At 49.3% G+C, this 144,179-nt stretch overlaps 1 pseudogene; it reads right to left on the bottom strand.

Moving 5' to 3' along the window:
• Positions 1 to 31,306: 31,306 nt before the first annotated feature.
• Positions 31,307 to 108,326, bottom strand: LOC141155382 (protein transport protein Sec23A-like; annotated as a pseudogene).
• Positions 108,327 to 144,179: the final 35,853 nt, after the last annotated feature.

Here is a 144,179-nt window from a genome sequence, read left to right as displayed (position 1 = left end):
GGAGAATCCTAAATGTGTGCACTGCATGTGTAGCGCCCCGAGGGTTCGGCCGCTACAGAGGTATTGCACCTCTGCCAGAGGTGTGATATTCCACTCCCGGGTAAGGATGGAGTATGGACCAGGGCCCAGTTAGCTGAATGCATCACACACACCCCATTTCCGGGGGACAGCTCAACGGTGCTCCCATTAGTACAGTAATGTAGGCACGACAGACCATGTCCCTGACTGGAGTGGGGAGGGTGTTAGAACTCTCCTGTTAGTTTTTTTTTAGTTTGCTGGTCACATGACCATTTTTGCCTATTTAATCCGGCTCCGCCCTCCTGGTCTTGCTGGACTTCATTGTATTTACTACTCTTGAGCTAGCTTGGTGCTCTGTTGCCGTTCTCTGTTAGTTTTGCTAGGTCTTCTGACCTCTATGCTTTTTGTTGTGTGTTTGTCTTTGACTGCTACTATTTCTGCTAGGAGGTGTCCAACTTATCCCAGTCCCTAGTTCTTGTAGGGATCCCTCCCTCACATCTATAGGTCTTCGTTCAGACTAGCCGAGGACTTTAGCGGGTCTGATCGCAGGATCAGGTTCCCCGTTACATCGTAGGGATCTAGTTTAGTTCTATTGTAGGGACAGTTCTCCTGTCTTTCCTTAGTCCCTGTAGCAGATCATAACAGTGGGGGGAGGAAAACCCAGTGATGTAGGAGCAGGAGGGGACGGTTTCTGGAGCATAGGTAGGAGCTCATTGGTTGCTGGTCACGTGAGCTCACACACTAGGGGAAGGTATATAAAGTGGGCACCATCTTACTTCTGGGAGAAGGTCAGTCAGAGAAGTGAGAGAAGGAGTTCAGCCAGAGAGGGCTGACAGGGGGCTGTGGCTCAGTCTGGGCCCAGCTCCATGAGGCAGGCCTAGGGTGAAGGCCAGAGCCAGAAGAAAGGAACAGAAACAGAAAGGAACAGAAAGGAACCGCAAAGAAAAGAGAAGTCCCCAAAGTGTAGAAGGGCACAGAAACAAGAAGGCAGAAGGGATTATAAGAGCCCATGAGAATACCGGATGAAGGGTCAGGCAGATTAAGGGTACCTGATCCCAAGTTGGTGGAGGAGAAACTACCCTCAGCCAAAGACCGGAGGTCGTGATCATTTATTGGTGCGACACCTCACCAAACCTGCTAGGAAGGCATCATATAGGACAGCGGGGAACGGGGCCCACGTTTACCCGCGCAGATCCGCGGTAGCTGGACAAAAGTTGGTCACTGGTGGGGCAGGCCAGAGAAAGGATAGAAGGGGGTCCTGTGCCATATTCCTGAACTGCCTAGGGGTTGACCGAGCCCCTCACCTGGTGGACGCAGCACGGCTCGGGCGGTCATTGCTGACAGAAGTGACTGGGAATATACGAACTGTGAGTAAAAGACCCTGGACTGCAACACGTTGTCTTTGTGCTTTTTGCTTCGCCAGCACTAACGGTACTGGGACTCCCGGCACCATCACCCCCACCATCCATTACACTGCCCTGGGGCTGCACTCTTCCCGTGGGGAGTAACACTACCTCAGCTGCAAACACCATCAGCCTCAGCGGTCTGCCTTGCAGCGGCGGTTCATAATAGCCGCAATCCACGGGTGGCGTAGTCGGACATTACCTACAGCACATAGCAGACTACCACTGGTCTGACCACCCTGAGCCACGGGACCGGGTCGCCACCACTACTCCCAGCATTGCCCTGAAGCCCGGTCCCGAGTGCCCACGGCCCAGGGGGCGAGTCACATGCGCTGTGAGAATTCAGAAGCCTGCAGTCACATAGAGTGACTGCAGACTTTCATCTCAAACCTGGACAAGCCCATTAATTATAAAATGAAGCCCTGTAGCCAATCCTGACAGCGTGTAATATACTCACTGTCGGGATTCAGCTCTGCTTGCAGGTTCCATCAGTCATCACACGGCCACTTCACTCATGTGACAACGAGCTTCTCTTCCTGCTTCTCTCAGAGAGGATTAGGAAGAGCAGCTCGTTGGCACTAAGGCCACGGCCCCACTATCAGTATTTGGACAGTATTCGGTCAGTATTTTATCTCGGGAGTGGGAGACAAAACCAGGTGAGGAACAATCAGAGAAAAGGTATAATAGAAACAAGTCACCAATTCTGCATTATCACCCACTCCTGGTTTTATCTCCCACTCCTGAGAAAAAATACTGATAGTGGGGTGGTGGCCTTAGTGTGCAAATCGCACATGTGCTGGGGAAGGAGCGGGGAGGGACCCCAAACTGAATTCTTCCCCGGGTGCTAGAAGACCTAAATACACATCTGGGCTTAGGTCCTGACCCCACTCCTTACATGCAGACCCCATAATGACCAAAGTTGGGAAGAGGTTAAGAAACATGTTAAGGTTGTGTTCACACCTCCTATTTGTTATACTAGCAGCGTATATACTGGGAAAGGTTATAACATACTCGCTAAACATGCCCTTAGGATTTCATTAGCACAGCAGACATGGAATTGCTAAGTAGACTACGCTTTTCCATTCAACAGTACATGGTTAAAAAAAAATCATGTAAAGATATAGGTATTTATATGCTGGGACCCTATGTATGATGGATGCAACCGTATAGTATCTTCCCATTGAAACCCATTCAAATTATATGTGTAATGTATGGGTTTATGTATTATTTATAATGTATAGTTAACTTCATAGTTAATTTCCATCATTCCATATCCTTTACATAAATATACAGTAAATATATATCATTTAGAATGAAGTTTTAACTACACCTTTCTGTATTTTTATGTTGTATTTATCATGTTTTAGTCCCACAAGGCGATTTAAGCCTTTGATGTGTCTTTTTTCCCCCATCACTGTGAATTTGCATATTTGAACATGGTTTATACCAATGCCACTATGACATAAACTGAAAAAAATACATGGTAGTTATCAGCTATGCCTGGACATACCTCTGGAGGACCACTGAAAGAGTACGAATAAAGGATGGGCTGCATCATTATAAGGGGCTGGGTAAGATCTTGACACATGAAGTGATGTCTATAGTAGGTACTCTCATCTGGACTGTTGTTAAACACCTGCAGAAAAGGCGATCTTCTCAAATGGAACATGAACTAAAAGGTAAAGAAAACAAAACTCCGTTTAGAAGACAAATTTTGACCATTTTTATTGATTAAATTATTCAAAACTATCGACTAACAGTCCCCACCCTCCCAAATCAATATGCATATGATGAATTTTTACATTATTACAATTATAATAGACACTATCCCAAATGACAATGACATTTCTATGCATGTAAAAATTACATATTGTCGTAGAGAAAAATTGTAAAACCAAAAAGACATTTTCAGAGAGGGGACATATCACCCTCACATTGAACACATGGGATTAATTATAACTGGGGAAGTGAGACAGAGGGATGACACTTCAACCTCCATTGAAGTAAGATCTCCTGCAATGAACAGGTAATTACAGCAGGGGGATTTGCTGACAGCCAGCCACCAAGTCTAGCATTCGTATACTCAGAGTTGGAGAAGCACAATTCCAGAGGCAGGGGCTTCCTCTGTTCAAAAGGAATTATCTCAGACACTTTGGAGCCAGTGGTCAGTGATGAATATTGAGGTTTGTATTGATTCGATAATTATAAGGGATATATTTTCAATGTCATGGCGAAGTGACAAACATAATGCATTAACTCACAGCACTGTAAGGCTGGCATTACACCTCCAACTTAATATCGGGCAGATAGATGATGCTATCCAGTGGTGTAACTAAAGTCCAATTGGCCCCGATGCAAAATTTGGACACCCCCCCACACACACACACAACCACCCCCCTCCCGCCCCCCATATGTTCATCAGATGTATGGGCCTTATAGTGTTCTAAATCCTATAAGGACATACGAGTTGCCTCCCCCCCCCCAATTATTTAGTAAGGTCCCCCGTCCTAGTATATATAATGTCCTATATCCTGGTACTGTATATACAGTTTATTGCGAAAATATTCACCCCCTTGGCTTTTTACCTATTTTGTTACATTCCAACCTGTGTTTAAATATTTTTTTAATCCGATTTGTGTGTGATGCATCAGCACTAAATAGTCTAAGTTGATGAAGTGAAATGAGAAAAATATAGGCATAAATAACTAAAAATTGGCATGTGCATATCTATTCACCCCTTTTGCAATGAAGCCCCCTAAAAATGTCTGGTACAAGCACATGCTTAGTGGAAGGGAGACCACCTGTGTGCAATCTAAGTGTCACATGGTCTGTCAGTATATACACATCTTTCCTGAAAGGCCACAGAGGCTGCAACACTATTAAGCAAGAGGCACCACTAACCCTCCTGTGACGTATATACCCCCAGCCCCTCCTGCCAGGTATATGCCCCCAGCCCCTCCTGCCAGGTATATGCCCCCAGCCCCTCCTGCCAGGTATATGCCCCAGCCCCTCCTGCCAGGTATATGCCCCCAGCCCTTCCTGCCAGGTATATGCCACCAGCCCCTCCTGCCAGGTATATGCCCCCAGCCCTTCCTGCAACGTGCCCCCAGTGTCTCCTTTGATGTACAGTTGGTTGCAAAAGTATTCAATCCCCCTTCTTGGCTTTTTACCTATTTTGTTACATTACAAACTGTGTTTAAATATTTTAGTAATTCGGCTTGTGTGTGATGCATCAGCACTAAATAATCAAAAGTGAGAAAAATATAGGCATAAATAAGTAAAAATTGTCATGTGCATATGTATTCACCCCTTTTCCAATGTAGCCCCTAAAAATTTCTGGTGCAAGCAATTATCTTCATAAGTCACATGCTTAGTGAAAGGAAGTCCACCTGTGTGACCTAAGTGTCACATGTCTGTAAGTATATACACATTTTTTTGAAAGGCCACAGAGGCTGCAACAGCATTAGGCAAGAGGCACCACTAACCAAACACCATGAAGACCAAGGAGATCTCCAAACAAGTTAGAAAAAAAGTTGTTGAGAAGTACAAGTCAGGGGTGGGTTCTGAAAAAAAAAATATGCCAATCTCTGATGATCCGCCAGAGCACCATCAAATCCATTATCTTCAAATGGAAAGAACATGGTACCACAAGAAACCTGCCAAGAGAGAGCCGCCCACCAAAACTCTCAGCCTGTCAAGGAGGGCAATAATCAGAGAAGCAGCACAGAGACCAAAGGTAACCCTGAAGGAGCTTCAGAGTTCCCAAGTAGAGACTGGAGTATCTGTCCATACAACAACAATGAGCCATACACTCCATAGAGGTGGCTTTCATGGAAGAGTGGGCAGAAAAAAGCCTATACTTACACACAAAAACTGTAAAGCTCATTTTGAGTTTACCAAAAGACATGTGGGAGACTCCCAAAATGTACGCAAGAAGGTGCTGTGGTCAGATGAGACCAAAATTTAACTTTTTGGCCACCAAGGTAAACGCTATGTCTGGCACCAAACCAACACAGCTCATCACCCCAAGAACACCATCCCCACAGTGAAACATGATGGTGGCAGCATCATGCTGTGGGGATGTTTTTCGGCAGCAAGGACAGGGAAAATGGTCAGAGTCGAGGGGAAGATGGATGGTGCGAAATACAGAGATATTCTTGAGGAAAACCTGCTTCAGTCTGTCAGGGATTTGAGACTGGGACAGAGATTCACCTTCCAACAAGACAATGACCTAAAGCATACTGCTAAAGCAACACTCGAGTGGTTGAAGGGGAAATGTGTAAATGTTTTGGAGTGACCTAGTCAAAGTCCAGACTTTCATCCAATTGAGAATCTGGGGTGAGACTTGAAGATTACTGTTAACCAGAATAAACCGTCTAACTTAAATGAGCTGGAGCAGTTTTGCCTTGAGGAATGAGCAAAAATCTCATTGGCAAGATGTGGAAAGCTCATAGAGACCTATCCAAAGCGACTGATAGCTGTAATGGCCACAAAAGGAGTCTCTAAAAAGTACTGACTTGAGGGGGTGCACACTAAAGTTTTCATTTATTTTGTAGATTTTGTTGTTTGCTTCAAAATAAAATGAAAACCAAATGTTCACAGTTGCAGTCATGTTCTTTACATGAACAGATGCAAACCCCACAAAAAAAACTGTGAAATTCCAGGCTGTGAGGTAGCAAAACATGAAAAATTCCAACAGGGGGTGAATACTTTCGCAAGTCATTGTATGTTACCCACCCCCTGGAGCAAACTGAGTGTTTTTAACTCCCAGGCCAGGGTGTGTCAATCAGCAGCAGAAGGCAGGTCACCACTGGGTCCTAAAGGAAGGAAGAAGACGTCTATAATGCCAAGCGCAGTGACCTTCTACAGCCAGATCCAAAGCGACTGTCTACTACACCTGACACACCCGTGACACCGTGATGGAACACCCACATAATTTATTTTAAGGGTGTTTATGATGCCCGTAGGAAATTTTTATAGAGGCCTACCTCTAACAATCTGTATATTATACAGTATGTTCATGTATACCCTCCAGGGGTAAATGTTTTTCAGAGACAGAATGCCAAGAGTGTGCAAAGCAGTGATCAAAGCAAAAGGTGGCTACTTTGAAGAACCTAGAATATAAGACATATTTTCAGTTGTTTCACACTTTTTTGTTAAGTATATAATTCCACATGTGTTAATTCATAGTTTTGATGCCTTCAGTGTGAATGTACAATTTTCATAGTCATGAAAATACAGAAAAATCTTTAAATGAGAAGGTGTGTCCAAACTTTTGGTCTGTACTGTACATTGGGCTCGTTGCTCGGGTCGAGCACCTGAGCATTACGATTTGCTCGACTCGAGCAATGAGCATTTTAGTGCTCGCTCAGCACTAGTGCTATCCCATTAAATGATGTTTATATTAAAGTAAACGTGACACCTGATACATGTTGCCCAATCCATAGACAGCTTGTGACCTCATAGCGTTTCAGAGTAAAACATATCTGGCTGATGTTGCACAGACAATGCCTGATACATGCTGCCTACAGATTGGGCAACATGTATCGTATGTAAGGTTCATTTTAAGCAGGCACGATTTCTTCAAATAATTACTAAGGAGGTGCTATCACTTTAAATGATGGTTATACTATAAGGCCACTAAGTTAAATGATGATTATGCTAGGTGAACACTATCCCTTTAAGTGATGTTTATACTAGGTTGATGCTATCCCTTTGCTAAGAGGGCATTATCCCTTTAAATGAGGCTTATACTAAGTAGGTGCTATCCCTTTAAATGATGGCTGTAGTAAGTAGGCGCTATCCCTCTAAATTACTTGAACTTTTTTACTTTGCGCCAAATTAATGAATCGAGTGTGCCATTATGTTGAATTTGGCACAAAAAATGCCAACTAATATCCCAGAACATAAAAGGAAAGTGAAAAACCGCAAATGATGAATTGGGGCCGAGTAGATTTAAACAAGGGTTTTAAAGAGCAGAAAGTGTCTGTGAAGGCGCCGGATACTGGAGCTGCACTCTTGTTGGGAAACTTGTAACATCCTCTCAATACATATCTGGTGGTAGTATGGAATCTTGTAAATTAATAGAATAATAGGAGTTATTACACTACAATGTGCTGGATATACTCATAGAATATGTAAATTGTGAAAAAATCTACAATACCAAGCAGCAATCAGATCCAGGCTGCCTGAGTGATGATGCAACAATGAGGTGATCACCCATGACATCACAGAAGCCTTGTGACATCATCAAGTTCTAAGCCTATTAAATCTCTGGCTGATACTACCTCAGCCTTCTTATCTGTGAATACAGAGAAAGACATAGACGGAGAGAGAGAGAGAGAGAGAGAGAGAGAGAGAGAGTAGAAGCTTTCGCTTGGCTAATCATCTTCCATCATGGAGATCCGGGGTTTGGCATTATTGCCCATCTTGTGGATCTTATGGACGCTATTGGGCCTCTGTGTCCTAGCTGCCCTGACTATAATCTCAGGGCACAATAAATATCCTTACATCAGGTAAGAGGGTACTGGGAAATAGTTCTGTAGTATCATTTTATATTATTTTGGTATTAAGTCATGGAATGTTCTAATTATATTATTATTATTTCCTGGAATGTTCTTATTGCATTATAATTAGTACATTATTAACCCCTTCCCGCTGAGGACCATTTTCTTTTTACATTTCCATTTTTCCCTTCCCTTCTTCCAAGCGCCATAACGTTTTTATGTAACAAACCGCCATATGAGGGATTGTTTATAGCCGGATGAATCGTATTTTTGAGGCCTTAAATTGATATTTTTGATCTATTTCTGGTGTTTCAATTTTTTTTCTCTTTGTGGTATTTACCGATCAGTTTAATTAATTTCATATTTTGAAAGATTTGACTTTTACGGACGCACAATACAAAATATGTTTATTTTCTTAATAACTTTTTTTAATAAGGGAAAATGGAAATAATTTTAATTTTTATGTTTTTTTTTTACATTTTTATATTTTTTAAAACTTCAGTCTCCTCCAGGAGACTTGATCATCTGATGTTTTTACTGCATTCAGTCTGATAACTTTCCTCTCATGTACCCTTGGCTTCAATTTGTGTTTGGTCAAAACATATCATTTAGGACAATTATACATGACAATTACTCCACTTGTGTTCTAATTATTCTTAATATTTTCCTTATCTTTTGCAGTCACACGGGAAAACAATACCCAGAATCTGTGATCTACACAGTCATTTTCATGGTTAATTCCATTCTTGGTAAGTAAATGCTGCATCCTGTAGGAATAAATCATCATGAAAAGCTCAACAATTCTGTGCTCAGAGGTGACATTAAAGGGGGTCTCTGGGACTAGAAGATTGATAGCCCATTAATATCAGATAGGTGGGCTTCTGGGTCTGATACTCCACTGTTTACCTGATTTAAGGGGTCTTTTCGTTCTTTTGCCAGTGGTAATTACTGGTACTGACTGTTTTGGCAGCTCAGTCCCAGTAAAGTATATTAGACACAGCTGTAATACCAGGCACAACCCCCATCAAAACTAAGGATCTGTGCCCGATCAGCCATGAAAGCTCTGGGGACTCCCTTAAATAATTATTAACTTTTGTGAGCGAAACACGCTCTCCTCTATGCCTTCCGAACTCCAAATTAATAAGATTTGTTTTACGAGCGCTCGGGAAATCAGTACAGCACAGCCAGGAATGGTGTACTAGAAAAAGACTTCTGCTTTATTAACACATGTGACACTTTAAATAGGGTCAGAGACAAAGGAATAGTTCCCTCTGACCTATGAACCAATAGTAACCATAGGGGAGTGAACAGTAACGTGAAACCTCACTGCCCCTCAGTGTTACCTGATGACCATTACATAAGAGTGAAGACAAAATGGATACCACAGACAAACAAGATGGATTCTTTTCTCTCACATTTCCCCCCTTTTGTGACCAATTATGGCATCTCAGTAGGTATATAGGAGCGCGCTAGTCGCGTCCTCGGGACTTTCCTACCTGCTTCGCCTCAGTTCCCTACCTAAACACCTATAATTGTATCACAACAATGGATCTTTTCTTGTTTGGGGTCCATAGTATACAATCAGGGGTTCTGTGACACAGTTTTCCTTACATATAAACCTGAGAAACTTAGGTGTAACATAAATCAGCGCTTTTACGGCAACATATATCAACAAGCAGAATAATAATAATTGTGTGACACCCCAGGGGTCTGGTTGCCACAGTGATAGAGATATTACGTCTGAGAGCAGGTGGGAGGTCTCTTGGTCAGGGATCCTATGCATGCCACACCTCCTGCCCAGTCCTGGGAGGGGAAGAACTTCCCCTATATAAACCTAGGGCTGAGGCAGGGTTAGTGAGTAGAGAAGAAGTAGAGAAGAGAAGCAGCATAGGAAGAAACTACAGGAGCTCTGTAGGAGCAGTGCAACAAGGAGTCAGGGGCTGGCAGCTGCAGAGCTCGCCCTGACTGAGAAGATTTCTCACCGGACCCGGAGTCCGAGGCTGTGGGGACTAACTCCTATCCAGCAGCAGAAACCGACCGGCAGGGGATTGCAGGTCCTCTGGCCCAGAAACCCGAAGGCACGGTCACACGCGTGAGACCAGCACCGCCGTCGTGGAGCGGAAGCTACTAGAAGGCCCCGAGTCACCGGCCATACGGGTGAGCACCACACGGTACACTCAGGGACGTGGGCTACTTATACCCGTCTCTAGCAAGGTAGCCAGAAGAGTACAGTCAGTTTGGGAGGCCTACAACTCCGCCTGGCCAGGGGAGATCCCATCTGCTCAAGGACTGACCAGGCCCCAATCGCTAGCCAGTACTCCGGGAGGGTCTATCTTTGTCACCAGTAAAGACCCTGAACTACACCGTACCGTCTCCGAGTGGTTCCTGCTACCCCCATCGTCCACGTCGGCTGCCCTGAGGCCATACCCCTCCCGTTGGGGGTTATGCTATCACGCTGCACAATCCTACCACCGGCCTCAGCGGTCTGCCCTGCAGCAGCAGCTCCTTAGCTGTACTCAACGGGTGGCGTAGTCGTCCAACATCTACCGCTGATACAGCGCCACTTAGTCTGACTCCCTGGGCACGGACCGGATCACCGCCACGAGACTACAACCCTCAAGAGATCCGGCTCCGGGTAAGCTCCCGCGTGCGCAACGCAGCGCGACACAGGCCCAGGGGCGCGTCAATTGCATACATGTATAATCCCTAAGAGCCCCCCACCTAGACCCTTGAACCAATTGGTGGGATTCAGGAAAGAGAATGTTTCTCCCACCAGGAGTACATGCTCCTGTAACTGTGGCACCCCAGGGGTCTGGTTTTCCACAGTAATGTAATGTTATGTCTGAGAGCAGGTGGGAGGTCCTTTGGTCAGGGATCCTGTGCATGCCACACCTCCTGCCCAGTCTTGGGAGGGGAAGGACTTCCCCTGTATAAACCCTGGGCTGAGGCAGGGTTAGTCAGTCAAGGAGAGTAGAGACAAGAAACAGCAGAAGCAATACTACTACGAGTCAGGGGCTGGCAGCTGCAGAGCTCGCCCTGACTGAGAAGCTTTCTTACCGGACCCGGCGTCCGAGGCTGTGGGGACTAATCCTTACCCAGCAGCAGAAGCCGACCGGCAGGGGATTTCAGGTCCTCAGGCCCAGAAACCCGAAGGCACGGTCACACGCGTGGGACCAGCACCGCCATCGTGGAGCGGAAGCCATTAGAAGGCCCCGAGTCACCGGCCATACGGGTGAGCACCACACGGTACACTCAGGGACGTGGGCTACTTATATCCTCTTCTAGCAAGGTAGCCAGAAGAGTACAGTCAGTTTGGGAGGCCTACAACTCCGCCTGGCCAGGGGAGATCCCATCTGCTCAAGGACTGACCAGGCCCCGTTCACTAGCAAGTACTCCGGGAGGGTCTATCGTTGTTACCAGTAAAGACCCTGAATTACACCGCACCGTCTCTGAGTGGTTCCTGCTACCCCCATCATCCACATCTGCTGCCCTGAGGCCATACCCCTCCCGTTGGGGGTTATACCATCTACGCTGCACCATCCATCCACCGGCCTCAGCGGACTGTCCTGCAGCGGCAGCTCCATAGCTGCATTCAACGGGTGGCGTAGTCATCCTGCATCTACCGCTGTTACATCGCCGCTCAGTTTGACTCCCTGGGCACGGACCGGGTCACCGCCACGGGACTACAACCCTCAAGAGATCCGGCTCCGGGTAAGCTCCCGCGTGCGCAACGCAGCGCGACACAGGCCCAGGGGCGCGTCAACATTGGCGTAGTCGGCAGGATTTCGTGCCCGCAACCACCGGGTACTGCGTGCCTGAAAAAGAGACTTTTCAAACTTACCTGTGGTGAAGATTCCTGCCATCCGGCGCCATCTTCAGCCTTCTTCCCGCCATCCGGCGCCATCTTCTGCCTTCTTCCCGCCATCCGTGGAGTTTTCCCGCCATTGGACGCCATCTTGAGGACGCCGCGCGGGAAGAAGAGGGGCGTGGACTCCGAAAGCGCGCGAGAACTGAAGCCCCGCCTCACGTCCGGACGTTGCGTAAGGTCCTGGAAGGAGCCCAGCAGACGCCGACGTCACAGGAGCGCGACGGAAGGTCCTCAACCCTGACGATCCACTGCGGAGCCGTGGCCTACGGAACAGGATCATCGCAAGGTAGGCCACGGTCCACTAGGGGGGAGGAAGATGTCGGATACGGAGGAGAGCTTCACTGCCTCAACCCCCGCCAGCGCTACCGCTGCTGCAGTTATGCCCTTCACCATGCCCTATATCCCGGGAGCAGCTTGGCTACCCCAGTACTCAGGGGAGTCACATACCCTGCATGACTTTAGAGAAAAGCTGGATAGCCTCTTCCAGGTGTACCCCCTCACAGAAGAGCAAAAAGTGAGCATCCTGGTGGCCCAACTAACCGGGGCAGCCAAAAGGGAAGTAAAATCCTGGCCACCTGGGAGGAAGACTGTCGCAGGGATACTAACCCGGCTGAAGGACACCTTTGATACCCGCACCTCAGCCGAGATTAAGCTTAGATTCTACGGGTGCAAGCAGCGAGCGCATGAGAGTATAAGGGACTATGCACTAAACCTACAAGAGGCCCTGAGGGCCATTAAGCAGACCGACCCTGATGGAGTGGGAAACGAGGACAGGCTGTTGACCGAACAGTTTATAGAGGGACTGTATTGTAATACCCACCGAACCCAGTTGCGGGCAATGGCCTTACAGGATCCCCATCTGGGCTTTGCACAGTTCAAGGACAGAGCCATCCGGGTGCTCCGAGAACCGGCACCGGGTGGCGTTGTGACCCACAAGCGCCCAGCTATCACTTACCACCAGGAGGCGGCGCCCTTGTCGGCAGGGCCTGTGGGAGCTGATGCGCAGGCTTTGGACAATGACCCGGCTCCAGACCTACACCATCAGGTCCAAGAGCTAGCTAAGAGCGTTGCTGCGCTAACCCGAACTGTGCAGTCTTTACAGGTTTCCACCCCAGGGAAGATCCAGCTGGCATCCGGACCGGAGGACATCCCGTGGCGTCGACCAAGGAGGACCCCACCAGCCAGAGGAAGACCCAGTGACCGATACAGCGAGGACGGACGACCCATCTGCCGCCGCTGCAATCAACCTGGACATATGGCAAGGTACTGTTCTTTAAACGGGCACAACCTGGGGTAGAGGGCCAACCCCCAGGAAAAAGATCACCAGGCCCATCGAACTGGCGCGACAGATATGTGGGAGGACGTCCAGTCTTGCCTGTGGTACTGGATGGCATTCCCATGAGTGCCCTACTGGACACTGGGTCACAGGTCACCACCATCCCGTACGTGCTCTTTAAGCAGTACTGGAATGACTCGGATATTACCCGCTACCCTGACGACGACTTGAGTATCATCGCCAGCAATGGCCAGCCCGTGCCACAGATCGGATTTAAAGAGGTGACCATCAAAATCGGTAGAGTCGAACTGGCAGCACAGGGACTGATCATTGTAGATATTGACAAACATGAGAGTCACCCAAAAATAACTCTAGGAACTAATGTAATTGAAAATTGTCTTGCAGAGGTGATTTTCCTTTTACAGCAGGTTGCCAAGAACGCCAGCTCCGGCGAGCAGCGGGTGCTCCAGAAAGAGATCCGGGCACTGATGCGACGGCAACAGGTGGAACTCTCCGGCGGTGAGATTGGTAGCGTAAGAATGTGTGACCCTTTTCCTATTGCCATGCCCCCAAAAAGTGAAATGATGATTTGGTGCCGGGCAGCTATTGGTCTGAGAGGTAGAGATTACCAGGCAATGGTAGAACCAGTTTACTCGGACAGTAGGCCCACCATTTTGACAGCACGGGGGGTGGTTGATGTACGCCATGGGAGGGTGCCCGTTCGCATAATAAATATCGGGGAGAGGGAAGTGTACCTGCCTCGGTATGCCACGCTAGCCAAATTATATACCATTAACCAAAATTCTATACAATCTGTGGAACCCTTGCCTCCATCTCACCCGGAGGAAGGTAACGGCTCTAAGAAAAACATGGAGGACTGGTGTCAGCAACTACATCTGGGTACTGACTTCACTCCCGCACACCAGAAACAAGGAGTCTATCGGGTGGTTCAGGAGTACGAGAGAGTGTTCAGTAAACACCCGTTAGACTTCGGGCGAGTCAAGGGGGTAGAACACCACATCCCCACGGGAGACCATCCTCCTATAAAAGAGAGGTATCGACCCGTACCCCCTGCGCACTACCAACACGCCAAGGGGATGCTTAGAGACATGAAGGAGGCTGGGGTGATCAGGGATAGCTGTAGCCCCTGGGCAGCTCCACTAGTCTTAGTCCGAAAGAAAGACAACACCATGAGGATGTGTGTAGATTACCGGAAAATCAATCGTATCACACACAAGGATGCGTACCCCTTACCAAGGATAGAGGAGTCATTGGCTGCTTTAAGATCTGCTAACTTCTTCTCTACCTTGGATCTCACTAGCGGGTACTGGCAGGTTCCTGTAGCAGAGGCGGACCGGGAGAAGACCGCATTCACCACCCCGATGGGACTTAGCGAGTTCACCTGCATGCCGTTCGGACTCTGCAACGCACCGGGAACCTTCCAACGACTAATGGAGTGTTGTCTGGGCCACAGAAACTTTGAGACGGTCCTGTTGTACCTGGACGATGTCATCGTATATTCCAAGACGTATGAGGACCACCTGAAACACCTGGCGGAAGTGTTCGAAGCTCTGGCAAGTTACGGCCTAAAGGTGAAACCCTCCAAGTGTCACCTCCTGAAACCAAAGGTGCAGTACCTGGGACACGTGGTGAGCGCTGACGGAGTGGCTCCCGACCCTGATAAGATCACCGCAATTAAGGAATGGCCAAGCCCCTCCAGCGTAAAAGAAGTGCGGCAGTTCCTCGGGTTGGTAGGCTACTACCGAAGGTTTATTCCCGGTTTCACCAAAAAGGCAGCACCTATGCAGGACCTCCTGATAGGCCAGTCCCGGAAGGCCAAGAACCAGAAGCCGCCCTTCAAATGGGAGGAGCTGGAAGAAGAGTCCTTCCGCCAGCTGAAGATGGCCCTCACGGGGGACGAAATCCTGGCGTACCCGGATTATAGCCAGCCCTTTATCCTCTACACCGACGCCAGTAACATCGGGCTAGGAGCCGTACTGTCCCAGATCCAGCAGGGGAAGGAACGAGTAATCGCCTACGCCAGCCGAAAACTGCGACCCACCGAAAGGAACCCCGAGAATTACAGCTCATTTAAGTTAGAGTTCCTGGCCGTAGTATGGGCAGTCACCGAGCGCTTTAAGCATTACCTCGCTTCTTCCCGGTTCACCGTGTACACGGATAACAACCCGTTGACACACCTGGACACGGCAAGACTCGGTGCCCTGGAGCAGAGGTGGATGGCCCGTCTGTCCAACTACGAGTTCACAATCAAATACCGGGCAGGACGCTCCAATACCAACGCGGACGCCCTGTCCAGGATGCCCAACCTGCCGGACGGAGGAGAAGATCCGGAGGGACTGGAAGAAGTTGAACTCCCTGCATTCCACCGTCATGGGACTATCCAGTATTCCCACCGGGTAAGGAGTAAGCAGGCTGCTACGTTGAACCCCTTACCCCACTACAACTGGGCGGAAACGCAAGACAGCGACCCTGCCGTCCGACTGGTGAAGGAGATGCTGACTCGGCCGGAGGCTCGCCTTGAACCAGACGCTCCGGAGGAAGCCAAACAACTATGGGCAGAGAAGAGTCGACTGTTCCTTTACAAAGGGAAGTTGTGCCGCAGAATGGTTAACTCCCGGACGCATGAATTACTCTGGCAAGTAGTGGTGCCACGAAGAGACGCAGCCATGGTGATGGAGGCATACCACGACGGAGCTGGACACTTCGGGTGGAAGAAGCTGGAGTTCCTGCTGCGCGAGCGGTTCCACTGGGTAGGCATGAGGGGAACCATCGAGAAGTGGTGCAGAGACTGTGGCCCGTGCAACCTGAGAAGGAAGGACCGTGCCAGCCAGAAGACTCCCCTGCAGTCCATCGTCACCCGGCAACCGTTGGAACTGGTAGCCTTGGATCATGTAAAACTAACCCCAAGCAGAAGTGGCTATGTCTACGCGTTAACCATAGTGGATCATTACTCCCGGTTTCTGGTTGTCGTCCCCGTCAAGGACTTAACGGCTCAAACAGCAGCTAGAGCCTTACAGCAGCACTTTTGCCGTCCACACGGGTACCCGGACCAAGTGCTGACGGACCAGGGACCTGCCTTTGAAGCCGAGGTCTTCCAGGAATTCTGCAATCTGTATGGCTGCCGGAAGATAAGGACGACACCCTACCATCCGCAAACTAATGGACTTTGTGAGAAAATGAACCAGGTGGTAATGGATCTTCTAAAAACGTTGCCCCTGGAAGAACGCAGTCTGTGGCCTGAGAAGTTGCCCGATCTGGTGGACCTATACAACCACATCCCGGTAGGTTCCACCAACTGTACCCCGGCTTACCTAATGAGGGCAAGACCTGGTAAGTTACCTGTTGACCTGGAAATGGGAGTCCTGACACCCGAGGACACTTCACCAGAAACAGACTGGGACACAGAGAGGCAGCAGCAGTACCGGAGAGTACAGGAGAGCGTGGAGCGAAGTCTCTGTCAGGCTAGGGAAAGACAAGAGAAAACTTACAACCAGTATGCTCCCGCTGTTCCCCTGGTACCCGGAGAGCAGGTCTTGAAGAGGAAGAGACGGCTCCACAAGTTGGATGACCAGTGGGAGAAGGACCCGTACACCGTACTGCCCTCAAGCCACGAGAACCCGAAGGTTTGTACCATCGGTAAAGACGGAGGGGAAACCACAGCCATTGTATCCCGGGACCACCTGAAGAAGTGTCCCGAACAACTGAGGAACCCTGAAGAGGAACAAGAAGACCATCGACCCGTAGAGGAAAGGGAAGATATGGTTAGTACTGTGCTCGGGGACTTCCCTCGGTCTTGGACTCAAGTCAATGGTGCAGTTGTGGTACCCGTACTCACCTTCCTCCAACCAGCATCCCAAGCACCTACGGAGCAACAGGTAGAGCTGGAAGAACAGCCGGTCCAGGAGGCAGAAGACTCCACACAAGCAGAACAGGAGGATCAACCCTCTTATAGTGAGCCTGCCGTACCCCTAGTGAGACAAAGAGCCGGTAGACAGCTGCCCAGTTTACCCTTGACAGCTCCTACACCCTGTAGTTCAGGGCCAGACAGTCAGCTCCGTAGGTCCACTAGGGCCACTAGAGGCCAGTTACCCGCACGCTGGAGGATTTGAAGTGTATAAATTGTTTTATTTATGTTTATCTGTGTATTGTTGCTTGTGTATAATTTTGTGTTTCCAGTTATTTTTAGGAATCCTTGGTGGATTTACCGGGAATCCTTGTACATAGTTGGAGCGTAACCCAGGATGGACTAGAGACTGTTAAGGACTCGGGGTAGGACAGACCCCTACCTGGTTACGTCTCCATGTTTTGGTGAAATGGACACCTTGCTTTCTTCAAAGACTACACCCGGTTACGGACATGCCGTGACCACCTTTATGTGTTTCTTCTTATTGTACTATTATTGTTGTTATATCTTGTTATGTTTTTTCTAAAATATGTTTAGTCCCGGAGTACTAAATTTCACTAGGGGGGAATGTGGCACCCCAGGGGTCTGGTTTTCCACAGTAATGTAATGTTATGTCTGAGAGCAGGTGGGAGGTCCTTTGGTCAGGGATCCTGTGCATGCCACACCTCCTGCCCAGTCTTGGGAGGGGAAGGACTTCCCCTGTATAAACCCTGGGCTGAGGCAGGGTTAGTCAGTCAAGGAGAGTAGAGACAAGAAACAGCAGAAGCAATACTACTACGAGTCAGGGGCTGGCAGCTGCAGAGCTCGCCCTGACTGAGAAGCTTTCTTACCGGACCCGGCGTCCGAGGCTGTGGGGACTAATCCTTACCCAGCAGCAGAAGCCGACCGGCAGGGGATTTCAGGTCCTCAGGCCCAGAAACCCAAAGGCACGGTCACACGCGTGGGACCAGCACCGCCATCGTGGAGCGGAAGCCATTAGAAGGCCCCGAGTCACCGGCCATACGGGTGAGCACCACACGGTACACTCAGGGACGTGGGCTACTTATATCCGCTTCTAGCAAGGTAGCCAGAAGAGTACAGTCAGTTTGGGAGGCCTACAACTCCGCCTGGCCAGGGGAGATCCCATCTGCTCAAGGACTGACCAGGCCCCGTTCACTAGCAAGTATTCCGGGAGGGTCTATCGTTGTTACCAGTAAAGACCCTGAATTACACCGCACCGTCTCTGAGTGGTTCCTGCTACCCCCATCATCCACATCTGCTGCCCTGAGGCCATACCCCTCCCGTTGGGGGTTATACCATCTACGCTGCACCATCCATCCACCGGCCTCAGCGGACTGTCCTGCAGCGGCAGCTCCATAGCTGCATTCAACGGGTGGCGTAGTCGTCCTGCATCTACCGCTGTTACATCGCCGCTCAGTTTGACTCCCTGGGCACGGACCGGGTCACCGCCACGGGACTACAACCCTCAAGAGATCCGGCTCCGGGTAAGCTCCCGCGTGCGCAACGCAGCGCGACACAGGCCCAGGGGCGCGTCATAACCACTTATCCCTTATCTCGGTTATCTTCTGTATATCAGTCCTAACCTGGAGATTTCCCATAAAGTCCATGTAATGACAACATGCAGGACTGATGATCTGACACATCCCACCATAGCGGTCAGGTGGTCCAGCACTATGGTGTGCTGTCAGTGACTACAATCAGCTGCTTCTGCATTATATTAGATGCATTAAGGACATCAAGCACCTGGAAGATCTGGTCATCTAGATAATCAGTCGCCTCTACCAGCTTATCCCACATCTGTGTTATGGACGGGTAAATCAATACGCTGCTCACAATCTTATTTGCCACCCCCATTTCTACAAGATGCGGTTTACCCTTGGGTCTGGGATTGTTGTCTGCAGCTAGTCTGTATAATGTGTGTATAGGGATTGCTTTAACATTTACTCTGGTGTGAGGCACTATAAAGGTTGATGGGGTCAGGAAGGTCGGTGTGCAGACCCCTGTGAAGTTATTAGGTAACCACTTGTAGGCCTGATGTCCACATACAATGGCAAACTCTCCGGTGCTCCCATAACAGTGTTATTGAATAGACTAGTAATCCATTTAGACAACAAGGTGGAGCTTAATATTTTCATAATCTCTTCCTGATACTGAGTGTCATTTGACATAATACCTAATATAATTCTTTTCAAGGTGACGTTTACACAGTGAAGCTCAGGATTGAGCGTGGCATCGACCGCTACACACTGTGTGATGTTGGTACAGACCCATTACACTCAGAATACTCAGCTACACACTGTGTGATGTCGGTACAGACCCGTTACACTCAGAATACTCAGCTACACACTGTGTGATGTCGGTACAGACCTGTTACACTCAGAATACTGTAGAGAAAGCAACGTCTTTGGATCTTATCTGGATGCAGCTACAAGAGGGGAAGTTCGGATAACAGGAGCGGTCAGCACGACTAGAAGCCCAAGGCATTCCTGTCTGTCTTAGAGGCAGACCACTCCTGTTGAACAACAACCACGGCTCTGTCACCCGTGCATCTACAGGCGAACCTACAGCTCTCTTTCCTGTTATCTAGCTTAGTGGGAAAAATGCGGTTACTCAAATAGAACATTTCTTTCAGTCACTGGAATGGCTTAATAAGGCATAGTATTGGAGCTCACAGGACTGTGAGTGCAAATCCAACAGTCTTTTGCTAATGTACTCGTGTCCATGTCTTTTAAAAGTACTTGGTGATGTCTAATGAATTTATTATCTCAGTCATCATTCAGAACTTCATTTAATGTCTCTGCTAGAGGCAATGCCACCACTATCCCCATTAGAACTGGTAAAAAGGTCATCATTCTGCTGGTGGAGTGACTCGATTACAGTGGCTGGCGTGTATCCAAGTGGATTTTCCCTGAAGCTTCACCGAAGTTGCTGTGGTCAGAAGAACTTGGAATGGCCCATCAAATCTTGGATCAAGGCTTTTTCTGACATGTCTTTTTAGGACCACCCAGTCTCCAGGCTTGAGATCATGTGCTCCAGACACTGATTCAGGGTCTGGAATGGAAGAATACACCTGTTTATCACACTGTTTAGGCGATTATGCAAGGCTGGCACATAGCTAGTCAGGCTGTCATTCTGCATCTGAAGTGACTGTGGGAAATATAACCCTGTTCTAGGTACTGAACCAAAAAGTATCTCATATGGATTGAGACCTGTTCTTATACTTGGAGTGTACCTTATTGAGAAAAGAGCTGGAGGCGAGCATTCGGTCCATGGTTTGCTGCTTTCCTCTTTTGACTTCTGAATCTTTAACTTTAATGTCCCATTGTCACGGGTGTGTCGCCACGAAGATCGTCACGATTACACAGCCTGACTTCTCGCAGCTGACTTTTTGGTGCTTTGTGTTTTTCGGCAGTGAGGGAGTTAATTCTCTCTCTCTCTGTGCTAGACGAGGTCCAGCCTCGCCCAGCTGAAATCAATGCTGCTGTAGTGAGACTCCTTCAAATGCCTGCTGGTCTGTTAGGGAAGTGTCGGTGAAAGCATTTCATGCAGACTAACAGAGCGGATCGTGGTATTTGGAGTTTCAGAGATAAGTGTATTTGGAGTGTTTTTTCCCTTCCTCGCTTTATCATTTATCTCCTTTCCCGTTGGTGTTCCCTCTGTTGTAGTTGTGTAGTTTTTGTATGCAAGGTGGTTTTGGTTTTTCCCTTGTACTGTCTCGTTCGTCTAAGTACTGTGTGTGGGCATATTATTACTTGTCCCCTTTTGTTGTGATCGGGGTCCTTCTCAGGACTAGATTACTTAGGTGCAGGGATCCTCAGGAGGTAGGGGTTACGCTGGCGGCCTGGACCTCTGTACCTTTAACAGTACCTCCAGGTTGAGGGATTAGTCAGGGCCCCAGCTTAGGGTCAGCTTAGGCCCCCTACCTCCAGTATACAGAGACAGCATGACACCCATTCAGTCTTTCTACCTTCCCACTTCTATGTGGTGATAAGGTGTGTGTAAACCCTGCTCAATTCCCAAAGACTTTAAGATCTCTCTCATGATCTGTCCAGTGAAATGTGTACCTCTATCACTTTCAATCACGTCAGGAACCCCATATCTACATACCACCTCATTCATGAGTTTTTGAGCAGTAATCTTTACTGTCGCTTTCTGCACCGAATATGCCTCAGGCGAACCTGAAAAGAGATCAACACACACAAGCACGAACTCATATACCCCTACTCGTGGTAGTTGTATATAGTCAATCTGCAATCTCTGGAATGGTAGAGCGGACAAGGGGTGTGTTTCTGCGTGATCTTCACAGCTTTCCCTACGTTGTTGTGCACACTTCATACAAGACTGCGTGTGCCTGACCGCCTGGGTACTGGACCCTGGCGCCATCCATACCTTGTCTACCAAAGCACACATAGCTGTTTTTGACAAATGTGTTAGTCCATGGGTTACCTGGGCCGTCACTGAGTAAAGAGCTGGCGGCAGGCAGAGCTTACTGCCCTTTCTCCACAAACCTTCCTCAGTCAGCTGGGCTCCCTGCGTCTCCACTCCTTTTCCTGTTGTACCGCCTGTTTCTGCAGGGATTTAAGAATATGAGGAGTGACAGGTGCCACTGAGGTCACGGTCTGTACCACTGCTAAACTCTCAACTCTCGGCCTCTTTGCTGCTTCCTTGGCGGCAGTATCTGCACAAGCATTTCCTCTGGCTTCATTGGTGTCAGCTCGAGTGTGAGCTTTTATCTTCACCACGCCAAGCTTAGTTGGTAACAGGAGAGCCTTCATCAGGGCCCTTACGCTCTCTGTGGTTTACAGGTTTTTCTTGCGACTTTAGGCAAGATCTATTATCTACATACACATTGGCAGTCTTACCCTTTGCCGCTCTACACGCCTCAGTGAGTGCCCTCAGCTCTGCCTCCTGTGCCGATAGGTGAGGAGGGAGTGGTTCAGCTTTTATTACCTCATGTTGTGTGATCACAGCGTATCCAGTATAGAACCAACCAACATCTTGGCATTTGGATCCATCTACAAAAAAACTCAAAATTTGCATTAGCAATGGGTTCACCTGAGACATGTTCAAACCCTGCCATCTCTTGCTACATCAGAGCTACACAATCATGGGGTGTCTGTATTTCGCCTATTTCCTCCTCTGTCAGAGAACGTAAAAATAGTTCATTTTCCCCATCTTTCCCCCCTTTTTGAATCCAATGGCAGAAGCTTAACTGGATTCAAAACTGTACGTCGTTTGAGGTCTACATTTGGGGGAATGAGGGCACATCGAAGACAAAGTTGCTGGGTCATTGAATTGTGCCTAGGATGTACCTGACTGAGGACACCATGAATGTCATGTTGAGTGTATAGTGTGACCTTGTAATCAAGAACTATTTCTGTGGCCTTTTCAATCATGGCTTGAACCGCAGAAATGGCTGTAACACAAGAGGGTGCCCCCCTGGCACCAGGATCCAGCCTAGCTGAGTAGTAGGCCACTGGTCTTTGTAGTTGTCCGTGGCTTTGGGTAATGCAACCTACTGTATTGTGACCTTTCTTTCCTCTGTGAAATGTCTGGTGTATTGTGACATGCCATGTCCTAAGAAGACCACCTTCTGGTGATAAACCTGTGATTTCTTTTTATAGGCTTTACATGTACGTTCTGCTAAGGAACACAAAAGTGAGATAGACGACTCCTGACATGAGACTTGGTCAGAACAAAGTAATAAATCGTCCACATACTCTGAAGCATCACCACCTCCAAACATGGAGGAGTCAACAAATTTTCAAAATAAGAAAATATTGCAAAACTAGACATTATCGGTGAATTCTGAGCACCTTGTGATGGCACTGTCATCCATGTAAATTGTTTATGACCAAGGAAAAATAAATAAATAAAAACAAATAAATGCCGGCAGTCTGGGTGCAGAGGCACGGAAAAGAATGCATTTTGTAAGTAAATCACCATGAAATGCTTTAATGATTTCTCAAAGAAAAACACTAATTGCATACAGACCCGGCTGTCCAGTATATATTAAGGAAAAAATAAAAATTTAAAAATGTGTCTGGAGTTAATTTTAATCATTGAAATAGAACCTCTAAAATTTGAATTTCTGTCATAATTTCTATCTAGTGGTTTTCAATAATTAGGATGAAGGGAAAAAAGTCATTCCCAGCTATCTGCTATGTGAGTGGGGGCTGCTGCATTCCTGTCTCCCCCCACCTTTTTCTATGGTAAAGAAAAAAAACTTACTCTCTTTGTTCTGCAAGTTTGGATCAACTCTTGCTCCACCCCTTTGGCTACTTGTAGCAAATCCTTTGGGTCCTTCCCCCTCCACTCTGGGCACGCTTTTACAAGTCCCTCTCTAATTGGTTTCTTTAACCCATCCACAAAAGCATCTCCCAGTATAAGTATATTAAGAGTGTCCCCTGGAAAATATCCCATATCTGTCCAAGTCATCTGTAAACGGGCAAAATATTTTTCTACAGCTTCATCTTTTTCTTGAGTTATGTCATTTAATGATATAGATTGTCCTCTCTGTTTTGTCAATGCCCAACCCTGCAACATCTTACAATAGTCTTCCCATGACTCTAATGTCTGTAAATATTCTGTTCCACGTCTGTCAGTCAGATAGTCTTTTGACTGTCCGGTCTCTTGCTTTATAATATGTGCAGTCACATCTCCTCCTTTTGCGTCTACTAACGATTCTAAATCCTGCCATGTACAGTTGTATGTAACTTGTATCTGCTTAATTTGTCTAGAGAAAGGAACAGACTTCTCGTCAGGGTCAGGAAGTTGTTTCATCACCTTGTGAGGGGGGCCATGCCTCGTGTGTGGAGTACTGGTCGTTGCTATGTGAGAGTATCCTCTGTCAGTCCCCCCCTCTCACTGCTCTCTCCCCCCCCATCCCATGTAATTAGCTCTGGGGGAGGAGGTGTATTATCAGCTACCACATGCGTCTTTGTTATAACTCAATAGGAGCATTTGGGGAATTTAATGTAGATTTAGTTATCTTGCAATTTGAACAGATATTTTTCCATCCCAAATACTGTACATGTCCACCGTCCTGGTCCATTATAAGGAGGAGGTACTGTTAATTCTGTCTCATTAAGTCCGTTCAGTCCATTGTCAAAAGCACTCACACAATACTTTTACTTATAGTGGTTTTCTCACACTTTCTGCACTAATTACTTCCAGAGCCAACATTCTTTACCTGCTCAGCCTTCTCCCTGAACACATACGGACCAGACCACCCTGTGGGGAATTTCAGTCATTTCAGCATTCTTTTACTATCCATTATGGCATCCTTGCCTTCACGTTATCTGCAAATTCTACTTTTTGCTGTCTTTCCACTGGGTTTCTGTCTCCATTTACTCGACAAGTTTCCCATACTTGCCTCAAAATCAGTGCTAGCACAATATCAACAATAGGCACAAAGCCAAGCGTCCAATAGGCAGGCCACACAGACACACATCCTATTATTCTGTAGAGTAGTCCGTCACAAAGCCAGAAATACTACAATACAGCCCGTAAATGGTCCCTAAGATACCCCTCTGGTGAGATGATCAGTCTCATCAGCCAAACAAGATTCAGCAACACAACAATCCAACACAGCAATCCTCTAAGTATAAGTACCACTATATCACACTCATACACTGATCACATCACATGAACACAGTTCAAGAAGGCATAGGTAACTCTTCCCAGCTCTTGGACTAGACTATTAATTGCAAAAATAACTCACCCGGATTGGAGGTGACCAGCTCGCAGTAAAAGTGAAATACAATTGTAAGAATAAGCTTCTTACCTTATGCTGCAGCGTTTGAATTCACTTTTACTGGAGAGTCCTCCTCACTCTAGATCCGGATGGTATAATGCACGTCTAGTCCCGGGACTTTTCGGCACCAAATTCTGTGAGCGAAATACGCTCTCCTCTATGCCTTCCGAACTCCAAATTAATAAGATTTGTTTTACGAGCGCTCAGGAAATCAGTACAGCACAGCCAGGAATGGTGTACTAGAAAAAGACTTCTGCTTTATTAACACATGTGACACTTTAAATAGGGTCAGAGACAAAGGAATAGTTCCCTCTGACCTATGAACCAATAGTAACCATAGGGGAGTGAACAGTAACGTGAAACCTCACTGCCCCTCAGTGTTACCTGATGACCATTACATAAGAGTGAAGACAAAATGGATACCACAGACAAACAAGATGGATTCTTTTCTCTCACACTTTTATAATCCATCAATTTGATATAAGGATAGTCTATTAAAGTCCCAGATAACTCCTTTAAATCTCTAAACCTCTAACAGGAAAAATATATTTTTGTACCGTGTTAGCCAGTAGATAGAAAAATATTTAGATTTGAGAGTCCTCAGTGGTTGATACCTTTTAATGGCTAACTGAAAAGATGGTAACAAATTGCAAGCTTTCCAGACTACTCAGGTTTCGTCATCAGGCATAGTATAACACAAAGTCTGAAGAGTCACATATTTATACACAGCAGGACACAGAAATAATGTAATAGATGAGACAAGTGACATAAAGCAGAGTTATTACTATTGGGGAGAGATAAACACAGTTGTGGCCATAAATATTGGAATAGTTCATAGATAAGGAGTGTGAAAGTTTTATTATCCTGTGATTGAGGTCTGGTCCAGGGTTGTGATGACCCCATAGGTCTGAGGACCACATTCCTTAGTTGATGTAGAATGCCATAAATCCATGCAACACATTCATTCCTGCTCTGAAGGTGTCAAAGGTTGTCATGAGTTTATATTCCCAAAGTTTTCTGTCTCTCTGAAATTTTAAATTACCTTTTAATACCAGTAATTTCATGTCCTTGATGCTGTGATCAGGGATACAAAAATGTTTGGCCACAGGTAGATCTATTCTTTTTTCGTGTATAAATATGTGACTCTTCAGATTCTGCCTGATGAAGAAGCCTGAGTAGTCTGGAAAGCTTGCAATCTGTTACCATCTTTTCAGTTAGCCATTAAAAGGTATCAACCACTGCGGACTCTCAAATCTAAATATTTTTAAACCTCTAACAATCATTGGTGCATTCTTAAGATCAGGTTTTCTACAGCAGTGGTATAGAAATATCTGGTTGATAACTTGCTCTGTGTATTTCAGGAGCTGGCATCGCTTACATCCAGTATAGGTTCATGATTATTCAGTCTGAGCCATCGGAGAAGAGGTATATCATCAGCCAGAAAATCCTTCTCATCGTTGGATGGATCGTGTGCATTGGGACCGCGGTTAATGCTGTATATTCGGTTAGTTATTAGGTTTTATATAAAGTCTCCAGTAATACTCAGGACCTCAGGCTCAGTATAACACATACTATGGTGACTACCTGGAGTCCAGTATATTACAGTGGGGCGGACCTTGCTCTTATGTATTCTCACATCTCCAAGATGACCTTATTAATGACACTCATATTTCTTTTCGCAGGTGAAAACCAACCCTACAGCCCACAGGATCGGTGCAGGAATGGCTTTTTTTCTTCTTGCCATGTACAACTTATGTCAATCTGTGTACCTGTACAAGAGATCCTTCAGCAGCCGGTGCATCTGCCACTTTAGACTGGCAGCAACTTTGATGACAATTCTGTTATTGCTTATATGTATCCTTTTCTAAATAATTCAGTGTGTTTAGGTGTGTAAGGTGTGCTCCATTGTGACCATTATTTCATTGGTCAGTCATGATTATAGGAAACACTATAACAACAACATTCTGGTACTTTTCTTAACACGTCCTTCCAGTTGCTGCAGATATGTGCGCCGACTTCTTCCAGCTATGCAATGGCCTCTGTATGGCGGTAAGTTTATTTCACGTTTCACCATTTTGCATAATTCACTAGTGTCCTGTGTAAAAGTAAATGATAAACTCTCGGTGTACAAGTCATCCTTCCATCTCATTCCATGCCAGACAGATGCATTGGTGAGTATAGACAGGTAATAACGTTCTCTATCTTCTGCAGATCTTCTATATGACCGGCATGATAGCTGAGTGGACAGGATTAGTCGGCCTGGTAATGCACCAACTTACAAATTATACCGATTTCCAGGTGAGTAAATGACGTGTGAAGGTCTTATAAGCACCAAAACTGTTTCAGTTAAAGATTTGTTACACTGAAAAATTCAATTGCTTATATAAAATAGATGATGACAGAGATGCCACAGTTCAATGATTTCTAATAATAAATGTATTTTCTTCTTTTCCTTAGAGTTTGTCTTTAAAGATCTCCCGAGAAGGTGTCACCATCTGTCTAAGGGAAAAGAACCAGGCCTTCAAAATGCCCGTATAAAATCCAAAGGGTAAGAACTATGGCTGGAACGACATAAAGACAACTCAAACCATCTGTGCTGGATCATAACATCTTCCTGCAAGTCGGATAAAGGGAAATGAAGACCTGACCCCTAAGACCTGCAGCAGGACAAGGAGCGGGTGATTCCACAGAAGCTGGCCATTTACATGTAGGTCACTGTGGTTATCTGCACAGATCAAAATTACCATCAATTTTGTAATGTGATGGGAAATTACAAAGTCAATTGTTGAATACCACTCATGGTACCAGAATGGCCCTGCAGATGCACTTCTTCTGGAAGATGGACAGAACTAGAAATGAGAAGAAGTTAGGAGCAAAGCAGGTACCGAAGAGTAAAGAAATGAGTGATCCATCATGGAAGAGATGGACATCAATAACAACAATGTTCCGGGACACAAAGCAGCAGAACTCATCAGCCATTGTGATTGCTGGAGTACTGAAGAACATTTAGAATATCTAGAGCCGTCCTACTGGGACAATTAAAATGGCCTTGATGCCATAATGCCCCTGCATAGTGCAACATCAACATGCTCTATAGATGGTGCTAAATCATCTCTATGGCTATGAATGTGGCTTATATTACCAAAGGCAGGATGCGCAGGCTAACTCTTCAGAATGAATTCATTTTGGATTCCTTTTAAATAAATATATATATATTTTTTAGTTACAAAAGTGTTTTATTAATTTTAACTTTAACAAACATAGTTGCCAATGAGCAAAACATAATCCCCGTGCAGGGGGTCAAGATATATTCTTGTACATAAAATATGAATATTTTTTGTGAGGTTCATTATAAAACAGAAGATTAACACATTCTAAGGGGAGGGATCGAAAAAAAGAAAGGGAGACAAGAATAGAGGATAAATATAGCATTACCAATCAATTATTCCTTAATCAAAATAAATTGGTAAGTATATAGGAAAGATCAATCGCTAAAGTTAGCATTGTCATGGAGATATAATTATAGCCTGACTTACGTTCTGATCATGTTGTGAGTCCATCCATGGAGTCCATGTATTCAAAAAAGTTTCTAGAGAGTCCGTTTTGGTAGCATCAATTCTTTCATATAGCATTATTGTATTTATTCTATCTTTAACCATATTTATTGACAAAGCTGTAGATTTCCATTGTGATGCTATATGAATTCTGGCTGCCATGGTAATTAAATGTATTAGACGAAAAGTTTTATTGGAAATTCCCACTGGCTTGTGTGAGGCAGTGACCGGGATTGTATACGAGGGGCGGTATATATCCCCCAGAATGTGTACAGAGACCTATTAAGTCCATTGGAGTGCATTGCAGTCACAGACACAGCTGCGGCTGCAATGTAGGAATGAAGGTGAGCAATGACCTGGTCAGACTACCTGGCTAAGGCAGATTAGTAAAACCCGGCAAGGCCTTCATTTCTTGTAGGAGGTCACAGGAGGCAGTGGGGCGGCCTCCTCCCTCCGACCCGGGTTTTCCAGTGGCTTTTGCCACAGGTCCTTTAAAATCCCTGCACTAAGGATTAGTGTTGTTCTATGTTGGAGCCTGCTAGGAGCAGAGCAGGGAAGCTCAGCAGGATTGAGGGTGGCTGAACCCCTGCCTGGGAACCCTCTGCACCTGTCAGGCTCTGAGCGGCCGGCACGGCCATTGCCCACGGCAACCATTGTGTATGGACTTCCTGTTAACCCGGCTGCGAACCGGAGGACTTTCTGTTAACCCGTGAGTTGCTGAAATAAAAGCTGTTTATGTTGGACTTGCTTGGGTCACTGCCTCAGTTACTGCACGGTGTGAACACCGCCGCCTTACACTTGTCTCCGAGTAACATGACAGTAGGGCTACATTTAATGGACTTTCCCGAGACCCTCGAGACTAGAGCCTTAACCTGCATCCACCAGATATGTTTCATGTCTCCCAATATATTGCACCCTCTAAAGTATTTGTCTGATACGTTAGGGTATATTTTATTAAGTTTAGCTGGTATGAAATAAGCTCTGTGTAAGACTTTAAGAGAAGTTTCTGACAAGGATGTCTGATTACTTCCTTTATATAATGGATCACAACAGGGCTGCCATTTTTCTAGTGACATTGTAAGCATGAGATCGTCCTCTCACTGTCCGATGAATTTAGCCGTACAACTTCCTGGTGGAGAATTGAAAGTGAGTAAAGAGAAGAAATTACTCCTCTTCTGAACGGATCACTTAGGTTCGTTCAAAGGTTGAGAATCACTTTATAGTTAAGTGCACACGTAGCGTTTTTGATGCGTTTTCACGGCGGTTTTTCCGAGCTGAAATGCAGCGAAAATGCTTGGTAATCGGTCTGCCAGCCATTGGAATGGTAATCCTGATGTGCTTTGCACATGATGCCACGACTCTGAGGGAGACTTTTTCCAGCACGGAGCACCGGTTCCATCGATCTTATTGTGTTTTATTACATTTGTGTATGTAATGTAATTTTATTACATTTTACTATTGTGTGCCGAATTATTAGGAAAGTTGTATTTTAGAGGATTATTTTTATTATTGATCAACAACTATGTTCTCAATCTACCCAAAAGACTCATAAATATCCAAGCTTAATATTTTTGGAAGTTGGAGTGGTTTTTTTTTAGATTTGGCTATCTTAGGAGGATATCTGTTTGTGCAGGTAACTATTACTGTGCCGAATTATTAGGCAACTTAATAAAAAACAAATATAATCCCATCTCACTTGTTTATTTTCACCAGGTAAACCAATATCAGTGCACAAAATTTAGAAATAAACATTTCTGACATGCAAAAACCAAAACCAAAAAAGTTAGTGATCAATATAGCCACCTTTCTTTATGATGACACTCAACAGCCTTCTATCCATAGATTCTGTCAGTCGCTTGATCTGTTTTCCATCAACATTGCATGCAGCAGCCACCACAGCCTCCCAGACACTGTTCCGAGAGGTGTACTGTTTTCCCTCCCTGTAGATCTCATATTTTATGATGGACCACAGGTTCTCTATGGGGTTCAGATCAGGTGAACAAGAGGGCCATGTCATTATTTTTTCTTCTTTTAGACCTTTACTGGGCAGCCATGCTGTAGAGTAGTTGGATGCATGTGATGGAGCATTGTCCTGCATGAAAATCATGTTTTTCTTGAATGATACCGACTTTTTCCTGTACCACTGCTTGAAGAAGTTGTCTTCCAGAAACTGGCAGTAGGTCTGGGAGTTGAGCTTCACTCCATCCTCAACCCGAAAAGGTCCCACAAGTTCATCTTTGATGATACCAGACCATACCAGTACCCCACCTCCACCTTGCTGGCGTCTGAGTCGGAGTGGAGCTCTCTGCCCTTTACTGATCCAGCCTCTGGCCCATCCATCTGGCCCATCAAGAGTCATGCTCATTTCATCAGTCCATAAAACCTTTGAAAAATCTGAATAACTTTTCAATCTCCCAAGGATGCCGCAACATCTTTCTATAATTTTAAAGAAAGCTCATTATGGTAATAAGAGCTCTGATCATTAGTAGAACAGAAATGTCCCATTGTGGCAAGTGTTGATTCTTATAGGAAAAAGGAATAATAAAGCGGGATGATAGGTGGTCACTACAGAACTAATCCAAATCAGACATTTAGCAGAAAACCAATCAGAATAAAACAAATGGTTAAAGTGAAACTACAACAAACAGGGCTGTTGCAAAGAAGATAAAAGAAAGACAGTTCATTTCGGGGTAATAAACCCAAGTCTAATTATGTTGATCTTGTTTTGTTATAAAAACAATTGGTCTTTGTATCCTCTATAGTATAATATATTTGACTCCTTTTTTGGCATTGCAAAAGTATTCGTTACGGTTGTTAATGAGTCGCTTTACAAGATCATACTGTGGGAAAGACAGTTTTCTGATTTAAAGGTTGAATCGTGCAATAAAAAAAAGATATCTAAAGGTATATCGCCTATATAGATTTTTTAAAACGTATCATTATCCAATGTAATGCAGGAGTGTATCAACAAAGATTGCTCCATAATGTCCTTTTAAACATCTAGGCTGCACTGGAAACCGCTAATTTCTTCAGGTGATCCATAAAAACTTGTAAACTGACATCATCTGTGAGAATAGGGGCCCCAGTTTCCTGCAATGAAATTTATTTAAGAATACAACATTTTGTAAAAAGCATTCATATAATGTATAGACAGAAATAATTACATGTAGCATGTATAGTACATTTTAAAAATAATTTTTACTGAACTGAACTGAAGCTTAATGGCATTTTCCAGGCTCAAGAGAAATTTCTGCAGTCACTGTGTGACTGCACATTGCAGAAAGCCAATACAAATGGTTGATCACAAAAATCGCACACTTGCAGCCACAAGTTGATTTAGATTCTCATCTGTTTCTCTCAATAGAACAAATGTATGACTATTGGCATTGCAAATGTAGCATCGGCGTCTCTGCCCCCTGCCAGGCACAGACGCCGTCCCCCTTACCGCTGCGGTCCTGCTCCAGCGTCTTCCGGCCTCGCTGCAGCTGCTGCTGGTGCACACAGCTTCCATGGCTCTGTGCTTAGGGCGTGCGCGCTCACTCCCTCTTAAAGAGGTCACGCGCGCCGTCCTAAAAAGTCCCCGGCCAATCACCGGAGGGCTTTCCCTAAAAGAGGCACCTCCACCAATATGGAGGTGCCCGTGCAAGGTTGTTACTTTGTGATTCTTACTTTACTTCAGCCCCCAGGTCCTCTGCAAATCAGGCCTGTTCACCAGTCTGTTCTTCTGCTCAGTCCGCTAGCCTGTCTTCTCTTCAGCCCGACAGTCTGTCTACAGTCCAGTCCGCCAGTCTGTCTATGGGCTCTGCCCGCCTGCTTATCTGGAAGCACCTGCCTGTTACCTGCCGTGTCTGCCAGCCCGCTTACCTGGAAGCACCAGCCAGCTATCAGTTGTGCCGCCAGCTTGCCTACCCAAAACACTCGCCTGACTATCTATCTGCCTAATCAGCCTGCTTGTCTACCCGAACCACCCGTCAGCCTACCAGCCGAAGCTCATCCGCTGTACCGGTCAGTTCCTGCCTTCTCACCTATGGGAGTCACCTGCTCTCATTCAAGGTCGGTCCCAGAGTGCACCTGTTTCCTCTGCTCTGTTCCTCCCTGGTTCACGGAGTCAACTGAGCCGCAGTGCGACCTTGGTCGGACCGAGTTGATACTTAGTCACGCCCCTCTGGCCCCTCCTTGCACCGCAGCACAGAGGTTCCACCACCTGGATCCGTAACAGTAAATGCACATTGAACACTGTTACGATTCAAGAAATCTCTCTCAATTTCTCATATGCTTAGAAATTGGCTTTAACCTTAGAGGGGGTGTCCGGGACTTTAACATTAATGGCCTATCCTTAGAATAGGTCATTTATTACCTGGCACCCACGCCAATCAGCTGTTCTCAACATTGGCAGCGGCCGGTACTGCTCAGCTCTGTCAATGGAATAATGGCCTCAGTCAGGTACTGCACATCCGCCCCAATTAATGGGGACAGTTAAAGGGTTTATCCAAGACTATTTTTTTTTTTAGCTATGGGCCTAAAAATTAACAGGCAGGTAGGAGCTACCTAGCTGCCTCTTGTGCCCGGTGCTTATCTCTGCCAGAACAGAGCAGTCACACACCGCTCCTACCGGTTATTCAGCAGCTTCCCCTGATGTCACGTTGACAGAGCAGCGGCTTCTTTTTCACTCTGTTCTGTTGACAGAACGTGACTGCCAACATCATGCTGATTGACATCCGGCTCCCCTCTGCCTAATTGCAGGGAGCCAGCTATCGATCAGTATGACGTCAACAGTCACGCCCTGTCAACAGTGCGGAAGAGGAAAAATTATGCTTTTGAAGTTGAGGAACTGAATTTCCACCAGGAGCAGTCAGTGATCGCTCTGTGCCAATGCCGGGTAGAACAGGTGTAACGGGGCCGGGAGGTGGAACCTCTGAGCTGCAATACAAAGGGGAAGTCCTTGTAAGGAAGCGGGTGACTCCCAGGGAAGGCAAGCAGGTAGCCACAGCAAGTGACGGGGACAGTCTCTGGGTAGACAGGCAGGTGGTCACAGCAAGTGATGGGGACAGTCTCTGGGTAGACAGGCAGGTGGTCACGGCAAGTGACGGGGACAGTCTCTGGGTAGACAGGCAGGTGGTCACGGCAAGTGACGGGGACAGTCTCTGGGTAGACAGGCAGGTGGTCACGGCAAGTGACGGGGACAGTCTCTGGGTAGACAGGCGAGGCGGATACCTGACAGGTAACTGGTGGGTGCTTCCAGGTGAGCGGGCTGACGGAGACAGCAGGTAACAGGCAGGTAACTGGTGGACGCTCCCAGGTGAGCGGTCTGACAGATGAGGCAGGAGACAGGCAGGTAACTGGTGGATGCTCCCAGGTGAGCGGTCTGGCAGACAAGGCAGGTAACAGGCAGGTAACTGGTGGGCGCTCCCAGGTGAGCGGTCTGACAGACAAAGCAGGAGACAGGCAGGTAACTGGTGGACGCTCCCAGGTGAGCGGTCTGGCAGACAAGGCAGGTAACAGGCAGGTAACTGGTGGATAACAGGCTGGCAGGCAGGATGAGAAGTCAGGCTAGCAGCGGGACCTGAGGGCTGAAGCACAGGAAGACACAGTGCAAACAACTTTGCTCGGGCACCTCCATTTTGGAGGAGGTGCCTTATATATGGGAGATCCTCCGGCAATTGGCTGGGGACTCCTTAGGACGGAACGCACGGCCCCTTTAAGAGAGAGGGAGCGCGCGCGCTCTAAGCACAGTGCCTGGGAAGCAGCGCGCGCTGCCAGCAGCGCGGGAGGAGGACGCCGAGCACGGAGCAGAGAGGTGAGGGGAACGGCGTCTCTGCCTAGCAAGGGGCAGAGACGTCGATGCTACAGTACCCCCCCCTTTAGCCCCCCCCTTTCTTAGGCCAGAGAGAAATTTATCAAGGATGAGCGGGGCATGGATGTTCTCCCGGGGCTCCCATGTTCTCTCTTCAGGACCAAACCCCTTCCAATCCACTAGAAAAAAGGTCCTTCCTCTTACCCTCTTGATGGCCAGAATGCTCTCTACCTCAAACTCGTCTTCAGCGGAGACCGGAGCAGGAGGCGTACCTGTAGACTTGGAAAAAGAGTTAAGTACCACGGGTTTGAGGAGAGATACATGGAAGGAGTTGGGGATCCGCAAGTTGGCCGGGAGTTTCAATTTATAGGCCACCGGGTTGATTTGCTTGATAACTTCCAGTGGGCCGATGAACCGGGTCCCTAACTTGTAGGAAGGAACCTTGAGCCGGACATATTTGGACGAGAGCCAGACTTTATCTCCAGGACGGAATTGGGGCAGATCCAGACGTCTCTTGTCAGCCTGTCTCTTCATCCGCTCGGAGGACTGAAGAAGTGCGGATCTGGTACTCTCCCAAATGGAGGAGAATTTGCTAACAAGAGACTCCGCGGCTGGGTTGTCCACGGAGGTGGAGACGGGAAACAGGATCCGGGGATTTTGACCGTAGACTGTAAAAAACGGGGATTTGGAAGAGGATTCACTCTCGTGATTATTATAGGAGAATTCGGCCCACGGTAAAAGATCCACCCAGTCGGAATGGTGGGCATTAACAAAGTACCGGAGGTAACTGGTTAAAATTTGGTTGATCCGCTCTACTTGACCATTGGACTGTGGGTGATAAGCAGAAGAGAAGTCCAAGGTGACCCCCAGCAGTTTACACGTGGCTCTCCAGAAGTGAGAGGTGAACTGGACCCCTCGATCGGACACGATGTGGAGTGGAAGACCATGGAGAGGGAAAATAGAGAAGAGGTCAGCGACCACCCAAATGACCGTACAACCAGCAGAGACAGGGAGATCCGTTATAAAGTCCATGGCTATATGCTGCCACGGGGCAGCAGGTACGGGAAGAGGCAGAAGGCGGCCGGCTGGCAGATGTCTAGGAACCTTGTTGCGAGCGCAGGACGCACAGGCCGAGACAAAGTCTATTACCTCCTTGCGCAGGGTAGGCCACCAGTAATGCCGGGTAATAAGCTGGAGGGTCTTCTTTCGGCCAGCATGGCCGGCTAGTTTAGACGAATGTCCCCAGTTCAGAACCTTCTCACGATCAGGTACTGTCACGAACGTCTTACCGGGTGGAAGACGATTCAGATCCACGGGGGCCACCTGCATTACCTTGGCGGGGTCGATGATGTGCTTAGGCTCCTCCTCAAGATCGGAGGACAGAAAGGATCGGGACAAGGCATCGGCTTTGATATTTTTGTCAGCCGGGCGGAAATGAAGAATGAAATCAAAGTGGGCGAAGAACAAGGACCACCGGGCCTGGTGCGGGTTAAGTCTTTGGGCACTCTGGAGGTAAGCCAAGTTTTTGTGGTCCGTATAAATTATTACCGGATGAAGAGCCCCCTCGAGCAAGTAACGCCACTCCTCCAGTGCCAACTTAACGGCTAACAATTCTCGGTCTCCCATAGAATAATTGCGCTCAGACGAGGAGAAGAGTTTGGAGAAGGAGCCGCAGGTTACCATTCTCCCGGATGGCGACTTTTGGGTGAGTACCGCTCCGGCTCCGGAGGAGGAAGCATCTACTTCTAAGAAGAATTGTTTGTTGCAGTCCGGACGGTGCAGCACAGAAGCGGAGGCGAAAGCTTGTTTCAAAGAAAGGAAGGCCTCCTCTGCCTCGGGCGGCCATTCTTTGGGACTAGCGCCCTTACGGGTGAGCGCGGAGATAGGGGCAGTCCGGGAAGAGAAGTGCGGAATGAAGAGGCGGTAGTAGCTGGCGAAGCCCAGGAACAGCTGAATAGCCTTGAACCCCTCCGGTAGGGGCCACTTCAGGATGGCAGAAAGTTTCTCAGGATCCATTTGTAGGCCGGTCTGGGAGATGACGTAGCCCAGAAATGGAAGCAAGGTCTGCTCAAAGAGGCACTTCTCAAATTTTGCGTAGAGGTGGTTTTGCCTGAGCCTGAGCAGGACTTGACGAACGTCCCTCTGGTGTGCGGGAAGATCCGGAGAGAAGATCAAGATGTCGTCCAGGTACACCACCACGCAGGAGTAGAGAAGGTCACGGAAGATGTCATTGACCAACTCTTGAAAGACGGCGGGAGCATTACAGAGGCCGAAGGGCATTACGAGGTATTCATAGTGGCCGTCCCGGGTGTTGAATGCCGTCTTCCATTCATCCCCCCGACGGATACGGACCAGGTTATACGCCCCATGGAGATCCAGCTTGGTGAAGATTCTGGCACCCCTCAGACGGTCAAATAATTCAGGAATGAGCGGAAGGGGGTATTTATTCTTCACCGTGATCCGGTTAAGACCTCTATAGTCAATACAGGGACGGAGTGAACCATCCTTTTTTTTAACGAAGAAGAAGCCTGCTCCCGCCGGGGAGGTAGATTTCCGGATAAATCCCCGGGCCAAATTTTCCTCGATATATTCAGACATGGCCCGGGTCTCGGCAGCGGACAACGGGTAAATACGCCCACGGGGTGGAGTAGCGCGGGGTACCAGGTCTATTGGGCAATCGTATGGTCTATGAGGGGGTAATGTCTCTGCTTCTTTCTTGTTGAAAACATCAGCATAAGACCAATAAGGGACCGGTAGGCCGGGTAGATTGGCTGGAGAAGGAGAGGGACGAGCAGGATGAACAGGAACTAAACAAGTCTTATGGCAGTCCTGCCCCCAGCGTAGGACTTCTCCGGTCTGCCAATTCAGCACGGGTGTATGTCTCTGGAGCCAAGGTAGGCCTAACAAAAGGGCGTGAGAGAGTCCCGGTAGAACATGGAAGAAGATGCTCTCAGAGTGCAGCATTCCCACCTGCAGCGTTATCGGTTCGGTGATGAGTTGGATGGGTTGCGGTTAGAGACCCCCATCCACGGAGGTGACAGATAAGGGTTCAGCCAGAGGTTTAGTGCGAATGCGGTATTTCTCTACCAGGGACTGAGAAATGAGATTTCCGGCAGCTCCAGAATCAAGTTGAGCTAGTTCAAAGTAGCGGTTCTCCCCGCAGATGATAGAGACCGACAGCATCAGAGATGGAGAGGGTTTACTCTTGTCTAGGGCGACCTCTCTAAGCGATCCTAGACACAGGCGTTTCCCGACCTCTCTGGGCATGCACGGATCTGGTGCTCCTTACTGCCACAGTAGAAACAGCTCCCCTCGGCACGGCTTGACTCTTGACGGCTTTTGACCATCTTGGTTTGGTCGACCTGGATGGGCTCTGGCGAGTGCGCCCGGGAAGTTACAGATGAAGAGACGGGTCTCTGGAAAGTAGGAGCAAGGCGGGGAAACTTCCTCTCATGGGTGACCTCTTTGGTACGCTCCTGGAACCGGATGTCAATCCGGGTGGCAAGTGTCACCAAGTCATCCAGGGTGGTTGGAATGTCCCGACCGGCAAGTTCACCTTTAATCCGGCCGGATAGGCCCTCCCAGAAGACGGACACCAGGGCCTCGTTATCCCAGGCAAGCTTGGAAGCAAGGGTACGGAACCGTATGGCATATTGGCCCACGGTGAGACTCCATTGGTGGAGGCGAAGCAGAGAGGAGGCAGAAGAGGTCTTTCTTCCTGGTTCGTCGAAGACTTTCCGGAAAGCCGTGAGAAAGGCTGGCAAGTTGGACACCAGGGGGTCTCCTCTCTCCCATAGAGGATTTAGCCAGGACAGTGCCTCCCCTGTGAGATGGGACATGATGAAGGCCACCTTGGCCCGATCGGTGGTGAACTGGTGTGCCAAGAGTTCGAAGTGCAGGGTGCACTGGTTAATGAAGTCCGTGCCAGGCCGGGGTCTCCACCAAAACGAGGCGGGGTGGAAAGGCGAGGACTGGGAAGGGATGCCATGGTATTGAAGGGCAGCGACGCTGCCGGGGTAGTAGTTGTGCGAGTGGAAGCAGCTCCCAATGAGGCAGTCAGTGTGTCCAGGCGGGAGTTAACACTACGCAGGTGACTCAGGATGGACTCCTGTTGGGACCTCTGATGGGATAGTTCATGGCATAGGTCCGAGAGTGAGGGAGCTTGGGTGCCACCGGGTTCCATGGCCCGAGCAAACTGTAACGAGGCCGGGAGGTGGAACCTCTGAGCTGCAATACAAAGGGGAAGTCCTTGTAAGGAAGCGGGTGACTCCCAGGGAAGGCAAGCAGGTAGCCACAGCAAGTGGTCACGGCAAGTGACGGGGACAGTCTCCGGGTAGACAGGCAGGTGGTCACGGCAAGTGACGTGGACAGTCTCTGGGTAGACAGGCGAGGCGGATACCTGACAGGTAACTGGCGGGCGCTCCCAGGTGAGCAGGCTGACAGAGACAGCAGGTAACAGGCAGGTAACTGGTGGACGCTCCCAGGTGAGCGGTCTGACAGATGAGGCAGGAGACAGGCAGGTAACTGGTGGGCGCTCCCAGGTGAGTGGTCTGGCAGACAAGGCAGGTAACAGGCAAGTAACTGGTGGACGCTCCCAGGTGAGCGGTCTGACAGACGAGGCAGGAGACAGGCAGGTAACTGGTGGACGCTCCCAGGTGAGCGGTCTGGCAGACAAGGCAGGTAACAGGCAGGTAACTGGTGGATAACAGGCTGGCAGGCAGGACGAGAAGTCAGGCTAGCAGCGGGACCTGAGGGCTGAAGCACAGGAAGACACAGTGCAAACAACTTTGCTCGGGCACCTCCATTTTGGAGGAGGTGCCTTATATATGGGAGATCCTCCGGCAATTGGCCGGGGACTCCTTAGGATGGCGCGAGCGGCCCCTTTAAGAGAGAGGGAGCGCGCCCTAAGCACAGTGCCTGGGAAGCAGCGCGCGCTGCCAGCAGCGCGGGAGGAGGACGCCGAGCACGGAGCAGAGAGGTGAGGGGAACGGCGTCTCTGCCTAGCAAGGGGCAGAGACGCCGATGCTACAACAGGCAAGTAGTGAGCAACTATCTGCCTGTTTTATTTTTTTTTTACTATGGGTTTAAAAACTAAGTCCTGAATAAACACTTGAATGGGGTTGTCCACTACTTTATATGATCCCCCAATGTATTCCCCCAGGGCCCAAAAGTATTTCTCTGAATACCTTGTGGTGCCTTTTCACGTGACCCCCGGCTGCAGCCAGCGCTGACATCCGCTGACGTCACGACAAGTCCAGGCTGCAGCCGAAGGTCCCTCTTTCGCGTTCCACTGGTGGCTGCTGGGTTGTGGGCGGGGTTACCCCTCCGCGTCACACCCGGCATCTGTGACGCCCAGTTGCGCTTGGTATCACAGATCCCGGAAGAGTGCATTGATGGATTCCTCCACAAGAGGCCCCCATGACCATTCACACATCTCCACCTTCCACCTCAGACCAGCAGAGGGAGCCCGTTAGGGATATAAATAGGGAAGGTGGAGCCAGGCAGTTCAGTCTGGAGTCGACAGAGAGCCAAGTCTGTTGAGAGAGTTCCTGCAGTAGAGAAGCCTGAGAGAGGTAAGTCTGCAGTGGAGCACAGTCCAGACTCAGTTGAAGCTCAGAATAGGGAGCTTTAGGTGTGCCGGCGCCATAAGATCGGAGAAGCACGGCAAGCTGCTGTTAGTGTGTATAGCCTAGTGAGGGCCCGAGTAAGCCGAAGGCGAGTGGAGAGTTAGTACATAGGGGGCAGAGGAGCTTAACTAGCTCACCCCGAAGCAGTTACCGGACACCGGGTCCGAAGCTTACCGGGATCTCTATGACATAACCGGAATACCTGGAGAACTACAAGTCCCGGGATCGCTAAAGTGCTGATACGTAACAGAGCCAGGAGACACATAGGCCCCGTAAGCTGGGAGCGTGCACTCCAAGAAAAGGCCCAACCACAACGTCAGCCAGCGCAGGGCAGAGACAAAGTTAGGCCTAGCTCCAGGCAGGTCAGAAACATTCTACGCAGAGGCAAGAAACAGGAGGCCCTACACCCGCTCATTGGGGAGGATCCTGACATGCACCCTTCACCCTACAGTGCTCCAGGACGTGCCTGAATTTCCATCAGTAAAAGGTACTGAAGTGACTATCGTGTCTGTCCCTGTTCTTGCTCTGACCCGGCTAGGTCTCGCCTGTCCTGCATTCCCCCTTCATACACTGCCCTGAGGCCTAGCTCCACCTATGGGGAGCTATACCATCGAGCTGCCTTATCACCGGCCTCAGAGGACTGCGCAGCGCTGATGATTCTCACCAGAAGCCACAGGTGGCGTCACGAACTTTCATAAACTTAACAACCAATAACCCCCTTTTAAGAGAGACCCCAGGGTACGGGCCTGGGAGCCGACCACCGCGACATCCCCAAGGCAAAGGCCCGGGTACCGAGTCATCCCCATCCCCTGGGCTGGTCATCTTCTTTCTGGCGTCATGAACAGGATTCCTTGCCCGCTGCAACGACGGAGTGTTATGCCAGTTGCCACCGGGTACTGTGCGCCTTTATTGAAGTGAACTGTATATTTGACTGTGGTGAAGATTGCCGCCATTGTTGGGCCGCTGAGCGAGAAGAAGGGCGTAACCGCGGGAAACTAAGGGGCGTACCTGCAAAAGAGCGCGAAGCCCCGCACACGCCCCACGCTTCGACATCAAACCAAGAAGCGCCAGGTCCTGTAAGGAGCGTCGCTGAACGATCTGATGTAGGACGCAAGCGACGCAAGGTCCTGAAGATAACCGTCACCTGCGGAGCTGCGGCCTACCGGAAGAAAAGCTAGAAGGTAGGCCACGGTAAACTAGGGGGGCGTCAGGATGTCCAACGAACAGCAGAACGCCGACATGCCGGCCAACGTCCCTGAAGTTCAACCCGCGCCCGACGACGAGCAGGCCGAAGCGGCCGCTCCACCAGCAGCGCCTGTAACCCCTGTCATTCCCATAACTTTACCGTACATTCCTGGAGCAAAGTGGCTCCCCCAGTGCAACGGCAAACCAGATACCCTGTCTGGATTCAAATGTAAGATATGTAGTATCTTGGACATGTAGTCTATAACAGGCAAACAAAGAGCCGCTGTTGTATTGGGACAACTGACCGGTGCTGCGGAACGGGAAGTGGAAACATGGTCGGCCGCAGACCAGGAGTCAGTGTCCACAATATTTCAAAAACTACAGACTGTGTTTGAGGATCTTACTGAGGCGGACCTCCGGATGAGGTTCTACACCTGTTCCCAACAGCCGGAGGACAATGTTCAGGACTACACCTGGCGTCTACAAGGGGCCCTGCGGGCTCTGAACCAGGTTAGTCCAACCAGCGTTGAGAATGAGAACAAAATGCTGAAGGAACAGTTTGTCCAGGGACTGAGGTCTCCAGAGGAGAGCAGGACAGTGCGTTGGTGGTCCCTGGATCATCGAGATGTCACCTTTGACAATCTCAAGGACATGGCTATAAAAGGACAGCAGCCCCTGAAAACAAATGCCGTCCAATGTTACCAGGGTGGGGCTACCCCAGTACCTGCTACACCCACCTTTTCCCCAGTGGCTGCTGAAGCTAGGGTTCCAGCAACGTCCCCTAAAGAACTGGACAGTTTGCGCTCTGAGGTGCGTCAGTTGAGCAAAACCCTGACCACAGTGCTGAGTGCTCTGCAGCTGCGGACGGAGCCCGAGGAAGGAGGGAAAATCCTGTTAGCCGATAGCCCTGAGGATGTCCCCTGGATGAGAAGGAGGAGGAGGCCAACACCACCCTCACCGAGGACCAGTGACCAGTGCCGTCCACAGAAGGACCCTGCCTGCTACCGCTGCCGCAAGATCGGACACATCGCCCAGAATTGTCCTTTAAACGAGAAAAACCTGGGTCCGAGGGCTGACACCCAGGAGTAAACTCAACAGGCCCATCAGACTGGTACAACAGGTTCGTCGGAGGAAGACCTTTCCTGTCCATTTTGTTGGACGGGATCCCGACGCACGCTCTGCTGGACATAGGATCTCAGGTAACCATCATGCCTGACGTCCTCTACAAGAGGTTATGGTCCATGGACGATCTACGTCCGCCAGCTCCAAATCTTTCTGTATATGCCTCAAACGGACTCCCCCTTAACCTACTCGGGGTTAAGAATGTGACTGTAAAGGTGGGGAGAGTGGAGCTGAAGGACCAGGGGCTAATTGTAGTAGAGACTAATCCTGATGACACCAACCCGTATATGGTACTAGGCACTAACATTGTTGGTAACTGTTTGGGAGAAGTTGTGTTCTTGCTCCAACAGATAGCCGACACTGCCAGACCAAGACAGAGGAGGGCACTGCAGAGGGAGATTCGAGTCCTGATGTATCAACAGCAAGTAAGGTTAACAGACGGTGAAATAGGTAACGTGCGGGTAACGGACCCCATACCCATTGTCATTCCCCCAATGAGTGAAATGCTCATCTGGTGTCGAGCTGCTATAGGTCTTAGAGGACAGAGCTACCAGGCGGTAGTAGAACCCCTTTGCTTCGAGCACAGACCCACGCTCTTAACCGCCAGGGGAGTGGTAGATGTACGCAATGGGAGGGTGCCCGTCCGTCTTCTCAATTGTGGGGAAGATGAGGTCAGATTGCCACGTTATGCCACTGTTGCCAAATTACATGCTGTAAATAACAACTGCATTCACAAGGCGGAGTCCTTAACCTCACCAGATGAAGTGGAGGATAATGACCCTGCAACCCAGGTGGAGGATTGGTGTCAACAGCTCCATGTTGGGACAGACACCACTCCTGCCCATCAGAAACAGGGTGTACACCGGGTGGTTCAAGAATACGCGCAGATGTTCAGTAAACATCCACGACTTCGGGAGGATTAAGGGGGTTCAACATCATATCCCCACAGGCGACCATTCCCCAATCAAAGAACGTTACAGGCCTATACCACCAGCTCACTACCAGAAGGCAAAGAAAATGTTGCAGGACATGAGAAAGGCGGGAGTAATAAGGGATAGTTGTAGTCTCTGGGCAGCTCCCCTAGTGCTAGTTAGGAAAAAGGACGGGAGCATGAGAATGTGTGTAGATTATCGTCAAGTAAATCGCATTACACATAAAGATGCATACCCTTTACCACGCATAGAGGAGTCCCTAGCTGCCTTAAAGTCTGCAAATTACTTTTCCACCCTTGACCTCACTAGTGGGTACTGGCAAGTAGCTGTGGCTGAGGAGGATTGGGAGAAGACGACCTTCACTACCCCGATGGGACTCTGCGAGTTCAACAGTATGCCGTTTGGACTCTGCAATGCCCCCGGAACATTCCAGAGATAGATGGAGTGCTGCCTGGGACACCGCAACTTCGAGACTGTGTTACTTTACCTGGACGATGTAATAATGTACTCCAGAACGTACGAGGACCACTTGAAACACCTAGCAGAGGTATTTGAGTCACTGTCCCGGTACAGGATGAAGTTGAAGCCCTCAAAGTGCCACCTGCTCAAGAGAAAGGTACAGTACCTGGGGCACATTGTCAGTCTGGAAGGGGTAGCACCAGATCCGGAGAAAGTCACTGCCATCCAGAAGTGTCCGGAGCCGAAGAACCTCAAGGAGGTGCGTCAGTTCTTGGGACTAGTAGGATACTACCGGAGGTTCGTAAAGGACTACACTAAGAAAGCAGCTCCTCTGCAAGACCTCCTGGTAGGGCAGTCCCCCAAAGGCAGAAATCCCCCATTCCACTGGGGTAAGGAGCAAGCCGAGTCGTTTCAGGAGATGAAGGAGATCCTGACAGGCGATGAGATCCTAGCCTACCCTGACTACAGCCTACCGTTCCTGCTGTATACTGATGCCAGCAACGAAGGACTGGGAGCTGTCTTAAGTCAGAAGCAGAATGGCCAAGAGAAAGCGATCGCATACGCAAGCAGGAAGCTCCGCCCGACTGAGAGGAACCCAGAGAACTATAGCAGCTTTAAGTTGGAGTCTCTGGCCCTGGTCTGGGCCATCACTGAAAGGTTCAAGCACTATCTAGCCTCCAGTAAGTTCACTGCCTTCACTGATAACAACCCCTTGACCCATCTTGAAACAGCTAAGTTCGGGGCACTGGAACAACGATGGATGATGCGGCTGTCGAATTACCAATTTACAATTAAATACCGGGCGGGCCGCAAGAACGCCAATGCCAATGCTCTGTCTAGGATTCCTCACCAGTCAGACACAGAAGAAGAAGTGGATGACCTGGAAGAGATTGAGCTACCTGCCTTTCACCGGAATGGGATGATCCACGAGCAACGAGCCTCCAGGAGGCAGTGTGGAAAGACGTTAAACCCCCTGCCTCACCACAGCTGGAAAGAGACCCAGGACAGTGACCCGGTTGTCAGCCGCATCAAGGAGCTGATAATCCAAGAAGGTGCCTCCCTGGAGAAGGATGCGTCTCTGCAAGCAAAGCAGCTGTGGAACGAGAGAAGCCGGCTGTTTATCTACCGTGAGAAACTGTGCCGGAGGTACGTCAATCCAAAAACTCATGAGATGGTATGGCAGATAGTAGTCCCGAAGACAGACATCCAAATGGTATTAGGAGCTTACCACGATCAGGTGGGGCACTTTGGCTGGAAAAAGCTAGAGACCCTGCTGAAGTGTCGATTCTACTGGGTAGGAATGCGCAGCTCCATTGAGAGGTGGTGCCGGGACTGTGGACCCTGTGACCTAAGAAGAAAAGACTTCAACAGCCAGAAGGCACCCCTGCAACCCATCAAGACGACTCGACCCCTGGAGATCGTGGCTCTGGACCATGTCAAGCTGTCCCCCAGCAGGTCAGGGTACTCTTATGCTCTGACCATGGTAGATCACTACTCACGTTTCCTGGTCGTCGCACCTGTCAAAGACCTGACGGCAGAGACAGCAGCAAAGACGTTCCAAGCGTATTTCTGTAGACCCCATGGTTATCCTGAGCAGGTGCTGACGGACCAAGGCCCGGCCTTTGAGGCTGAGTTGTTCAAGGAGTTCTGCCATCTCTACGGGTGTAAGAAAATGAGAACTACACCGTACCACCCACAAACCAACGGTCTCTGCGAAAAGATGAACAACATCATCATCGACCTGCTAAAGACCATACCACTTGAGGAGAGAAACCAGTGGCCAGACCTACTGCCTGATTTAGTAGATCTGTAGAATCATATACCAGTAAGTTCCACAAACTGCACTCCGGCATATCTCATGCGGGCAAGGCCAGGAAAGCTGCCCATGAATCTGGAGCTTGGTGTTGTTGAACCTGAAGCTGATATGACCACTGAAGACTGGGACAAGACCAGGCAGGAGCAGTACAGGAGGGTACAAGCTTGTGTCGAGGACAGTCTTACTCGGGTGAGAGAAAAGCAGGAAGCTCACTACAACAAAAACGCACCCGCAGAACCTTTCACACCTGGTGAAACAGTATTGAAAAGGAAAAGACGTAACCACAAACTTGATGATCAGTGGGAAAAAGAACCCTACACTGTATTGAATTCGAGATTTGACAATAAGAAGACATGCTTAATCAGTCGAGATGGAGGAAAAACGTCTACAACAGTGTCCAGGGACCACCTAAAGTTGGGTCCAGATCTACTGAAACCTCAAGACAAAACACCTCTTACTGCCCCGGAGGAGGCTAAAGAAGAAGTGATCCACACTGACTTGGGAGATTTCCCGGCAGATTGGCCTCAAATAGAAGGAGCAGTAATCATTCCAACACTCCAATTCTACGAACAGCCAGAAAATCTTCCACAGCAAGTTGAACCTGTAAGTGCTGCAGAAGAGCCAGCTCAAGAAGTATCCCCGGACGAAGGATCCCCAGTAGGAGCAGAGCAAGAAGGCCCAGCCAATGGTGAACTTGCCAGTCCAGGAGAGAGGTTAAGGCAGTTTTACAACTTAGTCACACGTAGAACTGGTAGAGTAACTGACCGTACAGACTCTGATACCACACAAACCACCGCACTACGCAGATCAACACGTAGCACGCGGGGCCAAGCCCCTGCCAGATATAAGCAGTAAAATAGCTAAACTCTGACAAATGTAGATAGTTACCCCTGGAGTATTAAATTGTATTATAGCACTCTATAATTGTATATATTCAGACATATGTATGTCTTTATTAATTTGTGTTTTGCTTATTTACTTCTTTATTTACCTAAGAACTTCGTGGCTGAGGACTATGTGCAGCCCAAAAACTGCTTTTGTATATAATTGTGCTCCCTGGAGTGCCCTTCTAGGTGACCTCAGAAGGAAAACCTGTCTGGAGTGGCTCTATTGGAGGTCCAACTCAGGATCTTCATGCCCTGCAGCCACCCCAGGGCTTACGTTGAGGGTTTGGGACAGGGCCCTCAAAACCACCAAGTACTCTACCCTGTGAGATGGACATCCTGTTTGGGAAACTCACCATAGGAGACTTGAACTCTGAGGACACTTTGTATTTGTTATTGTTATGCAATGTTTAAGAAATGTGCCTCCCATAAAGGGAAGATTGTTAATGCATTGTTCATGTTATTATTGTTATTGTTATAAAATGTACTTCAGCCCAGGAGTGCTGAGCTTTACTAGGGGGGAATGTGATGCCCAGCTGCGCTTGGTATCACAGATCCTGGAAGAGTGCTTTGATGGATTCCTCCACAAGAGGCCCCCATAACCATTCATGCATCTCCACCTTCCACCTCAGACCAACAGAGGGAGCCCATTAGGGAGATAAATAGGGAAGGTGGAGCCAGGCAGTTCAGTTCCTGCAGAGTGAGACACAGAAACAGGTCAGTCTGCAATGGAGCTCAGTGATTCAGCAGTTCCTCTGGAGAGTTCAGTTAGTGCAAGTCTGAATACAGAGTCGAGCTCGTAGCTCAGAATAGGGAGCTTTAGGTGTGCCGGCGCCATAAGATCGGTGAAGAGCGGCAAGCTGCTGTTAGTGTGAGTAGCCTAGTGAGGGCCCGAGTAGGCTGAAGGTGAGTGGAGAGTTAGTACATAGGGGGCAGAGGAGCTTAACTAGCTCACCCCAAAGCAGTTACCGGACACCGGGTCCAAAGCTTACCGGGATCTCTATGACCCAGTAAGGCATAACCGGAATCCCTGGAGAACTACAAGTCCCAGGATCGCTAAAGTGCTGATACGTAACAGCCAGGAGACACATAGGCCCCGTAAGCTGGGAGCGTGCACTCCAAGAGAAGGCCCAACCACTACGTCAGCCAACGCAGGACAGAGACAAAGTTAGGCCTAGCTCCAGGCAGGTCAGAAACTTAATACGCAGAGGCAAGAAACAGGAGGCCCTACATCCGCTCATTGGGGAGGATCCTGACATGCACCCTTCACCCTACAGTGCTCCGGGACGTGCCTGAATTTCCATCAGTAAAAGGTACTGAAGTGACTATCGTGTCTGTCCCTGTTCTTGCTCTGACCCGGCTGGGTCTCGCCTGTCCTGCATTCCCCCTTCATACACTGCCCTGAGGCCTAGCTCCACCTGTGGGGAGCTATACCATCGAGCTGCCTTATCACCGGCCTCAGAGGACTGCGCAGCGCTGGTGATTCTCACCAGAAGCCACAGGTGGCGTCACGAACTTTCATAAACTTAACAACCAATAACCCCCTTTTAAGAGAAACCCCAGGGTACGGGCCCGGGAGCCGACCAACGTGACTTCCCCAAGGCAAAGGCCCGGGTACCGAGTCATCCCCATCCCCTGGGCTGGTCAGATACTGGGTGTGACATGCTGCCGCCAACAGCCCAGCGTCCACCGCGGGGAACACGTCACTGATGTCACGCCTCACTTGACGTGATATCAGTGAAGGGTCACGTGATCCCTCTGAGCGGCCAGCGATAGCGCCACTCACAGGCAGAAAAGGCACTGCAAGGTATTTACAAAAACACTTCTGTGCCCCGGGGGCATACATTGGGGGTTCATATAAAGTAGTGGACAACTTCTTTAATAGGCAGGGGTGCCGCACCACAACAATCAGACAATGACGACCTGTATTCTAAGGGCAAGTCTCTAATGTTAAAGTCCCGGACAACCTTTTCAACGTATCTAACCTTTTCTTAAAGGGGAACCGTCATTTTATTTTTCCATAAAAAAGGGAAGGAGGAGGGACGAGCTAGAAATAGCTGAAATCAAAAACAGACATGCCACCGAAAATTTTACTGAAATGGCAGTTGGATATTAAGCTTTATTTAAGAAGCACTCCTCCTCCTCCCTTCAAAGTTTTTATCCTCTTAATATATTACAGTCAGAATATTTTAAAGCACTGTGTACTTACAATTGCTCATTTTGCCTTTCTACCCAGTTAATTCTTCTCCTTTCCATTAGGTCTATGGCATCATGTGATTAAAATCTGGCTAGCTGAATCATTCTAAGGTCTATGTAGAAACAGGAGGTCAATTTTCCCTGAATAAGTCATGAGTCACTGCAAAAGTCCCTGGACAGAGAAGGGATCAGCTGGGTCAGGAGCTGAAGAGGGGAAGGAGTCCTGCAGGGACAAGAGACTTCCTGCTATTGTCATAGAGCAGAGAAAAGAGTAGAATTAACTGGGTAAAAAGGCAAAATGAGCAATTAAAAGTGCACAGTGCTATATAATATGATGATTGTAATATATTAAGAGGACAGAAACTTTGAAAGGAGGAGGAGGAGGGCTTCTTTAACTAAAGTTTAGCTATTACTCTTTATATATATCAAAAAATAAAATAACAAAAGTAATTACAAACATAGCATTCCCTTAACTTTACTCATTGTTGCAGAAATGTTGCTATATGTAACATTATTTAAAGAGAGATTCTCACTCTAGACAGTAAAGCTGTGGCTAGACAGTCTTTTTCCATGACACAGATTGAGCGGCCAAATATTCTACGCTGCAGCATAATGCCGGTGAGTGTGGCTGTACTGCGACAAGACTACTGTATCAAGCTAATAGTAAGGACCAGTTGGATTTTTTGTGACTTGTTAGTTGTGGTACATCCACATTATGCTGCAATTTAGCAGCCACACAAAGCAAAATTTGTCCATATGACCCGTGCAGTGGGCAAAATCGCCATCTACCCAAGCCTTATTGCTTATCCACAAGCATGCTCGACATGTGCAGACATCTCTTTATTTATTCTTAACCTTCATGTGATGCCTATGAGCTGCCCCCGCCAGGCAGGAAGAGGGGTTCCCATTACAGAGATAGTTGAAGGTCCTGTGGACCTGCCATCAATGTCTGGTGAAAATACCTGTTAAAGGGAACTTGTCAGCTGATTCATGCTGCCAAAACCGCCTACCTTACAAGACTGACGTGATGCAGAATAGACCTGTCAATCTAGCCAGAGAAACCTGAGAGGACATGCCTCTTGGACTAATCACCTTGTCCTCGTCCATGTTTTATACTATGTTATTCTTTTAGAGTAAAACATATGTTTGTAGTGCAGTAGCTGGTCTGGGACTCGTGCTGCCGGGGCGGTGGGCAGCATGTATCAGCTCACAGGTTCCCTTTAATACACTAAAATATTATTCACTGGACGAATAAAAAAAATCACAGATCTGCATAAATACTGACCTGTCCCCAGCCATACATATTGCTATGAGTCTGGGAAGGGTTCACTTATGAGAAAGCAGAAAGCGTGCCTGGAAAATAAAACAAAAGTAGATTAGAAGTCCAATATAGTATTTTATAATCATGTGTTTTCTTGGGTATCATTATCTGTGAAAAAGTGTCAAGTTAAAACACAAAGCGTGGGTCAGATAATAATATACATGTCTAGCAATCAGGAGGAAGATGTTCGCCTTGCTTCCTTCTTTCATGTTCTACACGATTCTTACATATATAGACAGTTTTTTGTTATCCATTCACAAGATATTATTCATTATATTGCTCATCACTGGCCGTTCTCTCACCTCTTTCCCCAACTTAATTAACCATCCCCCATCCCCCAAACCGACCTACAAACTGAGTTGTGGTGGCGATAAAACCTGAATTATTATAGATAGTCGGATCCTGTAATTCTCTGCTTCCTGAAAATGGAAAAAATGTTTAATTTAATTTTAAAAAATGCCCCTAGTGCCATATGTGGAGGCAGGGAAGGGTTTTTTCCCCTAATATAGAGCTATATGTGGTCTAGAGCAGCAAATCAGGGGGATGATCACTGTAAAAGATGAGAGCCGGCAGCACCATTTTATTTTAACCCATTCACCCCCTGGCGATTTTCCGTTTTCGTTTTATCCTCCCTTTCTTCCAGGAGCCATAACTTTTTTTTTATTTTCATTCTGCCGCATAGTGTACTGGAAAACGGGGAAAAAAATTCCAAGTGCAGTGAAATTGCACCTCCACAATGTTTTTTGTTTTTTTTTATTTACCATGTTCAATATATGGTAAAACTGATCTGGCAATTTACTTCTCTAGGTCAATACGAGTGCATAGATACCAAACATGTACAGAATATAAAAATACCAGAAATATGGACAATACCAGGGACCATAATCCCAAAAAGTATATGGAGAACTCCCAATACAGTTAGGAAACAAAAAGACGAAAAATGGAGTATGTTGACCTCAAAATATATATGAAATAGTAAAAAAAGCCTATTTAATTAAAAATGTAATTTTATTGAAAAAGTCAAAAGAATTAATAGGCAACATTACAATAAGTAATCAGACCAAAAATTAGTAGTAGGTCACATGGTGAGGACACAAAAAATGTGATAACGTGAAAGACACCTAAATGTCATAGGTAATGGGGTAGCAAAAGAAGATTTAGTTAAATAGATGGCTTAAAGTTAGTCATCCATAAATAAAAATTCATTCAAAAGATCTGAATGTAGTAATATGGTATAGCCACTAGATGGCACCCAAGTACAATTGTGTACAAAAACCCATTTAAATAGGGGCCAGTAGCACAGTAAGGGCAGGGACACACTGCCGTATTTCACATCCGAGGATGGCATGGTAAACCTGGTACTGGCCGGCACCGCTCCTGACCTAAGCTTGACAGCTACATAGAAATCCATCATGCTGTCATACTCAGGTCAGTCCATTCAGTGCGATGCGATCATCATCGCACGAGTTATACGGCCCGTGTGTCCCTGCCCTGAGGAAGGAAATCAAATGACACGGGCCATTTTCCGAGACCTACAGTACAGACCAAAAGTTTGGACACACCTTCTCATTTAAAGATTTTTCTGTATTTTCATGACTATGAAAATTGTACATTCACACTGAAGGCATCAAAACTATGAATTACCACATGTGGAATTATATACTTAACAAAAAAGTGTGAAACTACTGAAAATATGTCTTATATTCTAGGTTCTTCAAAGTAGCCACCTTTTGCTTTGATGACTGCTTTGCACACTCTTGGCATTCTCTTGATGAGCTTCAAGAGGTAGTCACCGGAAATGGTTTTCACTTCACAGGTGTGCCCTGTCAGGTTTAATAAGTGGGATTTCTTGCCTTACAAATGGGGTTGGGACCATCAGTTTTGTTGTGCAGAAGTCATGTGGATACACAGCTGATAGTCCTACTGAATAGACTGTTAGAATTTGTATTATGGCAAGAAAAAAGCAGCTAAGTAAAGAAAAACGATTGGCCATCATTACTTTAAGAAATGAAGGTCAGTCAGTGCGAAAAATTGGGCAAACTTTGAAAGTGTCCCCAAGTGCAGTAGCAAAAACCATCAAGCGCTACAAAGAAACTGGCTCACATGAGGACCGCCCCAGGAAAGGAAGACCAAGAGTCACCTCTGCTTCTGAGGATAAGTTTATCTGAGTCACCAGCCTCAGAAATCGCAGGTTAACAGCAGCTCAGATTAGAGACCAGGTCAATGCCACACAGAGTTCTAGCAGCCGACACATCTCTACAACAACTGTTAAGAGGAGACTTTGTGCAGCAGGCCTTCATGGTAAAATAGCAGCTAGGAAACCACTGCTAAGGACAGGCAACAAGCAGAAGAGACTTGTTTGGGCTACAGAACACAAGGAATGGACATTAGAACAGTGGAAATCTGTGCTTTGGTCTGATGAGTCCAAATTTGAGATCTTTGGTTCCAACCACCCTGTCTTTGTGCGATGCAGAAAAGGTGAACGGATGGACTCTACATGCCTGGTTCCCACCGTGAAGCATGGAGGAGGAGGTGTGATGGTGTGGGGGTGCTTTGCTGGTGACTCTGTTGGGGATTTATTCAATATTGAAGGCTTACTGAACCAGCATGGCTACCACAGCATCTTGCAGCGGCATGCTATTCCATCCAGTTTGCGTTTAGTTGGACCATCATTTATTTTTCAACAGGACAATGACCCCAAACACACCTCCAGGCTGTGTAAGGGCTATTTGACCAAGACGGAGAGTGATGGGGTGCTACGCCAGATGACCTGGCCTCCACAATCACCAGACCTGAACCCAATCGAGATGGTTTGGGGTGAGCTGGACCGCAGAGTGAAGGCAAAAGGGCCAACCAGTGCTAAGCATCTCTGGGAACTCCTTCAAGATTGTTGGAAGACCATTTCCGGTGACTACCTCTTGAAGCTCATCAAGAGAATGCCAAGAGTGTGCAAAGCAGTCATCAAAGCAAAAGGTGGCTACTTTGAAGAACCTAGAATATAAGACATATTTTCAGCTGTTTCACACTTTTTTGTTAAGTATATAATTCCACATGTGTTAATTCATAGTTTTGATGCCTTCAGTGTGAATGTACAATTTTCATAGTCATGAAAATACAGAAAAATCTTTAAATGATAAGGTGTGTCCAAACTTTTGGTCTGTACTGTATAACGTTTTCATTTTTCAGGATATGGGGCTGGGTGAGGGCTTATTTTTTGAGCCCTGAGCTTCATTAAAATATTGCCATGACTAATTACAATATTGTTTTTAGAACAGAAAAAAAACCTGAGTACAAAATGGCATAAAAAGTTACAGTTTTATTTAATCAATCTGTAACTAACTTCCATTAATATATCCATAATATAAATATAATGCATGACAAGAAAGTGCAATGTGCTGGAAGAAAAACGCAGTCCACCTGCAAGGGCATATCATACCCCAGCTACAAAGAGTCCATATACATAGTGCGGTATCTTTCCAGAGATATACTGGATAGAATAAGGCTATATATTCCAAGTGGAGCGCCGAAAAATGTATAACCCAAACCCAGGTTCACCAGATGCTTATCACAATTGTATATGGGGTCCAGGGGGACGCGGGGGACAGGTGGCAAAGGTGTCTCCTCTCTCCAGTATATCTCTGGAAAGATACCGCTGGTGGCCGCCAGGTGGAAGTTCTCACTTGCAGAGCTGCTCCATCTACTTGTCATGACTGGTGCTTGTACTGCACATCTGCTTCCTATTGATTTGAATAGGAGGAGGATATGCAGAACCCTGCAGCAGCCACTACAAGTAGATGGTGAAGCTTAGCAAGTGAGTACATCCGGCCGGCGGCCATCGCTGCCACCGATAACAACTGATCGGCAGGGTTGCCGGGTGTCGGACCTTGGCCGATCAGACATTGATGACCTTTCCTAAGGGTCGGCCATCAATGTTAATGTAGTGGACAACCTATTTAATGCAAACTAAGTGATGGCATGTAAATAGGTAAATTTGCGCTGCACTAAGGACCGGGATTGGGGAAGATCTCTCACTGATAAAATTAGTGCGCTGAATTTAAGTTGGTCAATACATATAATTAAAAAGATTAGTTTATTAGATATAAATGAGAGTTAACAATAAAAGGATAGAAGCATAAAATTAGGATCATATGATTTAGAGTAAAACAGTAGATATAAGGGTAAGGTCCCAGTTGAGATCCAATATGATCCGGTTGTTTTAGAGGGGTACACAATAGGATGTGGTAGTCGAGGTCTTCTGCTAAAGAGAGGGGAGTAAAGAAGAGATGAATGAGTGGACGCAGTGATGGCTGTTGAAATTACTGAGGAGTTAAGGAAGCGGCGATAATTACCTGAAGATATTGGTGGTTCTGAGGAATGTACACAGGTGGCGGGGTCGTCCACGTATGTTTGTAGGAGAGGCTAATTTTTTAAAGAAATGAAGCAGAATTAAGTAACCCAACTAGCCAGTGAGAGTAAATATATATTTGTTTTTGAATATTTACCAGTTGTAGAATGGAGGTGGTCTTTATTGAAGTATGGTGCTGAGGGTTTTAGGACCAGTAGGTAGGACAGCAATGGTGGAGGTTTCTTAGTTTGAACCTGGGTAGATAGGTAAGTAAATGTAAAGGTGGCTGGATAAAGTGGATACTAATAAGGTCAGGAAAAGTACTTGCTTTTGAGGAGAACGTCTGTGTCAACCAATGCGTTCTGTGGTAGACGTGTATATAACTATTGTACAGGATGTCTGAAGGTGTAAATTCACCAGTCAGGTTGTACTGTAGAGGGACGAGCTCTGAAGGTGCTATTGCGATCTAAAGGATAGAGTAAGCATGAGTCAGTGTGGCTTAATTCAATAAGTGGTTATTGGGGGCCAGTGGAATTTACCTGTAGTAGTATAGAGGTATAAATGAACCACTGCGTTGTGCTGCTAGGCACTGTGAGGCACCCAGATGGATGAGAGATGAGGCTCAGCTAGGCTGGAGGTTACGTTGTGGAGAGCTGTGCCGTCTGTATTGAGTGACGGAGATGTACGGCTTACCTCCGTTCCGTAATGCTTGGCTTGTCTCCCCTAGGTGAAAAGGTTGCAGCGGTGGAGAGAGGGGGCGAGGAGTGTGGGAGCAGAGTCCCGGCCGGTGACTCGTGCTCCATAGTTTCCTCGCGTACTGGTGCTGCGGTAGTGCAGGGCCTTTCAGGACCTGGCGTGACGTCACGGTCACGTGTGGAGCACGTGATCTAGTATGGATACGGTGTGGCAGAAGGACCAATTCCGACGCGTTTCGAAAGCTGCGGCTTTCTTCATCAAGGATGGTGCAACTTCTGCCTATGGTCCTTTATATAGTTGATGTCCATTAGTTTTAATTGATAGGTCAATCCTCATTAAGAGATCGATTGGTAAGCGTTCATTAGTCATTAAGACCCCGTCTCACATAGCGAGATCGCTAGCGAGATCGCTGCTGTGTCACGGTTTTGGTGACGCAACAGCGACCTCACCAGCGATGTCGCTATGTGTGACACTTTGCAGCGATCAGGCCCCTGCTGTGAGGTCGCTGATCGCTGCAAAGTGTCCTGGACCATTTTTTGGTCGTTGCCATCCCGCTGGTCAGCACACATCGCTGTGTGTGACCAGCGGGAGCAGCGATCAGGCTGGTAACCATGGTAAACATTGGGTTACTAGGGGCACACGCGCACCTAGTAACCCGTTGTTTATCATGGTTACGAGCCTGCTAAAGTGAGCGGTAACCTCCCGCTCACCGTAGCCGAGTGGTAACCATGATAAACAACGGGTTACTAGGTGCGCGTGTGCCCCTAGTAACCCAATGTTTACCATGGTTACCAGCCTGCTCCTGCTTCAGCAGGCTGGTAACCAGGAGCAGGACATCGTGGAAAGATTCTTTCCACGATGTCGCTGCTCCCTGATCGTTGGTGAGCCTGCCTGTTTGACAGCTCACCAGCGACCACATAGCAACGAAGCAACGATCCCTGACAGGTCGTATCGTTGTCGGGATCGTTGCAGCGTCACTAAGTGTGACGGGGCCTTTAAAGGCAAAGATCTCAATCTCAGTATTGAGTCCCTTTGGCTTCAATGTGTCCATTTCAAAGATCCAGAAGCTTTCCTTGCGCGACATGCTCTTGATATAGTCTCCATTTCGCCAGTTTTTTGATACAGTTTGTATCCCCATTATCTGGGTGCCTTCTATATTACCCCCATGTGTTTCTGAATAGTGTACAGATAGGGGGTGATTTTTAATGTTCCGTAGATGTTCATTAATGCGTTTGAACATAGGACGTTTGGTGCGTCCTATGTATCTCTTTCCACATGGGCATTTTAAACAATAAATGACACCTGGTGTTGAACATGTAATAAAGTCAGTAATGGGATATTCTTTTTGTGGCGTTATAATAATTCTTTGTTTAGAGGTGAGTGAGTGTTTGCAAGCCTTGCATTTTTTTTGCATGGAAAGAAACCTTTCAGTTTTTTTGTGAGTATGTTGGAAGTATTGTTCAGATTAAATGGATTTCTCACTGATGGGGCAATTAGCTTGCCCAAATTTTGAGCTTTTCTGAAAACAAATCTCGGATTTGGTGCTAGTTTGCCGCCCAAGATTTTGTCATCTTTAAGTATGTCCCAATGTTTTCTCACAATTTTAGATGGATGTTGGAATTGTATTTGTCACGATAACAACACCCACTCTTGGGTCAGACCTTGCAGCTCTCTGGCGCCCCCTTATCCTGCTGGTCAAACACGGTATTGACAGAGGATAAGCACGGGTGCAGCTGCTCTAATTTATGTCGACTATTGTGACACGTGATGTGACAGGACGTATATATACCACCAGTTCCTTCCAGGAACGTATATATACCTCCGACCAGCCACCCTCAAACCACAATATCACATAAATACTGGTATACTGCCACCACCGATCGCTTAACAGGTGGATCGGGTACCGGGTAGGTAACGTGAATTAGCGGGTGAGGAACGTGTTTGCTCGACATAGGACAAGAAGAAAGAAACTGGTAAATAATTAATGATTTACTCCCAAAAGGTGGGCAGTGTTTACAAAATATATACAAGATATTATAAAGGAGACAATTTACATGTATGCATAAACAGTTATTAAAATAAAAGGGATAAGTAATAGCAAAACCTGCTTCACAAGGTGATGGTCTCAGATTCTGTGGGGGGGACGGCTCCCCAGAAATTAGACTTGATTCCTTCACGCAGCGTGTAGTGCATGCGTCGGCGTCCCTGGTTGGAATGGGTTGAAAAATGGCCGATCTGGTTTTTAGCAAGCAGCCAAAACTCTGGGGAACACCCCTTATTTACCTTACAAGGGGGCTCGGCTTTGCGAGCCCACCCGGCTGCAGAAGACCTAAAAAATCCTTCAGATTCCATATGTTGGTGTGGGGGGGTCCCACATCCAAGAGGGAGACATCATCTTGACCGTCACCAATATTCATGAAGATAGATATTAAATATGAAACCTCTATGACGCTCAGACGCTCAGAATCCATTATCTCAGTTCCCGGTCCTTCCTCAGTTATGCAAGTTATACTATTGTAATGGGAAAAAGGTGAGCATTCAAAAAACGTGGTTCCGATGTTTCTGTCAGACCTGTGCGTGATTAAAATTGGCATAAAACGTTTGTACAATTAAACAATGGGATTTTTTGGAGGGATTTTCCGGTTTGTACCAGCGCTTGCCCTGGACTGAGGTTTTATGGCGGGTCATAAAAATTCCTGGTTTGGGGAAAAGCAAAAGTGAGTTCTATGTCTTCACTTACAAACAGATAGGGGGTGGGTTTTTTTTTTCTTTTTTAAAACATCTCTCATTTTTTACAACTCGGGCAAAAATACCTTTTGCCTGACACCTCCCCCTTTTTGACTGCGCTATGGAGGTAGGACCTTCTGGTACTCCTCCAAGCGTATGTCTGGAGGCTCCCCTCGCCGGGACAACCCATCGGCATTGCCATGCTCACTGCCCCTGCGGTGTTGAACGGTAAAGTCGTACTGCTGGAGGGTGAGGCTCCAGCGTAACAACCTTCCGTTGGCACCTGACATGGTGTGCAGCCAACTCAGGGGGTTGTGGTCAGTCACGACAGTGAAGGGGCGCCCGTACAAGTAAGGCTGTAAGCGGTTGAGGGCCCATACCATGGCCAGGCACTCCTTCTCTATGGTGGAATAGGCCACTTCCCTCGGCAGCAGTTTCCGGCTTAGGTACAACACGGGGTGTTCTTGGTTCCCCGAGTCGACCTGGCTGAGTACAGCACCGAGGCCAAACTCACTGGCGTCGGTCTGTACTAAGAGTGGCCGTGTGCCGTCGACCGCCTTTAGTACAGGAGAGCTGCTCAGGGCAGTCTTCAAAGCCCTAAAGGCCACCTCGCATTCATCCGTCCATTTGACGGAATGGGGTAGGCTCTTCCTGGTGAGGTCTGTCAAGGGCTTCGCAAGGCTACTATAGTCCTGCACAAAGCGTCTATAGTACCCTGCGGTGCCCAAGAAGGACTGCACCTGCTTCTTGGTCCTGGGGGTGGGCCAGGACACGATAGCGTCCACCTTCCCAGGCTCTGGCTTCAGAGTACCCCCACCTACCCGGTGCCCCAGGTAGTGGACCTCGTTCATGCCCATCTGGCACTTTCCCGGCTTGATGGTCAAGCCCGTCTGGTGAATGCGCCCGAGCACCTGCTGCAGATGCTCGAGGTGATCCTCCCAGGTGGGACTGAAGATGGCAATGTCATCCAGGTACGCCACTGCGTACCTCTCCAGTCCCTGGAGCAGGTGGTTGACCATTCGCTGGAACGTGGCAGGGGCATTTTTCATGCCGAAGGGCATGACCGTGGATTCATACAATCCGAAGGGGGTGATAAAGGCGGACTTCTCCTGGGCCCCGGGGCTCAAGGGAATCTGCCAATATCCCCGACTCAAATCCATAATGGAGAGATAGCTCGCGCTGGCTAACCGCTCCAGCAGCTCCTCAATGCGTGGCATTGGTTGTGCGTCAGAGGCGGTGATAGCGTTGAGCCCCCTGTAGTCCACACAGAACCAGGTGGTCCGGTCCTTCTTAGGCACCAGGACTACAGGTGAGGCCCACGCGCTCTTGGACCGCTTAATCACCCCCAACTGCAGCATCTCCTCGACCTCCTGGCGCATGACATGCTGCACCTCGTCGGAGATTCGATAGGCTGTCCGCCGGAGTGGGGCATGATTCCCGGTGTCCACTTCATGGACCGCCACTTCAGTCCTGCCAGGCAGGTTGGTGAACACTGCTTGGAAGGGTTTCAGCACTGCTTGCATCTGAGACCTCTGGTCTGCGGATAGCAAGTCGCTTAGCTCTACATCCTCTAGGGACCCGCTGGCCTTCGCTTGGGCGAGCATGTCCAAGAGGGGGTCATCCTCCCCATCCTCGGGCAGGTTGCAGACCGGTAGGACGCAGGTTCCACGTTCTTGATGAGCCTTCATCATATTAACGTGAAACGCCTTCCGCCTACCACGCTCGTGGTCCAGTGTGATCACGTAGGTGACCGGGTTGAGCTGTTGGTGAATGACGTACGGGCCTTCCCAGGCCGCCTGAAGCTTGTCCTTTGGTATGGGGACCAGCACCCACACCTTCTGACCCACCTGGTAGGTCCGTTCTCGGGCGTTCTGGTCGTACCAATGCTTCTGGTCAGCCTGGGCTTGCGCCATGTTGTCATGCACCAACTGCGTCAAGGTCTGCATCTTGTCACGGAAGCGCATGACATACTCCACGATGGACACTCCTGGGGAGCTCGGCTCTTCTTCCCAGAATTCCCTTATCAACCCAAGGGGTCCTCGGACACGCCTGCCATACAGGAGCTCAAAGGGGGAGAACCCCGTCGAGGCCTGTGGAACCTCTCTGTAAGCAAATAGCAGGTGTGGGAGGTAACGCTCCCAGTCGCGACCCTGGGTCTCAACCAGCATTTTTAACATCTGTTTGAGGGTACCGTTGAATCGCTCACACAAACCATTGGTCTGTGGGTGATACGCACTCGATACCAGATGCTGCACCTGCATTTTCTTACATAGGGCCTCCATTAAGTGTGACATGAACTGAGTCCCCTGGTCGGTAAGCATCTCCCTGGGAAATCCTACTCGCGAAAAGATGGCCAAGAGGGCGTCCGCCACCTTATCCGCCCTAATTGAGGACAGGGCTACTGCCTCCGGATACCGGGTAGCATAGTCTACCACGGTAAGGATGAAACGTTTTCCAGAGCTGCTGGGTGTGGCCAGTGGTCCCACAATGTCCACAGCAATCCTCTGGAAAGGCTCCTCTATCACTGGCAAAGAGATCAGGGGGGCTTTGGGGGCCGGCCCTGACTTTCCCACTCTTTGACACGTGGTACAGGAGCGACAGTAGTTCACCACATCTGTCCTCATTTTGGGCCAATAAAAGTGATGAGACAGCCGGGCCTTGGTTTTGCTAACCCCCAAGTGTCCAGCGAGTGGAATTTTATGGGCGATCCGCAACAACTCGTCCCTGAATTGGTAGGGGACGACCAGCTGTCTTTCCCTCAGCCACTCCTGTTGGGGTGTACAGGGAACTGTCTCCCGGTACAACCTCCCTTGGTCCCAGAATACCCTCTCCTTATCAGACTCGGAGGTGGGCTTCTCAGCGAGGCTCTTTAACGTCTCCAGGCTAGCATCTGAGTGCAGAGCTGCCTGATACTCCTGGCTGGAGGAAGCCAGAAGTGAGGTTAAGGCCACGTCCTCACTAGGACCCTCTGGGACCGGCTCTGGGTCCATACCTGATCCTGTTATTCCTCTGTCCGAGGAGGGTCCAGAAGGCAGGGCGTTACTTGCATTCTGGGCACTCTGACTGCGGGTAACAGCGGCTATATAGGCCGTCTCCCCGGGGAATAACACCGTCTCATTAGCCTGAGAGGCCATGAGAACTACTTCTCCATCATCCTCCATTACCTCAGGCACAGTGCTACGTATGCGGCAGCTACCATCAGCCAGGTCACCTTCTGTTGTGACACTGGTCACTGGCACAGCACCACCTGCTTCATGGTCCTCGTGCCTCTCCCCATTACCCTTGGCACTGACATTTGCTCCTGCTAGGGGATCCTCAGCAACATCACCCCGCAGAGTGACATGGCTGAGTTCTCCTGCACCTTCCAATACAACAACATCATCATCATCATCATCATCATCATCACCATCATCATGTAAAGCATTGACATTCACATTATTAGCATTAACCTTACCAACCGTATCAGATCGGGGAGGGGTGTCAGGGACATAATAAGCAAACATCCTCCCCAAATCAGTTCCCAACAAAACATTTGCAGGTAGGTTTTTGGATACTCCCACTTCCTTCACCCCACTCCCCGCACCCCAATCAATAAAAACCCGGGCCATGGGCAAGGGGCATCGGACGCCCCCAATCCCAGTGACAGTCAGGGTCTTTCCTGGAATAAGCGCTTCAGGGGACACCAGTTCGGGTCGGATGAGGGTTCGTTCGGCCCCAGTGTCCTTGAGGCCTACAGTGAGAGTGTTCCCCACCCTGACAGACTGAAAGTTTTCACAGGCCCTCCCAACCGGCCCACCCACCAAAAGAACTGAAGCATTAGGCCCTGGGGCCTTGGATGGGGGGTTCTTCCTCTGCTTCTCTGGGCAAGTGGCGCTGAGATGACCAGTCTGGTTGCAGGAATAACACCTGCGGGCATCGGATGCAGGCAGGGCCTTGGCAACGGGAAAAAGGCCTCCGGAAGGTCGGCTGGCAGGGGCAGGGATGGTGGTTGATGGCTTACCCCCTTTCCAGCTGGCGACGACCGGCTTCCGCACCTCTGGTCTCCGGTTGGCCTCGTAGGTGTCTGCGATCTGCGCTGCTTTATTGGCATCAGGTGGCTCCCGATCCATCACGAACTGCCGTACCTCAGTCGGACACAGATGCAGGAACTGGTCTTTCACCATCAGGTCCTTTAGCTGCTCAAAGGTGGTCGCTGACAGTCCTTGGATCCACTGCTCAAAGTTGATTCTGAGCCCGTCTACCACATCACGGTAGGTGTCCTGTGGTCCACGTTGGAGGGTTCTGAATTTTTTCCGGTAAACCTCCGGAGTCAGCTGGTACTTTTTTATCAGGGCCTGCTTGACGGCCTCATAGTCTCCATCCTGCTCTCGAGGGAGGGAAGCAAACACCTCCAAAGCTTTTCCTCTGAGCCCTGGAGTCAAATATCTTGCTCATTGGTCCATGGGCAGCTGATACTGCCTGCAGGCCTTTTCAAAGCCTCGCAGAAATGTGTCCAAGTCCCCATCCTTTTCCATCACAGGGAAGTGCTCAGGACGAGGTTTAAAGCAGCTGGCACTGTTGGACTCACGGGTCTGCGTAGAGGGCGACTCCTTCTGAATCCGGGCTAGCTCCAGCTGGTGTTGTCGGTCAGCTTGTCGCTCAGCAGCCTCTCGGTCAGCTTGTCGCTCAGCAGCCTCTCGGTCAGCTTGGGCTTGTCGCTCAGCCCGCTCCTGGAATTTCAGGATCAGCTCCAGTCGTCCATCATGATTGTCTGTGGCGAGCTCCTCCAAGGCCATCTGCAGGTGGGGGTCCACACTACCCTGGTTGCGGGTATGGCTGGCAATCACCGGTTGGACCCCGGCAGCAACACCATCCGGGCCCTGGCTGGCCGCCCCCTCATCAGGGCTCTGCTGTCGGACGGGCTCTGCAGCATCTTGTAACAGTTCAGAAATCATTTGTTCTTTGCTTTTGCCGTGGGGGTCAATGCCTTTGGTTATACATATTCCAGTAAGAGTGTCCTTTTTCTGCTGGTGATACCAGGACTCCCCAACTACGACCATGATCACCAAAATAAAAATAGAAAAGAAAAAGCGAAGAAGGGTAGGGGTAACTGCTACACATACAGTATTGTCTCAGATCTAATAAACACTGAGTTCGATCTTCAAAACTTTTGTGCAAGTTTTTAGTGAGAGGAATGATTGCTCAAACCAGATCACTAATGTCCTATGATCCCACCGCTTGCCACCAATTTGTCACGATAACAACACCCACTCTTGGGTCAGACCTTGCAGCTCTCTGGCGCCCCCTTATCCTGCTGGTCAAACACGGTATTGACAGAGGATAAGCACGGGTGCAGCTGCTCTAATTTATGTCGACTATTGTGGCACGTGATGTGACAGGACGTATATATACCACCAGTTCCTTCCAGGAATGTATATATACCTCCGACCAGCCACCCTCAAACCACAATATCACATAAATACTGGTATACTGCCACCACCGATCGCTTAACAGGTGGATCGGGTACCTGGTAGGTAACGTGAATTAGCGGGTGAGGAACGTGTTTGCTCGACATAGGACAAGAAGAAAGAAACTGGTAAATAATTAATGATTTACTCCCAAAAGGTGGGCAGTGTTTACAAAATATATACAAGATATTATAAAGGAGACAATTTACATGTATGCATAAACAGTTATTAAAATAAAAGGGATAAGTAATAGCAAAACCTGCTTCACAAGGTGATGGTCTCAGATTCTGTGGGGGGGACGGCTCCCCAGAAATTAGACTTGATTCCTTCACGCAGCGTGTAGTGCATGCGTCGGCGTCCCTGGTTGGAATGGGTTGAAAAATGGCCGATCTGGTTTTTAGCAAGCAGCCAAAACTCTGGGGAACACCCCTTATTTACCTTACAAGGGGGCTCGGCTTTGCGAGCCCACCCGGCTGCAGAAGACCTAAAAAATCCTTCAGATTCCATATCTTGGTGTGGGGGGGTCCCACATCCAAGAGGGAGACATCATCTTGACCGTCACCAATATTCATGAAGATAGATATTAAATATGAAACCTCTATGACGCTCAGACGCTCAGAATCCATTATCTCAGTTCCCGGTCCTTCCTCAGTTATGCAAGTTATACTATTGTAATGGGAAAAAGGTGAGCATTCAAAAAACGTGGTTCCGATGTTTCTGTCAGACCTGTGCGTGATTAAAATTGGCATAAAACGTTTGTACAATTAAACAATGGGATTTTTTGGAGGGATTTTACGGTTTGTACCAGCGCTTGCCCTGGACTGAGGTTTTATGGCGGGTCATAAAAATTCCTGGTTTGGGGAAAAGCAAAAGTGAGTTCTATGTCTTCACTTACAAACAGATAGGGGGTGGGTTTTTTTTTTCTTTTTTAAAACATCTCTCATTTTTTACAACTCGGGCAAAAATACCTTTTGCCTGACAGTATTGTATTGTAGGATTATCGGGATATCTATATGACGCGCCCCCTGGGCCTGTGGTGTGCAGGGGATACCCGGAGCCGGATCGCTGGGGGTTGTAGTCCTCCGTGGCTGTGAGCCGGTCCGTGCCCGGGGCGGTCAAACCAGTGGCAGTCTGAGTCTGATAACAAATGTCCGACTACGCCACCCATGGATTGCGGTCAGTGGGGACCGCCGCTGCGCTGCAGACCGCTGAGGCTGATGTTGTATGCGCAGCCAAGTATGGGATAACTCCCCACGGGAGAAGTATTGCCTCAGGGCAGCTAGTGTGGATGATGGGAGTGATGGTGTGAGCGTCCCAATACTGATGGTGCTGGTGCGGCGATGAAACACAGAGACGTGTGGTGCAGTTCAGGGTCTTTACTGATGGTATAACACAGACCCTCCCGGGAGTACTGGTTAGCAGTAGGGGCCTGGTCAGTCTGTAAGCAAGTAGGATCTCCCCTGGCCAGGTGGAGTTGTAGGCCTCCCTGACTATCTGCACTCTTTCCTGGCTACCTTGCTCTATGCGGGTAGAAGTAGCCCACGTCCCTGAGTATACCGTGTGGTGCTCACCCGTATGGCCGGTGATTGGGGCCTTCCGTTAGCCTCCGCTTCACGATGGCGGTGCTGGTCCCTTGCTTGTGACCGTGCCTCCGGGCTTCTATGGCCAGAGGACATGGAATCCCCTGCCGGTTGGATTCTGCTTGTGGACCTGGATGTCCCCACAGCCTCGGACTCCGTGTCCGGGTTTAGTGTCTTCAGCCAAGGCGAGCTTTCTAGCTTCCAGCCTCTGGCACTCGCTCCTGCTCCTACAGAGCTCCTAGTTCTTGCTTTCCCTGTGTCTGCTGTCCTCCAGACCTGACTGCGTCTCTGTCTGGGACTCTCTCACCTAATCCCGCCCCAGACCCAGTTTATAAGGGCAGATTCCTCCCCTCCCAGGTCTGGGCGGGCGGTGTTGCATGCTTAGGGCTCCTGACCAGAGAAACCTCCCACTTGCCCCCAGACATAATATTTCTATTACTGTGGCAACCAGACCCCTGGGGTGTCACATTCCCCCCTAGTAAATTTTAGTACTCCGGGACTAAACACATTTTTAAAGAAACATAAATGCAGGGTATAAGCAATAATACAATAACATATTTACAAGAAGCTTTAGTTCTTTAAAGGTCACGGCGTGTCCGCAACCGGGTGTCCATATCACCCAAGGTGAAGTTTGTGAAACAAGAGGGCGTCCATGTCACCCAAGGTGAAGCTTTAAGCGAAGTAAGGGACCTGTCCAAAGCAAACCCCTTGCGTTGGCCTTGGGCGTGGCTGCAAGGCTGAAGCTAGCTACTTTGGACCGCAAGGAGGCCAAGCCAGACAGGTTTTCTCTTCCGCGGCCGTCTTTGCAAGAGGCACAATGTGCAACTATCTACAAAACTGTTCCGGTTATCCAGCGTCCATAACCTGTTAGTCCAAATAAATCTGCAGGGTAACTGAGAAACATAATTAATAACAGGCAACAACAAAAACCATAAACATTTAAACAGATAAATTCACAGTGCATTAGTTTAGATTTTCCAGCGAGCGGGCATCTGACCTCTAGAGACTCTAGTGGACCTACGGAGCTCACTAACTGGTCCTGCACTACAGGGTATAGGAGGTGTTATGGGTAAGCTGGGCAGCTGTCTGCGCACTCTTTGGCTCACTAGAGGCACGGCAGGCTCACTACTAGCAGAGGGTTGATCCTCCTGCGCTGCTGGTGTGGACTCTTCTGCCTCCTGGGCCGGCTGCTCTTCCAGCTCTACCTGGTATTCTGTAGGCACCTGAGGGGCTGGCTGGAGAAAGGTGAGGACGGGCACCACGATAGCGTTGTTTACTTGTCGCCAGGACCGGGGAAAGTCACCGAGTACGGTGCTGATCATTTCCTCCTTTTCCTCTACGGGTTGAGGGTCTTCCTGATCTTCATCCGTGCTTTGCAACTTCTCGGGGCACTTTTTCAGGTGGTCTCTGGAGACAGTGGCTGTGGTCTCTCCTCCATCCTTGCTGATGACGTACACCTTTGGATTATTGTGGCTTGAGGGCAGTACGGTGTACGGGTCCTTTTGCCACTGGTTGTCCAACTTATGGAGCCGCCTTTTTCTTTTCAAGACCTGCTCTCCAGGTACCAGGGGAACAGCGGGAGCATGTTGGTTATAAGTCCTCTCCTGCCATTCTCTTGATTGACAGAGACTTCGCTCGACACTCTCCTGTACTTTCCGGTACTGCTGCTGCCGTTCTGTATCCCAGTCTGCCTCTGCCATATCCAGGTCAACAGGCAGCTTACCAGGTCTTGCTCGCGTTAGGTAAGCCGGGGTACAGTTGGTGGAACCCACCGGGATGTGGTTATACAGGTCCACCAGATCGGGCAGTTTTTCAGGCCACAGACTGCGTTCTTCCAGGGGCAATGTTTTTAGCAGATCTATCACCACCTGGTTCATCTTCTCGCAGAGTCCATTGGTTTGGGGGTGATAGGGCGTTGTTCTTATCTTCTTGCAGCCATACAGGTTGCAGAACTCCTGGAAGACCTCCGCTTCGAAGGCTGGTCCTTGGTCCGTCAGCACTTGGTCTGGGTACCCGTGTGGGCGGCAGAAGTGCAGCTGGAAGGCTCTGGCTGCTGTCTGAGCCGTCAGGTCTTTGACAGGGACCACCACCAGGAAGCGGGAGTAGTGATCCACGATGGTTAGGGCGTAGACATACCCGCTTCTGCTTGGAGCCAGTTTTCCATGGTCCAGAGCGACCAGTTCCAGCGGCTGCCTGGTGATGATGGGCTGCAGGGGAGTCCTCTGGCTGGCACGGTCCCTTCTTCTTAGATTGCACGGGCCACAGTCTCTACACCACCTCTCAATGGCTCCTCTCATGCCTATCCAGTAGAACCGTTCACGCAGCAGGAACTCCAGCTTCTTCCATCCGAAGTGCCCTGCCCCATTGTGGTAGGCCTCCAGCACCATAGCTGCGTCCCGTCTCGGTACCACAACCTGCCACATCAGTTCATATGTCCGGGAATTGACCATTCTGCGGCATAACTTCTCCTTGTAGAGGAACAGTGTAACATACCTGGCGGCGTCCTTGCATGGTGGTCCATCTCCCACTGTGCAAGAGGGCGCACTTGATCTCCTGTCCAGAATGTCTCTCTGGCTTCCCTCCATGCTGTCTGTTTGTGTCTGTTTCTGCTGCTTAAGGGCGGCGCCCGATCACTTCCTGCCTTTTGTACCTGCTGTGGGTCACACCCCTTGTGCGTCCTCAGCCTATTGCTGTCTGTCACTTGGTATATAGCTCAGCAGCTCCCTTCTATCCCCGCCTGAGCATAGTGTTTTCTTTCAGTGTGTGCTTGCACTCTGAAGGTGCCAGGTCCCGTTCTGTGTTCTCTTGTCTGCCTATCCTGGAGGCTGTATTTCCAGGCCTGTCTGAACACGCTCCTAGCCTGTTCGTCCTGCCTCTCTGGGGGCCGTATTCCCAGACCCGCTCCTGTATCCCGCTGCAGTGTCGGTCTCCTCCGTACACTCAGTTCCAGTCTGAACTCTCTCCTATCCTTTACCTGTTTTGCCTCTACGTCCGTTCCCTTCCTTTTTCTGCAGAGTCTGAACTCGTACCTAACTCCTGCTTGTTGTCTCTGTACTCCCGTTTGTGAGTTTGTGGTCCACTCGCTACTTCACTGCAAGTACCCTGTGGGTGTCTGGCTCTGCCTTTCCCTTCCTGTCTGTTCCGTGTGAACAGAGCCCTGTCCCCCCTACTCAGCCTAGCCTGCTCTGACTCCTTTGCTCACCGCTCCTGCGGTTCTAGCCTGCTCTGACTCCTTGCTCACTGCTCCGGCAGTCCTGTCCTGCCCTGCTTCTGCCCGCTGCTCCGGCAGTCCTGTCCTGCCCTGCTTCTGCCCGCTGCTCCGGCAGTCCTGTCCTGCCCTGCTTCTGCCCGCTGCTCCGGCAGTCCTGTCCTGCTCTGCTTCTGCCCGCTGCTCCGGCAGTCCTGTCCTGCCCTGCTTCTGCCCGCTGCTCCGGCAGTCCTGTCCTGCCCTGCTTCTGCCCGCTGCTCCGGCAGTCCTGTCCTGCCCTGCTTGTGCTCGCTGCTCCTGCAGCCCCGTCCTGCTCTGTTCTTGCCCACCGCTTCGGGCGTTCCCTCTCTGCTGTGGTTGTCTACCGCATCTGCGGTTCTGTGACCCAGTCTGTACTGGGTCTTAACCTTTCTGTGCTCCAGCCCGTCCTTTCGGCCAGTACCTCCCTGCCTGCATACTCGCCTGTATCCACCCATCTGCATACCTGCCGTGTTTGCTTATATCCACCAGTCTGTGCCAGCCTAACCTGCCTGTTCCTGAGTCCCAGTGTGTACTGGGTCCTATCCTGCCTGTGTTCCTACCTGCTAGTGCCTCCCTGTCTGCACTCTAGCTGTGCTTGCCTGTACCCCTCTACCTGTATTGTTCCTGAGTCCCAGTGTGTACTGGGTCCTATCCCGCCTGTGTTCCTACCTGCTAGTGCCTCCCTGTCTGCACTCTAGCTGCGCTTGCCTTTACCCGCCTGCCTGCATACCAGTCGTGCCTGCCTATACCCTCCAGTCTGTGCGCCAGCCTAACCAGCCTGATCCAGTAATCCCTGTGTGGGTCAACCCCCGTGTCCGGAGTTTGACCTGGAGTAGCACCTGGTCCCTCTGCCCGGTTTCTCCCTGGTGCACTGGCGTCGTATGCCGTCGTGCCATCTTGGTCGGATCGGCCAGATACTTAGTCACGCCCCTCCAGGCACTCTCCGGTTCATGGTCCAGTGGAATCACTACAATCACACGCACACGCCGCTCAGCCCGGGCGTGTGCATAACAAACAGTCTGCTCTTCTCCGTCCACAGTTGCTTGGTCTCTTCCGGAGCGTCTGGGTCCAGGCGGGCGTCAGTCTGGGTCGGCATCTCCTTCACCAGACGGACTGCGGGGTCACTGTCTTGCGTCTCCGCCCAGTTGTAGTGGGGTAAGGGGTTGAACATAGCGGATCGCTGGCCCCTCACACGGTGGGAATACTGGGTAATCCCATGACGGTGAAATGCAGGGAGTTCGATCTCTTCCAATTCTTCTGGATCCTCCCCTTCGTCCGGTAGGTTTGGCATCCTGGACAGGGCGTCCGCGTTGGTATTGGAGCGTCCTGCCCGGTATTTGATTGTGAACTCAAAATTGGACAGGCGGGCCATCCATCTCTGCTCCAGGGCACCCAGTCTTTCAGTGTCCAGGTGTGTCAACGGGTTGTTGTCCGTGTACACGGTGAACCTGGAAGAGGCAAGGTAATGCTTGAAACGTTCGGTTACTGCCCACACCACTGCCAGGAACTCTAGCTTGAACGAGCTGTAATTCTCAGGGTTTCTTTCCGTGGGTCGCCGTTTTCGGCTGGCGTAAGCAATTACCCGTTCTCTCCCCTGCTGGATCTGGGACAGTACGGCTCCTAGCCCAATGTTGCTTGCGTCCGTGTGGAGGATAAAGGGCTGGCTGTAATCAGGGTACGCCAGGATTTCATCCCCTGTGAGGGCCATCTTCAGCTGGCGGAAGGACTCCTCTTCCAGCTTTTCCCATTTGAAGGGTGGCTTCTGGTTTTTGGCCTTCCTGGACTGGCCTATCAGGAGGTCCTGCATATGAGCTGCCTTCTTGGTAAAACCGGGAATGAATCTTCGGTAGTAGCCTACCAACCCGAGGAACTGCCGCACTTCCTTTATGCTGGATGGTCTTGGCCAGTCCTTAATCACTGTGATCTTGTCAGGGTCGGGGGCTACTCCGTCAGCACTCACCACGTGTCCCAGGTACTGTACCTTTGGCTTCAGTAGATGACACTTTGAGGGTTTTACCTTTAGGCCATAGTTTGCCAGGGCTTCAAACACTTCTGCCAGGTGTTCCAGATGGTCCTCATACGTCTTGGAATAGACGATGACGTCGTCCAGGTATAATAGGACCGTCTCGAAGTTCCGGTGTCCCAGACAGCATTCCATCAACCGTTGGAAGGTTCTTGGTGCGTTGCAGAGCCCGAACAGCATACAGTTAAATTCGCTGAGTCCCATCGGGGTGGTGAATGCGGTCTTCTCCCGGTCCGCCTCTGCTACAGGAACCTGCCAGTACCGCTAGTGAGATCCAAAGTAGAGAAGAAGTTAGCAGATTTTAATGCAGCTAAGGACTTTTCTATCCTTGGTAACGGGTACGCATCTTTGTGTGTGATACGGTTGACCTTCCTGTAGTCTACACACATTCTCATGGTGTTGTCTTTCTTTTTCACTAAGACTAGTGGAGCTGCCCAGGGGCTACTGCTGTCCCTGATTACCCCAGCCTCCTTCATGTCTTTTAACATCCCCTTGGCGTGTTGATAGTGTGCAGGGGGTACGGGTCGGTATCTCTCCTTTATGGGAGGATGGTCTCCCGTGGGGATGTGATGTTCTACCCCCTTTACTCACCCGAAGTCCAGCGGGTGTTTACTAAACACTCTCTCGTACTCTTGGACCACCCGATAGACTCCCTGTTTTTGGTGTGAGGGAGTGGAGTCAGTACCCAAATGCAGTTGCTGACACCAGTCCTCCATTGGTTTCTTAGAGCCGTTACCTTCCTCTGGTTGAGATGGAGGCAAGGGTTCCACGGCCTGTACAGAGTTCTGGTTGATGGTGAACAATTTGGCTAGCGTGGCATACCGGGGCAGGAATACTTCTCTCTCCCCGATATTTATGATGCGGACGGGCACCCTCCCATGGCGTACATCGACCACCCCCCGTGCTGTCAAAATGGTGGGCCTACTGTCTGAGTAGACGGGTTCTACCATTGCTTGGTAGTCTCTACCTCTTAGACCAATAGCTGCCCGGCACCAAATCATCATCTCACTTTTTGGGGGCATGGCAATAGGGAACGGGTCACACATTCTCACGCTACCTATCTCACCACCAGATAATTCCACCTGTTGCCTCTTCATCAGTGCCCGGATCTCTTTTTGGAGGACACGCTGCTGGCTGGAACTGGCGTTCTTGGCAACCTGTTGCAAAATAAGAATCACCTCTGCAAGACAGTTTTCGATTACGTTAGTACCTAGGGTTATTTTTGGGTGACTCTCGCGACGGTCAATGTCCACAATGATCAGTCCTTGTGCCTGCAGTTCAACTTTACCGACCTTGATGGTCACTTCTTTAAATCCTATCTGTGGCACGCGCTGACCATTGCTGGCGATAATGCTCAGGTCGTCATCTGGGTAACGGGTTATGTCCGAGTCATTCCAGTACCGCTTGAAGAGCACGTACGGGATGGTGGTGACCTGTGACCCGGTGTCCAGTAGGGCACTCATAGGAATGCCGTCCAGTACCACAGGCAAGACCGGACGTCCCCCTACGTATTTATCACGCCAGTTTGATGGGCCTGATGATCTTATGCCTGGGGGTTGGCCCTCTACCCCAGGTTGTGCCCGTTTAAATGACAGTACCTTGCCATATGTCCGGGTTGATTGCAGCGGCGGCAGATGGGTCGTCCGTCCTCGTTGTATCTGTCGCTGGGTCTTCCTCTGGCCGGTGGAGTCCTCCTCAGTCGGCGCCATGGGACGTCCTCCGGTCCGGATGCCAGCTGGATCTTTCCTGGAGAAGAGACCTGTAAAGACTGCACAGTTCTGGTTAGCGCGGCAACGCTCTTAGTCAGCTCTTGGACCTGATGGTGCAGGTCTGTAGCCGGGTCATTGTTCAAAGCCTGCGCATCAGCTCCCACAGGCCCTGCAGAAAAGGGCGCCGCGTCCTGGTGATAAGTGATAGCAGGGCGCCTGTGGGTCACAGCGCCACCTGGTGCAGGTTCTCGGAGCACCCGGATGGCTCTGTCCTTGAACTGTGCAAAGTCCAGGTCAGGGTCCTGTAAGGCCATTGCCCGCAACTGGGTTCGGTGGGCATTGCACAGTAGACCCTCAATAAATTGTTCGGTCAACAGCTTGTCTTCATTTCCCACGCTGTCAGGGTCTGCCTGCTTAATGGCTCTCAGGGCCTCTTGTAGGTTTAGAGCATAGTCTCTTATACTTTCATGTGCCCGTTGTTTGCACCCGTAAAATCTTAGTTTTATCTCGGCTGAGGTTCGGGTGTCAAATGTGTCTTTCAGCCGGGCTAGTATTTCTCTGACAGTCCTCTTCTTCCCAGATGACCAGGACTTTACCTCCCTTTGGGCTGCCCCGATTTACTGGGCCACCAGGATGCTTACTTTTTGCTCTTCCGTGAGGGGGTATACCTGGAAGAGGCTATCCAGTTTTTCCCTAAAGTCACTCAGGGTATGTGACTCCCCTGAGTACTAGGGTAGCCAGGTTGCCCCCGGGATATAGGGCATGGTGAATGGCATGACCGCTGCAGCGGTTGCGCTGGCGGCCGGTGTGGCGGTGGAGCTCCCCTCGGTATCCGACATCCTCCTTCCCCCCTAGTGGACCGTGGCCTACCTTGCGATGCTCTTCTTCCGTAGGCCGCGGCTCCGCAGTCAATCGTCGGGGTAGAGGACCTGGCGTCGGGTCTCGCGCGCTTTCGGCGTCCACGCCCCTCTTCTTCCCGTGCGGCGTCCTGTAGATGGCGTCCGATGGCGGGAAGCAGCTGCGGATGGCGGGAAGACGGCAGAAGACGGCGGGAAACGACCGAAGATGGTGTCCGATGGCGGGAAACGGCTCCGGACGGCGGGAAACTTCGCCACAGGTAAGTATAAAAGTCTTTTTTCAGGCACGCAGTACCCGGTGGTTGCGGGCGCGAAATCCTGCCGACTACGCCAAAGTTGACGCACCCCCTGGGCCTGTGCTGTGCAGGGGATACCCGGAGCCGGATCGCTGGGGGTTGTAGTCCTCCGTGGCTGTGACCCGGTCCGTGCCCAGGGCGGTCAAACCAGTGGCAGTCTGAGTGTGATAACAAATGTCCGACTACGCCACCCGTGGATTGCGGTCAGTGGGGACCGCCGCTGCGCTGCAGACCGCTGAGGCTGATGTTGTATGCGCAGCCAAGTATGGGATAACTCCCCACGGGAGAAGTATTGCCTCAGGGCAGCTAGTGTGAATGATGGGAGTGGTGGTGTGAGCGTCCCAATACTGATGGTGCTGGTGCGGCGATGAAACACAGAGACGTGTGGTGCAGTTCAGGGTCTTTACTGATGGTATAACACAGACCCTCCCGGGAGTATTGGTTAGCAGTAGCGGCCTGGTCAGTCTGTAAGCAAGTAGGATCTCCCCTGGCCAGGTGGAGTTGTAGGCCTCCCCGACTATCTGCACTCTTTCCTGGCTACCTTGCTCTATGTGGGTAGAAGTAGCCCACGTCCCTGAGTATACCGTGTGGTGCTCACCCGTATGGCCGGTGACTTGGGGCCTTCCGTTAGCCTCCGCTTCACGATGGCGGTGCTGGTCCCTTGCTTGTGACCGTGCCTCCGGGCTTCTCTGGCCAGAGGACATGGAATCCCCTGCCGGTTGGATTCTGCTGCTGGACCTGGATGTCCCCACAGCCTCGGACTCCGTGTCCGGGTTTAGTGTCTTCAGCCAAGGCGAGCTTTCTAGCTTCCAGCCTCTGGCACTCGCTCCTGCTCCTACAGAGCTCCTAGTTCTTGCTTTCCCTGTGTCTGCTGTCCTCCAGACCTGACTGCGTCTCTGTCTGGGACTCTCTGACCTAATCCCGCCCCAGACCCAGTTTATAAGGGCAGATTCCTCCCCTCCCAGGTCTGGGCGGGCAGTGTTGCATGCTTAGGGCTCCTGACAAGAGAAACCTCCCACTTGCTCCCAGACATAATATTTCTATTACTGTGGCAACCAGACCCCTGGGGTGCCACATATATTGGTTTCTTTACGTGCAGGATGGGAGTTAGTACTCTTATCCACTAATAACTGATTCCTGGGGGTTTTCTGGACTATAGTTTTTGTTGATTCCAGAAAGGAAGCTTGATAGCCTTTCTCTAAGAATTTATTTGTGAGAATATCTGCCTCCATTTCAAAATCCTGAGGATGTGAACAATTGCGGTGAAGTCTGGTATATTGGCTGCGGGGTATGTTTAATAACCATTGAGGTAAATGGCAGCTGTTCAATGGAATGAAGCTGTTTGCATCCGTGGGTTTTGAATAGGTACGGGTCTGTATTTGTCCTTGGTCTATATATATATTTAGGTCCAAGAAATTAATTTGGTTAGGGCTGGTATGGGATGTGAATTCAAGGTGAAAGTCATTATTATTGATATCTGCCAGAAAATGATTAAGTGAGATTTGGTCTCCTGACCAAATAAATAGGATGTCATCGATAAATCTTTGCCAGAAGACCAGGTTCGTATGCAGCGCCCCCCCGGGGCAGATGGTCGATTGTTCCCATCTGCCCACTTAAAGGTTTGCGTAGCTAGGTGCGAACCTGGTCCCCATAGCAGTGCCCCATTGCTGGGTGTAGTAGTGCCCCTCATGTAGAAAAAAGTTGTGGGTCAGAATGAAATGCATACAATCCTTTAGTAACGAGATTTGTTCTGGTGGGGTCTGGCTCAGGGTCTCTAAAAAATGTGCTGATGCTTCACAGCCTTTGTCGTGCTGTATAACAGTATACAGTGAGGTTATGTCTAGGGTGCCTAGAATATAATTATCCCTCCATACTATTTTATTTAGTAATTGTAGGACGTGTTTTCTGTCCTTGAGATATGATGGAAGTTTCGGAACAATGTCTTGGAGGTGGTGGTCTATAAATCTGGATAAGTTGGAAGTAAGGCACTGTATGCCTGATATAATAGGTCTTCCTGGGGGGTTACAAAGTGATTTGTGAATCTTGGGTAGATAATAAAAGACGGCAGTTTTCGGGTGGGGGATATTGATGTATTTGAACTCCTTTTTATTTATATAACCGGAGTGCAGTCTCTTTAATGTGAGTTTCTTTAGCTCAAGTGAATATGTGACGGTGGGGTCATGTTGTAGAATTTTATAGGTGCGTGTATCGTTCAGGATTCTGGAAGCTTCGTTTTGGTATTGGATCGAGTCCAGAAGTACAATGCCACCACCTTTGTCGGCTGGTCTTATGACAATCTGTTTGTTGTTCTGAAATTGTCGTATGGCTTTATATTCTGATGTTGTCAGGTTGTTCTTAAATTTTGCACATTTTTTATTACTTATGTGGCGTATGTCAGTGATAATATTTTTTTGAAAACTCAATAGGGCTTCTGAATACTCATTTAGGGGGTTGAAGTTGGATTTATTTTTCAGTTCGGTGTGCACATAAGCCTCATTTAGTTCGCCTGTGCCGTAATTTTCTATAATTGGTTCCTTTTTCAAGAAATGGTATTGGGTGTAGGAGGCGCTGTAAAGCTAGTCACTAGCAATGGCAGCGAATTTGTGGACAGGGAACCACGAATGTCCGAGTTTGAACTAAGTCAAGGTAAAAATGTAAAGATATAAATTCGCGCTAATGGTAGTGAGATTGGAGAAAGAAGGGGAGAGATGCTTGGTTAAAAGAATTAGACTTTTATTGAGATACACAGGCGATATAAAATTGCGTGTAAAATAAGGGAATAGTTTAAAAATTGGTGTTAAGTATCACCAAGCTCAATATTGGTGTTAAGTATCACCAAGCTAAATACACACAATGGATAAAAAGGTATTAATAAATAATAAATAAAAAATAAGTAAATGGATAGTTGGATAGTGTCTTGCTTTTCAAGTTGTCAAGGTGCTCAATATGAGTGGTTGATTTTAGGAGACTTGATTGATGGCTCCTTGTGGTAGGCGGAGTGAGGTTAAAGGTAGTGGTACCTGGGATGAAGACAAGCTGGTTAGGGTTTTTTTTTGGGGGTGGGTGAGTGGATGACCAGTGGTCAGTGATATACCAATGGAGTTACCTGCCAGGTAGGTTTGCAGGGGTGGTCCAGAGAGGTCTCAGGGATGTCTCAGGATAGTTGGGGTTTCTGATAGTAGTACCCGTTAGATGGATGCAATACGAGGCTCTGGCTGCAGCAGGACGCTCAGGCTATGCCAGAGGGTCGGCGTCAGTAAGCTAAGGTGGTAGTTGTATTATTATAGACGGAGTGGTCAGTGGTCACTATTGGCTGGCTGTATAGTATTGGCTAGGTACCTGTCTTGGTGTAGAATTCCAGAGGGGGGTGCAGCAGGAAGCTCTGGCTGACAAGTCTGTGTCAGATAGGACTAGCGGTAGCTGTGCTGAAATTGTAGGGAAATACCTTTTTATCCATTGTGTGTATTTAGCTTGGTGATACTTTTTCAAGAAATGTTTTTTAATTGATAGTTTGCGCGTAAACTGTTTTATGCCAATAAATGCTTGGAATTTCTGAAATTTGGAGGATGGGGCATATTTAAGGCCTTTGTTCAGCAGGGAGATTTCGTTCTGTTTTAGTGAATATTGACTTAAATTAAAGATACCTTTGTTTAGGGTCTTTTGTTCACTTATCTTCTCGGATTGTTTTTTCTTTTTGGCGAGTTTCCCCTCCCCCCCTGGTGCCTCTTTTGGATCTTTTTTTGTGGCCACCTGATAAAAATTTGATCTGCTGGTTCTTTTTCTGACTTGAGGAGGATTACCAGTGGTTTCAACACAAAGTGTTGTGGGGTTTTGAGAGCGGTTACATGTATGTGAGTCAGTCGGGGGGGTTTCGCCATAATCATTGAGGAGATCAAATTTATTCTGGGTGCTAATGGGGGTCGGTGGGGATAGTGATAGTGTTATTAATTGGAGGATTGGGGGTATTAGGTGTGGGGGTAGGTTGATGGTGGGGTGTATCGATGTTAGAATGGTGAGTCAGAGCGGATTCCCCTTCTGAAATAGGATAGGTGGAGAATCTGTCCTCTGAGGTAGGGCTGGTGGCTCCTACCTCATCAATGATTTCATATCTATTATTTTCTTTTTCACAGTATCGCTTGTTAGTTGGAATGGCATCTCTACCGAATTTACGGCGTTTCTTGTCAATGATGTCTTTTTCCTTCTTGTTAATCTGATCCCTGATGTTAGTGGATAGGCGAATCACCTCAGGGAAATCCTGATACGGTTTTATTTCATTAAAGAGTTCGGCTATTTTTATTTTACTTTCCATTACTTGTTTTCTCCTTTTGTCGATGATGAATTTTACTGCTTGTTGGGAGAACATTTTGAACATATGTTCCCATTCCAATAGGGTGGCTGGGTCACCTCTATTGCCTGATAGGGGTTTTGAGACAATTAGGCCTCGTGGAATGCTATCATGTGCTAAATATCGTTCCAGCGTAGCTATTTCCCATAGGTCTCTCATTTCTTTTAAAAGGAGTTGTTCTAGTGTTTTAAGAGATTCCTTAATATTATTCATTTTGTCATTGTCTGGTGGACAAGATTGTTGGTGATGTGGTATGTAGAAACATTTTTGGATATTCAGGATGCGTGATTTCCTGTCGCTCCAGAGGTCTGCCATTGTTTTACACAAGGGTTTGTGGAGAGAAGAAGGATTAGTATAAACCTACTGTGCTGCCTCTGTGGTGGTTAAAAAGTAAATGCAGGAGAATATAAAAAGGCAGTGGCGCTGGTAGGTGGTCGATTAGGCTGGCTGCAAATTCAGAACAAGAGCCACTACTTGTCCAGATGGAGCCAAAAGGATCCCAAAGTAGATATGTAAATAGGTAAATTTGCGCTGCCCTAAGGACCGGGATTGGGGAAGATCTCTCACTGATAAAATAAGTGCGCTGAATTTAAGTTGGTCAATGCATATAATTAAAAAGATTAGTTTATTAGATATAAATGAGAGTTAACAATAAAAGGATAAAAGCATAAAATTAGGATCATATGATTTAGAGTAAAACAGTAGATATAAGGGTAAGGTCCCAGTTGAGATCCAATATGATCCGGTTGTTTTAGAGGGGTACGCCTTGCTTTGTACTTAAGATCTCTCCCAGGCAAAGATTTCAAAAGAGTCAGGTTTAAGAATGTGCGGATCAAGCTCTTTTGAAGAAGCACCAAGAATTTGGTAACCATAGGCGCAGTGGTCAGCCTAGAAAACTTAGTGTAGCAGGTGAAAAACACATTATGATTGCTTATATCCCTTCAAAATCTGAAGATGTCCAGCAGTGCCATCAGAGAAGAACAGACAGTGGGACCCGGCTTTTTGCCGGCACCAGTTGTCACGTAGATCATGTTTTATGCAATCTTCCAGTAGGAGAATATATACAAGTTTGTGTATTTTATACAAATTCTGACATTTGTGAATCGGAATGTGCTGGGATTGATTCCTGGCCGGGAGCACATGGATATTCTGAAAAAAATCCTTGCTCCAGCAAAACAGGTGAATGATTCCAAAAATAAGACACAGTACTTGTGACCGTTATAGGGATTGGAGTCTTAAGAATTATAAAGGAAATAAAACAGTGTTTTTTTCTGACACAATACAGTTGTAACTACTATCAGGTAGTGGATGTAATTAGGAAACATTTCTTGATTTTACATACAGATCCTGTCCTTACACAAATATAGAAAATGGCTGTAAATTTGTATCCAAAAGAGGTTTAACAATCAGCAATAATGTGTCTCCAAGCAACAGGTTCCTTTTTTTAATTGGGTAAGAAAATACAATTGTAATAAAACAATTTTGAGGCTTAAGTACACAAAACAGTACTGCTCATATGTGAATGTGTAGCACCCCGAGGGCTCGGTTGCTACAGAGGTATTGCACCTCATCCAGATGTGCGATATCTCACTTCCAGGTAAGGATGGAGTGTGGATCAGGACCCTGACACCTGCATGCATTACACCACATTTCCAGGGGGCAGGGCGACCGATATGCTCCAAGTAGAGCACGACAGTCCCTGTCCCTGGCTGGAGTGGGGGGAGGGAACACCGAGGAAGGGGGGACCCTGTAGTGCATAGGAGGGAGAGGGCTGTTCCTGGGTGCACCTAGTCGGAGGTATAAAAGGTGGGCACCATCTTAGTTTAGAGAGTCAGTTCAGACAGAGGAGAAGAGAGAGCAGGAGGTGGAGCCGAGGCTCTGCATGGGCTCTGCTCCGCAGGCAGGCCTAAGAGAGAGGCCGGAGCCTGGAGGAAGCAGAAGGAAGGAGAAGGAAGGAAGAGAAGAGGAGGAGGCTCCAGGAACAAGGAACGAAGGGACCCCAGGGGTGTGGACCGGCGAGTCGTCACCGCATGCCCGAATCTACCTGCGTAGGGGGGTCAGGCCAAAGGGGGAAAATGGTCCCCGAAACTAGTGGAGGCGGGGAACTACCCTCAGCTAGAAACCGGAGGCTGTGACATTTCATGTGGTTCAGCCCCTCGCTACACCCGCTAGGAAGGCACCATATAGGGTCAGGGAAACTGGCGCCAAGGTTTACCAGAGAAGGCCCGAGGCAGCCGGACAGAAGCGAGGTCACTGGAGGGTATGACAGGCCAGAGAAAGGACACACAAAGGGGGTCCTGTGAAACGCTCCAAAGTTATCTGGGAGTAGGCCGAGCCCCTCACCTGGTGAGCACAGTGCGACGAGGGACGTTATGACCAGCTGTAGTAACGTGGATAAAGAACTGTGAGTAAATACCCTAGACTGCATTACAGGACTCTGTGTCGTTACTGCTGCTCCCGCGCACCATCACCCCCAACATCTGCACTTGCTGCCCTGAGGCTATACTCTTCCCATGGGGAGTTATACTATCCTCCGCTGCCCTCCCAACACCAGCCTCAGCGGTCTGCCCTGCAGCGGCGGTTCATTCTGACCACAATCCACGGGTGGCGTAGTCGGACATTCGGTATATAGACCGCCATTTGAATTGACCACCCTGAGCCATGGGACCGGGTCCCCGCCACACGAGGACTACAACCCCCAGCATCCGCAACAGGTCCGGTTCCGGGTATCCCCACACACGCGCGGCCCAGGGGGCGCATCAAATGCCATATAGATTCATTTGAAAATTGTGCTAGTAAGTTCATTGTCTACCTGATAAACAGTGAAGTCATAACATATACTGTATGTTGGTCCATCAAGGTCATTGTGTAAATGGATAGAGGAGCATATTTACAATGTCCAAAATCCCAAAAGAAGTGTGGCAGGAGCATGAAGACACATTATGCCACCCCACAACTTACATCAATCCTTGGAGTAGGACCAATGTGACATTGCTTCTTGAAGGCCTCTTTACCAACACAGTCCAGATGGAGACTGGAGGCTGGAGTGAAGCAACAGAGGCTAGAATTGTGGTCTATTCTCTATCGGTGAGTCCCACTTTTATCCTGGACGCAATGATAGCTGCAGACTATGCGCTTCATACAGCTGTCAAAATCCACTCCAAACCTGACATTGTCAAGTCAAAAGGATGCAAAAAAACATGTAGGAACCTTGCAAAAATGCTTAAAACTATCTTCAAATCACTTCAAAAACTGAGTTAGATCTGAAAATCTTATCCAAAAAATACATGGAATATTGATTTCTCTAAAAAAAAACAAAAACATACTGGATTTTTCTGCCACACACAAAGTCTCTGTGAACATCCCCATAACGCACACTAAGTGATGGCACCTCCACCCCTCGCCTTGCACTTCAGCAATGAAAATGATATCAAAAGTAGGCTATGAAAAAGTAGGGGCCTGTTCCTGGTATAGAGTGAGGAGTAATTGCCCATGCAATGTGACTGCCTTTACAATGTTATGAAAACTTAGATGACTGTAGGTCCTTAAAGGAGATGTCTGGGAATATGGTATTGCTCATCTATGAATAGGTCCTCCATATCAGAAGGATGGGGGTCCACTTTCCAGCACCCCCAGTAATCAGCTGTTATCAGCTACTAGGAATTTATCTTCAGAACCTCAAAGCACGTTCTACACATTGAATGTAGTTGATATGTTCAACTCCTTTCTATGTCTGCATCTGGCTTCGGCCTGACCTTAAAAGAGCTGATCGGTGGGGGTGCCTTAAGTTGGACCACCCACCTTCTATGATCATTAATATCATGTGCCCAGACAACTCATTTTAGTGTATTTCTCCCTGTTAAAGCCTTATATTTATATCAGCACTTACTTGGCTTCCTCCATGTTCTGTATCAACGTAACGAGGCATGTGGAAACGAGAGTAAAGGATCTCCTGTCCATCATCAACAGGGGCCTGAAGCAAATGTCGGAAATTCTCAAACTCAGACATATCTTGATAGCCTGCTTTCCTCCACTGTGCAATAGTCTTGATTAAACCAGGACAAGGAGAATAAGTTAACCAAAAATATTAACAATATGAATTAAACACAAAACTGATAGATGCAAAAATATTCCAATACTGCATATGACAAGAGTCAAACTTACCTCACCATGATAAATAAGGATCTGGAAAAATGTGTCCATCAGAAGGATCCTATCTGGTAGAATGCTGGTGCTATCGAGCAATACAGGCTGTAAAAACAAGGAATCATTTATTTGCATGAATGAGTTTTCAAGAAACTTGATACATTACATATACAGTGTATATTAAAGATGCACTCCTGTTAATTTTTTTACTAAATGTGTGTATATATGCAGGTAATGTAGTGTGAGTGTATTAATATACTCGCCTATCGCCACCTTCCCCAGCTTCCAATTGCATTCTGCTCCTCTTCTCAGTGATGTCACCAATCGCCACCTTCTGCTGTATTCAGCTTACAGATCGGTTCTGCTCCTCTTCTCAGCGACGTCACTTCATACTTCAGACTCTCCGGCTTATTCCATCTCTATGTATGAGACAGAACTCTCTTTTATAAAGGAAGCATTCTGACACTCCATAGGCTTACATTGTAAAAGCCACTTCCGTGTCACGCAGAGCTCAATGTGAGCCGGAGAGCTTGCAGAGCAGTAACATCACTGAGAATAGGAGCGGAACGGCGCTGGAGGCCAGAGAAGGTGGCTTTAGGTGAGTATATTAGCACACAAACTACACTACATACACAGATTTAGTTTAAAAAAAAACTTCATGGGAGGGCTTCTTTAAAACAGTGTCACACACCTGTCCCAAGTCTGGACTCTGCTTCCTACACCCCAGATGCGCTAAACTTTCTTGTTCTGCATGTTGAGCTTTGCAAGTATCCTGACGTGCTCCCATGTGTTGAATTTCCTAGGCCTATATAAGGCCTACCAATAAACACACCCTGTGTCTTGGTATTAAGAATTTTACTTTGTCTATGCACAGCTCCCTGTCTCTGGTCTCCAGGATGTCTCCTGTCTGCCTGCAGCTTCCGGAACCTCTGTTACTTTTTCAAAGTCTTCTATGGCATCTGCTGTCTGCGTTCACCAGGATGTCTCCTCTCTGCCTGTGGCTTCCAGTACCTCTGCTATCTGTCTGCATTTCCTGCGTGTTTCAACTGCCTGCTGCACTGATGCCTGTGACCCCTACAGTCCTGCTCATCGTTATTGGCACCCATGAAGTTTAAGTACATAATGTGGAATACCTCCTGAAAAAAATGAATCAAGTGAAACAGTATTTTTGTATACAGACTCGTGTTTAATACAAAAGAGCAAATGATAAACAATAATTTAAAACAAAAACCAATGGGAGGGAAGATAGGAAAACCTAAAGCTTGCTGTGTCACTGGTATTGCCACCCTTTACATTAATTTAGTATGGAAACACTCGCCTATGGAAAATCACAAGTGAGATTTACCTGTGATTAATTGTCGGTGCCCATGTGACATGAATTAGCCAATGAATGATGACTTCAGTGTTTTAAAAATGGTAGGTCCTTTCCTTTGTCACAATGGTGAAGACAATGGAGCTGTTTGAAGACATCAGAACTGCTATTATTAGCAAACACAAAACTTCCAAAGGATATAAGGCCATCTCCAACGACCTTGGTATCCCAGTTTCAACAGTGCGCAATGTTATTAAGTTTGCCAAGCATGGAACCGTCAAGAACCTCTCTGGACGTGGGGGAAAAAGGAAAATTGACGAGCTGTCTTTGAAGGTTGGTGCGAATGGTGGAAAAAAAACACCATGTCAAACATCCAAAGACCTGAAGACCAACCTGGAACGGTCTGGGGTCGTGGTTTCAACAAGTAACATACGCCGCACACTAAACTGAGCAGAGCTTTATGAGCGAAGAGCAAAGAAGAAACCATAGCTGAAGAAAAGGCATAAAAAGGAACGACCGATCTTTGCCAAAGAGTACCTTGACAAAGCACAATCCTTCTGGAAAAATGTTCTGTGGACAGATGAAACAAAAATAGAGCTTTTTGTCAATGCAAAGCAACAGTTTGTTTACAGATGGAGCAATGGGAAGCTTATAAGGAATAGAACACATTACCAACAGTCTAGCATGGTGGAGGATCCATAATGCTGTGGGGTTGCTTTGTTGTGTCTGGTATTGGAGGCCTTGACTGTATCACAGGAATCATGAAATCAGATAATTATCAAGACATTTTAGAATGAAATGTCCTACCCAGTATAAGAAAACTTGGTCATGGGTCCTCCAGCAAGACAATGACCCAAAGCAAACATCCAAAAGTACATAGGAATGGTTGAAAAGGAAAAAATGGATTGTTTTAAAATGGCCAGAAATGAGTCCCAACTTCAATCCCATTAAAAATCTGTGGTGAGCTGAAATCTGCCATTGGGAAAAAGATCCCTGCAAACATTCAAGAGTTGAACAAACTGCAAAGGAGGAGTGGGAAAAAATTCCAGCTGGGAAGTGCAAGAAGCTGATAGATGGCTACAAGAAACATTTGGAGGCTGTCAGCAATGCCAAAGGGGATGCAACCAAGTATTAATTAGGGATGCTTTTATTGCTGCAAAAGCTGTTTATTCAGTTTCTTCTTTGAAATTGCAACATGGAAGTTGAAAAACAATGTTTTATTGTTGCATTACTTAGAACCACTAATTAAAAAATCCTGAGAACATAACTTTGGTATATTTCCATTTATTTCTGAAAATATTGTACAGTCTATGAAAAAATGAATGGGTGCCAATAATGGTGAGCAGCATTGTATGACCACCCGGACCTTGGTCTTCGAGGATCCACCTCACCTAGTGAGCACTTGACAAGCAGATCCATCACCAGATTTCCTAATACAAAACTGCATACATTACTGAATAGATTACCTAAACGTTATAAGATGATGTATGCCAGAACGGCTGCATAATCTTTTATGAAAGTTTAATATGTTCTCTGCCCACTGAACCTGACTGACCGTGTCCATCTGCTGCTGCTGAAATCTCACACTGCTAAGTACAAGCTGCAGTTGTCTGTCAGGTTGGGTGGGTGGAGTGTGCATATGTGTCACCCCAGGCCTGGATGCCACAAATATTCAAGGCTGTGTCTGAGAGCAGGAGGGAGGTTCCCTGGTCAGGGACAATTAGCATACAGCACCTCCTGTCCCAGGCCAGTAGGGGGAGCTGGCTGCCCCTATATAAGCTGGAACTGGGGGCCGGGTTAGAGAGAACTGGACGACCAAGCTCAGGACTGAGACTAGTCCCAGAGAAGGAGGGACAGTTCAGCTGTAGCCGAGGAGTCCGTGAGGCAGAGGAGAAACTGCAAGCCAGGGACAGAGGCGACGAGAGCCGGTCCTGGCTGAGAGAAGCACACAACCGGACATTGGGGTCCGAGGCTGTCAGGGTTGCAAGCCCAGCAGCAGAGAACCAACCCGCGAGGGATTTCAGGTCCAGCCTGGAGTCTCCGCCACACAGAGGGACCAGTACAGCAAGGAGAAGCAAAAGGTACCCAAGGCCCAAGTCGCAAGCCATACAGGCGAGGAGTACACGGCCAGCTCAGGGACGTGGGCTATTACACCACGAAAAGGGGGATAGTCAGCAAGAGCATAGAGAGAACGGTAGGCCTACACACTCACCCTGACCAGTGGGGCTCGCCCAAATGCTCTCAGATACCCAGGCCCATTCCTACCCGGTACTCCTGTTGGGTCATTAATAATACCTACAATAAAGACCCTGGACTGTTTGAAGCGGACTCTGAACTCTTACTATTGCGGCCTGCACTATCACCCCTAGCATTCACATACGCTGCCCTGAGGCTACACTCTTCCTGTGGGGAGTTATCCTATCCCTGTGCTGCACACCAACACCAGCCTCAGCGGTCTGCCTTGCAGCAGCGGTTATCTCTGACCGCAATCCATGGGTGGCGTAGTCGGACATTCATAACTCTATAAATAGACTGCCACAGCATGAGTCACGGGATCGGGTTGCCACTACTAACCCCAGCTTCGCACAGAAGCCCGGTTCCGGGTGCCCCACGGCCCAGGGAGCGAGTCAGTTTTAGCGTAGTCGGCAGGATTGTGACCAATCCGCCACAAACGGGTATTGCGTGGCTGAAAAAGATTTTATACTTACCTGAGTGAAGTTTCCCGCCATTCGGAGCCGTTTCCCGCCATCTTCAGCCGTTTTCCCGCCATCGGACGCCATCTTCGGGACGCTGCGCGGGAAGAAGAGGGGCGTGGACGTCAAAAACGCGCGAGACTTGAAGCTCCGCCCTACGCTGAGACGCTGCGCAAGGTCCTGGAAGGAGAGAGAGCGACGCTGACGTCACCAGGACGCGACGCAAGGTCCTCGCCCAGAGCAGCGCTAGCGGAACCGCGGCCTACAGAAGAGGATCGTCGGAAGGTAGGCCACGGTTAACTAGGGGGGAGGAAGATGTCGGACGCGGAGGGACCCTCTATCACCAGCGTAGCCGCTGCAGCTGTGATGCCGTTTTCCATGCCCTATATCCCCGGAACGGCCTGGCTGCCACAGTATGCCGTCGAGTCGCATACCTTGGGCGACTTTAAAGAAAGACTGTATAGCTTATTCAAAGTTTATCCCCTGACAGAAGAACAAAAAGTAAGCATACTGATAGGGCAGTTAATTGGTGCGGCCCAGCGGGAGGTAAAGTCTTGGACAGCTGAAGAGAAAAGGACTGTAAGGGGGTTCTGACCCATTTACGGGACCCCTTTGACACCCGTACCTCAGCAGAAATCAAAATGCGGTTCTATGGCTGTAAGCAGCGAGCCCAAGATAGTATCAGAGACTATGCCTTAAACCTGCAAGAAGCCCTGGGAGCAATTAAACAAACTGACCCTGGCAGCGTGCAAGACACCGATAAACTGTTGACTGACCAGTTCATAGAAGGTCTGCTGTCCAGCACCCAGAGGACTCAACTGCACCTCATGGCCCTACAGAACGCCGATTTGACTTTTGCACAGTTCAAAGATAGGGCCATCCGGGTTCTCCAAGAACCCGCACCAGGTGGCGCTGTAGCTTCCCGGCGCCCTGCCATCACTTACCACCAGGGGGCGGCGCCCTGCCCCGCAGACCTTGTGGGGGCTGATGCACAGGCCCTAAATCCATCCCAGCCTGCAAACCTGCACCATCAGGTCTAGGAATTAACAAAGAGTGTTGCTGCATTGACCAGGACCATACAGTCGTTACAGATGGACCCGTCAGGACCAATCAAGCTGGCTTCCAGTCCGGAGGATGTCCCGTGGTGTCAACAAAGGAGGATCCCGTCGTTCAGAGTGAGACCCGCCGACCGTTACACTGAGGATGGACAGCCGATTTGCCGCTGTTGCAGCCAGCCAGGACACATAGCCAGGTACTGTACTTTAAATGGGTCCGACCTGGGGCAGAGGGCCAACCCCCAGGCATAAGGTCACCAGGCCCGTCTAATTGGCGCGATAATTAAGTGGGGGGACGCCCGGTCTTAACCGTAGTGCTGGACGGTATTCCCATGAGTGCACTGCTGGACACCGGGTCTCAAGTGACTACCATCCCCTAAGTACTTTTCAAGCGGTACTGGAGTGACGCTGATATAACCCGTTATCCAGACGATGACTTAAGCATGATCGCCAGCAATAGCCAACCCGTGCCGCAGGTGGGGTTCAGAGAGATGACCATCAAGATTGGTAAGGTTGAACTGCCGGCACAGGGAGTGATCATTGTGGACATTGACCGTCGAGATAGTCACCCTAAAATAACCTTGGGTACTAATGTGATTGAAAACTGTCTTTCAGAAGTAATTGTAATTTTGCAGCAGGTGGCGATGAATGCGAGCTTCAGTCAACAGAGGGTCCTCCAGAAAGAGATAAGAGCCCTGATGAGACAGCAACAGGTAGAACTGTCTGGTGGTGGGATCGGTAGCGTGAGGATGAGCGACCCGTTCCCCCTTGCCATGCCTCCCAAAAGTGAAATGATGATCTGGTGTCGGACTGCAATCGGGTTAAGAGGGAGAGACTACCAAGCCATGGTAGAACCCGTGAACTCAGACAGCAGGCCCACCATTTTGACAGCCCGGGGGGTGTCAAAATGGTGGGCCTGCTGTCCGCCATGGAAGGGTGCCCGTCCGGATCTTAAACATTGGGGAAAGGGAAGTACACCTGCCCCGGTACGCTACACTAGCCAAATTGTTTGCCGTTGAACACAGTGCTATCAGGGTGGTGGAACCCTTGCCTCCATCTTCCCCGGTGGAGGGTAATGGCTCCCAGAAACACAAGGAGGACTGGTGCCAGAAACTCCATGTGGGTGCTGACTCTACTCCCCTGCACCAAAAACAAGGAGTCTTCCGGGTGGTTCAGGAGTACGAGTGAATCTTTAGTAAGCACCCGCTAGACTTCGGCCGAGTAAAGGGAATGGAACACCACATCCCCAAGGGGAGCCACCCACCAATAAAAGAGAGACATAGACCTGTACCCCCTGCACATTATCAGAACGCAAAGGGCATGCTGAGAGAAATGAAAGAAGCTGGGGTCATTAGAGATAGCTGTAGCCCCTGGGCAGCTCCCTTAGTTTTGTTAAAAAAGAAAGACTGTACCATGAGAATGTGCGTGGACTATAGAAAGGTCAATCGTATCACCCATAAAGACGCGTACCCGTTACCTAGGATAGAGCAGTCTTTGACCGCACTAAAATCAGCTAATTTCTTCTCTACTTTGGACCATTCTAGCGGGTCCTGGCAGGTTCCTGTGGCAGAGGCTGACAAGGAGAAGACCGCCTTCACCACCCCGATGGGATTAAGCGAGTTTAACTGTATGCCATTCAGGCTCTGCAACGCACCCGGGACCTTCCAAAGGCTGATGGAATGCTGTCTAGGGCACCGAAACTTCGAGACGGTCCTCCTTTACCTGGACGACGTGATTGTCTATTCGAAGACTTACGAGGACCATCTAAAGCACCTGGCCGAGGTGTTCGAGGCCCTGGCAGGCTTTGGCATGAAAGTGAAACCCTCCAAGTGCCATCTGTTAAAGCCGAAGGAACAGTACCTAGGACACGTGGTGAGTGCAGAAGGAGTAGCCCCCGACCCCGACAAGGTCACAGTAATCAAGAGCTGGCCAAGAAGTTAGGCAGTTCCTCGGGTTGGTAGGCTACTACGAAAGGTTCATCCCCGGGTTCACAAAGATGGCAGCTCCAATGCAGGACCTCCTGATAGGCCAGTCTAAATCCAGAAGTCAGAAGCCACCCTTCAAGTGGGACAAGCCGGAACAGGAGTCCTTCCGCCAGCTGAAGATGGCCTTCACGGGGAATGAGATCCTGGCCTACCCTGATTATGGCAGCCTTTTATCCTTCACACCGATGCCAGTAATGTGGGGCTAGGAGCCGTACTGTCCCAAAACCAACAGGGCAGGGAACAAGTGATAGCGTATGCCAGCCGGAAGCTGAGGCCCACTGAAAGAAACCCGGAGAATTACAGCTCCTTCAAGCTAGAATTCTTGGCAGTGGTGTGGGCCGTCACAGAATGGTTTAAGCATTACCTGGCCTCCGCAAAGTTCATTGTGTACACGGACAACAACCCACTGACACACCTGGACAATGCAAGACTAGGTGCCCTAGAACAGCGGTGGATGGCCCAGCTATCAAATTATGACTTCACAATCAAGTACCGGGCGGGCAGAACCAACACCAACGCAGACGCCCTATCAAGAATGCCCCACCTACCCGAAGGAGAAGAGGATTCGGAAGAGCTGGAGGAAGTAGAGCTCCCTGCGTTCCACTGGTATGGGGCCACTCAGTATTCTCACCGGGTAAGAGACAAAGACCTAACCACCGTCATGTTCAACCCCTTACCCCACCACGGCTGGGCTGAAACACAAGATAGTAACCCTGCAATATGCCTGGTGAAAGACATGTCAACCCAGGCAGACGCTAGCCCTGGCCCGGACGCTCCCGAGGAAGTCAAGCAGTTATGGAAGGAGAAAAGCAGGCTATTCCTCTACGAAAGTAAGCTGTGCAGAAGGCTTGTCAACCACCGGATGCACGAGCTGACCTGGCAGGTACTGGTCCCAAGACGAGATGCAGCAATGGTCCTGGAGGCCTACCATGACAGAGCGGGACACTTCGGGTGGAAGAAACTGGAGTTCCTACTGAGAGAGCGGTTCTACTGGGTCGGTATGAGAGGGGCCATAGAGAAGTGGTGCAGGGACTGCGGCCCATGTCACCTCAGAAGGAAGGACCGTACTAGCCAGAAGACACCCTTGAGGCCCATCGTCACCAGACAGCCTCTTGAGCTGGTAGCTCTGGACCATGTGAAGTTGGCTCCAAGCCGGTCCGGCTACATCTATGCCCTCACGATTGTGGACCATTACTCCCAGTTCTTGGTGGTGGTCCCGGTTAAAGACTTGACAGCCCAAACGGCGGCCAGAGCCTTCCAACAACACTTCTGCCGTCCACACGGGTATCCGGAACAGGTCTTGACAGATTACGGCGTTTGATTCGGCTGTAGGAAGATTCGGACAACGCCTTACCACCCGCAAACCAACGGGCTGTGTGAGAAAATGAATAATATCGTCATTGATCTCCTCAAGACGTTGCCCCTGGAAGAACGCAGCCTGACCTGATTGACTTATACAACCATATCCCGGTGAATGCTACAAATTGCACCCCGGCTTACCTGATGCGAGCAAGACCAGGTAAGCTGCTGGTAGACCTGGAGATGGGAGTCCTGACACCCGAGGACACATCCCCAGATGCGGACTGGGATACGGAACGGAGGCTACAGTACAAGAAGGTACAGGAGAGTGTGGAGAGGAGTCTGGCTCAAGCGAGAGAAAAGCAGGAGAGGCTCTTCAACGAACACGCCCCTGCTGGTCCCCTGGAACCTGGTGAGCAAGTCCTGAAGCGGAAGAGAAGGCTTCACAAGCTGGATGACCAGTGGGAGAGTGACCCGTACACAGTACTGCAGTCCGACCACAACAACCCGAAGGTATGTGTAATTACCAAGGACGGAGGAGAAACTACTAGCACCATCTCCAGAGACCACCTAAAAAGGTGCCCCGAGCAACTGCAGAGCCAAGTGAAGATCAAGATGACCTTGAGCCCGCAGTGGACAAGGAAGAAATGGTCAGCACCGTTCTCGGAGAGTTCCCCCGGACCTGGACTCGAATAAACGACGCAATAGTGGTACCCGTCCTACACTTCCTTCAGCCATCCCAGCCGGAGCCTACAGGAGAGCAGGAAGAACAAGGAGAACAAGCAGCCCCAGAGGCAGAAGAACCCATGCCAGCAGCCCAGGAGAGTCAACCCTCTGTTGACAGTGAGCCTGCCATGCCTGCGGTAAGTCAAAGGACCCGCAGACAGCTGCCTGCACTACCTGAAAACCCAGCTAGTAGCTGTACCCTAAATGATAGTGGGGAAAGCCAGGTTAGACCACCACCAGACAGTGGGTTACGCAGGTCAAGCCGGAGCACTAGGGGGCAGATACCCGCTCGCTGGAGAATATAGAGTGTATTAAAGAACTGTAAATAACCCTTATAAATAGTTGTCAAATGTTTAAACAGTTAATTGCATGACCAGTAATTATGTGTTTCAGTTTCTTTCAGTTGACTATATGGACTAACAGGTTATGAACTTTGAGTAACCGGGACTTCCTTGTAAAATATGTTCGGAGCCTTAGCAAAGGAATGAATAAAGACTGTCAAGGACTCGGGGCAAGGACAGACCCCCACCTGGTTAAGGCTCCCGTTGTGTTGGTGAAATGGACACCCGGTCACGGATCATACTGTGACCCTCTCCTTTTGTTGGTGATATGGACACCCGGTCACAGACCACACTGTGACCTAAAGAACTCAATTGTGTTTTGTTTGTTGCCATGTATTAATGTTGTGTTTATGGTCGTGCATAGGTTACCCTGTTTGTTTTTGGCCAAAAAGGCTTAGTCCCGGAGTACTAAACTTTACTAGGGGGGAATGTGTCACGCCAGGCCTGGATGCCACAAATATTCAAGGCTGTGTCTGAGAGGAGGAGGGAGGCTCCCTGGTCAGGGACAATTAGCATACAACACCTCCTGTCCCAGGCCAGTAGGGGGAGCTGGCTGCCCCTATATAAGCTGGAACTGGGGGCAGGGTTAGAGAGAACTGGACGACCTAGCTCAGGACTGAGACTAGTCCCAGAGAAGGAGGGACAGTTCAGCTGTAGCCGAGGAGTCCGTGAGGCAGAGGAGAAACTGCAAGCCAGGGACGAGTGCCGGTCCTGGCTGTTAGAAGCACACAACCGGACATTGGGGTCCGAGGCTGTCAGGGTTGCAAGCCCAGCAGCAGAGAACCAACCTGCGAGGGATTTCAGGTCCCTTGGCCTAAGAAGCCTGGAGGCTCCACCACACAGAGGGACCAGTACAGCAAGGAGAAGCAAAAGGTACCCAAGGCCCAAGTCGCAAGCCATACAGGCGAGGAGTACACGGCCAGCTCAGGGACGTGGGCTACTACACCACGAAAAGGGGGATAGTCAGGAAGAGCATAGAGAGAACGGTAGGCCTACACACTCACCCTGACCAGTGGGGCTCGCCCGAATGCTCTCAGATACCCAGGCCCATTCCTACCCGGTACTCCTGTTGCGTCATTAATAATACCTACAATAAAGACCCTGGACTGTTTGAAGCGGACTCTGAACTCTTACTATTGCGGCCTGCACTATCACCCCCAGCATTCACATACGCTGCCCTGAGGCTACACTCTTCCTGTGGGGAGTTATCCTACCCCTGTGCTGCACACCAACACCAGCCTCAGCGGTCTGCCTTGCAGCAGCGGTTATCTCTGACCGCAATCCACGGGTGGCGTAGACGGACATTCATAACTCTATAAATAGACTGCCACAGCATGTGGTTTGACCACCCTGAGCCACGGGATCGGGTTGCCACTACTACCCCCAGCTTCGCACAGAAGCCCGGTTCCGGGTGCCCCACGGCCCAGGGGGCGAGTCACATATGCTTGTACTCATTAGCTATTTCACTCTACAGCTGGACTCATAAATTACTCATCAGAATTATTAAGCCAGTCTGAAATAGATTTAAAAAGTAAGTATCAGACTTAAAATATCTAATAATGTAAAAGTGTAATGTCAATTGCTGACAGATCCGCTTTCACTATGCACAACCAGACCCAGTCTTCCATAAGAAACTACATTTTGCCTGTTCTTAAATCATATCTGAGGGATAGTAAAAGCATGTTAGGAATTCCTGCATATATAGTGTTTAAGGTATATAAATGTTCAGTAGAGTTATACACTATATGGACATAAATATTAGGACACACACAGGGGCGTACATACAAATAATGGGGCCCTATAAGAGAAGTTCTAATCCACCCCAAAAAAATAAAAAATTTGGTGAGGCACAGAAGAGCATACCTCACAACTCTGCAGCCCTTACAGAGTAATTTTCCTCCTTTTGAAGCCCTAGATTCTAGATTCCCCTTTCATTGCCTCCTTAAATTATGATGCCAATAAAAGTACCCCCAAACACAATATGATACCCACACAGCGAATTCCCACACAGCACGCTCCAGATGCACAGTATGATGACCCTGCTGTATCTGACGCGCCCCCTGGGCCATATTCTTTAGGGGAATACCCGGAGCCGGATCAGATGGGGGTTGTAGTCTCCGAGTGGCTGTGACCCGGTCCGTGCCCAGGGTGTCAAGCTCAGAGTATGTGGCAGTCCTACAGATGTTACAAAGTTCGTTATGTCGACTACGCCACCCGTTGGATTGCGGTCACTACGGCCGCCGCTGCAGCAGGGTCCGCTGAGGCTGATGGTGTTGGTGCAGCTTTAGATAGTATAACCCCCAACGGGAGGGGTATGGCCTCAGGGGGTCAGGTGCAGAGGATGGGGGTTGTGGTGGTGCAGCGTAGATGATAATTAAAGACAGAGTCGGGTTGTGCAGTTCAGGGTGTTTACTTACTGCAGATATTCCGGTCACTCCGGCCTTGAGTGACCACCCGAGCCGTGCTGCGTCCACCAGGTCCTGGATTCAGCCAACCCCCAAGCAAGTCCGGAGCGTGTCCCTGAGCCCTCCTTCTTGTCCTTTCTTCTGGCCGTCCCCACCAGGGATCCACCTAGGTCCAGCTCCCTCGGGCCTTCTGTTGGGAGACCCTTGGCCTTGGGTTCCCTGACCCTACACGTGGTTTGCCTTCAGGGTGGATGTGGTGGGTGGCCGTGGCAGATCCTGCCCACGGCCTCCGGTCTCTGGCTGAGGTATGCTTTAGCCCCCACCAGTTTGGGATCCGGTACCCTGTTGCCAACTCTTCACCCTAGGGTTGTACTTGGGTTCTCAGAGTTCCTTCTGTCTCCCCCTCTGGGTCTTTCTTGCTCTCCTCTCTCACTCTTGGGCTGGGGCTGCTCTGCTCTTCTGCTCTCTTCCTCTCCTCTGCAAAGACTTCTCACAGACTGACCCTGATCTTAGATGGTGCCCACCTTAAATACTCCCTCTATGTGTGAGCTCAGGTGACCAGCACCCAATGAGCTCCTAACTTTACCCAGGCTGCTCCCCCTATCTGCCCCTACACTACTGGGATGTACCACCCCCCTCCCACTCCAGCCAGGAACAGACTCGGTCGTACCTGCACATTTCTAAGTGGGAGTACCGTTGGTCTGTTCCTCGGAAATGGGATGTGTGTAGTGCATGCAGCTTTCTGAGCTCAGTTCCACACTCCATCCTTACCCGGGAGTGGAATATCACACCTCTGGGTTGAGGTGCAATACCCCTGTAGCAGCCGAATCCTCAGGGTGCTACATTCCCCCCTGGTAAATCACAGCACGTCCTCGGGCTGTAAGATATAAAAACACCAAAACATACAATTTTTGCATAAACAACATAATAAAAACATATAAAACATATATATCAGCAATAAAACTTTTTTCATAAATAACATTCTCGTAGACTTCTCTTGCTTCTAGCTCCTCCTCCGGACACTGTGCAACGTGTGCCCGGGAAAAGTGCAACAGTTTCTCTAGAAAAATGGTCTTCCTATAAAACCGGTAGGGGGCGCTTTAGGAAGCGCAACTATATACAAGGGGATATGGCCGCTCTCAGTCCTCGGCCAGGTATTTAGGAAAGGGATGACCGCTCTCAGTCCTCGGTCAGAGGGATTAAGGGAAATACGGGTAACAGTTCAATTCTCTGGTCCCAACGGGGACTATATTAGCAGCAACGGTTCACTGTGCCCCGACAGGCAACTATATACAGCTTCTACTCCGCTGTACTCAACGACGACGTCCTCCTGCTCTTTCTTTGTGATTAACTTTAGCTTCAGACCCGTCCGGGCACGTATGTTGGGCGAACAGATCTTCTCCCAGATGCGGCACTCTTGGTTTTATGGGCGCGGTGGTGGTGGCGCCCGGGTTGCCCAGGCCTTGCGGCCAGGCCTGGGGCACCTGGAAAGTGAAGGGCACCGTAAGGACGGCGGCGCCCTGGGCTACTTGGCCCTGCGACCAGGCCGGTGGCTCCGCGGAGGTAGGGGGCGCTGTTGGTATTGCGGCGCCCGGGGGTACTAGGCCTTGCGACCAGGCCGATGGTACTTCCTGCTTGGTCACGCTCGGGGTCGAGGCGTATGACGTCACAGGGGTCGCGGCTCCCGTTTGAGGCCTAGTCTGCGGCGGTGACGTTGCAGCGACGGGCACGGCAGGGGATACTTCGGGCTCTGCGACGGGGAGCTGGGGCAGGTGCGCGGTTTCCCGGTTTGGGGTAGAGACGTCCCCTTTACCTGCCTCCTTTCGTTCGGCTCCCTTCTCGGCGCCGTCTCCGGCCTTCAGTCCTCCTGCGCCATCCTCAGAGGCGGTCTGTCTCCTCGTCTCGGGTGGCGTGCTCCGCTGACAGGTTCTTGTCTGCTGGGCCATCTCACGGCTCCACTCCGCTAACGTCTCTCGCTGCACCCGGGCCATCCTCCGTGCGAGGCCCTCCAGCGCGGTCTGTGCACACTCCCGATCTCGGGGGAGCTGTGCCAGGACCTCCACTAAGCCTAGTGGGGTTGTTGCTTCTAGCAGGCTCCTGACCAACGGGTCGGTGCTGCTCTGCTCTCCTTCCGTTGTCTCCAGCAGGCTCCTGGCCAGCGGGCCGCTGCTGCTCTGCTCTTCTTCCATCTCCGGGTAAGCTTCTTCTGGACTCTGCTCCAGGCTTCTTGTCTCCGGGTGCGCTCTCTCCAGACTGCTCCAGGCGACACCCATCTTTGCTCTCTTCTTCTCAGTCCTCCCACTTCGAGGGCGGTCCCGGGGCCACTTGGTGATTGTCAGCTCCAGGGGCAGTTCTTTCACGCTCACAGACACCTCTAGCATCACAGTCTCTGTTGGTGGGGGCGGTTTCCACTTTTGGCGCCATTTTCGGTCCTGGCCCACGATGGGAGGCGGCCTCTTGCCACCCTCTGGCACGCCCATAATGGCGTCCGCTCTTCCAAGGCGGGAAATCTTCGGAAATGGCGGGAATCGTCTCCCAGTGGCGGGAAACTCTGCAGATGGCGGGAAAAAGCTGTTAATGGCGGACAACCGGCGGGAATCGATCTGTGATGGAGTCCGATGGCGGGGACCCTCCGGGACCGGCGGGAGACTTCTTTTTGAGGTAAACTTGTTCTTTTCTTCAGGCACGCAGTACCCGGTTGTTGTGGGCACGTAATCCTGCCGACTACGCCAAAGTTGACGCGCCCCCTGGGCCATATTCTTTAGGGGAATACCCGGAGCCGGATCAGATGGGGGTTGTAGTCTCCGAGTGGCTGTGACCCGGTCCGTGCCCAGGGTGTCAAGCTCAGAGTATGTGGCAGTCCTACAGATGTTACAAAGTTCGTTATGTCGACTACGCCACCCGTTGGATTGCGGTCACTACGGCCGCCGCTGCAGCAGGGTCCGCTGAGGCTGATGGTGTTGGTGCAGCTTTAGATAGTATAACCCCCAACGGGAGGGGTATGGCCTCAGGGGGTCAGGTGCAGAGGATGGGGGTTGTGGTGGTGCAGCGTAGATGATAATTAAAGACAGAGTCGGGTTGTGCAGTTCAGGGTGTTTACTTACTGCAGATATTCCGGTCACTCCGGCCTTGAGTGACCACCCGAGCCGTGCTGCGTCCACCAGGTCCTGGATTCAGCCAACCCCCAAGCAAGTCCGGAGCGTGTCCCTGAGCCCTCCTTCTTGTCCTTTCTTCTGGCCGTCCCCACCAGGGATCCACCTAGGTCCAGCTCCCTCGGGCCTTCTGTTGGGAGACCCTTGGCCTTGGGTTCCCTGACCCTACACGTGGTTTGCCTTCAGGGTGGATGTGGTGGGTGGCCGTGGCAGATCCTGCCCACGGCCTCCGGTCTCTGGCTGAGGTATGCTTTAGCCCCCACCAGTTTGGGATCCGGTACCCTGTTGCCAACTCTTCACCCTAGGGTTGTACTTGGGTTCTCAGAGTTCCTTCTGTCTCCCCCTCTGGGTCTTTCTTGCTCTCCTCTCTCACTCTTGGGCTGGGGCTGCTCTGCTCTTCTGCTCTCTTCCTCTCCTCTGCAAAGACTTCTCACAGACTGACCCTGATCTTAGATGGTGCCCACCTTAAATACTCCCTCTATGTGTGAGCTCAGGTGACCAGCACCCAATGAGCTCCTAACTTTACCCAGGCTGCTCCCCCTATCTGCCCCTACACTACTGGGATGTACCACCCCCCTCCCACTCCAGCCAGGAACAGACTCGGTCGTACCTGCACATTTCTAAGTGGGAGTACCGTTGGTCTGTTCCTCGGAAATGGGATGTGTGTAGTGCATGCAGCTTTCTGAGCTCAGTTCCACACTCCATCCTTACCCGGGAGTGGAATATCACACCTCTGGGTTGAGGTGCAATACCCCTGTAGCAGCCGAATCCTCAGGGTGCTACATATCCACCCGGAAAAGTATGGTGACCCCAATACAGTATGATGCCCCAACTGTGACCCCAACACAGCAATCCAAACAATATCATGGCCCCCACAGAGAATGACAGACCCCAAACAAACCTCCACACTGTATAATGGCCCCTGCTAGCTCTCCAAACAGTTTAATACTCCCCACAAAGCCCTCCAACAATATAATAGCTCCCACGTAGCCATTCAAACAGTATAATAGCTGCCATATAGCCCTCCAAACAGTATAATGGACCTCACATAGTTCTCCAAATAGTATAATGGCCCCCACATAGCCCTGCAACAAAATAATGGCCACCCCCCACATAGCCTTCCAAACAGTAATGCCCCCCTACCCTCCACATAGCCCCCTCCACATAGCCCTCCAAACCGTAGAATGCCCCCCTCCCCTACATAGCCTTCCAAACTGTATAATGGGCCCCACATAGCCTTACATGTAATATATTGGCCCCACATAGTCTTCCATATAATATACTGGGTCCCACATAGCCTTCCATAAAATATCATGGTCCCCATATTGCCCTCCATTGCCCTCCATATAATATAATGGCCTCCATAAGTACTTGACTAAAAATTAAATTAAATCCTCACCTCTCCCCATTCCCCGCTGCTCCGGTCTCCTCAGTGTGTCTTCTGCAGCTCTGCACTGCTCGGCACAGCGGGCACGTTATAGTGACGTCATCGTGCCTGCTGCGCTGACACATCAGATGCATCATTGTTTTCAACTGTATCGGTATCCTGGATGAAAGTGTGATGCTGGGAAAGGAACGGGGTGGGAGATGGTACTGGCTCTGGGCCCCCTACGGACCCCATAGCTGTCATGTGGCCTGCCGCTATTGGCGGTACACCACTGGACACACATCATAATTATTGAATTCATGTTTTCAATTCAGTCCTCCTTTCACAAGGTTACAATCAAAAATATTTCCTGAAATATTTTTAGATGCTGTGTATACTAGCAATAGAGATCAATAGGGTAGGTTTGAACTAGAGGTCATGTGAAATGTCCCATGCTCGCTGTATTGCCTCGTCGTCTACGGCGCATCCTGCCCCAGCACCACCTCCCATATCTGATGCCTTCCGGTCTCTGGTTCATGAAGCGCAAGGAAGAAGCGTCGCATATATCCCCTGATTGGCTGGGTTTGGGTAAATCAAGAACTGACATTCCCCCGGTTTACCGCGCCCCCTGAGGAAGTACAGCATACGAAACGTGCGTAGGGGTAAAGGGACATCAAACATTACATGTGCTCCTGCGGTACAGCCCTTGGCTGCGGTAGATATCTCCACATTATGGTCTTTTGGTGACTACTTTGTGTATGTTATACAGCTTATTATGTGTTGAAAATGATATTTCAGCCACTGATATGTCTAAATATATGTATTTTGGTGGAGCTCTCATAAAGGAGCCGTGTACTATTTAACACTTATATTTAATTGTAATACTGTCAGGCCAAAACACACTATGTGGAGATTGTTTCCCTATGTACATGGAACCTGATTGGTGTTTATGAATTCTGATGTCCCTCACGGTGTGAGGTTCTGTTTTTAGTATTTGTTGTTTGTAGTCTTCTAATCTGCCATTAGTTTAATAAAGGCCTTTTTATATAAATTATGCTGTGGTTGGTTGGTTTATGGGGGCTTCTGACCTCTAGTTCAAACCTATTGATCTCTACCACTTCCACAATGGCCTACAATGAAGCACTCAGCATTGCAGTCAGCCTTTACTTAAACGGGTTTTCCCATAAACAACATTAATCTTAATCAACATTTTAATCAATAGATCTTTGAATAATAATAAGTTCCACAATTGGATTGGACACGGGATCACAGCTGATTCTTTTTGTGAGGTAAAACAATTCACTGCCTGTTGTAAGCAATGTTTTACCTCACAGGAAGAATCAGCTGTGATCCCGGGCTGTCCTGTCTGTATACTCTTTTGCCTCCTCCTCTGCCCAGGAGCTGTGGTATGATCAGACCATGTTCTGTACCCGGTCAGACACAGCCATTAAACAGGGGCACATTTATAAGATTATCTCAGCACAGGAACATTTTATTTAAACATATCCAATTGTGGAACTTATTATTCCAAACTATATTGATTAAAATGTCCTTTGTTCATGGGAAAACCCCTTTAAGGCCTTATTCAGACGTCAGTGTTGCACATACGTGTTGTATCTGCCTTTTTTCAAGGATACAACACGTAACCATTATAATCTATAGGGAAGTTCACATATCCGTGTTTTCTCACAGACGATGTGTCCATGCAAAACTCACAGACATGTCCATTTGCTTCCGGTATCACGGATGAAAGGAGGCAATACACGTCTGTGAAAAATCCGTACAGCGCACGGATGACCTCATTGTACCGACCATGTGCTGTCTGTTTAACTTTACCAAGAAGAGGAACTTTGTAATTTATGTATCTATCCGAGAAAAACACTGACGACACAATAATAGGAAAAACAGACACACGGACCATTCACGGATGACACATTGATCCAAAACACTGATGACACCGGTAACATTCTTTCACGTACGTGTTTAATCATGAACATGTGAATGAGGCCTTACTAAAAAAAACTCAGCGTTCAAATTCATAAAAGTTCCCCTAAATTTTTCACATTCAACTGTGAATGGTAAATAGTAAAACGAAAAGGAGAACAGCTATACAAAACAAAGGCAACAACACATTGAGGGCAGCAAAACATTTTGTCGATAAACATAGTAAGGCCATGTTCACACATTCAGTATTTGGTCAGGATTGTACATCAGTATTTGTAAGCCAAAACCAGGAGTGGGTGATAAATGCAGAAGTGGTGACGTGTTTCTATTATACTTTTCCTCTGATTGTTCCACTCCTGGTTTTGACTTACAAATACTGATGTAAAATACTGATCAAATACTGAGTGTGTGAACGTGGATTAAAGATACAAATGGTTTAGTGTTCTAAAGTATTGAAATTGGTTCCTCGGAGAAATGCATTGAATTCTAGCTCTGGATACAAAACAGCCCAAAGTTATGAATTTCGGGAACGACACTATGTATATTTGTTAAGTATTTTGCCACTCAGTCATTATTGTGTAAAATAATGATTTTTTTTTCTTATTTTGCTCCTATTAATTATTATGCTTTTGTGGCACCCCAGGGGTCTGGTTTCCCACAGTAATGTAATGTTATGTCTGAGAGCAGGTGGGAGGTCCTTTGGTCAGGGATCCTGTGCATGCCACACCTCCTGCCCAGTCTTGGGAGGGGAAGAACTTCCCCTATATAAACCCGGGGCTGAGGCAGGGTTAGGAGTAGAGAAGAAGTAGAGACGAGAAACAGTCATAGGAAGAAACAGCAGAAGCTCAGTGGGAGCAATACTACTACGAGTCAGGGGCTGGCAGCTGCAGAGCTCGCCCTGACTGAGAAGCTTTCTTACCGGACCCGGCGTCCGAGGCTGTGGGGACTAACTCTTACCCAGCAGCAGAAGCCGACCGGCAGGGGATTTCAGGTCCTCAGGCCCAGAAACCCGAAGGCACGGTCACACGCGTGGGACCAGCACCGCCATCGTGGAGCGGAAGCCATTAGAAGACCCCGAGTCACCGGCCATACGGGTGAGCACCACATGGTACACTCAGGGACGTGGGCTACTTATATCCGCTTCTAGCAAGGTAGCCAGAAGAGTACAGTCAGTTTGGGAGGCCTACAATGCCGCCTGGCCAGGGGAGATCCCATCTGCTCAAGGACTGACCAGGCCCCGTTCGCTAGCAAGTACTCCGGGAGGGTCTATCGTTGTTACCAGTAAAGACCCTGAATTACACCGCACCGTCTCTGAGTGGTTCCTGCTACCCCCATCTTCCACGTCGGCTGCCCTGAGGCCATACCCCTCCCGTTGGGGGTTATACTATCACGCTGCACAATTCTACACCGGCCTCAGCGGTCTGCCCTGCAGTGGCAGCTCCATGGCTGCAAATCAACGGGTGGCGTAGTCGACACTCAAATAACATCTATCAAGACTGCCACACACTGAGTTTGACTCCCTGGGCACGGACCGGGTCCCCGCCACTCGGAGACTACAACCCTCATCTGATCCGGTTCCGGGTAAGCCCCCGTGCGCGAGACACTGCGCGACACAGCAGGCCCAGGGGCGCGTCAACTTTGGCGTAGTCGGCAGGATTTCGTGCCCGCAACCACCGGGTACTGCGTGCCTGAAAAAGAGACTTTTAAAACTTACCATCCGTGAAGTTTTCCCGCCATCGGTGAAGATTCCCGCCATCCGGCGCCATTTTCAGCCTTCTTCCCGCCATCTGTGAAGATTCCCGCCATCCGGCACCATCTTCAGCCTTCTTCCCGCCATCCGTGGAGTTTTCCCGCCGTTGGACGCCATCTTGAGGACGCCGCGCGGGAAGAAGAGGGGCGTGGACTCCGAAAAGCCCGCGAGAACTGAAGCCCCGCCTCACGTCCGGACGTTGCGTAAGGTCCTGGAAGGAGCCCAGCAGACGCCGACGTCACCGGAGCGCGACGGAAGGTCCTCAACCCTGACGATCCACTGCGGAGCCGCAGCCTACGGAAGAGGATCATCGCAAGGTAGACCACGGTCCACTCGGGGGGAGAAGGATGTCGGATACGGAGGAGAGCTTCACCGCTTCAACCCCCGCCAGCGCCACCGCTGTCGCGGTCATGCCTTTCACCATGCCCTATATCCCGGGGGCAGCCTGGCTACCCCAGTACTCAGGGGAGTCACATACCCTGCAGGACTTTAGAGAAAGGCTGGATAGCCTCTTCCAGGTGTACCCCCTCCCAGAAGAGCAAAAGGTGAGCATCCTGGTGGCCCAATTAACCGGAGCAGCCCGAAGGGAGGTAAAGTCCTGGCCACCTGGGGGGAGGACTGTCGCAGGGATACTAACCCGGCTGGGGGACACCTTTGATACCCGCACCTCAGCCGAGATCAAGCTTAGATTCTACGGGTGCAAACAGCGGGCCCATGAGAGTATAAGGGACTATGCCCTGAACCTACAAGAGGCCCTGAGAGCCGTTAAGCAGACCGACCCTGACGGCGTGGGAGACGAGGACAGGCTGTTGACTGAACAATTTATAGAGGGTTTATATTGCAATGCCCACCGAACCCAGTTGCGGGCAATGGCCCTACAGGACACTCATCTGGGATTTGCACAGTTCAAGGACAGAGCCATCCGGGTGCTCCGAGAACCGGCACCGGATGGCGTTGTGACCCACAGGCGCCCAGCTATCACTTACCACCAGGAGGCGGCGCCCTTGTCGGCAGGGCCTGTAGGGGCTGATGCGCAGGCTTTGAACAACGACCCGGCTCCAGACCTGCACCATCAGGTCCAAGAGCTAGCTAAAAGCGTTGCTGCGTTAACCCGAACTGTGCAGTCTTTACAGGCTTCCACTCCAGGGAAGATCCAGCTGGCATCCGGACCGGAGAACATCCCGTGGCGTCGACCAAGGAGGACCCCACCGGACAGAGGAAGACCCAGTGACCGGTACAACGAGGACGGACGACCCATCTGCCGCCGCTGCAATCAACCCGGACATATGGCAAGGTACTGTCCTTTAAACTGGCACAACCTGGGGGTAGAGGGCCAACCCCCAGGAAAAAGATCACCAGGCCCATCGAACTGGCGCGACAAATATGTCGGAGGACGTCCAGTCTTGCCTGTGGTACTGGATGGCATCCCTATGAGTGCCCTACTGGACACCGGGTCACAGGTCACCACCATCCCGTACGTGCTCTTCAAGCAGTACTGGAATGACTCGGATATAACCCGCTACCCTGACGACGACTTGAGTATCATCGCCAGCAATGGTCAGCCCGTGCCACAGATCGGATTTAAAGAGGCGACCATTAAAATTGGTAGAGTCGAACTAGCAGCACAGGGACTGATTATTGTAGACATTGACAAACACGAGAGTCACCCAAAGATAACGCTAGGAACTAATGTAATTGAAAATTGTCTTGCAGAGGTGATTTTCCTTTTACAACAGGTTGCCAAGAACGCCAGCTCCGGCGAGCAGCGGGTGCTCCAGAAAGAGATCCGGGCACTGATGCGACGGCAACAGGTGGAACTCTCCGGCGGTGAGATTGGTAGCGTAAGAATGTGTGACCCTTTTCCTATTGCCATGCCCCCAAAAAGTGAAATGATGATTTGGTGCCGGGCAGCTATTGGTCTGAGAGGTAGAGATTACCAGGCAATGGTAGAACCAGTTTACTCAGACAGTAGGCCCACCATCTTGACAGCACGGGGGATGGTTAATGTACGCCATGGGAGGGTGCCCGTTCGCATAATCAATATCGGGAAGAGGGAAGTGTACCTGCCCCGGTATGCCACGCTAGCCAAATTATATACCATTAACCAAAATGCTATACAATCTGTGGAACCCTTGCCTCCATCTCACCCGGAGGAAGGTAACGGCTCTAAGAAAACAATGGAGGACTGGTGTCAGCAACTACACTTGGGTACTGACTCCACTCCCTCACATCAGAAACAGGGAGTCTATCGGGTGGTTCAAGAGTACGAGAGAGTGTTTAGTAAACACCCGTTAGACTTCGGGCGAGTCAAGGGGGTAGAACACCACATCCCCACGGGAGACCATCCTCCCATAAAAGAGAGGTATCGACCCGTACCCCCTGCACACTACCAACATGCCAAGGGGATGCTTAGAGACATGAAGGAGGCTGGGGTGATCAGGGATAGCTGTAGCCCCTGGGCAGCTCCACTAGTCTTAGTCAGAAAAAAAGACAACACCATGAGGATGTGTGTAGATTACCGGAAAATCAACCGTATCACACACAAGGATGCGTACCCCTTACCAAGGATAGAGGAGTCATTGGCTGCTTTAAGATCTGCTAACTTCTTCTCTACCTTGGATCTCACTAGCGGGTACTGGCAGGTTCCTGTAGCAGAGGCGGACCGGGAGAAGACCGCATTCACCACCCCGATGGGACTTAGCGAGTTCACCTGCATGCCGTTCGGACTCTGCAACGCACCAGGAACCTTCCAACGACTAATGGAGTGTTGTCTGGGCCACAGAAACTTCGAGACGGTCCTGTTGTACCTGGACGATGTCATCGTATATTCCAAGACGTATGAGGACCACCTGAAACACCTGGCGGAAGTGTTCGAAGCTCTGGCGAGTTACGGCCTAAAGGTGAAACCCTCCAAGTGTCACCTCCTGAAACCAAAGGTGCAGTACCTGGGACACGTGGTGAGCGCTGACGGAGTGGCTCCCGACCCTGATAAGATCACCGCAATTAAGGAATGGCCAAGCCCCTCCAGCGTAAAAGAAGTGCGGCAGTTCCTCGGGTTGGTAGGCTACTACCGAAGGTTTATTCCCGGTTTCACCAAAAAGGCAGCACCTATGCAGGACCTCCTGATAGGCCAGTCCCGGAAGGCCAAGAACCAGAAGCCGCCCTTCAAATGGGAGGAGCTGGAAGAAGAGTCCTTCCGCCAGCTGAAGATGGCCCTCACGGGGGACGAAATCCTGGCGTACCCGGATTATAGCCAGCCCTTTATCCTCTACACCGACGCCAGTAACATCGGGCTAGGAGCCGTACTGTCCCAGATCCAGCAGGGGAAGGAACGAGTAATCGCCTAAGCCAGCCGAAAGCTGCGACCCACCGAAAGGAACCCCGAGAATTACAGCTCATTTAAGCTAGAGTTCCTGGCCGTAGTATGGGCAGTCACCGAGCGCTTTAAGCATTACCTCGCTTCTTCCCGGTTCACCGTGTACACGGATAACAACCCGTTGACACACCTGGACACGGCAAGACTCGGTGCCCTGGAGCAGAGGTGGATGGCCCGTCTGTCCAACTACGAGTTCACAATCAAATACCGGGCCGGACGCTCCAATACCAACACGGACGCCCTGTCCAGGATGCCCAACCTGCCGGACGAAGGAGAAGATCCGGAGGGACTGTAAGAAGTTGAACTCCCTGCGTTCCACCGTCATGGGACTATCCAGTATTCCCACCGGGTAAGGAGTAAGCAGGCTGCTACTTTGAACCCCTTACCTCACTACAACTGGGCGGAAACGCAAGACAGCGACCCTGCCGTCCGACTGGTGAAGGAGATGCTGACTCGCCCGGAGGCTTGCCTTGAACCAGACGCTCCGGAGGAAGCCAAACAACTATGGGCAGAGAGGAGTCGACTGTTCCTTTACAAGGGGAAGTTGTGCCGCAGAATGGTTAACTCCCGGACGCATGAACTACTCTGGCAAGTAGTGGTGCCACGAAGAGACGCAGCCATGGTGATGGAGGCATACCACGACGGAGCTGGACACTTCGGGTGGAAGAAGCTGGAGTTCCTGCTGCGCGAGCGATTCCACTGGGTAGGCATGAGGGGAACCATTGAGAAGTGGTGCAGAGACTGTGGCCCGTGCAACCTAAGAAGGAAGGACCGTGCCAGCCAGAAGACTCCCCTGCAGTCCATCGTCACCCGGCAGCCGTTGGAACTGGTAGCCTTGGATCATGTAAAACTGACCCCAAGCAGAAGTGGCTACGTCTACGCACTAACCATCGTGGATCACTACTCCCGGTTCTTGGTTGTCGTCCCCGTCAAGGACTTAACAGCTCGAACAGCAGCGAGAGCCTTCCAGCAGCATTTCTGCCGTCCACACGGGTACCCGGACCAAGTGTTGACAGACCAGGGACCTGCCTTTGAAGCGGAGGTCTTCCAAGAATTCTGCACTCTGTATGGCTGCCGGAAGATAAGGACGACACCCTATCATCCGCAAACTAATGGACTTTGTGAGAAAATGAACCAGGTGGTAATGGATCTTCTGAAAACGTTGCCCCTGGAAGAACGCAGTCTGTGGCCTGAGAAGCTGCCCGATCTGGTGGACCTATACAACCACATCCCGGTAGGTTCCACCAACTGTACCCCGGCTTACCTAATGAGGGCAAGACCTGGTAAGTTACCTGTTGACCTGGAAATGGGAGTCCTGATACCCGAGGACACTTCACCAGAAGCAGACTGGGACACAGAGAGGCAGCAGCAGTACCGGAGAGTACAGGAGAGCGTGGAGCGAAGTCTCTGTCAGGCTAGGGAAAGACAAGAGAAAACTTACAACCAGTATGCTCCCGCTGTTCCCCTGGTACCCGGAGAGCAGGTCTTGAAGAGGAAGAGACGGCTCCACAAGTTGGACGACCAGTGGGAGAAGGACCCGTACACCGTACTGCCCTCAAGCCACGAGAACCCGAAGGTTTGTACCATCAGTAAAGACGGAGGGGAAACCACAGCCATTGTATCCCGGGACCACCTGAAGAAGTGTCCCGAACAACTGAGGAACCCTGAAGAGGAACAAGAAGACCATCGACCCGTAGAGGAAAGGGAAGATATGGTTAGTACTGTGCTCGGGGACTTCCCTCGGTCTTGGACTCAAGTCAATGGTGCAGTTGTGGTACCCGTACTCACCTTCCTCCAACCAGCATCCCAAGCACCTACGGAGCAACAGGTAGAGCTGGAAGAACAGCCGGTCCAGGAGGCAGAAGACCCCACACCCGCAGATCAGGAGGATCAACCCTCTGCTTGCAGTGAGCCTGCCATATCCCTAGTGAGCCAAAGAGCCGGTAGACAGCTGCCCAGTTTACCCTTGACAGCTCCTACACCCTGTAGTTCAGGGCTAGACAGTCAGCTCCGTAGGTCCACTAGGGCCACTAGAGGCCAGTTACCCGCACGTTGGAGGATTTGAAGTGTATAAATTGTTTTATTTATGTTTACCTGTGTATTGTTGCTTGTGTATAATTTTGTGTTTCTAGTTATTTGTAGGAGTCCTTGGTGGATTTACCGGGAATCCTTTGTACATAGTTGGAGCGTAACCCAGGACGGACTAAAGACTGTTAAGGACTCGGGGCAGGAAAAACCCCTACCTGGTTACGTCTCCCTGTTTTGGTGAAATGGACACCTTGCTTTTCTTCAAAGACTACACCCGGTTACGGACATGCCGTGACCACCTTTATGTGTTTCTTCTTATTGTACTATTATTGTTGTTATATCTTGTTATGTTTTTCTAAAATATGTTTAGTCCCGGAGTACTAAATTTCACTAGGGGGGAATGTGGCACCCCAGGGGTCTGGTTTCCCACAGTAATGTAATGTTATGTCTGAGAGCAGGTGGGAGGTCCTTTGGTCAGGGATCCTGTGCATGCCACACCTCCTGCCCAGTCTTGGGAGGGGAAGAACTTCCCCTATATAAACCCGGGGCTGAGGCAGGGTTAGGAGTAGAGAAGAAGTAGAGACGAGAAACAGTCATAGGAAGAAACAGCAGAAGCTCAGTGGGAGCAATACTACTACGAGTCAGGGGCTGGCAGCTGCAGAGCTCGCCCTGACTGAGAAGCTTTCTTACCGGACCCGGCGTCCGAGGCTGTGGGGACTAACTCTTACCCAGCAGCAGAAGCCGACCGGCAGGGGATTTCAGGTCCTCAGGCCCAGAAACCCGAAGGCACGGTCACACGCGTGGGACCAGCACCGCCATCGTGGAGCGGAAGCCATTAGAAGGCCCCGAGTCACCGGCCATACGGGTGAGCACCACACGGTACACTCAGGGACGTGGGCTACTTATATCCGCTTCTAGCAAGGTAGCCAGAAGAGTACAGTCAGTTTGGGAGGCCTACAACGCCGCCTGGCCAGGGGAGATCCCATCTGCTCAAGGACTGACCAGGCCCCGTTCGCTAGCAAGTACTCCGGGAGGGTCTATCGTTGTTACCAGTAAAGACCCTGAATTACACCGCACCGTCTCTGAGTGGTTCCTGCTACCCCCATCTTCCACGTCGGCTGCCCTGAGGCCATACCCCTCCCGTTGGGGGTTATACTATCACGCTGCACAATTCTACACCGGCCTCAGCGGTCTGCCCTGCAGCGGCAGCTCCATAGCTGCAAATCAACGGGTGGCGTAGTCGACACTCAAATAACATCTATCAAGACTGCCACACACTGAGTTTGACTCCCTGGGCACGGACCGGGTCCCCGCCACTCGGAGACTACAACCCTCATCTGATCCGGTTCCGGGTAAGCCCCCGTGCGCGAGACGCTGCGCGACACAGCAGGCCCAGGGGCGCGTCACTTTTACATTTTGGCACGTGATTTGTCGATGTCGTTCTTAAATAAGGTTTTCTATGCAAGTGTGTTACTATCATTGAGGGCAGTTTATTGCCAGAAACGCGTCGGGATGGTTCACCGGACCACTTGTGCCGGATTTTAGCAAAGATGAATTATATCACTGACATTTTATTAGTGAAGGATGTGCTGTCTGTTTCTGTTTTTTTCTTATGCAAATTGAAAAGTGGAAATCTTTAGAAACCACAGCAATTCCCATAGACACAAAACAAAATTTTGTAGAAGAATGGAAGCCATTAAAATTGCAAATGAGGGATCAACTTCATATTAAGCTCTTCATGACCACCGACAGCGATGCACAGCGCCGTTGTAAATTTACGTTGGGTGGTCCAGGATCCCAGTGCTAAAGACAGTCTTGAACTGGCAACATCATCTGGACTTAATTGGCCCATTTAAGTCAACCCCACAACTTTCTTATTTTCTAGATGACGCGATCAATAATGATTACAAGGTATTAAGAGGGAGTGGGCTCACTCTCTTACCCCATTGACATCCCCACAACATGATGAACAGCGTTCATTTGACAGCGGGGGAGGCCGAGTTCCTCCGCGGCGAGACGCAGGACCTGACCCGTCGAGTTGAGGAGGCCCAGCGGAAAGTGGTCGCGGAGTGGAGAGAGGACCTGCTGGGGAAGCTTGCAGCCCGACGCCAAGATACGTTGCGTCCCACCAGCGATGCCTCAGCCCAGGCGGAAAAGGAGGAAGACCAGGAGGCCGTATGCAGCTGGTAAGAGTGAAACCCCTGCCCCGGGCGCTGAGGGTGCCGACCTGCTACTGGACCTCCTACCGTCACCTCCATCCCCGGGCGCCACTGTTTGGGAGCAGTTACTAGCCCCGGAACCTGAGGCCCAACTTGCCGCAGCTACCGGAAGCCTGCTACCCCTCATGCTCCCAGAACTGCCAGCACCTGCCCTCGCCTGGGTGTACACGCACCCGAACCCGGACTGGTCCGCAAAGGTGGAGGACCAACAGCGGTCCCCGTTAACACCGTTGCCAGCACCCCCGGTTGCTTGCCAAAGAGGGGAGGAGTTTAGATGGGACAACCAGTGGGGGGATCTAATGGGGTTTCCCCGGGAGACCCAAGCTGAGGCTCGATGGCGGGAAGAGCATTGTGAACGTGAGCTCCTCCAGCTAGAGAGGGAACGGCGGAGGGTCCGCTGTGAACAGTTGGAGGTGTGGTCAAAAGCCGCCAAGGCCCAAGCCAGACAGGCGGAGGCCTCCCGTCCTAGCCCCCGGGAGGAAGGACTAATCGTCCGGTTCCACCAGGAAGCGGGATGGGGCTTCATCCGCAGCCCCCAGTTCAAGCATGACGTCTTTGTGAATCAGCGGGACGTTGAGCCCCACTTGGAGCAAGGACACCCCGACTGTAATCTCTACTCGGGAGACTTGGTCTCGTACACCCGCCACCACGGAGTCCGTGGATGGTATGCCCTAGAGGTGTACCAGGTGTTCAAGGAAGATGCCCCCCTGCGCATTGCCACTGGAGACCGGTCCGGATCTGTGGGCAAACACGAGCCGTACCCCTGGTGGGGATACCATCATTAGTGCGGCCCCGGAGGCTGAACTTCCTTATTTTCCAGTTTACTGTTTATGTTTTATTAGGACATTGTGCCTGCGGACAGCGAGCAGTCAACCAACTTGATTGTAAATAATTTGCACCTATTAAGGTGCCCCCTATTGGTTTTATATGCACAACACCAGACCTCAGAACAAAAACCTGTCTGGTGTGGCACAAGCGGAGGTCCAACTCGAGATCACCATGCCCTGCAGCCACCCCAGGGCCTACGTTGAGGGTTTGCTTTGGACAGGTCCCTCATGCGGCTGAACTTGGACTTAACTAATATTTTCTACTGTTTTCTATATATATAATGCCTTTATATTTATAGTGTATATTCTGCAACGTTTAAGAAAATTGCCTCCCATAAAGGGAAGATTGTTATTGCTTTGTTTAAAAATTTTGAATGCCTGAAAATACCCTGTCTTTGCTCTATTGCAGCCCGCGGACATGCTGTTTCACCAGGGGAGAATGTGGCGCAAGAGGGGGTACCGGTCCCCGATTATATGACTTTGCACTTTACGTCTCTGCCGGAAAAGTCCGGAGGCTTATGTGGATCCCAGGGGGACACGGACGGAGCAGAGTCGCCACCTGTATGCCCTAATCTGAGTTTATCCAGAGGGACCCGGCCTTACGCCACGTTCCCACCACTAGTCACCAAGAAGGGCACCCAGTCGGTCCAGGAGCTACACGTTACCCATAAGGGACATTGCAGTACCCGTACGGGACTCAGTGGGGGACACAAGGCGGGAGAAGTTCAACAAGAGAGGAACACACTAGAGTGGGGGTCCTATCAAGCGCTCCTGAACTACCTGGAATGTGCTGAGCCCCACCCTGGCAGCCTCAGCTCGCTGTGTGACAGCAGAGAGAAGCTCTGAGCTGAGAAAGCACCACCATGAGTAAAGACTTGGATGACTTCAATTACTGCCTCTGTCTGTTCTTTACTCTGCACCCGTCAACGATCTATTTGACACCCTCGCTACGCTGCCCTGAGACTCCGCTCCACCAGAAACTCAACTGTAGAGAGAGCTGAGAATTTCTTTTACACAGTTGGTTTCTCATTAGCTATTAATACGACCAATGCAGAAAGTCAGGGATCTAGTCCAGTACTTCAAGAAATCAGTTCAGTGTTTAGGACAATGGTCAAGTTTCCTCCATGTTACAAGCTTACAATAATTGAGCATAATGTATAGGGTTCATTGCTGTTAAAATCTACTGGAATAATTGTTTCTTGGTTTTAATGATTTTTACCTGATTCAAATGATTTATTAAAAAAAGGGGAGATTTGCACGAATATTCATATATCCTGGGTATTTGAATATTTGATGAAAATGGGAAATGTAACAATAAGTAAAAGAAATTCTAAACTTCCAAAGCAGCTGAGTGCCTGGCACAATGGTTAGGAGACCTGCTAGTGACTCAGATCTCACCGGTTCATCTCCCTGAATTCTCAAGAATAAAGTCATTGCATACTTATAATATTAAAGCAGAAAATGGAAGGTTAATTAATGTTTTTGAAAAGTACTGGGAGATTTATTTCAAATATATTGTTCTTGATTTTCACAAATTTTTGTGCATTTTAATAATTTTTACTTGATTCAGGTTATAGTTTATTTTAAAAAAAAAGCAGGGTGATCACTGTGATTTTACTGATATTAGTGATTCCTGGTGATTTGCACAGATTTTCACTGATTTTTACTGAATTCATCAGATTCGAATCAACGTGACTGAATTTGGCTGATTTTATTGATTTCATAGAAAAATAGGCAAGATGGGATACTTGGGAACAACAATAGTGCAAATTAGTGCAAATCACCAGGATTCACTAATATTTGTGCAAAACCCTCCCCTTTTTTTCAATTAATCCTTATTTGAATCAGGTGAAGATCATTAAAATGCACTAAAATTGGCGGAAATCAACAAAAAACTTATTTGAGATAGATTTTCCAGGTGACTTTTAAAGCAATCACTATTAACTTCATGTCTTCTGCTTTATTATTTTAAAAACAACTCATCTTTTCTCTTGAGGACATATGGTATCAAACCAGGGAGATCTGGGCTACTATGTCAACTCTTAACCATTGTGCCAGAAACTCAGCTGCTAAGAGAGCTGAGAATTGCTTTTACTCAGTGGGTTTCTCATTAGCAATTAGTAGGAAGAAAGTAATAAGACAGGGAACTATTAGAAGAAGCCAGCTCAGTGTTTAGGACAATGGTTAAGTGTCCTGCTGGTGACCTATGGTTCACAGGTTCGACTCCTGGTGTTCATCAGCATAAACATGCTAGAAACTTTTGATAAAGGAGCATAGACTATTGACTTTCTTAGTGATTGCTATTAAAATCTACTAGATGATTTATACCAATTTTAGTGAATTTTAATGATTTTCACCTGATTCAAATGATTCATTAAAAAGGGGGGATCTGCACTAATATTCATTTATACTGGTGTTTTGCACTAATTTGCACTATTTGCACTATTATTGTTCACAAGTAATCCCATCTTGTCTATTTTTCGATGAAATCAGCAAATTCAGCCAAATTCAGTCACGTTGATTTGAATCAGACTAATTCAGTGAAAATCAGTGAAAATCGCCAGGAAGCACTAATATCAGTGAAAATCACAGTGGGCGCCCTTTTTTCTTTTTGAATAAATCATGACTTTGATTCAGGTGAAAATCCTTAAAATGCACTAACAGGGGTGAAAATCAAGAAAAATGTATTTAAAATACATTTTCCAGTTGACTTTTAAAGCAACAAAATTAACCCTATATGTTCTGCTTCAATAGTGTAAAGATTCTTGATCTTTATGCTTGAGGCTGCGGGGAGTTGAACCAGTGAGATCAGGGTCACTAGCGGGACTCTTACCCATTGTGCCAGTTCCTGACTGGTTCCCTCTCATACTGCGCTGGGCATATTAATAGCTGCTGAGAATGGGAACTGTAACAGGAAAAGAAATTCTGAGCTTTCACTATTAGTGCATCCTGGTGATTTGTACTTATTTGCACTATTGTTGTTCACAAGTAAGCCCATCCTGCCTATTTTCCTATCATATCAACAAAATCAGCCAAATTTGGTAACATTGATTCGAATCTGATGAATTCAGTGAAAATCACCAGGAATCACTAAAATCATTGAAAATCAAAATGATCAGTCTGTTTTTTTTTAATAAATCATGATGAAAATCATTAAAATTAGGACTACACTCCCAAAGAGGTTTTAATAAGGTCACATGCTCAGCTTCAATATTTTAAACACTTGACATATTTACTTTTTATGATGATGAGAGATGAACAAGGACGATCTGGGTCACTAGCTGGACTCTTCACCATTGTGCCAGACCCTCAGCTATGAGAGGAACTGAGTATTTCCGTTACTTAGTGTTAATGTTTCCGCTCTCATCAGATTTTAATACTTTCAGCTCAGTAAGATGGAATCAGCTCAGCGTCTGGTACAATGGTCTAGAGTCCTACTAGTGATCCAGAGTCCAGATCTCACCAGCTCAAGCCCCAGCATCCCCCAAACCAGAAGGTGCAAGCTTTTACAATGGTGGAGAAAAACATATAGGGCTAATTGCTGTTTAAATTCACTGGCTAATATATTTCTAATCATTTTTTCTTTACATTCAGCACTTTTAGTGCATTTTAATGATTTTCATTTGATACAAAGTGAACCTGTGAGCTCGGGGTCACTATTAGAATTCTTGGCCATTGTGCCGGACACTGAGTTGGGTACTTCTCTTACTGGACTTGTCTTACTCGACTGAAGGGAAAAAGTAATATAAGCTCTCAGCTCCTATAACAGCTGTCTGTCCCAATGGTCAAGTGTCCTACTTGTGACCCACATCTCACCGATTCAACTCCCAGCATCTTCCAGAATAAAACTCCCCTACTGCAATCACATCCAGAGCTGCAGCCGCGGTGTTTCTATTACTTTGTGCTCCATACTCCATTCACTTCTGGAGCTGCACCTATAATGTTTTCGATACTTCATGTCACATTTTCAGGTACCATTACATTTACTTTATTGTGTTATTGTGTGTGTTGTATGTTGCAATTACACAAGAGCCAATTCTTTCAGAAACATTCAGATCTGGATGTGAATGTAAATATATTACTACTAGGATGGAGGAGAATTAACTATTGCTGAACCCCTCCGTGATCTCCAGAGATTTCTTTTCTCCTCAAAGCCCTTCAGTCGCCTTTTAACCCTCTTGTGTCTATCTTTACGACTCTGTCTTTCTGACTTCTTTGTTCTGTCCTGAGCCTTTTGTACTCATGAGACCCATCTACTCCTCCTCCAGATCCTCTCTGTAGTCCTCCAGATCATATCATTCTCCTCCAGATCCTTCTGTCTTTTTCAGACCCTACATGTCCTTCAGCTTCTTTGGCCTTCCCCCAGACCCCTCTTTCTTGTGTCACATCACTCCACCCTGACCCCTCTGTTCCATCCTGAGCCCTTTGTACTCTCCAGACCTCTCTATCACCCCTCCAGCTCATCTCACTCTCCACCAGATCTGGTTGCTCCTTTTGGACCACTCTGAGCCCTTCATCCTTCCTCCTGACCCCTCTGTTCTCTTTCAGACTCAACCTGCTTTGCCCATCTTCCCCTTCAAACTTCCTTGACATCAGTCATCAATTTTCGGTAGAAATCATATACTCGAGGCTAAAAGATTTGAGACTGACACAAATTTTGGTTTTCACTGTTTGCTGCTTCAGTGTTTTTAGATTTAGTTGGATGTTTCGACAGTTACTGAAGTGCAATTATCAGCATTTCATAAGGTTTTACACTTTTATTGACAAATCCATCAAGTTTATGAAAAGACACTTATGAGTGAACCCTTTTCATGGATAATAATAATTATAATAATTTTTATTTCTATAGCACCAATATATTCCCCAACACTTTACATTTCAAAGGGGACTTGTACAGACAATAAAGATATTACAGAGTAACACATAATTCAACAGATACCAAGAGGAGTGAGGTTCCTGCTCGCAAGCCACAATTTATGAGGAAATGGTGGAGACACGAAGGGTGAATAGTAAGAAGTGCTTGTACTGTATGGTCCGGTCATCAATATAATAGGTAGGGTATTCCATAGCTCTCAATCATCCCGGTTTCTGCAGTACTGTCCCTCTTTGAAGGCTCAGTCCCGCCATGGCTTAGCTGTTCTCCTGGCTGTGGAGAGTGGTGGGGGGTTGCTGTGGTGGAGCAGCAGGCACAGGCAGTGGCCGGCAACTACAGCTACCATGTGTGCCCATTGCTAAAGAAAATAAATATTCACTCTTTTCCACTACTGTGGGAGTGGAGAAGAGTGAATATTCATTCTCCTTAACAGCGCACACTGTCAATCGCAGCTGCCGGCTTTCTGCTGCAGCTCTGTTATCCTCTGTGCCCGCTATTAGAGTGTATGAATATTCACTCCTCCCCACTCCCATGGGCATAGAGAAGAGTGAATATTCATTCTCTTTAGTAGCGGGCACACAGAATAGCAGAGCCGCAGCAGGAGCGCGGCCGCTGCTGTGTGTGCTATTAAGGAGAATGACTATTCACTCCTCTCCACATCCATAGTCCCGGCGCGGAGAGGAGTAAATATTCCAGCAGCTCACCTCGGCATCTGAGGGCGCTTGGCAGTGACATCATGCGCTGTTCAGATGCTAACATGAGCTGCTGGCAGACAAGGCGCAGCATTGGAGCAGAGCAGAGGGGAGGAAGGAAGCTGAGTAAAATTGTTTATTTTTTTCACGTGTGCAGTGATGGGGGGCCATGTATATCAGGATTGGGGATGAGGGGTGCCATGCATACCAGGATTGGGTCTGAGGGGTGGCATGCATACCAGGATTGGGGATGAGAGGGCCATGCATACCAGGATTGGGAATGAGGGGGCCTTGCATACTAGGATTGGGGATGAGGGGGTCATGCATACCAGGATTGGGGATGAGGGGTGCCATGCATACCAGAATTGGGGATGAGGGGTGCCATGCATACCAAGATTGGGAATGAGGGCTGCCTGCTGAATGCCCCTCATTACCAGTGCCCCTCTCACAACTCCTGCCAAAATAGAAAGAAATGGTAATTGGGTGTGGATTGGGGTGTGGCCAAAATGTATTTATTATCTGTCCCTCTTTCTCTTCTTCAAAAGTTGGGAGGTATGGTATTAATGAACCGGTCACCAGACAGTATGTGTACAAGTACAGATCCAAAGTGCTATTAAGTGCATGGGGGGTGGGTAACACAGATACTACCAGGGACCAAATTCTGAGGAAAATTTTGGAAGGGCAAGATGGGAATAGTTAGATAAGTGAGGTGAGGCGATAGGCCACGCATAAAACTGGGCATTGAGAATTAACCGAATTGTCCAGGGTAGTGCATTCCAGAGAATTGGTGCAGCTCTCAAAAATTCTTGGAGACAGGAGTGAGAGGTTCGGATTATTAAAGATTAGTCTTAGGTAGTGTTGATCGAGCACTAAAATGCTCGGGTGCTCTAAGCTCGGGCAGAGCTCACCGTGATATTCGGGTGCTCAACCCGAGCAACGAGCCCAATGTTAGTCTATAGGAGACCCGAGCATTTTTGCGGCGGTACCCCTGACAGTCTGTAGAAAGTCTAAAAAGTGCCCAAAACCATAGTGACAGTGCTCAAATGACATGGGGATAGCATGGGGATCGCCACAGGAAGCATTTCTGACCCCCAGGTCACTGCTGTCAACAACGTGGTCAGAGGTATTAAGCCACTTTTACGGGTTCACAATAAAACGTTCAAAAACTAAACTGAAACGGTTTTCCTGTGAAATATGTTAAGGAACATCCTTTCCAGGGTAAAGACTTGTGTATAAGGTAAAATAAATAACCAAAAACAAAAATACTTCTCCACACCTTGGGCTATGTTCACAAGTAGCATTTTTTATGCGTTTTTGCACTTTTGTATTGCTTTCAACCGTGACAAATGCATTCACCGGGAAACGTAATTTTAACATTTTACAATCTTATCTGGCCATGTCCTGTGTGACACATGCATACAGTGCTGAAAAGACATGGGAACAGCATGGGGAAGACCCCTGGAAGCATCTGACACCCAGGTCGGTCACACACGGTCCCCAGCCGCCTGGGGGCGGTCAGGTGTCCATAAACGGTCCCCAGCCGCCCCTATTTGTCCCGGTGCGCCTTATACACAAGCGCGCATACCAAAACATTACCTGTGCCCTCCCCAGTGCATTTAGTGGGAAGGACAGCCTAACCACAAACACGTGGACAAGTGAATGTGGCCAGGGATGGTCCATCTCACTGACGCCTTCACACTGGGTTAATATTGTGGAAGCTGGGACACAGTTGGACACTGGGATGCAACACGTCCTCCAGACATAGAGGATTGCAGGTTCTGGGTCAATCAGGCTTCAACACAAAGTTCAGAAGGTAGACAGCAACAGTGGTCGGCCTCCTACACAATGAGTAAATTATTCATGATCATGAGGCCATCCATCTCCTTAGCTTTCTGTTCCTTGGAATACAAGCGCATGTATGTAGTAGCAGCTAGGCTTGAGGTGGTCAGCGTTTTGGCGCATATCCTACCTCCTCCGAGGATTGCTGGATGTTTTCCTGCTACTATCCCAGTTCTATGACTCCCGTTAAAACAAAGCTTCAGGTGATGAATGATGGATGAGGTGGTGGCAAAGGAGAAAGAGCAGGAGGAACAGGGACCATTCGCATCAATATCAGGCCAGTCAACCACACATGTCTTGTAGGATATGTTTCTGTACCAAAAGCAGCGGTTCGGCTACACAGTTATAGGGCATACAGTGAGTGCAATGCCTACCAAAAATTTCGAGGAACTCCAATGCCCCTTGGAGGGCCTTAACTAAACCGTTTTTTCCATTTATAGCAACTGGGTCTCCTGTGCACTGTTGATCTAAGTAGTGAATGGAAGGCTTTCCAAAAATTATGAGGAACTGCAATGCCCCTTGAAACAGACGTGGATTACAGCGTACTAAAAACTTCTACCCATTATTGGGGAGTGGGTCTCCTTTAGTGTTCGCCTATGCATTGAAAAGCAAAAGCTGACAAAAATTAGGAGGAAATGCAATGTCCGTTGGAAGAGTCATGGAGGGTAGAGGTAATTAAAAACAACATTTGAATGCCCCTTGGAAGAGCTGTGGAGTTCAGAGTGGTTTAGCAAGATGGTTTTAATGCCCCTTGGAAGAGACGTGGAGGTCACAGTAGCTTAACAAGATGGTTTTAATGCCCCTTGGAAGAGACGATGAGTACAGAGTGGTTTAACAAGACGGTTTTAATGCCCCTTGGAAGAGACATGGAGGTCCCAGTGGAATAAAAAGACAATATCAATGCCCCTTGGAAGATTGGTGGAGGTCGCAGTGGAATAAAAAGACAATATCAATGCCCCTTGGAAGAGTGGTGGAGGTCCCAGTGGAATAAAAGGACAATATCAATGAACCTTGGAAGAAACGTGGAGGTCACAGTAGCTTAACAAGACAATTTTAATGCCCCTTGGAAGAGAAGTGGAGCTCAGAGAGGTTTAACAAGACGATTTTAATGCCCCTTGGAAGAGACGTGGACGTCACAGTAGCTTAACAAGACAGTTTTAATGCCACTTGGAAGAGACGTGGAGTTAAGAGTGGTTTAACAAGAAGGTTTTAATGCCCCTTGGAAGAGAGGTGGAGGTCCCAGTGGAATAAAAGGACAATATCAATGCCCCTTGGAAGAGTGGTGGAGGTCCCAGTGGAATAAAAAGACAATATCAATGACCCTTGGAAAGGATGTGGAGGTCACAGTAGCTTAACAAGACTATTTTAATGCCCCTTGGAAGAGACGTGGAGTTCAGAGTGGTTTAACAAGACGATTTTAATGCCCCTTGGAAGAGACGTGGAGGTCAGAGTGGTTTAACAAGACGGTTTTAATGCCCTTTGGAAGAGACGTGGAGGTCACAGTAGCTTAACAAGACGATTTTAATGCCACTTGGAAGAGACGTGGAGTTCAGAGTGGTTTGACAAGACGGTTTTAATGCCCTTTGGAAGTGGCATGGAGGTCACAGTAGCTTAACATGACAATTTTAATGTCCCTTACAAGAGCCATGCAGTACAGCATATTAAAAACATTATAGTAAAAGGAGGTGAAGCAGCTCCCCAGCCAGTAGTATAAATCTGTCCCGTTAGATACTCACTCCCACGGACACTGTCCTGTGACCAGTAATCAACATATAAGAAAAAGTTTTCCAGCAAAGTGGTATCCAATTTCCAAAATTTATTGTGCAAAAGATAAAATCTTCAATCCAAACAGGGGGTTACACAGTGCTTAAGACATTGTCATGACTAAGACCATCTGTCGAAACATGTTGGCTTAAGCACTGTGTAACCCCCTGTTTGGATTGAAGATTTTATCTTTTGCACAATAAATTTTGGAAATTGGATACCACTTCGCTGGAAAACTTTTTCTTCTATGTTGATTAAAAACATTATTCCCATTACTGGGGAGTGGGTCTCCCACAGTCTTTGCCTATGCCTTCCAAGCAAAAGCTGCCAAAAATTAGGACGGAGGAACTTGCAATGCCCCTTACAAGAGCCATGCAGTACAGCATATTAAAAACATTATTCCCATGATTGGGGAGTGGGTCTCTCCATAGTCTTTGCCTATGCCTTCCAAGCAAAAGCAGCCAAAAATTAGGACGGAGGAACTTGCAATGCCACTTACAACAGCCATGCAGTACAGCAGATTAAAAACATTGTTCCCATTATTGTGGAGTGTGTCTCCCATAGTCTTTGCCTATGCCTTCCAAGAAAAAGCTGTCAAAAATTGGGATGGAGGAACTTGCAATGCCCCTTACAAGAGCCATGCAGTACAGCATATTAAAAACATTATTCTCATTATTGGGAGTGGGTCTCCCATAGTCTTTGCATATGCCTTCCAAGCAAAAGCTGCCAAAAGTTAGGACGAAGGAACTTGCAATGCCCCTTACAAGACCCATGCAGTACAGCATATTAAAAACATTATTCCCATTATTGGGGAGTTGGTCTCCCATAGTCTTTGCCTATGCCTTCCAAGCAAAAGCTGCTAAAAATTAGGACGGAGGAACTTGCAATGCTGGCAACACGGACCACGGTCACCCTGGTGGTATAGTGGTGGTGGAGGCTGAAGATAAGGAGAAGAGCAAAAAACAGCCGAAATGAGGAAGCGTATACCCATGTGTGGGTGTGAAGCGGTGCATGGGAATACACCTCCCGAAATAACACAGTGAATTTGACTTTATGTTACTCTGCTGTCATTTGGTGTTGATGAGAAGTCTGGCCCAATTCAGCCCTTGTTCATTTTGATAAGGGTCAGCCTGTCAGCATTGTCATTTGACAGTCAAGTGTGCTTATCAGTTATAATTCCCCCAGTGGCACTAAAAACACGCTCTGATAACACGCTAGCAGCAGGGCAGGACAGGACCTCCAAGGCGTACAGAGCGAGTTCATTCCAAGTGTCCAGCTTGGATACCCAATAATTAAAAGGCACAAGAGGAATCACGGAGGACGCTGGCATGGTCGGCAAGGTACTCCCTCACCATCTTTTGAAACTTTCCACTCCTTGTGAGAGTACCCCACGCCTCAGGGCCTGTAAGCTGGGCGAGTCTCAGAAAACTGTCCCAGAACATTGACAGTGTTCCCCTGCCTCTGCTGGATTGGAGTTGCGTCTCTCTCGCCTGTACGCCTTGGTTGGGCAACGAACTGTGACCTCTGCCGCTAGCATGTTCAGATGGGAATTTTTTAACAGTTCTGCAGCAAGGGCCTTCTGGTACTACCCCCGTTTTCGTAGACCTCTCCACCTCAGGAATAAGAGAGTGAAAGTTCTCCTTGTAGCGGGGGTCTAAAAGTGTCACCAACCAGTAATGACTGTCACCCAACATTTTGACAACGCAAGGGTCACGGTTAAGGCAGCGTAACATAAAGTCAGCCATGCGTGCCAGACTGGTAACGGGCAAGACTTCTGTGTCCTCACCAAGATGACGACTGACCATGCTCTCCTCCTCCCCTCTGTCCTCAGGCCACCCACGCTGAACCGACGGTATAACAGTTGTACAGGTTCTACCGTCTACAGCGCATGATACCAGCTCCTGTTCTTCCTCCTCCTCCTCCTCTCCCTCATTGTCCACCAATGCACGTTGGGATGAGATGAGGCTGGGCTGTGTGTAATTGCCCACTACGGATTCTTGATCCATCTCATCATACTCTGGCTGCAATGCCTCCTCTTTAATTCTCTGCAGAGAGCGTTGCAAAAGACAGACAAGTGGGATGCTGACGCTAATGATGGCGTCATTGCCACGCACCATCTTGGTGGACTCCTCAAAGTTTGTCAGGATGGTACATGTGTCAGGCATCCAAGTCCACTCCTGAGGTCTTGTGTGTGGAGTCTGACCTGAATTTCGACGGCCTTGTTGCAGCTGGTACTCCACAACTGCTCTCTTCTGCTCACAAATCCTTTGCAACATGTGGAGGGTAGAGTTCCAACGTGTGGGGACATCACACACCAGTCAGTGTGCCGGAAGCTGCAAACGCTGCTGCAACACAGCAAGGGCGGCGGAAGCTGTAGCCGACTTGCGAAAATGAGCTGACAGGCGGCGTACTTTGACGAGCAGATCTGGCAACTCGGGGTACGATTTAAGAAACCGCTGAACCACGAGGTTAAGCACATGAGCCAGGCATGTTACGTGTGTGATCTCGCCTAACCTCAGAACCACCACCAGGTTACGGCCATTGTCACACACGACCATGCCCGGATGTAGGTTCAGCGGTCTCAGCCACAGATTTGCCTGCTCTTTCACAGCTGTCCACAACTCACAAGCAGTGTGAGGTTTATCACCTAAGCTTATGAGTTTCAGCACAGCCTGTTGCCGCTTGGCTGAGGCAGTACTGCATTGCTTCCGGCTTGTAACTGATGTGGTGATATCTGAGATGGAGGCTGAACATGAGGAGGTGGAGATGATGCGCAGGAGCTGTACACTGTGGGGGCAACTCTGACTGACATAGGGCCCGCAATACTCGGTGTGGGGAGGATGTGTTCCGTCCCAAGGTCCGACTAGGTCCCGGCTTCCACTATGTTTACCCAGTGTGCCGTCAGGGAGATGTACCATCCCTGGCCACAAGCACTTGTCCACGTGTCAGTTGTCAGGTGGATTCTCACAGTAACTGCGTTGTCGAGGGCACGGCAGATGTTTTGGGACACGTGCTTGTGTTGTGCGGGGATGACACACCGGGCAAAATAGTGTCGGCTGGGGACCGAGTACTGAGGGACGGCCACCGCCATAAGGTTGCAGAAGGATTCGGTCTCCACCAGCCTAAAAGGCAGCATTTCCAACGCAAGCAGTCGTGAAATGTGCGAATTTAGGACTGTGGCCTGTGGGACGTTGGCTGCGAATTTGCGCTTTCGTTCAAAGGTCTGGGATATGGACAATTGAACGCTGCGGTGGGACGTGGACGTGGATGTTGATGCTGTTTCTTGACAAACTGCTATAAGAAGTGAAGACTGAGAGGAGGGGGCATCTTAGCATGCAGTATGGACAGGGGATTGCCTTGCACGCACAACAGGGGGTTCTCTTACACGCACAACAGCGGAAGAAGCAGTGGTGACACCGGCTGACACTGGTCGTGGACCCTGGGGTTCGCCCCACAAAGTCGGGTGCTTTGCTGACATGTGCCTGATCATGCTGGTGGTGGTCAGGCTGGTAGTTTTGTCACCCCTGCTGATGCTGGCCTGGCAGATGGTACAAATGGCCTTTTTGGGGTTATCAGCAGAGTCTTTAAAAAAATTCCAGACTCTGGAAGACCTACCGGTTGTACTGGCAACGTCCCTCGTGTTGGTGTTATGGGGAACGGTTGCCCGCCTTCTGTCTGCGGCCACCACACTGCTTCTTCCTGCCTGTTGGGGTACTCTGCCTCCCTCCCCCTGTGTGCTGCTGGCCTCACTCTGCGTGTCCTCCTGCCACGTTGGGTCAGTTACTAGATCATCCACCACCTCCTCCTCTTCCACTTCCGCACCACGGTCCTCCTCCTCACTTCGTGGCAATTGTGTCTCGTCATCGTCCACCTCTTGTGATAAATTGCCAGCGCTGCTTTCCTGTGGCCGAGGCGGTTTAAATATTTGGCCATCGCTACATGGGATCTCCTCTTCCACCACTTCAAGCGGAGCAGGCGAGGGGCCCAAATATGGAAATGGACCAGTGAACAGCTCTTCAGAGTGTCCAACTGTGGGATCATTTGCTGTATGACGACACTCGGCATGGTGGGAGGAAGGAGCATCAGGGTGAGGAGGAGTATGCGGTCGAGACTCACGGCTACTAACACTTGGTTGTAGTGCCCAGGTGACTGGAAGTATTATCTGCTATCCAATTAATAACCTGTTCACACTGATCAGTTCGCAATAGTGGTGTTGTGTGCTTCCCAAGGAATTCGGTCAAGAACTGGGAGCGAGAAGATGTGGCTGTTGGTTGTGGCACATTTTCACCTTGGCCACGGCCCCATTCTCTGCACGCACCATCACCAGAACGTCCAGTTCCACGTTCCTTGCTATGCGCCTTGTCCATTGTAAATGAAGTAAAATAGCTTACACTCGCACTATCAATGGCAAAAGGGTAATAAAAAGGAGATTCGAACCGTGGAAGAGGAAAACCACAGTTCTATTTCTCTGGCCTACACCGGAATCTTTTAAACTGATATATTTGTGTCTGAACAGTCAGCGAGACACTCAAACTGTTTTTTTTTTATGTAAAAAAGGCAAAAAGGTGGACAATACAGAGATTTGAACCGTGGGACTGCAAAACCACAGTTCTAGTTATCTGGCCGAAGCCAGACTCTTTTAAACAGATATATTTGTGTCTGAAGACTCACAGACACACTCAATTTTTTTTTTTGGGGGGGGGGGGGGGTGGATACCAAAAGGTTAATAAGATGGGTATTTGTACAGTCTGACTGAGGAAAAAAAAAAAGAGCATTTAGATGAAAAAAAAAAGGATTTTTCATGGCCCCTGAGACCTGGGGCTAGGTCTAGCAATTTGAGAAGCAGCACGTAGGACTGTAATGCAGTGTTTATTGGTATAACCACTGCGTCTCCTATACAGCCTGCCTGCCTGCCTGATATCTGGGATTGATATTAGTCCTCAGAAGGACTGTTTGTTTGATTTGGCAGGCTTTAGAGACCCTACACTACCTATTTCCCAGTATAAATCTCTCCCTAGCTCAGCAGCACACTCCCTAAACTGTCTGATCCGGAGCAACTGTGTGCAAGGTGGCGGCGCCCGGTTTTAAATACTCGAGGTGACGCTGTGCGGCCAGCCAATCACTGTAATGCCCACAACCAACATGGCTGTGGCATTACAGTGACTGGCTGGCAATCCCTCCATGTTCATTGGCTCTGTAAAGAGCGCCAAACATGCAGGGCGGAGACCCGAGCTCCCGTCCGAGTAACCCGAAAATGCTCGGTGTTTGCCGAACATCCCGAGTAGTGAGATGCTCGGGCGAGTACCGAGCAGTGTCGAGCATGCTCGCTCAACACTAGTCTTAGGTCATTAGCAGAACAGTAGGCACCAGCCAATCGGGCAGTAGTTTGCCTCTGGGAAGCATATTAGTGAGGGGAAAACATAGACATTATAGATTATGAGAAATTACACAGTCACAGTAAGATGATGTTACCTCTGACAGTGACATCGTCAGTTTGAGTCAATTGTTCTGAGCAATCCTCCTGTTTCACAGCCATAACAGTCAGTCATTCTTTATAACCATAATATAAAGTTGCAGTGTCTCCATGTTTTGCCACAGTATAACACCATTATCACCACCGTAATAAAGTGACATCATTTCATGGGTCATGGCATAATTTTATCTCTCCTTAATTTTAAATGGTTTTAACGTTTTTCCTATTAAGGCCACAGCCCCACTATCAGTATTTGGTCAGTATTTTTTCTCAGGAGTGGGAGCTAAAACCAGGTGAGGAACAATCAGAGAAGAGGTATAACAGAAACAAGTCACCAATTCTTCATTATCACCCACTCCTGGTTTTGGCTCCCACTTCTGAGAAAAAATACTGACCCAATACTGAACAAATACTGATAGTGGGGCCATGGCTTGAATCTGAGAGTAGCAATATTTAGGACCTGGGACTGTGATTCCAGCGATGAGTCATAGTTTTCTCTCCTGCAGATCTAGCAGAGCTTCAAATACTGAGCTCTGATTAACCCTGCCATCACCACTGATTGGCTGCTTTATGTTTACACCCTATATTGGCAGCTGCTAAACAGTGGTGGAGGCGGGGTTACATGGAACAGTTGACTAGGTTTCACGTGACATCTAGTCCTGTACTGATAATCTCCTGCTTATAAAACACTAATTTATTCACACAGCCATACACAACCCAGTGAGTGACACATCGCTGGAATCAAGGTCTCTGCCCCTACATCATGCTGCTTTCAGATTACATAGCAAGAACCTCTAGACAGATTCCCTTTATGGAGTAATTAACTTTCATTTAAAATAAAAATTATTTTGGCCAGCATGGAAATTTATGAAACTTTGCAAATCATTTTATTAAGGGATTTGTCTTTATTCCTGTAAAAAAATCATATGCATTTATTTGTGACTTCCAAAATCCTGCTTTTCCATAGACTATTTGCCTACATTCAGTTGCACTGCTGTAAAAAAATATTCATTTGGAGTACAGATGCTGGCAGTGAGCGGGTCAGCACTTTTTGTCCTCCTCTGAGTGTTGTCCTTACCAGAACGATGTTCAGCAAATAGGTGCTGACCCATCACTGCCATCATCTGTACTTCAAAGGTGGACACTCTGATATCAAATAGACTGGGGAAAAGCAGGGACAGGAAGCCACTTACATGTATTTTTATTTCCAGGAATTAGGACAAATCCCATAATATAGTGATTTGTGCAGTGGCTGCAGCAGAAGCAGCATGGTAGAAAGATAAGATGTCAGACCATAAAATGCTTGGAAGTTAAAGGCCAAGACATGATGGACAGGGAGGCGATTTCTGGCAGTGTGTGGTCCATTTCTCTTGGTGGCAGCAGAATGGTCTGGAAGACAGTCAACGGACTGGCCGGCAGACAGATGGAATAGTTGAATAGTTGATGCATCAGCCAACGGTGCATGAAAGTCTGCACTGATACATGCCCGATTCATTTTCACAAATATTCGTTTTTTCACATTTAAAACGGATAACCTGGTACGTTTTAGTGTGAAAAATCCAAGGGCCATGCTGAACACTATCTTTGATATTACATTGTAGCTGGAATTGACAGTACACCCATAGTAAACTGGGCCATTTCTAGCTTGGTCCAATTTGTTGACCCAGAAATCCATGGGATGGAGCTCAGGGTATCTGCTTGAGAAAGGATACACTGCCGAGAGCGATTATTCTCCTGTCAGTGTATCACCAGTTGCTGGATAGAGCAGTCACATCTAACGATGTGGCTGTTCTATAAGTGACATTCTAATAATGGATTACGGTGTGGGACAGTATGTCGGACGGGTGAGTATTATTGTGACAACACAGCTTTTCTTCTTAATTATGCCAGACATACTTTCTGATAGGCAAGAGCTATATTTTTATGTTGACTTTTTTAACCTGTGCTCTTGTTTGGTTGATTAACACAGGCTATTGTTTGAATAATCCTGACACTTGAGTTGAGATGTACTGCAACTTATTGTATGCAAATCTTGAAAGATAGGTTCATGGAGCAATATGGTTTGATACTATGCTAATTGTATATTATACTAAGCTAGCTAGTTTATTTAAAGAGTCCCCCCCCTGCTTTTACCAACTATGTAAATTGACTAAATGCTCAAACAATGAGTCATGAGCTCTTTCCACCTTCATCCCTGACCCTTGACCTGTGAATGATGGCTGCAAGAACAATTGTGATCTATAAAAAGGGGGTTTCTGCCTCTATTCAGGGTCATTCTACAGCATTAGATATTCCAAAGTGAATGTCCAAATTCCAACATCACTATGGCACTTAAAATCCAATAATCAATTACCCTTCCTAAAGACTCTTTAAAGTCTTCAAGAAAAAGAAGTATGCCATATAAATTTGTAAAAACAAGAATCTTTATTAATGTTCAATAAAAGCAATGTATTCAAATAAAAAAGCAAAGATGCCTCAAGAGGGCACTGTGGTCACATATATCCCCAAAAAACGCAATGTAAATTCAATATTATCCATATCAGAGTCAAATGACTATATACTGTATATATATATATATATAGCTTTCTCCAATTACAGCCAAAATAATGAGTAAAATCCTTATCATAATATCCAATAGTTGCTTCTCAATGTGATATGCACATAGTTTATGATAATCCCTTATATGCAGCTTCTATCAGGAAGGCTACTAGATGCTAGTAAACTTCTACAAATATGCATCACAGAGCGCCGTTTCTCCCCCGGAAGAAGCGAGGCGAAACAGCATCGGGGTGAGAGGGTCCTGTGGTCAGCGATATCGGGTCTCCATTTCCCAAGGTAATTATTGAGTTTGGATGTTGATTCAAGTCTATGCCTTAGGTTTTTGCAGCTTATGGGCACTTTGTGATGCATATTTGTATCAGATCAGACGTATCACGTATATATGATGGTAAATTGTATCGGTAAGATGAAAAGGGAGCTTAGAAGGAGAATAGGGGATCACATAGGAGACATAAAGCATGCCAGGGACACGTCAATCTCTTCACGTCATGGAGAAGCATCTGGGTGATTTAAATGTGTTTTCTTTCTTGGTTATTGAGATTGTAACACCTGCAATCAGAAAGGGAAACCGGGCTGAAAATATTCCGCAAAAAGAACTGAAATGGATCTACAGGTTCAAGTCTTTTCCACCAAATGGGTTGAACAAACAGATGAATTTTGGTTGTTATATCTGAATGCCGCTATGTGTAAGACATGACGGTAAAATCTGCTCTGCATCATTGTCCCTAATGGGTGATGTGCTTCTGATGCCTTAATCATGGGCTGGTTTATCTGATAATACACAGTAGCACTTTTCAATGCACTATGTGTGATTCTGCATGCTTTGTAGAATATATCAAATATGCTTTTATACAGAAAGAAGACCCCCTTCTATTATTCATAAAAATTGAGAATTAAATTATTGTGATTATACTGACATAGATTGCATTTAGACACCAGAGACATAGATATCGCCCGCTCTGATTTCTGAATATACTGGGAAATGCATGGAAGCCTTAGGATACTACAAATCGTGGTGGCATCTGGAATGCATATGGGGGAAGGCACATGGTCATGTACTTCCGGCCATCGGACTGATACAGGAGGGGACTATGCCTGGAATGCATATGGTGGAACGCACCTTAGTTCCGGTCATGTGCTTCCAGCAATATGAGTGATGTTACTTCCGGTTACTTGTGGAAAGCTGAGCGAATCTATATAAAACGCACGCCGGTGTTAGAGGGGCGCACCTTGGTTCCGGTGTTGTATTTTCGGCTGTGTGAGTAACACAATTCGGGTTACTGGTGGATCGCACGCCGGTACTAAAAGGGGCTTATAAAAGAAGGACTAACAGTGAGAAAGGGTTCCATTATCGGAACACAGGGATTGCGGGGGACTCTCCTCGGATTACCCCCTAAATACCCTATCATGAGGCTGGGTCTCTCTGGTTCTGTGTCATAACAAGTAAAGGATCCAGATAAGTAGCTTTTTGATATCCGCAATAACTTTGCCTCATTAGCTACTCCTGATGAACCTTGTTAAAGGAGAAACGCGTCGAGTTTTATGTGGGTTGGTTAGGCTACGCTTATGATTGAGTCTATGGGACTGAATATGATATTATGTTTACTACAATCATAACATTTATAATCATGTCGGTATTGTACTGTATATCTAATACTCTATGCTATTGAGTTACCTATAAGACTATCATTGATAATGGACATGAAATGACATGCACTATAAACTAGAATCATGAATTTTACAATCATGTTAGTAGTGTGTATTTTACTTTCTATGCTATTGAATTGGACACAAGACCATTGTCAGACCCTAGACATAGATTTTTGTTCTTTTCTCTGTAATGCACACACCCGGGCTGAGCGGCGTGTGCGTGTGATTCCACTGGACCGTGCCGGAGAGTGAATGCCTGGAGGGGCGTAACTAGGTATTCACCCGATCCGACCAGGGTCGCACGACGGCATACGACGCCAGTGCACCAAGGAGGAACCGAGCAGAGGGACCAGGTGCTACTCCAGGACAGACCCCGGACACGGCTGTTGACCCACACAGGGGAATATAGGAACAGACTGGTTAGGCTGGCACACAGACTGGTGGGAATAGGCAGGCACGACTGGTATGCAGGCAGGCGGGTATGCAGGCAGGGGGGTACAGGCAAGCACGGCTAGAATGCAGACAGGAAGGCACTAGCAGGTAGGAACACAGGCGGGATAGGACCCAGTACACACTGGGACTCTGGAACAGAACCACAGATGTGGCAGACAAGCATAGCAGAGTGAGGCCGCCCAGAGAGGTGAGCGAGAGCAGGGCAGGACGAGACCGCCTGGAGCGGTGAGCAAGAACAGAGCAGGACGAGACCGCCTGGAGCGGTGAGCGAGACCGCCTGGAGCGGTGAGCAAGAGCGGAGCAGGACGAGACCGCCTGGAGCGGTGAGCAAGAGCAGAGCAGGACGAGACCGCCTGGAGCGGTGAGCAAGAGCGGAGCAGGACGAGACCGCCTGGAGCGGTGAGCAAGAGCAGAGCAGGACGAGACCGCCTGGAGCGGTGAGCAAGAGCAGAGCAGGACGAGGCCGCCTGGAGCGGTGAGCAAGAGCAGAGCAGGACGAGACCGCCTGGAGCGGTGAGCAAGAGCAGAGCAGGACGAGACCGCCTGGAGCGGTGAGCAAGAGCAGAGCAGGACGAGACCGCCTGGAGCGGTGAGCAAGAGCAGAGCAGGACGAGGCCGCCAGGAGCGGTGAGCAAAGGGTCAGAGCTGAGCGAGACTGCCGGAGCAGTGAGCAAGGAGTCAGAGCAGGACGGACAGGGCTCTGTTCACATGGAACAGACAGGAAGGGAAAGGCAGAGCCAGACACCCACAGGGCACCCGCAGAGAAGCAGCGAGTGGACCACAAACTCACAAACGGGAGTACAGAGACAACAAGCAGGAGTTAGGTACGAGTTCAGACTCTGCAGAAAAAGGAAAGGAACGGACATCGAGGCAAAACAGGTAAAGGATAGGAGAGAGTTCAGACTGGAACTGAGTGTACGGAAGAGACCGACACTGCAGCGGGATACAGGAGCGGGTCTGGGAATACGGCCCCCAGAGAGGCGGGACGAACAGGCAAGCAGCGTGTTCAGACAGGACAGACAAGATACAGGAGCGGGTCTAGGTAATCAGCCCCTAGAAGGCGGGGGGAACAGGCTAGGAGTGTGTTCAGACAGGCCTGGAAATACAGCCTCCAGGATAGGCAGACAAGAGAAACACAGAACGGGACCTGGCACCTTCAGAGTGCAAGCACACACTGAATGAAGCACAATGCTCAGGCCGGGATTGATTGGAGCAGCTGGGTTATATACCAGGTGACAGACAGCAATAGGCTGAGGACGCACAAGGCGTGTGACCCACAGCAGGTACAAAAAGCAGGAAGTGATCGGGCGCCGCCCTTAAGCAGCAGAAACAGACACAAACAGACAGCATGGAGGGAAGCCAGAGAGACATTCTGGACTGGAGACCAAGTGCGCGCTCTTGCACAGTGGGAGATGGACCACCATGCAAGGGCGCCGCCAGGTATGTTACAGTACCCCCCCCCCCCTTATGCCCCCTCTTCTTCAGGCCTACCAGAATCTTCCGCAGGGAATTCGAGGGCCAATCCTTCATTTCAAGGAGATCACTCCCACTGTCCACAGGAAAAACTGGTCTCATCTGGTTAGCTAGGATGCTAACTCCTATCCAGCCATCCTCAGCAACAGATGAAACGGGTGGAGTACCAGGAACAGTACACAAGGAAGTCTCTCTCCACATATTTTCAGGTGGCACCCCAGAGGGTACAGGAGACAACTGGAAGTCCTCCACCGGGTTGGAGGGGAGCAGAGACTTGGGGGTAAACTCTGCTTCGAGGTACATCTTGTCAAGCTCATAGGAAGAAATAGACGGGTTATCAGGTACAGGATGAGGAAAAGTCACTGTTAGTGTTGAGCATTCCGATACTGAAATATCGGGTATCGGCCGATATTCGCGGTATCGGAATTCCGATACTTAATTCCGATACTTTTGCAATATCGTATACCGGAATCGGAAGTTCCCATAATGCAATGAGCCATTTTCATTTTATTCAGCCAATGAGGATCCTAAGAAGTGTGGGCACATCCTGTTAGGCATGTAGGCATGTTAACTAATGGCATGGCTGTGATTGGCTGCTGAAATGATGTCATAATGCACTATAAAAGCCGCCGCCGCCATTTTGAGCTCACTCTGCTGTGAATTCAGTTAGGGATAGGACGCTGTTGTTCTGAGGGACAGTTTTAGCTACCTATTTGCTCTATACTGCTTTACCCAAGCTACTTTATAAATCGCTGTGCCTTGCAGCGCTAGTGCACAGTTCCCTGTGCTGTTCACCGCTGTCTGCAAGGTCTGTGTGTGTGAGTGCAGCTCACCCTGTAGTGTGTGCTTCAGCCACGTCTGGTTGTAGTGCACTCAGTGTGTGTCACTGCCTCATACATTGTCCTTTTTTGCCAATTCATAATTTTTCCTGATCTCTCCTATTAGTGTGGTGGTTCCATCTGTATTCAGCTAAATTGGTTCCAAACACACTATATAGGAGTAGATAGAGAATTTTTTTTCCGTCTTGCAGCACTAGTGCACAGTGCTCTGCATCTGTACTGTTCACCGCTGTCTGCAAGGTCTGGTGTGTGAGTGCAGCTCACCCTGTAGTGTGTGCTTCAACCACGTCTGGTTGTAGTGCACTCAGTGTGTGTCACTGCCTCATACATTGTCCTTTTTTGCCAATTCATAATTTTTCCTGATATCTCCTATTAGTGTGGTGGTTCCATCCGTATTCAGCTAAATTGATTCCAAACACACTATATAGGAGTAGATAGAGGAGCCTTTCTGCAGCATTGTGCCCTGCAGCCCCAGCCAGATTAGTATTAGCCTATTTTTTGCAGCCTCATCTATTGCATTGTAGGTTACCTTCCTACATTGTAATAGCTACAAAAAGTTTGTGATACTATCGTTATTACATCTTTAGGCACATCCAGTGTCTTTTTGTGACAAAAAAAAACCTAAATAAAGTTCACCAAACACTCCACTTTACAGGTGTGTAGGCCACATTAGCTCATATTAAAGTCTAGTCCACACTTTATAAAATTAGTATTTCTTATACCTGTTAGCAGCTGTTCAGGAATAAGCACACTAAGCCCTTAGTACTTTTCTGCCTATCTTTATCAGTCTACCAAGATGAAGAAGGCAGGGAGTAAGGCATGTGGTCGTGGGCGTGGAGTTTCTGCAGGGAGAGGACGTGAGGATTCTGTGCCTGCAGGGAGAGGACGTGGGGATTCTGTGCCTGCTGCGGGCACCAGTGACTCAGCATCCCCCAGTTTTACCAGGGAACAGTCCTTTATGCGCAGCTTTGTAGGAGCTAGCCGTACCCCACTGCTGCGCGAGGACCAAATTGAAGCCGTTGTCGAATGGATGGCAGCTAACGCATCGACTTCAATTAGTTCCAGATCCTCTCAGGTCCTGAGCACTGAAGAGCACCCATCTGTCTCTTCACCACCTGCCAAATTGCCCAGGCAGTCAGAGAGCTCTGGACAGGAGCCATCTCTACTTCTGTTCTCTGAATTTCTTGGCTTGGAAAGAGGGGGCCAGCCAAGCAGAATTCTAGAATTTGAAGAAGAGGTAGTATGCAGTGATGCGCAACCGTTTTGTCTCTCTGAATCTGAAGAGGCGGGTGGGCCAGTGCCTATGGTCAGCAGCACACCTCAGTACGCATCTGATGATGAGACTCAGGTGCCACTTTCTGGTGCGTACTGTGCTGTCGAGACTACCCAGGAGAAGCAGTTGTTTGAAGAGGGTGGTGTAGATGATGAGGTCCTTGACCCATCATGGCGTGAGGGACAGGAAGGTGGTGGGAGCAGCTCTGAGGAAGAGATTCCCCGAACGGCCCAAAAAGGAGGGAGAGGGAGGGGGCAGACTTGGTTGCCTGTAGCCTCCACTTCGGCACCCATTAGGAGCATGGCTCTTCCAAAATCCAAAGCGGGCGCTCCCAAGACTTGCAGTGCCTGGTCCTTTTTTGACACAGTTGCAGATGACATTTGCTTTGTCAAATGCAAGCTGTGTAATCAGAAGGTGAAAAGAGGGAAAAGTGTCAGCAACCTCAATACCACAAATATGTGGAAATATGTGCGGACCAAGCACGTGGTGGAGTTACAAAAACACACTGAAGACCTAGGCCAACCTACAGCGCCACCTACCACCTCTTCAGCTCGTGTTGTAGCCTCTTCCTCCAGCTCACACACAGCTGGTTCGGCTTCCTCACAGGATCGCCATGGAAGAATCTCTGGCACTGTTGTACAGAGACACAGTGTAATTGCACCCACAGCACCACTTTCCCAGTCATCCTCACACTCCCAGGCCAGTCTACAGCCATCGTTAGCACAGGCATGGGAGAAAAGGCGCCCATACTCGGCAAACCACCCCCGAGCACAGGCTCTGAATGCTGGCATTGCTAAACTACTGGCCCTTGAAATGCTATCATTCAGGCTGGTGGAGACTGACACATTCCGTAACTTTATGGCATTGGCAGTCCCACAATACAACGTGCCCAGCCGCTTTTATTTCAGCAGGCAAGCCGTCCCTGCCCTGCAACATCACGTGGAGGGAAAAATTAAACATGCGCTACAAAACGCCGTCAGTAGCAAGGTCCACCTGACCACTGATGCGTAGACCAGTAAGCATGGACAGGGACGATACCTTTCCCTCACTGCCCATTGGGTAAATGTTGTGGAGCCGGGTACAAATCTTGAGAGTGGCGCTGTACGTGTTCTGCCAACTCCAAGGATTGCAGGAATCCAGTCTGTACACATTGACTCCTCCTCATACTCCAGTTCCTCTGAATCAGCGCTGCAGGAGCCGTCACGGTCTACCTCCACATCGACCCGTGAACGGTTACCTGTTATGATGACCGATATGAGCACAGCCATGGCCAAACGTCAACAGGCCGTATTAAAATTAATTTCTTTGGGGAATCGAAGCCACACAGCGCAGGAGCTCTGGAATGCCATCAAGCAGCAGAGCGACGTGTGGTTTGTGCCAGCGAATCTCCAGCCAGGCATGGTAGTGTGTGACAATGGCCGAAATCTGGTGGCAGCTCTGGGCCTAGGCAACCTCACTCACATCCCATGTCTGGCACATGTGCTCAACTTGGTCGTGCAGAGTTTTTTGAGGGACTATCCGGATCTTGATGCACTGCTTCACAAGGTCCGCATAGAGTGCGCTCACTTGCGGCGTTCCAGCAATGCAAGATCACGCATTGCAGCTCTGCAGCGCCGATTATGTCTTCCGGAACATCGCATCATATGTGACCTACCCACCAGGTGGAATTCAACGTTACATATGTTGGAGAGGTTGTGTGAGCAGCAGGCAGCAGTAATGGAGTACCAGCTGCAGCAGGCGCAAACAAGTCGCAGTGCGCGCCGTTCACACTTCACCACCACTGAGTGGGCCTCTATGAAGGACATTTGCCACGTTTTGCGTGCCTTCGATTATTCCACGCGGATGGCGAGTGCAGATGATGCACTAGTCAGCATGACTATCCCCCTTATCTGCCTGCTTGAAAAAACACTGCAAGCACTAAGGGACGAGGTTTTGGAAGAGGTGGAGGATGAGGAGTCACAAATGCCATCTGCTTCTCTACAGTCTGCGCAACGTGGTTCCTCACAAAGGCCTAGGCAGGGGACACTTTGTGAGGAGGATGAGGAGGAGTCAATGGATGAGGAAGACATCTGTCCAGAGGAGGGAGGTACACAATGCTCTAGTAGTCAGTATCTAGAGCGAGGGTGGGGTGATGCAGAGCAGGCAGAGATCACGCCTCAAGCAGGGGACAGCGTTTCTTGGCCAGTTGGCAGTCTGCAGCACATGGTTGATTTCATGCTGCAGTGCCTGAGAAACGACCGCCGCATCGCCCACATTCTCAACACGGCTGATTATTGGGTGTCCACCCTCCTAGATCCTCGCTACCGGGACAACTTACAAAGCCTCATAACACCGTTGAACCGGGAGCGTAAAATGCGGGAGTACCAAGACGCACTGGTGCATTCCATCATGTTCTCCATTCCAACCGAGAGCAGTGCTGCTAGTGCTTTACAAAGCAGCTCAGTGCGTCGAGGCAGTGGAGGAAGCTCTGCACAAAGAGGGAGCAGAAGCAGCGCCTCAGCACAAGGCAAGACCAGTATGGCCGAAATGTGGCAAAGTTTTGTGTCCCCGCCGCCACAAATGTCTACACCATCACAGATGGCTCCAGTCAGCAGGAGGCAACGTTTCCGTCAGATGGTGACAGACTACATGTCTTGCCCTCTTAGTGTACTCCCAGACGGCTCTTCTCCCTTCAAGTTTTGGGTCTGTAAGCTGGATACATGGCCAGAGCTAAGTCAGTATGCATTGGAGGTGCTAGCTTGCCCTCCTGCTAGTGTATTATCGGAACGCGTCTTTAGTGCCGCAGGTGGTGTACTAACAGACCGTCGCATGCGACTATCCTCCGATAACGTTGACCGGCTTACTTTTCTCAAAATGAACAAGGCCTGGATCTCTCATGAATTTGCCAGTCCTCTTCCAGAATAAATAATTGTTGGCAAAAGTATCCAGGTCTCCTGTTCTGTTCATGTGTCTACCACCTGAACTGTAATTGACGCGCCCCCTGGGCCTGTGCTGCTGCTGCTGTGCAGGGGGAATACCCGGAGCCGGATCGCTGGGGGTTGTAGTTCTCCGTGGCGGTGACCCGGTCCGTGCCCAGGGTGGTCAAACCAGTGGCAGTCTAAACGTTGTAATAAGTGTCCGACTACGCCACCCGTGGATTGCGGTCAGTGGGGACCGCCGCTGCGCTGCCGACCGCTGAGGCTGATGTTGGTTGCGCAGCCGAGTATGGGATAACTCCCCACGGGAGGAGTATTGCCTCAGGGCAGCTAATGTGGATGATGATGGGAGTGATGGTGTGAGGGTCCCAGTGCTAATGGTGCTGGAGCGGCAAGGAATCACAGAGACGTGTAGTGCAGTTCAGGGTCTTTACTGATGGTACAAGGCAGACCCTCCCGGGAGTACTGGCTAGTATAAGGGGCCTGGTCAGTCTGCGAGCAAGCAGGAGTTCCCCTGGCCAGGTGGAGTTGTAGGCCTCCCCGTTTATCTGCACTCTTCCTGGCTACCTTGCTGTCAGTGGTTACAAGTAGCCCACGTCCCTGAGTATACCGTGTGGTGCTCACCCGTATGGCTGGTGACTTGGGGCCTTCTGTTAGCCTCCGCTCCTGGATGGCGGCGCTGGTCCCTTCTTTGTGACTGAGCCTCCGGGCTTCTATGGCCAGAGGACCTGGAATCCCCTGCCGGCTGGTTTCTGCTGCTGGGTATATCAGTCCCCACAGCCTCGGACTCCTGTGTCCGGCTTTAGTATCTTCGTCCAGGGCGAACTCTGCTCAGCTCCAGCCCCTGGACTTCTGCTACTGCTCCTCCAGAGCTCCTGATCTCACTTTCCCTCTCCAGACTCTGACTCTGACTCTGTCTGCAGCTTCACTCTCTAATCCCGCCCCAGACCCAGTTTAAAAGGGCAGATTCCTCCCCTCCCAGGTCTGGGTGGGCCGTGTTGCATGTTTAGGGATCCTGACCAGAGAAACCTCCCACTTGCTCTCAGACATAATATCTCTATTACTGTGGCAACCAGACCCCTGGGGTGTCACATTCCCCCCTAGTAAATTTTAGTACTCCGGGACTAAACACATTTTTGAAGAAACATAAATACAAGGTATAACAATAATAAGACAACATATTTACAAGAAGCTTTAGTCTGTAGAGGTCACGGCGTTTCCGTGACAGGGTGTCCATATCACCCAAGGTGAAGTTTATGAAACAAAGGGGGTGTCCATGTCACCCAACAAGGCGAAGTCTTGGCACAGAATAGGGGACCTGTCCAAAGCAAACCCCTTGCGTTGTCCATGGGCGTGGCTGCAAGGGTAGACTAACTACTTTGGGCCGCAAGTAGGCCACGCCAGACAGGTTTTCTCTTCCGCGGCCGTCTTCACAAGAGGCACCAAGGTGCAACTATCTACAATACTGTTCCGGTTATCCAGCGTCAATAACCTGTTAGTCCAAATAAATCTGCAGGGTAACTGAGAAACATAATTAGTAACAGGCAACCAACATGAACCATAAACAGTTAACAGATAAATTCACAGTGCATTAGTTTAGATTTTCCAGCGAGCGGGCATCTGACCTCTAGTGACCCTAGTGGACCTACGGAGCTCACTAACTGGTCCTGCACTACAGGGTGTAGGAGGTGTTATGGGCAAGCTGGGCAGCTTTCTGCGCACTCTTTGGCTCACTAGGGGCACGGCAGGCTCACTACTAGCAGAGGGTTGATCCTCCTGTACTGCTGGTGTGGACTCTTCTGCCTCTTGGGCCGGCTGCTCTTCCAGCTCTACCAGTTCCTCTGTAGGCACTTGCGGGGCTGGCTGGAGAAAGGTGGAGACGGGTACCACGACAGCGCCGTTTACTTGTGTCCAAGACCGGGGGAAGTCTCCGAGTACGGTACTGATCATTTCTTCCCTTTCCTCTGCGGGTTGAGGGTTTTCTTGATCTTCTTCAGGGCTTTGCAGCTGCTCGGGACACTTCTTCAGGTGGTCTCTGGAGACAATGGCTGTGGTTTCTCCTCCATCCTTACTGATTACGCAGATTTTTGGGTTCTCATGGCTTGATAGCAGTACGGTGTACGGGTCCTTCTCCCACTGGTCGTCCAACTTGTGGAGCCGCCTCTTCCTCTTCAAGACCTGCTCTCCAGGTACCAGGGGAACAGCGGGAGCATACTGGTTATAAGCCTTCTCTTGCCTTTCTCTAGCTTGAGACAGACTTCGCTCGACGCTCTCCTGTACTTTCCGATACTGCTGCTGCCGTTCTGTATCCCAGTCTGCCTCTGGCGAGGTGTCCTCAGGCGTCAGGACTCCCATATCCAGGTAAATAGGCAGCTTACCAGGTCTTGCTCTCATTAGGTAAGCCGGGGTACAGTTGGTGGAACCTACAGGGATGTGGTTATACAGGTCCACCAGATCGGGCAGTTTCTCAGGCCACAGAGTGCGTTCTTCCAGGGGCAACGTTTTTAGCAGATCTATCACCACCTGGTTCATCTTCTCGCAGAGTCCATTGGTTTGAGGGTGATAGGGCGTTGTTCTTATCTTCTTGCAGCCATACAGGTTGCAGAACTCCTGGAAGACCTCCGCTTCGAAGGCTGGTCCTTGGTCTGTCAACACTTGGTCCGGGTACCCGTGTGGACGGCAGAAGTGCTGCTGGAAGGCTCTAGCTGCTGTATGAGCCATTAAGTCCTTGACCGGGACCACCACCAGGAACCGGGAGTAATGATCTACGATTGTGAGGGCGTAGACATACCCAGATCTGCTTGGAGCCAGTTTCACATGGTCCAGGGCTACCAGTTCCAGTGGCTGTCTGGTGATGATGGGCTGCAGGGGTGTCTTCTGGCTGGCACGGTCTTTTCTTCTCAGGTGGCACGGGCCACAGTCTCTGCACCACCTCTCGATGGCTCCTCTCATGCCTACCCAGTAGAACCGTTCACGCAACAAGAACTCCAGCTTCTTCCATCCGAAATGCCCTGCTCCGCTGTGGTATGCCTCCAGAACCATAGCCGCGTCTCGTCTTGGGACCACTACCTGCCAGGTCAACTCATGCGTTCGAGAGTTAACCATTCTCCGGCACAGCTTCTCCCTGTAGAGGAACAGCTTACTTTTCTCCTTCCACAGTTGCTTGGTCTCCTCTGGAGCGTCTGGGTCAAGACTGGCATCGGCCTGGGTCAGCATTTCCTTCACCAAACGGACGGCGGGATCACTGTCTTGCGTCTCCGCCCAGTTGTAGTGGGGCAAGGGATTGAACGTCACGGAGCGCCTGTCCTTCACACGGTGGGAATACAGGGTAATAACATGACGGTGGAACGCAGGGAGCTCAACTTCTTCCAGATCTTCTGGATCTTCCCCTACGTCCGGTAAGTTCGGCATTCTAGACAGGGCATCCGCGTTGGCATTTGATCGTCCTGCCCGGTATTTGATGGTGAATTCAAAGTTGGACAGGCGGGCCATCCATCTCTGTTCCAGGGCACCGAGCCTTGCAGTGTCCAGGTGTGTCAACGGGTTGTTATCCGTGTACACGGTGAATTTGGAGGAGGCAAGGTAATGCTTGAAACGTTCGGTCACTGCCCACACTACTGCCAGGAACTCCAGCTTGAATGAGCTATAATTCTCAGGGTTCCTCTCCGTGGGCCGTAGCTTTCGACTGGCTTAAGCGATTACCCGTTCTTTCCCTTGCTGGATCTGGGACAGTACGGCTCCTAGCCCGATGTTGCTTGCGTCCGTGTGGAGGATAAAGGGCTGGCTGTAGTCTGGATATGCCAGGATTTCATCCCCCGTGAGGGCCATCTTCAGCTGGCAAAAGGACTCCTCTTCCAGCTTTTCCCACCTGAAGGGCGGCTTCTGGTTTTTGGCTTTCCGAGATTGACCTATCAGGATGTCCTGCATAGGGGCTGCCATTTTGGTGAAACCGGGAATGAATCTTCGGTAGTAGCCTACCAACCCGAGGAACTGCCGCACTTCCTTTATGCTGGAGGGTCTTGGCCAGTCCTTAATTACGGTGATCTTATCAGGGTCGGGAGCCACTCCGTCAGCACTCACCACGTGTCCCAGGTACTGCACCTTTGGTTTCAGGAGGTGACACTTGGAGGGTTTCACCTTTAGGCCGTAGTTTGCCAGAGCTTCGAACACTTCTGCCAGGTGTTTCAGGTGGTCCTCGTAGGTCTTGGAATAGACGATGACATCGTCCAGGTATAACAGGACCGTCTCGAAGTTCCGGTGTCCCAGACAGCATTCCATCAACCGTTGGAAGGTTCCTGGTGCGTTGCAGAGCCCGAACGGCATACAGTTAAATTCACTGAGACCCATCGGGGTGGTGAATGCGGTCTTCTCCCGGTCCGCCTCTGCTACAGGAACCTGCCAGTACCCGCTAGTGAGATCCAAAGTAGAGAAGAAGTTAGCAGATTTCAATGCAGCTAAGGACTCTTCTATCCTTGGTAACGGGTACGCATCTTTGTGTGTGATACGGTTGACCTTCCTGTAGTCTACACACATTCTCAGTGTTGTCTTTCTTTTTCACTAAGACTAGTGGAGCTGCCCAGGGGCTACAGCTGTCCATGATTACCCCAGCCTCCTTCATGTCTCTAAGCATCCCCTTGGCGTGTTGGTAGTGTGCAGGGGGTACGGGTCGGTATCTCTCCTTTATGGGAGGATGGTCTCCCGTGGGGATGTGGTGTTCTACCCCCTTTACTCGCCCGAAGTCTAACGGGTGTTTACTAAACACTCTCTCGTACTCTTGAACCACCCGATAGACTCCCTGTTTCTGGTGTGAGGGAGTGGAGTCAGTACCCAAATGTAGTTGCTGACACCAGTCCTCCATTGGTTTCTTAGAGCCGTTACCTTCCTCTGGTTGAGATGGAGGCAAGGGTTCCACGGCCTGTACAGAATTCTGGTTTATGGTGAACAATTTGGCTAGCGTGGCATACCGGGGCAGGTGTACTTCTCTCTCCCCGATATTTATGATGCGAACGGGCACCCTCCCGTGGCGTACATCGACCACCCCCCGTGCTGTCAAAATGGTGGGCCTACTGTCTGAGTAGACGGGTTCTACCATTGCTTGGTAGTCTCTACCTCTTAGACCAATAGCTGCCCAGCACCAAATCATCATCTCACTTTTTGGGGGCATGGCAATAGGGAACGGGTCACACATTCTCACGCTACCTATCTCACCACCAGATAATTCCACCTGTTGCCGCTTCATCAGTGCCCGGATCTCTTTTTGGAGCACACGCTGCTGGCCGGAACTGGCGTTCTTGGCAACGTGCTGTAAAATGAGAATCACCTCTGCAAGACAATTTTCAATCACATTAGTTCCTAAGGTTATTCTAGGGTGACTCTCATGACGGTCTATGTCCACTATTATCAGTCCTTGTGCCGCCAGTTCGACTTTACCGATCTTAATGGTCACCTCCTTGAATCCCACCTACGGCACGGGCTGACCATTGCTGGCGATGATACTCAGGTCGTCATCTGGGTAGCGGGTTATGTCCGAGTCATTCCAGTACTGCTTGAAGAGCACGTACGGGATGGTGGTCACCTGTGACCCGGTGTCTAGTAGGGCACTCATAGGAATGCCATCCAGTACCACAGGCAAGATTGGACATCCCCCTACGTATTTATCACGCCAGTTTGATGGGCCTGATGATCTTATGCCTGGGGGTTGGCCCTCTACCCCAGGTTGTGCCCGTTTAAATGACAGTACCTTGCCACATGTCCGGGTTGATTGCAGCGGCGGCAGATGGGTCGTCCGTCCTCGTTGTATCTGTCGCTGGGTCTTCCTCTGGCCGGTGGGGTCCTCCTCAGTCGGCGCCACGGGACGTCCTCCGGTCCGGATGCCAGCTGGATCTTTCCTGGAGAAGAGACCTGTAAAGACTGCACAGTTCTGGTTAGCACGGCAACACTCTTAGTCAGCTCTTGGACCTGATGGTGCAGGTCTGTTGCCGGGTCATTGCTCAAAGCCTGCGCATCAGCTCCCACAGGCCCTGCAGACAAGGGCGCCGTCTCCTGGTGATAAGTGATAGCAGGGCGCCTATGGGTCCCAGCGCCACCTGGTGCCGGTTCTCGGAGCACCCGGATGGCTCTGTCCTTGAACTGTGCAAAGTCCAGGTCAGGGTCCTGTAAGGCCATTGCCCGCAACTGGGTTCGGTGGGCATTGCACAGTAGACCCTCAATAAATTGTTCAGTCAACAGCTTATCTTCATTTCCCACGCTGTCAGGGTCTGCCTGCTTAATGGCTCTCAGGGCCTCTTGTAAGTTTAAAGCATAGTCTCTTATACTCTCATGTGCTCGCTATTTGCACCCGTAAAATCTGAGCTTTATTTCGGCTGAGGTGCGGGTGTCAAATGTGTCTTTCAGCCGGGCTAGTATCTCTCTGACAGTCCTCTTCCTCCCAAGTGGCCAGGACTTTACCTCCCTTTGGGCTGCCCCGATTAATTGGGCCACTAAGATGCTCACTTTTTGCTCTTCTGTGAGAGGGTACACCTGGAAGAGGCTATCCAGTCTTTCTCGAAAGTCATTTAGAGTATGTGACTCTCCTGAGTACTGGGGTAGCCAGGTTGCCCCCGGGATATAGGGCATGGTGAATGGCATGACTGCTGCAGCGGTTGCGCTGGCGGTGCCTGTGGCAGTGGAGCTCCCCTCGGTATCCGGCATCCTCCTCCCCCTTAGTGGACCGTGGCCTACCTTGTGATGCTCTCCTTCCGTAGGCCGCGGCTCCGCAGTCGATCGTCGGGGTTGAGGACCTGGCGTTGCGCTCCGATGACGTCAGCGTCGCTCTTCCTCCCTTCCAGGACCTTGCGCAGCGTCAGAGCGTGGGGCGGAGTGTGGGGCAGAGCTTCGGATCTCGCGCGCTTTCGGCGTCCACGCCCCTCTTCTTCCCGTGCGGCGTCCCGAAGATGGCGTCCGAAGGCGGGAAGCAGCTGCGGATGGCGGGAAGAAGGCAGAAGACGGCGGGAAACGGTCCAAGATGGCGTCTGATGGCGGGAATCGGCTCCGGATGGCGGGAAACGACTCCGGACGGCGGGAAACTTCACCACAGGTAAGTATAAAAGTCTCTTTTTCAGGCACGCAGTATCCGGTGGTTGCGGGCACGAAATCCTGCCGACTACGCCAAAGTTGACGCGCCCCCTGGGCCTGTGCTGCTGCTGCTGTGCAGGGGGAATACCCGGAGCCGGATCGCTGGGGGTTGTAGTTCTCCGTGGCGGTGACCCGGTCCGTGCCCAGGGTGGTCAAACCAGTGGCAGTCTAAACGTTGTAATAAGTGTCCGACTACGCCACCCGTGGATTGCGGTCAGTGGGGACCGCCGCTGCACTGCCGACCGCTGAGGCTGATGTTGGTTGCGCAGCCGAGTATGGGATAACTCCCCACGGGAGGAGTATTGCCTCAGGGCAGCTAATGTGGATGATGATGGGAGTGATGGTGTGAGGGTCCCAGTGCTAATGGTGCTGGAGCGGCAAGGAATCACAGAGACGTGTAGTGCAGTTCAGGGTCTTTACTGATGGTACAAGGCAGACCCTCCCGGGAGTACTGGCTAGTATAAGGGGCCTGGTCAGTCTGCGAGCAAGCAGGAGTTCCCCTGGCCAGGTGGAGTTGTAGGCCTCCCCGTTTATCTGCACTCTTCCTGGCTACCTTGCTGTCAGCGGTTACAAGTAGCCCACGTCCCTGAGTATACCGTGTGGTGCTCACCCGTATGGCTGGTGACTTGGGGCCTTCTGTTAGCCTCCGCTCCTGGATGGCGGCGCTGGTCCCTTCTTTGTGACTGAGCCTCCGGGCTTCTATGGCCAGAGGACCTGGAATCCCCTGCCGGCTGGTTTCTGCTGCTGGGTATATCAGTCCCCACAGCCTCGGACTCCTGTGTCCGGCTTTAGTATCTTCGTCCAGGGCGAACTCTGCTCAGCTCCAGCCCCTGGACTTCTGCTACTGCTCCTCCAGAGCTCCTGATCTCACTTTCCCTCTCCAGACTCTGACTCTGACTCTGTCTGCAGCTTCACTCTCTAATCCCGCCCCAGACCCAGTTTAAAAGGGCAGATTCCTCCCCTCCCAGGTCTGGGTGGGCCGTGTTGCATGTTTAGGGATCCTGACCAGAGAAACCTCCCACTTGCTCTCAGACATAATATCTCTATTACTGTGGCAACCAGACCCCTGGGGTGTCACATAATCCCTGAGCTCCAACACCGCCAGTTGGCGCTCGGAAGTGCTGTCTGCACAGTCAACACTTGCTGCCGTGTCATTGGGGTTCAGTAACGTCAGCTGCTCCCCGGCTGTGCGGACGGCAATTTCTCCTGCTCTGTCCACATTCTCACTACTACAGATTTTAAAGTTGCTCCAATTACACCTCTGGCTCCTCTGTTTTCAGTATTATCCCTGGGCTCCAACACCGCCAGTTGGCGCTCGGAAGTGCCGTCTGCACAGTCAACACTTGCTGCCGTGTTATTGGGGTTCGGTAACGTCAGCTGTTCCCCTGCTGTGTTCACGGCAATTTCTCCTGCTCTGTCCATATTCACTGTGCTACTTATTTAAAACTTGCTCCAATTACACCTCTGGCTCCTCTCTGTTTTCATTCTTATCCCTGGGCTCCAGCACCGCCAGTTGGCGCTCGGAAGTGCCGTCTGCACAGTCAACACTTGCTGCGGTGTTATTGGGGTTCGGTAACGTCAGCTGTTCCCCTGCTGTGTTCACGGCAATTTCTCCTGCTCTGTCCATATTCACTGTGCTACTTATTTAAAACTTGCTCCAATTACACCTCTGGCTCCTCTCTGTTTTCATTCTTATCCCTGGGCTCCAACACCGCCAGTTGGCGCTCAGAAGTGCCGTCTGCA

This window comes from Phyllobates terribilis, unplaced genomic scaffold (genome assembly GCF_046119375.1).
Source record: "Phyllobates terribilis strain yellow unplaced genomic scaffold, ASM4611937v1 Scaffold_7__3_contigs__length_470593459, whole genome shotgun sequence".
NCBI lineage: Eukaryota > Metazoa > Chordata > Amphibia > Anura > Dendrobatidae > Phyllobates > Phyllobates terribilis.
This window is presented reverse-complemented; position numbering and strand designations above follow the sequence as displayed.